At 37.0% G+C, this 144,179-nt stretch overlaps 2 protein-coding genes across 2 annotated transcripts; one reads left to right on the top strand and one right to left on the bottom strand.

Moving 5' to 3' along the window:
* The first annotated feature begins 38,886 nt into the window (after nt 1–38,886).
* LOC149185738 (uncharacterized) lies at nt 38,887–44,156 on the top strand. Its single transcript, XM_089409130.1, has 2 exons — nt 38,887–40,082; nt 40,214–44,156. Exons 1-2 carry the CDS (start codon nt 38,887–38,889, stop codon nt 44,154–44,156), a joined length of 5,139 nt encoding a protein of 1,712 aa, XP_089265256.1.
* A 21,537-nt stretch (nt 44,157–65,693) lies between these two features.
* LOC149185737 (transcription factor TT8-like) lies at nt 65,694–127,207 on the bottom strand. The gene is made up of 7 exons (XM_089409129.1): nt 127,140–127,207; nt 126,916–127,038; nt 67,585–67,696; nt 67,289–67,345; nt 66,480–67,208; nt 65,859–66,299; nt 65,694–65,765 (listed from the first exon to the last, which is right to left on the bottom strand). Exons 1-7 carry the CDS (start codon nt 127,205–127,207, stop codon nt 65,694–65,696), a joined length of 1,602 nt encoding a protein of 533 aa, XP_089265255.1.
* Nucleotides 127,208–144,179: the final 16,972 nt, after the last annotated feature.

Below are 144,179 nucleotides of genomic sequence, written 5' to 3'. Positions count from 1 at the left end.
AAGGCTAGGGTTTGGGAGAAACCCTTCAAGTGACATGTGATAAGAAACTCTAGTGTAAAGAAGAATCTTCTTGATCAGTGAGAAGCCATAGAGCTCTTCAAGTACCTATGAAAAATTTAGATAAACCCTTGCTTGACTTGTATCCTACCCAATGGGAGATGATGTGTTGCGATTATTATCTTGCAACTAGGCTTGAAAGGATCAAATGATGCTCAAGAGGATGCATTCCTTATGAAGACAAAATTGGCATATGATCGATGGAAAATGATGCCTCTTATATAAGAGAAAGAGAGAATTAAGAGAGAGAATATAGCTTCATACAATTCCCATTGAACATAAGTCTTTTCAAAGCTTATGTTATTTTGTTTATGACACTGCTCTTGTTTAGATTTGTCTTTTTTTATTCCTCCTGCACAGATATTTGAACACTTCTTTTACTAAGTTCTTGGATAATGAAAGCTAATCCTTCTCAAACATCATCATGATGTGGATCATTTCATGTAGAATTAACACTCAAAGGGAGCTAAGAGCCTCTTACAATCCACATTAAATTTAAGTACTTTATAAACTTATTTCATTGCTTTGTGTCACTATTCTTGTTAATTTATTCTTTTTGGTTATTGGTGATTCTCCCTACATGAGTATTTTATTTGTTTCACTAAATTATTGTATGAGGATGTGATCCATATTGAGGATCATCAAGTTGAATAATAGTGCGGGAATGGTTAACTCCAAGAAGTACTTGGTGGAGGAAAGTGAAGGTGCCACTATTAAGAAGAAATATAGTCTTGCCTCATCACCAAGTACACTTTCATTAGAATTATTTACTTTGCTATTATAGCTCTTTCTTTCATTCCAAGGTATGTAGGTACATCTGATGGCTGTGAGAATCAAGCCCTGTATATCAAAGATTGAGGATAATTAAATGGCCAAGAGCTCAATACCTTAAAGGAAGGATCGTAGTCTCATTGGTTGATTGAAGAAACCTCCTATTCAGAGGGATAAAACCATGATATAACAATGAGATATTTTGATAGAAGGAGATGTTAAGATTTGTATGTCCCTCATTCAAAGCCCATTCTTAATGAGAAAGATGTTGCAGTGTGTGATGCTTCTGTGATACTAAGCCAGGATAAGGAATATGTTATCGATAGGAGAAGGTTATGATGAGCTCTTGGCTGCCATTTCCTGATGCATTATTTGGATTCTTCTATGATGTACTTGAGGAAGAATCATATTTGGAGGACTTTACAGAACATGAATAGAATACCGATTATTGTGGAATGAAGAAGGATCCATATGAATTCCAGCAAGTACCCTCAGCTTGGCATGTATGAAATAATGGACATTTGATGCAACCTATGATATCTCTTCATAACTAAAGGTATGTCTTTGATAATTGGTTTTATAAGATGACAATTAATTTCTAACAAGATCAAGATCCAGTGACAGAGGGAGTTGACCCTTTCACCTAAGATGATTCCACTTCTTGAGATCAAAAGTGTAACAAAAGGAAGATGAAGGCAATATTTTCAAGGGAAGCTTGTTGGAAGAGTCTTGGCATAATGGCTTACACTGAGAGAGCCTCCTCTTCAAATAAAATTTTGATGGATTCCCATGATGAGTTGATAATTAGATGAATTATTGAATTACATTATGTCGTTTGAGTTTTATAGATCTTGAATATGTATACTAGTATGTTGCAAATATGGTAATTTATGATTTGAGACCCACTACTGGATACTTGAGATTATATGGATACGTTGATGATATTGAGCACATCTGAGTGTTGTCTTAGGTCTGACATGATTTCCTGTATGAGACAAGTACTAAAATTTGTTGCCTTGAATGGAAGTATGAATTGATGTATGGTTGTAAGTTAGTAGGATTGAGAAATCCTTTTGAGAGATGTTTGAGCCTATGCTAGGAACAACTATGATATATGATGTATTCTGGGATCCAACATGTAGATAATCTTGTGTTCCATGAAATAGATCAGATATCACTATATCTAGGATATGGTGTAGAGAGGGGCTATGATATTCCATCACAATTTTATTGATGAACATGCAAACAATTGGATTCTTGAGTTGCAACATGTAATCTTATGGTTGACCCTATATTCTTGAGGTGTCATGCACTATGGTCAAGACTAATATCGATAAGCCTAGTGAAGGCACTGATGAGAGGAAGGGGTCCTGGGTTGATAAAAAATATTGAGTTATGCTCTACCCCCCTGTTAGAGCTCCAAGGGTGAGGAATTGAGCTGGAGATCTAATGGGGTTGAGGGAACATTGGAAAATAGGAGAATTGTGATCCTTACCTCATGGTAAGTAGTATATTACCTATTGTATAGCACTAAGAGAGCTAATATCCTCACCTCATGGTAAGTACTATCCTACCTATTGTCACTATAGAGTGTGTGAGATCTTTGTCATTGATGGAAAGTTGCATATCTCCCCCTTCTGGTTCAACAAAGTATTCCCCAAATGCATCATAGCTATAAGCCAGGCTTATTGGGATTGGGCCTTCCCATCTAACTAATGGGTTGAGTTTACTTGAAATGGTTGTGATCCTTGTTTCTCATGGAAAGTGTTATCTCACTCAAGTGAGAGGATGTGGGTGTTATACGAGTTGACTTTCTAAAGTCAAAGTTGGGTAGATCAATAGACATTGGGATGGATATGATCCTTGCGTTTTATGGCAAGTTGTATCTCGCTTGTTGATGGTCAATAAGATGGTTGTGATCCTTGCTTGGTAAGTTGTATCTCACCCATTGTCACTGCATGATAGGATGGATGTGATCCTTACTTTTCATAGAATCTTGTATCTCGTCTCTTGATTAGACAACATGATGGTTGTGATCCTTTTTCGATAAGTTGTATCTTGCCTATTGTCATTGAATATAGGGTGGTAGCTTGAGCTCCCCTATGATGATTCTTTGTATCTATATAAATACATCATTGTTCACCTGATGATCAAAGGAGAAAAACAAGAGGAAATATGATGAGATGGATGTCTTGGTTATATAGCTGAGATAAAGGTGATGGAACCTAACCTGGTGACTAGTAGGGTTTTGAGGATTGATCTCCTATACCTTTGATTGTGCATTATTATTCTTCTATGAGTCAAAATGAGATGCTAAGATGATGTAGCTGCCTTCTTTATTATATAGAGACATGTCATTCAAGATGAGAATTATGATGTGAATGGAGATTCCTCCCTATATGAGAGGGAGTGTTGAGAAATTGGGCATCTTTGGGATGAATTCCCCCAAAGGGAAACCCTCCTTCCCTAAATGAAACCTTTCAAACCCAAAGATAATTTGATTAAAATAAATAAGTATTATTATTAATATACAAAATTGGGAAAAAAATGATATATTTAAAAGGAAAATTTAATTTTTTGTATTTTCCCTCTATGTCAAAAGGCCGACCTCACTAAGAACAAGGATTCCTTTGATATCAAATATCTCCCCAGTGAATTGTATATAAAGAGATAATTTATAGATGATTGCATGACATGAGCTTGCATTCATATTCTCTGAGGTTAGCATGGCTTGTAGTTTGCTCTATTTACATATGGACAACAACTCGCATCAAATCTCTGGCTCACATTTATGTCTCGTGTTTCTATAATTTGACTCACTATATACTCTATACAATGTCTTTCTGAAAATTAAGACTCACACTCTCACAATACACTCTGTATTATGTAACAATTTCAAATCAAATCATTAACCCTAAGACTCGTATATCTGATATGAGTGTAGCACGTTGATGTGTATTTCATTATGGCTCAATTGATCGTTTACCTTAGTGGACACTCATATATTTTTTGTGGTTCGCATGCTTCATTATTGTGGTTTGATTCTTTCCTGTGGTGCGTATTTACTGGCCTCACTTCGTTCCCATGGGATCGCACTTTGTGGCTCAAGTATGTTTTGTCATCGCTCTGTGGCTATACTCCTATGGTATTTCTCACATACAATGGTATCACTTATATTGAAAGTGGCTCTTACATGTTTTTTTGTTCATTTATATATTATAGTGGCATCATTAATTACTCTTTTATGTTATGAGGTTCACTTATATCTTCGTAGTTCATAACAAAAACTCTGTGGACTTAGGTAATGAAAATTGATATGGCGTTATGTTTTATATGTGGCCCCTATTAGTTAACTTGGTAGTGTTATTCATATGTATACTATATATATATATAGTGGTATTGTATTATTGTGACTCAATTTTATGTGGTTTCTTTGTGGCTTGCTTGGTTGTATTTTGAGACTGTACCCTTGACTATAGTGACCTAAATACATTACGATGACAGTGACCATGGAAGAAATATGATAGTGAACGTAAGTTAGTGACCTCATTATAGTGACCATGATATATGATCCTACATTAAAATATCTTTGGCTAACAAATACTAATTGTTAAGACATTGGAAATGATAATAATTGGCATTGTCTCTATTCATGATGATAGTAATTGGCATTGACTCTATTCATTATGACAATAATTGGCATTGATTCTATTCATGATGACACTAATTGGCATTGAATCTATTCATGATAACATTGATTGGCATTGAATCTATTCATGATGATAGTGATGTTTATTATGACTTGGCAGTGACCTAATGTGACTGTAATCTTGTTCTTATATTCATATGCTACAGTGACTTAGGTCCATGATGATAGTGACCTTGCTTATGATACAGTGATGACAATGTTTCTATGCCAATGATGACAATTCTTCTATGACAGATATGGCATATATGACATTGTAATATGATAACAACTCTCTTGGATTTGTTTCGTTCAGTTCACAAACGAAGTTGTGAATTGACTCAGGTCGGCCCTAAGAGGCCTGATGTGTTTGATGATGATGTCTCATGATTATTGTACTTTGTATTTCAGCTGAAAAATTGATGAATATCTAATAGAAGAAGAATTTGGATGGGTTTTCCCCCTTGTGGGGTTTTTCCTTGGTCTCTAACCAAAATCTCGGTGTCCCCTTTGTACATGCTTTTCTTTTGTTGTTCCTTTATTTTCTGTTGCAATTCTAATGTTATTGTTCTTTCTACATAATTGTTAACAATGTTAAGATGTTATGGGGTGAATGTGATATGTAAATGATGAGAAGTTAAAAAAAATGAAATTATCTACAACAAAGAACAATGTAGCCCTAAAAATTACCATAGTGTTGGTCAATTCAATTATGCTAGAATTCCATTCCATTAAATTATCAATCTAATTTTGTAAAATTACAAAGTGCAAAGAAAAATCTATGCAAGGACTTGGCTTTTAATTCTATCAAATGTAATTTGACATGAAAGGAAATAGTAATCTATGAAAGTGATTGAAATATAATCTATAAAAGCAATTGAACTTTAATCTATGAAAGAATTAAAAATTAAATCTATCAAAGAAATTGAAATTTGATCCATGAAAGTAGGAAAAATATAATTTATGAAATCAATTGAAAATCTAATTTATGAAAGAAGGTAAAATCTAATCTATGAAAGAAATTCAAATCTATTTTATGAAAGAATTTTAAATCTAATCTATGAAAGCAATTAAATTGACATGAAAATATATGATATTTTATGAAAACAAGTAAATTTACATTCACACAAATTGAAAATGAGATTCACAATGTGGGAAATAAAACTAATCTAAGTTAACTTCTTTTTATGGAGTTTTTCAAGCGCTTGATAAATCATTGTAAAAGAAACAAATCATTGGTTAAGGAATAGTGCGTATAAGTCAATGTTCTAACAAAAACAAAGTATTGCTATGAAAACAGGGAAGTTAAATTAATGCCACGAAATAGAACAAGAAAGAAATAGTGAATAAATCTATACTGCATAAGAACAATGTTACACATCAATTGGGGGCCCTCATCATGGTTGCATGAGCCTTAAGAAAACATAGAAACTAAATTTAAATGACTTTAGGTATGCGTGTACACGTGATGAAAGAAGAATCCATATGTATACAAGTATATTATAGAGAAATAAACCATACAATGATTCAAAACTTAAAGTTTGTTTCTCCCCCCTCATTCTTCTAAGTGATATCAATATATAGAGCCTATGAAATAACAATATTCAAAGTTTAAATGCTACAAATTAGAATAAAATGTGGTGACTAATTTCTCTATCATTATCATCTATATTTATAACTTATGACTTAGCTCATGCGTGAGTGTATGTGAACACATAACCAATAAAATTCTATTCGTTAGTGTTTCAGTGTTGAATCGTGCAAAGATATCATGATCTCTTGATGCTCGACACAATGCAATGTCATAGTCCTCCAATACTCCGCCTCTACATTATGCACACAACTGGATGCTATGTTGACTAAGAATTTTTGGGACAATCACTTCTTTGTAGCGCCAAATAGGTAAGCAACCATCCTGTTATCTTTTTCCTATTGAAATATGTAACTAGGTTTGGTCTTCATAATGACATATGTAATCATGATTTTATGTATTTGATGTAAAGAGAAATAAAAAATATTATTTTAATTCTCGAGGCATGGTTTTCATGCTCAAGGTTATTTGATTTATAGGTAAAGAACCCATTGAGTGCTTCTAGAGCTTGTCTTTCAGTCAAGAAGTCATAAGAGTCATGGTCATGTATGGAATACCCTTTTGGTCATGTTACATATTGTAAAGAAAGAATTTTTATTTGAGTCAAAATAGAGTCAAAGACCCTCCAATACCTTGTCATATTGCTACAAATAGGCCAGCCTTCAAAAGGAGAAAGTAAACCTACATAGAGGGACAATTTGACCTATTAGGGTACTCAAGGAAGCCTATATATAGGAGCATTCAGCCTCATTCAAAGTGACATCAATCTAGTAACAAGAAGTTCGATCAAGGCAAGAAGGAGACCTAAAGAAGAGTGAGAAAGAGGAGGTGAAAAAAGAAGAAGAAAAATGAAACTTTTGGATCTGTTTTTGGTTACATTTCTTCACACGTGTGAGACATAGGGTATCACCTTGCTACAACAAGATGGAGTTGTAAAAGAAGCCAAAATTTTAGTGACAAGAAGTCAAGTTTGCTAGCCGAATAATCAAGGAAGATAGGGTTGTCTAAGAAAAGAAGAAAGATAACAAAAATATCCACAACTCTCTCACACGTGCCACCTAGGGTTTTTGCAGCAAGGGCCAAAAATTGCAAGTCAAAATTGCAGTTTAAGGTTGGAGGTTTAGGTCAAAGAAGAAATTGTAGAAGCTACAAGGCAATGCTAACATGGACTAGGTATTGGAGGAGTCTTGGTCAAGGGTCATAGGTATTGGAATTCATCATCTCAAGTTATATAAGAAGAGAAGAGTTCTTGTGGGTTTTCCTCTCAAAAAGAGAGGTTTTGGTCCTGGATGATAGCCCATAGCTTGTTCCCTCATGTCTCATTGTTATTTATTGTTTTGATAAATGTTTGATGATAATAACACTAATTATAATCAAGTGAAATAAGAAACTAATCAAATTCTTTATTGTTTTGATAGAAGTGTGATGATAAGAACACTAATTATAATCAAGTGAAAGAAGAAACTAATCAAGTTAAGTAAAATACATCACAAGAAGTTATCAAAGTAAGAGAAATCACCTAATCTTTCTACCATAGATTTCTTAACATGGTTTCAGAGCTAAGGTTACAAGACAAGAAAAGGCTGCTTGAAGAAGGACCATAAAAAAGGATATCAAAAAATTTAAGACATCAAAGAGGACATCAAACCACAAAAATGGACTAGTATTCACATCATCTTGAAGAAAGGATCTAAGGAGAATCAATAAAGACTACCCTTCTCATTACAAGAATCATACCATGTAGAAGAAACTTCAAGAAGAAGACCACAAAGACTCTACTTTCAAGAAGGACCCTAACTCCAAAAATAACTACACATTGGAAGCATATTGAGGTCTCCAAATTTCAAGGAAAGAAACAAGAAGCAAAGACATCAAGGGGATCTCCCTCTCATTGAAGCAAGGATCACATTCGAAGAAAGAAATCTCTAGAAGAAGAAGGACTATCATCTTCAAGGAAGCTATCATCATGAACTATCATCAAAATGAAAAAGGGCATCAAGTTTAAGATATCACCATAAAAGAAGCATCTTCAGTTGACAAGTAAGTATCCTTATATCTATGACTGAATATACTATCAAAATGACTTCATTCTACAAACTTCATTCTAAAGGAAATAAATAAATTGGTTGGATCATCAAATTGCCTTGCATGGAAGAAGATGATAGATTTGATCCTCATAGAAAATGAAGTCATTGGAATTATTAAGGGTTTAATCACTAAACACTTAAAGAAGAAGCTCAAGCTCTAGTGAAATATATGAATGGGGAAATAAGGGCTCAAAGAATACTTATATAATTAATCAAGGATTTTTTCATCCCTTATGTAGTAAAAATAGAGAATTCAAAAGACATTTATGATAAGTTGGTAGAATTGTTCTTCGTAAGCATAGTAGGAGAAGTGATATCTTTGAGAAATGAGCTATATAAGATGAAGATATCAAAGGAAGAAGGGATAGCCTCATATCTTATGATGGTTTCACAAATAAGAGACCAGCTGCAAGAGTTAGGGGAGACAATGTATGACAAATAAATAACCACCGTGGTGCTCAACGCACTACTTGATGAATGGGGCATCATTGTATCAAGTATCTATGGAAAGAAGGAATCCACCCCATTCAAGGAACTTTGGTAATTATGTAAAATTGAAGAAACCAGGTTGAAGGAAAAATGTGACATATGATCAAATGAACAAGTTCAAGCATTTACTGCCATGGCTAGGAGAAAAGGAAAGTTTGGGAAGTTTGTTCCTCCAAAAAAGAAGAAGATCGATATGTCAAAGATCCAATGCTATGGACATCAAGAATATGGGGATTTCAAGAGAGATTATCCCAAGATAAAGAAGGATAACAAGAAAATAAAAGAAATAATTGAAACCCATATCCCTGAAGAAATAGAAGAACATAATGAGAAGAAATCAAAGAAGGAAGGGACAGATATTCACTATTAAGGTCTCTTAGGTACATAACAAGGAAAATTAGGAGGTGAAATGACCTCTACCGTGGTTAAAAGATTACTGTCAAATAAGAAGCATCGTAAGTATGACATAATGCATCATATTAGAAGATTACATCATATTAGAAGGATGTGATTGAAGAAAAAATGGGCTCATGACATCATTATAGAATCTTGAAAGGATAGTTGAAGTAGAAGTCTACATGGTTGTAGAAGTCATTATGATGGAAAGGAAATAGCTCGTGATATCCTCATTGAAAGCATGAAAATACAACTAAAATAAGTAGTATATATGGTTGGAAGAAAGTCATATAGCATGATAAGGTCATCATACATAATAATTATTTAGGAAGCATTTGCAGGATGAGGATAATCAAAATCCTCTATTAGAATCTTCATTAGAAGATTCACCTTTACTTGGAAAAAGCAAGTGTTTCGCTATCAGTCTATTGTCCACCTTGTGTGGGATCCACTGGTAAGGTATGAGGATGAAGATGTGAAACATGTTAGTTGGTTGAATTACTTTAGTCTTCAAAGGAAAGGAAGTTGTCGACGGAATTCTAGATGAACAAAGAAGAGAAGACGTATGTATACATTTGATAGCCTATGTCATGTCATCATATAGTTCTAGATAACATTGTTGAATGCTCTATCTCATAAGCATGATAAAAAAATAAGGATCTCTTCCTTTGGAAAAATGCATGAAGGCATATACCTTGAACTATTTCACATATTGATAAGATGAAATCAACATAATATGACCTCATACGGAATATGATTTGGTCGATAAAGATGAAGGAACTATGTATAGAAGTTCCTAAGGAGAAATATGTGAAGAAAGAAAGAATAATTTGTGAAGGATGTAACTATAGTCACGTAATATTAGATAAGTGATCAACATTTGATAACGAGAAGACATCTCCACGAGTGATCCGGATTTAAACAGGAACGCAACAAATTACAAATATAACCATACATACAAAGATGTATAAAAAATAATACTTCATTTCATTACTGTAAAATACTGAAATATGCTTACAAATAGAAATGGAAATAAACTAGCTAGGGCAATGGTAGATTATCTCTGAGAAGAGATGTGGCAGCTACATGCCTCTGAACTGTCTTACAATGAGGCTCGAAGGCCTATTTATTGTTGAGAAACAATGGAAAACCCTAAACATCCAAAAACCTAACCCTAGGAGATGAAGCACCAAACTATGGGCCCTGTTATCACCCTAAAATTTTTGTTTCTAAGCTTTGGAAAGTTTGCCTTGTTTCTAGTCATAGTCTTATAGGTTTTGAGTCATCTCGTCTCCATAAGTGTCATTCTCTTTTCCAAAAAAAAGTTTCACAGCCTCATTCCATGTCCTAAAAGCCTCACCATGTGTTTTGACATCACTAAGATTCCAAAGGATTGATGTTAGTCTTGGTCTAGTCTTTCCATGGTCTCTTTAGTGTCTAATATTTAGAAAAGAGTCTTGTTGGTATGGTCAAATAGGGTCAACACTCCATTCTTGCCCATCACTGGTCCCACATCACCTAAAATTCTATGTGTCAAACTTGTGTCAAGGTTTTCGTAGTGCAAAACTCACTCTAGGTGTTTTCGTAGCACAAAACCCAAATTTTTTACTGGCTGCACTACGAAATTGGAGATTCTGAACTAGGATTTTTCGTAGTGCGCTACAAAACCCCTGAAGCAACCTGTTTCAGCATAAAAATCTTTGTTTCCTGCTTTTACTAGTCAATTTCCAGAAGGTCTCTTGAGCAACTGAGAACTCAATTTCAAAAGCTGAAAGAGGTTTTTATTCCTAACATACTAGAATAAAAAAACCTCTTTCTGTTTCTTCAAATTCGTTTTGAAGTGGGAGGAATTTTATGGTTAATCGTGCGCTACGAAACTGCTGTAGGTGCAGTTTTTCACAAACCAGAATTTGCCAGTTTGCACTTGATATTCAAAGACAATTTGTGGTCACAGGAAAAGATATTTTGGAATTTTGAAGGAGGTTTTTCTTCACCAACTCTCCATCTACAATAACCTATCTCACTTTCTTCATAAGTTTTTTCAGTTGGGAGATACTAATATTTCTTTGAAACCTTAATTTCAGAGAACGAATTTTTCCTGTTTTACACGTGTTTTTCAAGGACAGCTTATGGATAGCTGGAGAAGTTTTTTAAAAAACCAGGAGAGGTTTTTGTTCTAGACAACATGTACTACAAAAACCTCTTTCATTTTCATAAAATGTTTCATGGATGAGGAGATAAAGACTCTTTACCACGTGCCAACTTTCAAGGATCGTAAACCTAAAAACAGGGAAACATGTTCCCTAATTTCTAAGGTTTGTTATCAGCAGTCAGGTGACAACGTGGGAGGCTTCGTCAAATTCGACTTCATGAGGTTGCAGTTGTTAAAGAATGCATTTAATGTTTAGTTGAGGTGGTTTAGTCATAATAAGGAGTTACACTCCTAGTTGTATTAGGTCTCTAGGACTTAGTTTTAAGTATCAATAGGTGTCATAGTAGGATGAATTTGAATTCCCCTCATGTTGGGGGAGGAATCTAAGTCATGTAATGAAATCTATATATTGGAGAAGATGTAATACACCAAGGGTTGGAAATTTTCAAAGCAACAAGCACATTGTGCTATTGTATATCACTGTATGTTTTTAGGTTAATACAAAGAGCTGCTTTCACTACTCAGGATTCAGAAAGGGTTTCAATGTTTGATTTTCCTCATGGCTTCCTTCATATACTTACTTGCAGTGGTATAGACACATGTTACTTAGGATTCATTTGATGATGCTCTAACTTCCTTCATGTGTTTGTACGCTGTGTTCTCTATATTATATCTCTGTTTTGCTTTTATGTTAAAACCCTCTATGCCCTGACTTCCATGTGAAATTGATCTTGCTGTTGTACTGAAACACAATTTGACTCCATAGCCCAATGGAAGTTTGTTAATTGGTATTTCAACCATTTATACATTTTTGTTCGAATTTTCCATAGAGTTAGCCATCTAATCTTCAAAGTAAAATCTTTAATCCAGTGAGAGAGCCCTCTCAGGTTGAGGAGGCTAAGCCTCAGCCAAAAGTTTGGTTTGAAATAGTTACTCAAAGTCTTCCTGATCAACAGCCTATCAGGGGCTGATTTTGTGATAACATTTTGGTGCGTCTGCCGGGAGTCTGAAGATTATTCATTCCCGAAATCAAGAAGCTGAACTTCTGAAGGTAGCAGGAGCTTAGAAATTTTTTAAGGCTGCAAACTACCTTGGCGACTCCACACATCAAATAAAAAATTGGAAGGTGACTCCACTGCTAGAAGATCAGTAGCTTGATGAAGTTTCAAAATGAGTTCCATTGCAAGAATGAATGCCAGGTATGCCCCTATGAATTGGTCTCATACCCCTGGTTTTCCAAATCCTATGCCAAAGGTTGATTGGTTAGATGATCTTCCAATATTCAAATATGAAAAGAAAGACAATGTTGCTCTTCATTTGGTTAGGTTCCATATGCATGTACGCAGTCTTAAGGTTCAGTTCCCTGAAGATTTTCTCATGAGGATGTTTATGACCACTTTAGAAGGAAAAGCATGGTCTTGGTATAAAAGATTGGAAAATGGTTCATTATATTCTCTTGCTAATTTCCATGATGTATTCTATGAAATGTATAAAGAGTGTCATCCCTCCTTATTGTTGGTCAAAGATAGTTGTAAACATTCTACGAGTTTTATTCAATATTTGGAGGATTGTTATGATGATGATGAGTTTATGGATGAAGAAATTTTAGAGGCTCTTCATAATAATACATTTCAACACCAAGAATAAAGTATAACATCCCATGAAATGCAGCATGAAAATCAGCAGAGGTTTACTTATGAAAATCATATTACATCCTCCGAGATTGATGTAGAGATGCAGCAAACTTGCCAGTCTTTTGATCATAAAGAGTATGAAAATGATTACAAACACCAAGAAGAAATGTTGGAAGAAATTTTTTATAACCCTCAGGCAGAGGAAAAGGTTGTTCATTTTTGTAATTCCTTGCAACAGCTTACATCAAAGAATGATCATAATAATGAGGAAAATTACATTGTTTATGGGAATCATTCAAAAAAGCAGTTGGATAGCATATCAAATAAATGTTGTGTACCTGAGGATCAGTTGTTTGAAGATATAGAATGTTATGAGAATCATCAAACTAACCATGTGTTTTTTGACCGTATAGTTGACTACATGGAAAAGATTTACTGTTCAGGCTTCCAGTTATATTTTCATCTTGAAGAATAGTTACACCTCATGTTGCCTTGGTTATTTCAGTATCTAGTTTATTTTTGCTTCAAGCATAGTCAAGAGATTCAAGTGTCAGATCAGATCGACGATTGGCTTCATTGGAAGTTTCATGTTCCTTGAGCTACAAGTGGAGATTGCAACTGATAGGGTAGGTAGGAATGTGCAAATAAGCTCAGGGTAGGTTGATTGAGCATCTATTTTAGTAGGTGCAGTATTGAATTCTTCTTTCAGAAATAATTAAAGGTTTGAGGAGCAAATTGGGCAGAAGTTCAGAGTTTTATTCTAAAAGATGGATATCAGCACTGAAGCTACAAGTTCTTAGTATACCACAAGGGCACACTATCCCTAGTGGAGCTACTGTTATCACCCTAAAATTTTTGTTTCTAAACTTTGGAAAGTTTTCCTTGTTTCTAGTCATAGTCTTATAGGTTTTGAGTCATCTCATCTCAATAAGTGTCATTCTCTTTTCCAAAAAAAAGTTTCACAACCTCATTCCATGTCCTAAAAGCCTCACCATGTGTTTTGACATCAGTAAGATTCCAAAGGATTTGTGTTAGTCTTGGTCTAGTCTTTCCATGGTTGCTTTAGTGTCTAAGATTTAGAAAATAGTCTTGTTGGAATGGTCAAATAGGGTCAACACTACATTCTTGCCCATCACTAGTCCCACATCACCTAAAATTCCATGTGTCAAACTTGTGTCAAGGTTTTCGTAGTGCAAAACTCACTCTAGGTGTTTTCGTAGCACAAAACCCAGAATTTTCACTGGCTGCGCTACAAAATCGGGGATTCTGAACTAGGAGTTTTCATAGCGCGCTACGAAACCCCTGAAGCAGCCTATTTCAGCATAAAAATCTATGTTTCCTGCTTTTACTAGTCAACTTCCAGAAGGTCTCCTGAGCAACTGAGAACTCAATTTCAAAAACTGAAAGAGGATTTTCTTCCTAACATACAAAAATAAAAAAACCTCTTTCATTTTCTTCAAATTCGTTCTGAGGTGGGAGGAATTTATGGTTAAACTTTCGCTACGAAACTGCTGTAGGTGCAGGTTTTCACAAACCAGAATTTGCCAGTTTGCACCTGATATTCAAAGACATTTTGTGGTCACAGGAAAAGATATTTTGGAATTTTGAAGGGTGTTTTTCTTCATTAACTCTCTGGCTACAATAACCTATCTCACTTTCTTCATAAGTGTTTTCAGTTGGGAGATACTAATATTTCTTTGAAACCTTAATTTCAGAGAACGAATTTTTCCTGGTTTACACGTGTTTTTCAAGGACAGATTCTGGACAGCTGGAGAAGTGTTTTAAAAAACTAGGAGAGATTTTTGTTCTAGAAAACATGGACTACAAAAACCTCCTTCAGTTTCATAAAATGTGTCATGGATGAGGAGATAAAGGCTCTGTCCCACGTGCCAACTTTCAAGGATCCTAAACCTAAAAACAGGGAAACATGTTCCCTAATTTCTAGGGTTTGTTATCAGCATTCAGGTGAAAACGTGGGAGGCTTCATCGAATTGGACTTGATGAGGTTGCAGTTGTCAAAGAATGCATTTAATGTTTAGTTTAGGTGGTTTAGTCATAATAAGGAGTTACACTCCTAGTTGTATTAGGTCTCTAGGACTGCTAGTTAGCTGTCATTTGCATTTAATAGTTAGTTTTAAGTATCAATAGGTGTCATAGTAGGATGAATTCGAATTCCCCTCATGCTGGAGGAGGAATCTAAGTCATGTAATGAAATCTATATATTGGAGAAGATGTAATACACCAAGGGTTGGCAATTTTCAAAGCAACAAGCACATTGTGCTATTGTATATCACTGTATGTTTTCAGGTTAATACAAAGAGCTTCTTTCACTACTCAGGATTCAGAAAGGGTTTCAATGTTTGATTTTCCTCATGGCTTCCTTCATATACTTACTTGTAGTGGTATAGACACATGTTACTTAGAATTCATTTGATGATGCTTTAACTTCCTTCATGTGTTTGTAGGCTGTGTTCTCTATATTATATCTCTGTTTTGCTTTTATGTTAAAACCCTCTATGCCCTGACTTCCATGTGAAATTGATCTTGTTGTTGTAATTAAACACACTTTGACTCCATAGCCCAATGGAAGTTTGTTAATTTGTATTTCAACCATTTATACATTGTTGTTCGAATTTTCAATCTTCAAAGTAAAATCTTTAATCCAGTGAGAGAGCCCTCTCACGTTGAGGAGGCTAAGCCTCAGCCAAAAGTTTGGTTTGAAATAGTTACTCAAAGTCTTCCTGATCAGCAGCCTATCAGGGGCTGATTTTGTGATAACAGGCTCCGTTTTGGGTAAATTGGTACATCAACTTCTCGGATGTTAGAAATTATATATTATGGAGCAATGGAAGACATAAAATATTGCAAAAATATAAACACAGAAAACGCATAAAACAAGAGAGACACAAATATACGTGGTTCACCCAGTTTGGGCTACGTCCACCCTGAATAGCCAGTCCTTCCTTTCTATTATCCAGCAAAATGAAGAGACACAACCTACAACAGATCCACTGTAATATCCTCTGTTTTCTCTCATAGTCTCACCTCTCTATTTCCCGCTCACAGAATACACATGTATCACACAGCCTCAAATACAATGCCCTCATACATAGAGAGTGGTTGCCTTCTATGGAAAAAAAACCCTAAACTAAGCATAAGTTCTACCGTCAGATCATCCGCCTAATGAACGGCCCAGATTGACTAGAAATTATTATACTTTTACAAGGCAATTTTACAGCTTTTTTTAGCTTCGGGGGCACTGCCCCCGAAACCCCCCGCCAGGGGGGGGCTCCCAAAGGTCGCAGCCCCCCCCCCCCTGGACCCCCCTTGCAGCGAATCTTTTACGGGCGGCATTTCTGCCCCCATTTCGAACTGGGGTCCAATGTGGCGATACCTTTGAATATAGAAGATAATCAGGCTCCACACCCAACATCGGAGTTGTAACTTTGGCATATGATCTCCGTTTAACGTGCACAATACCTCGTTAGAAATATATATCCAAGGACTACAAATTTGGGATGGGAAACATTAGTCCATGGACCCATTTTTCTCCTAGGTTTCCGAAAAAACGTCGTTTCGTGCCCTAAAATGGCTCCAGAAGTTCAGGACCTGAAAAAATGCTAAAAATAGTAAATTGTGCTACAATTAAGGAAACTGAAAAACTGAAAGAAACAATGGTGGGGGTCCAAGTGGAATTGGCAGGTGGCCACCAATATCTACCTGGATCAATGAGAGAAGATATGAAGACTTTGATTAAGTTTGTAAAGGAAGGAGACCCATGACATTGAAAGTCTTGGAGATGTGTTTATAAATGTGCAAGATGTTGATGTTTCAAGAAGCATATGTAATTATGAAAGGCCATAATAAAAGATAACTTTGATTTTATGTTCATTTTTTATTTTTCAAAACATCTGGTTGGGATGAAAAAGGGCTACCAAAAGAGAGTTGTAGATGTCACCTACAACTAGTACTCATGCGAAAGGATGGAACATATTGAAAGGAACATGACAAGGAAGAGGTAGTTATCTGAAGAAAAGCTAGATGTGGACTGGAAGGTCACTTTTTTATGCTAAGAAGGATGACATGACTATTGGTTAAACCCTATGGTTCATTCAAGGAAAGTGATGAATAGTCGATGCCCTACGAAGAAAATCTAGAAATATTAAGGCTCCATAATGAAGAAGATGAAGTTCATGAATTCAAAAGGAGGAGCCCCACAAGAAACTGATAGTACCATGATATCCACCAATAATGTAGATAATTGTTGTTGGTAAGAAGTCCCTAGTTAAAAGGCAGCTTGGACAAGTTCTTGAGTAAGAGGGAGCTTAGGTATATTCCTTTTATAGGAATGAGTATATCTACCCTAGTTGAGAGGGAGAGATGGACACATCATTCTTGTCTTCATGACGTGAAAAATAATGGAATATTGGGTAAGAATCTAAGATTTATTTCAAACTCTTTGAGGATGTGGTAGGGAATCCATTAGGTAAGACTAGCCAAAGAGGAAATTCCTTGAGGATGTGTTATTCCAAGATAGGAATTTTCCTAAAAGGACATACCTTGTGAACACCTAGGTGGGGTATGTGGCTTGAGAGACCATGATGATGGAATTTATATATCATTGGTCTTGACAACATTATTCTCTAATCTTGCGGAGAGATAGATCTATTAGTTGAGGCATTTCTATGTGACAATGCTGGTTAGTATGATGAGATGCTCTTGTTAAATTTTCATCACTTTGTTCTATGTTGAAACTATTACTTCAACAATATTTAATAACATTCATTTTCTTAATTTCACTTCTTCAATTTTACAATGACAATGAAGCAAGAATATATATGAAAAATAAGCAAAAGCACAATAAAAGACAATCAAGAGATAAGAGACACAAATCTTGTCAATGACCAGGGCAAAGCCCACTATGGGGAAAACCCTTGCAAATATTATTCTTATTAGATTGTCTTCAAATGTTCAACAGAGAGAGTACATCATCCAATATTAATTCAATATCCAAATAATATAAAAATACCAAGCCATTACTCAAGAGAGAGATGGGGTCAACTGTAGTCAATACTGACTTCCCTGAAGTCTACATAAGTTAACAACAATCAACTTTTGTCAGAGTGTGCCCTAACCAAAGATAAGAAACAGTTAAAATAATCTTCAAGGTGCTCGGTGCTGGAGAAAATAACATGGCCTCTTTAGTAGAACAAAAGGAGCCCAAAATAGTATGATTTGGAGTAGTCAACTCTGGTCAAGGTGGAAGAGTAGCGTACGGCCAACTTCTGAAATTAGGGCTTCGATCAAGGAGCTAAGATTGCTTTGAATTTGATCCCAAAATATGCGGTCTGCTAAAAAATAAAAGAATCACCCAAAAAAACAGTCAAATCATGTCAATTATGCCCAAGTCAATGGTGTTCAACACTATCATTCAACTCTGTAATTCGACCCCGCAACCAGCCTTATAATTTGGCCACCTATACTTCGCATGAGAGAGATAGAAGTCTTCTTCTTTTGAGTTGTATGCTCCAATAGGAGAAGAAGAGAAGATATGTTATCTGATGATGTGGTTCCAAATGAGGTGATATGGCTCTTGTATTTATACGAATCCATCTGGGTAAAAAGACCTGTCCTTTGGGATTCTGGAGCCTATATTTCATTGAAGTTGACCTTGATAATTTCATATGTGAGGGATTTTAATTAAAAATTTCACTTCTTTTTGTCCGATTTGAGTGATATTTAGGTCAATTTTGGTCCTCTCGGAAAGAGGAATTTAATGCAAAATTTATCTCCATAAAATGAGCTATGCAAAGTGGAATTTAACCCTAGTTTAATAATTTAACACTCCCTCTCAACTAGGGAGAATTCCACTTGTCAATATTTGTCCATAGATCCTGATTTCCTCCTATCATCTTATACCATCTTTGCTTATCTCTACTTCATCTTAAGTTGAAAATTATTGAATATAAAGAAGAAATGCTGCAAGAGAACTCCAACTACCACCCTGCCTCTATCACCGTCGGGGAGACTCTGCTATCACCTAGAATCATCATCATCATCATCGGGGAGCCATAGCTACCACCTGGAACCAAAGACAATGGGCGAGACCAACCTACCCAAACCATAGGGATCACACTCTATTGCAATTTCCTTGACAATAGATGAGATTAACTTACCAGAGGTAAGGATCAAACTCTACTCTATTGTCCCTGATCATCCATATTAACCCTAAGGAGTTATATGGTAGAACACATGCATCGATCAACTTCAACGAGATCCACCTACTACAAGGGGTAGGGATCACGCTCTATCCCAAGTCCCTCAACCCATTGGCCATATGGGATAAGTTATCCCACATAGTGGGTAGGACGCTAACTGGGGCGTACTCTAACTATGGGAGATCCTAGGTCTCAACATCCTATTAGTTAGAGGCCTCTCATCCCTAAGATCCTTATAGCTCCATTCCACACTTTTGGATCTCAACCAGGGGAAGAAGAGCACTGCTCAGTGTTCTTGATCATCCCAGACCCTTATTCAAAAGGGTCATCTTAATTAGTCCAAGCTGCTCTCTAAAGACCAAGAACTTCCATTTCTACAAAGGCTTGGTGAGGATATCAACTATCTCCTCATCTGTCAAAATGTGGTGGAGTCTCACAGATCCTCTATGCACCATGTCATAGATGTAATGATATCTGATCTCGATGTGCTTGCACTTTTCATGAAACACATGATTCTCGGAAAAATGAATCCCACTTTTGTTGTCACAAATAGATGATTGTTGTGTCCAAAACATGATCAAACAACTCTCCAAAGAGATTCCTCAACAAAAATGCTTCACAACTCGCAACGCTAGCTGAAATATACTCGGCCTCAGCAGTGGTAAGGCCTATGAATTTCTACTTCCCGTTCATCCATGATATCATGGCATATCCTAGACAAAAATAACATCTGGAAGTAGTCTTCTTGTCGACAAAATTACTAGCCTAATCTACATCTGTATATCCATGTAGTCTAATATATCCACTGACATATCTCATTGCAAGGTTAATAGCCCCATGTAGATATCTCAGTACATGCCTGGCAGTGACCCAATATACATGGTAAGGTTCAGTCATAAACCGCTCAAAGTGTTAACTACGAAGCATATGTCGGGGCGAGTATTCACAAGAAACATCAGAGCACCAACCAATTGTCTATTCTTCAAAGGGTTTTCTAGGTCTTGTCCAACAAATTCTCCACACAAGTTCTTGAAATTCATTTCCATAGGTGTAGGTAAGGACTTACACTGAACCATGCCAAATATTTCTAGAAGTTTCACAACATATTTCCTTGTGAAATGAAAATCTCTCCCTACTTTTTCCATCCTTCGTATCCCAGGAAATAGTGCATCAAACCAAGTTCTTTCATCTCAAATTCAGAAGAAAACTTCCTCTTGCATTTTAGAATGAGAGGGTCTACACCTGTTATGAATAATTCATCAACATATAATACAAAAATGAGAGGAATACCTTGGACTATTTTGAAGTACAAGTTAGGATCAACATTGCTCCTGGTGAATCTCAGCTTTATCAAGTCACTGTTGATATGAGCATACCAAGCACAGGGGGCTTGCTTCAATCCATAGATAGCTTTCTTCAATCAGCATACATAGGTTTTCATATCATGAAATTCAAATCCTAGAGGTTGTTCAACATACACTTCTTCTTGTAGAAAACTATGTAAGAAAGTAATCTTCATATCCATTTGATGGAGAGTCCATCCCTGACTTGCAGCAAGGGTTATCATTGAACGAATGGTTATATATCATGCCATAGGAGAAAATATATCATTGTAATATTCTCCCTCTTTTTGAGGGAATTCATGGGCTAAAAACCTTGCCTTTTGTTTTTCGATGCTTCCATTAGCCCCATGTTTGATCTTATATAACCATTTGGAGGTTACCATAGATATTCCATTTGGTCTCAACAAAATATCCCATACATCATTTTTCATAATAGACTCATATTCTTTGGCCATTGCATCCTTCCAAACTTGTTCCTTCACTATTTCTTCATAGGTACTAGGTTCGACTTGAATCATGTTTCTCCTAGATACAAAATATGCTTGACACCTACATGGCTTCTTTCTTTCCTTGAAGGTTCCACAAACGACAACATGTTTCTCAACATCTTGTAGAGTGTCCTTGAAACAAAGTGGTATTTTTCCTGTAGGGGGATCACATGGAGGAGGATCCAAAGGGCCCATAGGCTTCATTGGATCATAAACGATGACCTTCTCAGATTTAGACACAAAAGAGCCTTCTAGAATATCCATATCATCACTCTTTTCCTCAAGAGGAGGAGGCAGAGGTAGGTCCCTTTCTTCTCTAAGGGAAACATCCTCATAAAATGTTACATCCCTGCTAACTTCAACCTTTATTTGACCATAAATATCTATTCTAAATTCTATGAATCTTCACCATATACAACAAATGCACTTTTCCTTCTTGTAGTTTCTGTTAGAAAATTATATATTACGGAGCAATGGAACGCATAAAATATTGCAGAAATATAAACACAGAAAATGCACAAAACAAGAGAGACACAGATATACGTGGTTCACCCAGTTTGGGCTACGTCCACCCCGAACAGCCAGTCCTTCCTTTTTATTATCCAGCAAAATGAAGAGACACAACCTACAGCAAATCTGTTGTAATATCCTCTGTTTTCTCTCACAGTCTCACCTCTTTGTTTCTCACTCACAGAATACACATCTATCACACAGCCTCAAATACAATACCCTCATAAAAAGAGAGGGGTTGCCTTCTAGGGCAAAAAACCCTAAACTAAACATAAGTTCTACCGTCAGATCTTCCGCCTAATGAACGGCCCAGATTAACTAGAAATTACTATACTTTTACAAGGCAATTTTACAGCTGTTTTTAGCTTCGGGGGCGCTGCCCCCTGGACCCCCCCTGGACCCCCCTGCAGCGAACATTTTACGGGCGGCGTTTCCGCCCCCATTTCGAGCTGGGGTCCTATGTGGCGATACCTTTGAGTATAGAAGATAATCAGGCTCCACACCCAACAATCTCCCACTTGGAGATTGATTGTAGCAACTCCACCGCTGCTCCATTTGCTGGACAATGACTCCTCTTTGGACCTGGCTGTTTCTCATCTTCATCGTCATCCTTGAAGACCAACTGAAACTGAGCATATTCTCAGTTTCTCCCTGGTTACAACTTTTGTTAGCATATCTGCAGGATTCTGGCTAGTGTGTATCTTTTCCAGCTTCAACTCTCCATCTTCCAACACTGATCGTATGAAATGATACTTGAGCTGTATGTGTTTAGTCCTAGAATGAAACGTTGAGTTCTTTGCAAGATGAATGGCACTTTGGCTATCACTGTATAACGTGCCCATATCATGCTCCTTACCCAATTCACCCATAAAACTTTGTAACCAAATCATTTCTTTACTAGCCTCTGTAGCAGCAACATACTCTGCTTCTGTTTTTGAAAGTGCAACAACACTTTGGATTTTTGAAACCCAACTGACAACTGTTCCTCCAACAGTAAATACATATCCTGTAGTGCTCCTCCTGTTATCTCTGTCACCTGCCATATCTGCATCAACACATCCTTGTAGGGAGATGTTTGAACCACCAAAGCATAATGCTTGATTTGTGGTACCTTTCAAATATCTGAGAATCCATTTCACTGCCATCCAATGTTCCTTTCCTGGATTGTTCATGTACCTGCTTACAACTCCCACTGCATGTGCAATATCAGGCCTTGTGCAGACCATTGCATACATTAAGCTTCCAACTGCTGATGCATATGGAACTTTAGACATATAATCCATGTCTTCTTGGGTCTTTGGGCACATTTCCTTGCTAAGTTTGAAATGGCTAGCAAAAGGTGTACTAACTGGTTTTGCATTGTGCATGTTAAATCTTTTCAACAGCTTTTGTATGTACTCATTCTGAGACAATGTTAATTTACGATTTTTCCTGTCTCTAGTTATTCTCATACCAAGGATTTGTTTTGCAGCTCCCAAATCCTTCATTGCAAATGAATTTGCCAATTTTCTTTTGAGCACATTTATTTCCTGCATGTTAGATCCTGCAACAAGCATGTCATCTACATACAATAACAATATAATATAGCTGCCATCATTTTGCTTTTTCAAATAAACACAATGATCGGAGTGACATCTAGTATAACCTTGTTCAGACATAAACTTGTCAAATTTTAGATACCACTGCCTTGGAGCCTGTTTTAAGCCATACAAGCTCTTCTTCAACCTGCACACTAGTTTCTCCTTCCCTTTCACCTCATATCCTTGTGGCTGCTGCATATATATCTCTTCCTCCAAATCCCCATGGAGAAAGGTTGTCTTTACATCTAACTGCTCAAGATGCAAATATTCAGCTACTACAAGACTTAAAATAGTTCTGATTGAAGTCATTTTAACAACAGGAGAAAATATTTCATCAAAATCAATACCTTTCTTCTGTGCAAACCCCTGCACCACAAGTCTAGCTTTATACCTCTGTTTTCCTCCATCTTCTTCCTTCAGCCTGTAAACCCATTTATTCTTCAATGTCGTTTTTCCTACAGGCAACCTGACTAAATCCCAAGTCTGGTTATGCATTAAGGAGTCCATCTCTTCTTCCATGGCTACCTCCCACTTCTTCCTACTTTCAACCTGCATTGCTTCTTCATAACATTCGGGTTCACCGGAATCAGTCAGCAATAAATAATATAATGAAGGAGAGTATCGTTCAGGGGGTCTACTTATCCTGGTAGATCTTCTAACACCACTTTCAGGTGTTTCGGGTGCCTGTTGTTGTTGTGGTGGTTGTTGTTGTTGTGGTTATTGATTATTATTATTTTCAGGCACCTTTACTTTTTCAGTGATTTCATCAAAAACTGCGTATTCCTTGTTTTCCTTTTCCTGTTTCTTTTCCTGCAACTGATTCTTATACAAGACCTTTTCATTGAATATTACGTCTCTGCTCCTAATGATTTTGTGATTTTCGTAATCATATAAGCGATAACCAAAATCATTAACACCATATCCAATAAAGGTACATTTCTTTGACTTTTCCTCAAGCTTTGTTCTATTTTCTTTATCAATATGGAAAAAGGCCTCACAACCAAAAGGCTTTAAAATAGAGTAGTTTACCTTTTTACCTGTCCATGCTTCATCTGGAACACCACCATCCAAGGAACTTGAAGGCCCTCTGTTTATTAGATAAATAGCAGTATCTACAGCATCTGCCCAAAACTGTAAAGGCAATCCTGCATGCAATCTCATGCACCTTGCACGCTCCATGATTGTTCTGTTCATCCTTTTTGACACACCATTTTCTTGTGGTGTTCTTGGAACTGTCTTCTCTCTTCGAATTCCATGCTCTGAACAGTACCTATCAAACTCTTTGCTGCAATATTCACCTCCATTGTCTGATCTAAGACACTTCAATTTCTTTCCTGTCTCAATCTCAACCAAAGCTTTCCATTTCTTGAAAGTATCAAATACATCAGATTTATTCTTAATACAATAAATCCAAGTTTTTCTAGTTGCATCATCAATAAAAGTAACATAATAACGAGAGCCACCAAGAGATGATACCTGAGCAGGTCCCCATACATCTGTATGCACAAGCTCTAATTTTTCATTCTTCTTTTCTTTCCCAACTCTGAGAAATCTGACTCTCTTCTGTTTTCCATAAATGCAATTCTCACAGAAGTCCAAATCAACATTCTTCAAACCCGGCAACAAATTCCTTGAGTGAAGAATATTCATCCCCTTTTCACTCATGTGTCCGAGCCTATGATGCCATAATGCTGCATCTGCTCCTTTGGAAGTTAAAGCATTAACAGAGTTAGAAATACCATTGCATAAATACAATGTACCAACCTTTTCGCCTTTTGCTATTACCAGGGCTCCTTTGGTGACCTTCCAAGCTTTATCTGTGAAAGTTGTCACACAACCTTCACCACCTAACTGCCCTGTTGAAATCATATTTTTCTTTAGATCTGGAACATGCCTTACCTCCTTTAATAGCCATTGGTTTCCATTCTGCTGTTTTACAAGAACCTTACCCATTCCAACGATTTTACAAGGTTTATCATCACCCAGACGAACTTGTCCAAAATCTCCTTGAACATAGTCATGAAAGTATTTCTTATCAGGTGTGGCATGGAATGAAGCCCCTGAATCTACCACCCAGGAATCCGTAATATTTTCAAAAGAAAGAATCAAAGCATCTTGTAACACCTCACCTGTCACATTTGCTTCATGATTGTTTTCTTGCTGTGCATCTCCTTCTTTTCCCTTCCGAGATCTACAGTCTTTCTTTAGGTGTCCTTTCTTTCCACATTTCCAGCACACTATCCCCGATCTGGACTTGGATCTGCCTTTCCTTGATTTACTGCGATATCCTGAGCTCTTTCCTCTTTCCATTTTTCTTCCTCTAGACTCTGCACTCAAAGCATTTCCCGATGTCTCACCGGAGCTCTTCCGTCGCATTTCCTCGCTAAGGATAGCAACGACAACATCATCAAACTTTAAAGTACTAGATCCAGAAACGGAGTTACTAATGGCCATTACCAAACCATTCCAACTTTCTGGTAATGAGCACAAGAATAACAGAGCTCTAACTTCATCATCAAAGTTTACCCCTACAGAACTTAACTAACTTGTAACTGTATTAAAATCATTTAAATGGTTTGCAACAGATCCACCTTCCGACATATTCATATTAAATAACCGTTTCATAAGAAATACCTTGTTTGAGGCCGAGGGTTTTTCATATAGTTTCGACAACGTCTGCATCAAACCCTCTGTCGTGGTTTCCTTCGAAATATTGAAGGCGACTAACGCAGCAAGGCACAACCGTATTGTTCCGAGTGCCTTTCTATCGAGAAGGTTCCATTCTTCGTCTTTCATACCCGTCGGCATCTTTGTTTTTCCGCCCAATGGTAGGTATAGATCTTTCTGATACAGATAATCTTCCATCTGCATCTTCCACAGCGAGAAGTTTTGGCCATTAAATTTCTCGACCCTAAACTTACCATCTTCCGCCATTGCTCCCACTCGAACCAGGACCCTTCTTTCCTGTGAGTTTATCAGCCAAATAGACCTTCGGCTCTGATACCAGTTGTTAGAAAATTATATATTACGGAGCAATGGAATGCATAAAATATTGCAGAAATATAAACACAGAAAACGCACAAAACAAGAGAGACACAGATATACGTGGTTCACCCAGTTTGGGCTACGTCCACCCCGAACAGCCAGTCCTTCCTTTTTATTATCCAGCAAAATGAAGAGACACAACCTACAGCAAATCCGCTGTAATATCCTCTGTTTTCTCTCACAGTCTCACCTCTCTGTTTCTCACTCACAGAATACACATCTATCACACAGCCTCAAATACAATACCCTCATACAAAGAGAGGGGTTGCCTTCTAGGGCAAAAAACCCTAAACTAAACATAAGTTCTACCGTCAGATCATCCGCCTAATGAACGGCCCAGATTGACTAGAAATTACTATACTTTTACAAGGCAATTTTACAGCTGTTTTTAGCTTCGGGGGCGCTGCCCCGAAACCCCCCGCCAGGGGGGGGCTCCCAAAGGTCGCAGCCGCCCCCCCCTGGACCCCCCCTGCAGCGAACATTTTACAGGCGGCGTTGCCGCCCCCATTTCGAGCTGGGGTCCTATGTGGCGATACCTTTGAGTATAGAAGATAATCAGGCTCCACACCCAACAGTTTCTAGCTTGTTTCCTTTGAGCTTCGACAAATGGAAGTATAGATGAATACCAAAAATTGGGAGATCACCAATATCGGGCTTGGCACCTGTGAATATTTCCTTGGGAGTATTTTTGTCTAAATCTCAATGAGGCAACCTGATTTGAACATATACTACGGTGTTTGTTACTTCAACCCAAAGGTACTTTGATAGCTTATGATCATGGAGCATGGCTCAAGAAGCTTCTACAATGAACCTGTTCTTTCTCTCAGCCACTCCGTTTTGTTTGGGAGTGTAAGGAAAAATGTTCTACTTCTTAATTCCCTCCTTGTAAAATTATATAAATTTGTTTGAGGTGTATTCCCCATTTTTGTCAGACCTGAAGATTTTTATTTTCTTCCTATATGGTTTTCAACCAAAGCCGTGAATTCTTTGAACATTTTGAATACCTCATCCTTGATTCTTCTTGAGTGACCTTTCCAACAAGTTCATCGAAATATGGGAAGTTGTTGTTGTTTCTTATAGTAGTAATGAAGGTTTCCCAAATGGGAGGGAGACCTCTAAGAGTTACAATCACAAATTCCCTGTCAGGCAGAGTTTCCCCAATTCTCTGCAAATGATCTCTAAAACAATATATCCTCGTAATGTATGATTGCATAGATTCTCATTTGTTCATATTTGTGTCTTTGAGTTGATCTTTCAAAGAGATGATTTCATTCAAATTGTTGACTTCATACATGCGAACTATATTATCATACACGTCCTTTGATCTTATCAAATTTCCAACATACGCAAGTAGATTATCTTGTAAACCATCAACTATAATTTTCTTTGCTTTTAACTCACCTTTATTATTCTTATTTTTGATAGCAGTGGAAGCATTTTCTGGAGGCTCGGGTACTCTTCCTTGAATGAAGTCCAAAACATCATTGTTGTCAGCTAGGATCTCCAACCTGAATTTCCATGCAACAAAATTAGAAGAGTCACCCATCTTCTCATGATCCTTGAAGAAAGAGGAAGATATTGTTACTAAAATATTGTTTTCTTCCATGATTAACTCTTAGAAAATGGATCTTGCTCTATGTCTCTTGGGATTTTATTCACCTTAGCTGATCCCATGTTACTTTTTCATCACATTGTTCTATGTTGCAACTATTACTTCAACAATATTTAATAAAATTCAATTTCTCAATTTCACTTCTTCAATTTTCCAATGACAATAGAGAAATAGTAGATAGAAAAAATAATAAAAAAAACAATAAAGAATAGCCAAGAGACAAGAGACAAAAATTTGGTCAATGACCAGGGAAAAACCCACTATGGCGAAAATCCTTGCAAATATTGTTCTTATTAGATTGTATTCAAATTTTCAACAGAGAGAGTACATCATCCAACACTAATTCATTATCCAAATCATATCAAAATACCATGCCACTACTTAAGAGAGAGATGAGGACAACTATAGTCAATATTGATCTCCTTGAAGTCAATGTAAGTCAACAACAATCAACTGTTGTTAGAGTGTTCCCTAACCAGAGATATGACAACAATAAAAATAGTCTTCAAGGAGCTCGGTGTTGGAGAAAATAATTCAGCCTCTTTAGTAGAAAAAAAGGAGCCCAAACAGTCCGATTTGGAGCATTCAACTCTGGTCAACATGGAAGAGAAACTTGCGGTCAACTTATGAAATTAGGGCTTTAGTCAAGGAGCTTCGATTGCGTTGAATTTGATCCCAAATTATGCGACCAACTAAAACTGAAAATAATCACCCAAAAACGTAGTCAAATCATGTCATCTATGCCCAAGTCAACAATGGCCAACCCTATAATTCAACTCTGTAATTCAGCCCTACAATTACCCCTATAATTTTTCCACTTGTACTTTGCATGAGAGAGATAGAAGTCTTCTTCTTCTGAGCTGTACAAACCAATAGGATAAGGAGAGAAGATATGTTGTGTGATGTTGTGGTTCCAAATGAGGTGAGATGACTCTTGTATTTATACAAATCCATGTGGGTAAAAAGACATGTCCTTTGGGCTTCTTGAGCCTACATTCCATTGAAGGCGACCTTGACAATTTCATATGTGAGGGATTTTAATTCAAAATTGCACTTCTCCTTGTCCAATTTGAGTGATATTTAGGTCGATTTTGGTCCTCTTAGAAAGAGGAATTTAATGCAATAATAATCTCCATAAAATGAGCTACTAAAGTGGAATTTAACCCTAGTTTCATAATTTAACACTCCTTCTCAACTAGGGAGAATTCCACCTGTTAATATCTGTCCATAGATCATCATGTCCTCTTTTCATCATGTACCATATCTTGTTATCTCTACTCAATATTATGTTGAACATTCTCTAATCTAAGAAAGAAGAAATGTTGCAGGGGAGCTCCAGCCACCACACTACCTCTATCACCATTATGGAGACTCTGCTACCACCTAGAATCATCATCATCATCATCCTCATCATCATCGTCATCATCAACATCATCATGATCTGGGAGCCATAACTACCAATTGGAACCAAAGACAATGGGAAAGACCAGCCTACCCCAAGCATAGGGATCACACTCTATCCCAATGTCCCTGTCAATAGGTGATATCAACTTATTGGAGGTAAGGATCACACTCTACCCTATTGTCCTTGATCATCCATATTAACCCTAAGGAGTTAGATGGTATAACAAATGAATCCACCGACATGGGCGAGATCCACCTACTACAACGGGTAGGGATCACACTCTATCCCAAGTCCCTCAACCCATTCACGAAATGGGAAAGGTTATCCCACAAAGTGGGTAGGATGCTAACTGGGGCATACTCTCACTAGGGGATATCCCAGGTCTCAACATCCTATTGGTTAGAGGTCTCTCAACCCTAGGATCCCTATAGATCCATTCCAGACTCTGGAAGCTCAACCAAGGGAGGAATAGCAATGCTCAGTGTTCTTGCTCAGCCTAGAACCTTATTTGAAGCGGTCATCTCAATCAGTCCAAGATGCTCTATGCATACCAAGAACTTCCCTTCGACAAAGGCTCGGTGAGGATGTCGACTATCTACTCATTTATCGAAATATGGTGGAGTCCCATAGCTCCTCTCTACACCATGTCACAGATGTAAATATATTTGATCTCAATGTGCTTGGAATTGTAATGAAATATAGGATTCTTGGATCAATGAATCCCACTTTTGTTGTCGCAATATATGACTATCGTGTCCAAAACCTGCTCAAATATCTCTCCAAAGAGCTTTGTCAGCCAAACTGCTTCACAAATTGCAAGGCTAGCTGTAATATACTTAACCTCAACATTGCTAAGGGCTACATATTTTTGCTTCTTGCCCATCCATGATATTGTGGCATATCGCAAACTAAAACAACATTTGGAAGTACTCTTCCTGTCGTTGACAAAATTACAGCCCAATTTGCATCTATATAACCATGTAGTCTAACATATCCAATGAGATATCTCAATCCAAGGTTAATAGTCCCATGTAGATATCTTAGTACATGTTTGGCAATGACCCAATTTACATGGAGAGGCTCGGTCATAAACTGGCTCAAAGTGTTAACTACGAAGCATATGTCAGGGTGAGTATTCACGAGAAACATCAGAGAACCAACCAATTGTCTATACTCAGAAGGGTTTTCTAGGTACGGTCCAACAACTTCTCCACACAACTTCTTGAAATTCATCTCCATACTTCCTTGTGAAAGGAAAATCACACTCAGATTTTGCCATACTTCTAATCCCAAGAAATAGTGCATCAAACCAAGATCTTTCATCCCACATTGAGAAACCAAGTTACTCTTACATTCTAGAATGAGAGGGTCTTTTCCTCTCATGAATAAGTCATCAACATATAATGCCAGGTTGAGAGGCATACCTTGGACCATTTTGACGTACAAGTTTTGATCAATATTGCTCCTATTGAATCTTGACTTTATCAAGTAACTGTCGATACGAGCATACCAAGAATGGGGTGTTGAGATGTTAGTCTTGTCATTGATGGCCATATGAATTGAATAAATATAAATATATACAGACAGAATCCCAAGAAGCATTGGACCCAAGGAGCAGTCCCAAGGATCAAGATGAGTAGTACCAAAGAGAAGAGCGAGAAGCAGATCAAAGAAAATCCATCGGGAGCCAAAGGAAAGCCACCGGAAGCAAAGAGCAAGAGCTAAGACAATCTAAGGAGGAGCATATCCAAGAGAATACTCCATATGCCCAAAAGAAAGAGCCAAAAGTGAAGAACAACGATATCAGAGAAATATCATATTGACGTTTTTATATCGGTGTTTTTTATTGTGTGTCACCACTTCGACTCCTATCTCTGACTCTGATCCCCAACTCTGATCCATGTTAAAATTGGAAACTAGGGCCAAACTCCATGTGGGTCACATTATTTATGGCTGCTGATATTTTTCCTAGATTCCTCTCATCGAGAGGTGTAGGATTGATCTAAAGATCATCCGATTCCGACGAGTATTTATGGAGATATGAGTTTATTTTTAGTTACTTGACAAATTGTCAAGGTCGGCCAGCAGCTAAGTGTGTGGCACACATGCCCAACGTTTCATATAAATAGAAAAGAGGTTGAGTCATTTGGAACTCTTCTCATCACTCATCTTCTCTCTCTCCTATGCATTAGATGAGCCTCTCTCTCACACATGTGGCTAAAAAAGGAAGACACAGATTTCTGATTAGGGTTGCATTGACCAGGTTTGACCAAGGTTGCAGGAAGGTACTTTGACCAGCGTTGACCAGCGTGGACTCTTGTTTTACTGTCGATTAGGTGTGGTTTCTTCTCCTTTGCAGGCCACAAATTTTGGCACAAAACTGAGTTGATCTAACCTCAGGTTTGACCAGTGTTGACTGTCAAAAGGTTGACCACATATCTGTCCAGTGTTCACTGAAGTTTGACTGTAATTTCAGACTGTTTTGGGTTGAATCTTCCTGCTGTTGGAATCCGAGTTGACTAGGATATTGACCAAGCTGATTGGAGGTCAAATCTGACTTGTTTGACCAACTTTGACTTCGCTGGTTAGGGTTTTGCTGCTGCTGTTATAAAATTTCAGAATTCTGCACTGTACTATTTCTCTCTGTTGAACTATTGAAGATAAAAGAAGTTTTGATCAAAGGGTTTCCCCGCATTGGGGTTTGTCCTTGGCTAGCTGCCACATCTTGTGTCTCTTGTCTTGGCTTGTTTTCTGTCGATCATTTAATGTTCTATCTGCATTTTACTTTATGTTGTGATTGCTAATCAGTGGTTAATAATAAGAAAAGAAGTAAACTGATCTACGTATAGAACACACCATAATTTAACTTGGTATCAGAGCTGAGGTGAAGACAAAGCCTGAGCAAGAGCAAGAGCAATCACCGAAGGCTGTTAAAACTATCTTAAAGAAGTCATGGGGTCCTCAGCACACTTCCCTGTTGAAGACACTTCCCTGTTGAATTCAATATCTTCTAAAGAGTGCCATCAAAGTCTGCTTAAGAGTGACTCTTCAAGGCATGCCTCAAAATTCTCTAAGAAAACTTTTCAAACCTCTGTAATAATGAAGTCAAAGCTTGCTTCATAACCACTTCAAAAATATTCCTCAAATTATATATCAAGGTCTGCTTCAGATAATTAAGGTCTGTCATAGTTCATATGTTGAGGTCTACTCCATCTTAGGGAGGAATACTAATAAACTTTAGTCTTTTGTTAAACTTTCTTTAGCAATCATCAATAGCACAATACCTTGCTTTATCCCTAAAGTCTACTTCTAAATAATTCTCAGAACCAATGAATACAAGATTTCAAACCTATCATGATTGATCCTTCAAATTTGCTCATACATGCCTATGGTCATATCATGACGAAGCCTCAACTTGTCTTCAAAGATGAATGAAATTTGAGTCTTAAAAATGTTGCCTCAACAAGACCAAAAATCGCTTCTGATCAGACCTCAAAACAAGCTACAGAATAAGCCCTATGATGTCCTCATATCAGAATTTAAAATATGGTTTCAATGCAACTTTGGATAACCACATACAAGGCAATTAAAAATGCCTTAGAAGTTCCAAAGGAAAACCAAGCGAAAGCCTTAAATGAATGATTTAAGAGGTTTGAAACCTCTTCCTTAGGTTGGCCGAATAAAACCTCAGACGATCTACCTTAGAGACGCTGAAACTCTATGTAACAACCGTGGTGAAAATTCCATGTAATAAACATTAAAAATAATAACCACAGTTGATTGGACACTTATTCGAAGTTGAAAGTTGGGAAAGACATCCTAGGCGGTGTTCATTTGGTTTATTATGGCTAAAGAAAATTGGCAAAGGCAATGACTAAGGCTTTGGAAAGGAAAAATGGTATTTTTGGCACATTTATTCATGAAAATAATGGAAATTAGGAGAAAAGGGAGGTGAAGGGTCACAGGTTGCATGTGAGGAGGAAATTGAAGGAAAATAATGAAAATGAAGAAAATAGAGGCCTCAGTAATAAAAAGGCTTTTGAGGATCAATGAGTAACCTTTTTTTCAGTTCAGTTTTGGAGCTCTCTCATTATTCTCTCTCTCTCTCTCACTCTTGGACACTTAGAGTTTTCTTGGAGCACTTGGCCATTGGATCAAGAAAGGAAAAGAAGGAAAGAGGAAGTGAATATCAAGCAAGGAAAAGCATGATCAAGCAATTACAATAGGATTCTCTGTAGGTATTGATTTGCATGTGTAATTTCCTTGCTAGATTTGGCATGCATGGTATTGCAAGTGGTTCTTTTGTTGTTATGGCATGGGTTTTTCCAAGTGTGATAATGGTTTTCAGCGTAGACTTTCCATTTCCTGATAGACTTGATGAGATGGGTTCTCATACTTCAGTTGAGCTGGATTGCTGGATGGATTTGAAGCTGAGTGGGGTGGATCTCCGAAATGACAAAAACATGGCCTAGTGGTCCCTGAACTAGACTGTGAATCACGGTAAAGCCACTGACCTAGTAACCCCTGAGCCAGATTGTGGGTTGTGGTAAAGCCAGGATTGTGTGCCTTGGTGGGCCTAGGAATCCTTGCCGGTGAATGGTGGGATATACAGTAAATCCAAGAGGTGGATTTCTCTCCGTTGGGCCTAGTAGTCCCGGGATGGGATGTACGATAAATCTTGGAGAGTGGGTCTCAATGTAGGGCCTAGTGATCCCTAGATTAGACTATGGATTATCGTAAAGCCTAAGAGACTTGGAGGCACTCAAATTCCTCATAGTGTAGGTGGAGAACTATGGTAGCATCTATGCTTGTTTGGTTATTTTAGTTGGTTATGAGTCCCACATTCATGCTTGGAATATGGCACGAGGATGATTGGCTGAAGAGAGATTTTGTTCAGCTAACCTATGGTCGGGTGGAATGTGGTAGTCCCATCCTCGATTGGTTTCTACATTCGTTAATGAGAAATTCATCCCTTTGGTTTTCATGTATAAATGTACTGGTTTATATGTGGATTCTATGGCTGATGTATTTATGGTATTTCTGTTGTTACTATGCTGGTTATGTATATGTTTTATGACAACATCTATGTATGGCTCTCATCATGTTTTTACTTGTAAATGAATGGACAATGTATCTATGACCTAATAGATGATAATGCAAAAAATTACATGAGGTAACAATGGTTCTTAGTGATTCTTAGATAAGTACGAGATCCCTATGCTTAAATATGTTGTTTACACCTATAGATTACATGTTTGTGATATGTTTGACGAAATTCATGTCATGGCTAGTAGGGGTCTAGTTAAGGGCTTGTTTAACTAATTGCTTTTGCATCATTTTTTCCCTGTATTTTCCTGCTTTGAAGATGTCATTCCATTCTGGGTAGTGACCTGGGCTCTAGGCCTCAAAAAGTGGCTCAAATCCTAGGGATGCTGGCACAAAACTGGACAAAATGTTCCATGGACGCTGGCTTGCATGCTTATGAGAGCATTCAGAGGTCCCTGGACACAGACATGCCCATAACATGAGAGCGTCTAGAGTTCAAGTGATCAAAAAATTCAGTGGGACCTAGGGGCAAGCTACCTGAAGTGTTGGCATGGTTCTCAGGGGTCCTGTAGCTGATGTGGAAGGTTTGTATGTTGTGTTTGCATCGATTTCATTTCCTTAAGGTCACATAGGAGGTTAAATCCAACCATAATAGCCTCTCGTTGCATGTTTACCCTGGTTGGCCACTTACTTAGGTAGATGTGGGAGGAGGGTGTTACACTCTACCTTAGAGAAGTTACAGGTCTACCTTAGGGAGGCCACATATCTGCCCTAGGAAGGCCATAGATTTGCCTCAAGGAGGCCCTAGGTTAGCCTCAAGAACGCTGCAGGGAATCCTCAAGAAGGCCACAAGTTAGCCTCAAGAAGGTCATAGGTCAGCCTCAGGAAGGCCACAAATCTATCTTAGGTGTGCTAAATGGATGCTTCAAGAGCAACGGAAGAATAACCACAAAAAGTAAAAAGTAACTCAAATACCCTTCCGAATTTCGACCTTCTTTAGATATTCTATGTTCAAGTTCAAACCTCAGATTACATTGCCTCTGCTTTTTCCTCAGATGATCCACACTTACTTACCTCAATTTCCCACGAGTTGGGTATATTTATAGTAATTAAGGTGACATATAATGGGGTCGAATTGACCCATGAACCAGAACCACCTTTTCTAGAGCCAACCTATGATTTTTGCATAAATATATAAAATATTTTCGAACAAAAAATAATTTTTCCAAGCTGACTAGAAGAGGATGAACTGTCTTGCTTAGAGGAGACTTTAGGACCCTTAAATTATAAATTTTGACCTTATTTTAGGGCAGTAATGAATGATAAGGTCATAATCCTTTAGGGAAAATGTGTTAGTGCTAAACCCATCCTTGGGGCACAAACTTCAAAAATCAATATCTCTCCAACGAAGAGGAGCCACAAGGCATGCTACATATCAAATGAAATGGCATGATGAGGGCTATCAATTTAGATGGTCGTTGTACCAATATTCACTTGATTTTAGCACACAAATAATCACCCTTCACCCTTCACCCTGACCCATTCACTCTTTTACATCGATGACAATTTTTCCAACAATGCCAAATAGGTGGAAAATCATGTAGGCATGATTTGGAAACTATCCATGTGCTTAGTCTGATTTATCCTCCACAGGGTCTACTTGAACCTTAGATTCAACTATAGAATATTGTAAAGGTTGTAGAATGTGTTAATTTTTGTAACTTATGCAAATTAATCCAAATTTATAAAGAAAAACATATAGAATTGAGAAGGTATTGGACTTTTATCTTATTGTATGTAGCTTTCGATGGTTAATTATTCATAAAACATAAGTGAAATAGTGTAAGTATAAGTGAATTAAAAGGAAAATAGGTGAAAAGATTGGTAATAATCTATTAAAAAAGACCTTATTTATTTGGTTCAACACATGTAGTGGTCACCAATCTCCGAGGTTTGTGAACCTTAAAAAATAAAAAGACAAAAAACAAAAACAAAAAACACCTCACTTGCAACTCTTATTCCAATTCCGTTACGCGCAATTTATTTGGCAAAATTTCATAGCAGGTAATTTAATTGCATTAGATGGGAAACATCTTGCATATAAATATCATTAGTCTCTTGTTGAGTTCTTGAAGAGGTTGACAGAACCGCTAAAATAAGTTTGGAATAAGCAAGAGTGCTTAGCCTCTTGTTTAAGAACTTCCGTCAAATGTTCCTACTTGGCATATATTGTAGGTAGATCAATCCCTTTGCATAGGGCACACATATCTTTTATATGGTTTATGATTAATTTTTCTTCCTTACATATGAATCAAAATGCATGGATGCTAAGGAGACACGTATTATGGACTGCAACTTATGATCATTTCCAACCATGCTCTTTAAATTACTTACAATCTTATTTTCTTTTGGGTGATTTCACGAGTACACATTTGTTTTTCTTAGCTATAAAGCTAATTGTTGATCTCATGTTGAATAGTTTCACAGTGCTAGAAGATACATTGAAATTTCCAGATTTCATCACTTGGCTCAAGACAACCACATATTTATTTTGGTCGTTGAAGAATGTGCAAAGTAGTTTTTTTTGGACTTGAAGATGCAAAAAGGAAAGCCAAAGAAATGGAATGCACACAAAGTAAAGGAAAATGTTGCTTACAAGACAACTCATGTAACTATGGAAATGCTTCTTAGTTTTGTTAAAGTAGTAAGAGTCTTATTGTAATTTGTTGGATGTACTATCAAGGATTAAATATTTTTTACATAAGAAAGTAGTGATAAAACTTCATGAGTAGTTTTCAAGTTATTGAAAAATCCAAATTTTAAAAGTATGAATTTGCAAAAACTTTGATAATAGTGACAACTACTTGGATGGGCTAATTTGTGGGCACCCTTTCCTTTCATATAGGTTGTATATGATACTTTGTAGGGAACTTATAAGTAATGTAGGGTTCTTGTTTTGTTTTGTTTTGTTTTTTTTTTTCTTTTGCTTTTGCTTTTGTTTTTGTTTTTGTTTGTTTTTTTTGGTTTTTTAAATTAGAGAGGAACAAGTTAAACATACATCACTTTTTCATGAGGAGCATAGTAATGCTTGAAGGAAAAAAAAAATAATTGATATTTGCCAGAGAAGTTAGTTGGATCGTGAAATTTTTGAAAGCTATTAGTTAGTTTTACTTTGTTTTCATGAGGACATGCAAAATCTCAAGTGCGGGGGAGATGTTTGGTTGCCATTTTGCTATTTTTTTTTATTGCTCAAACCATCCATTTTCACATTATTTCGTTCACCCATTGCCACCATTTTTATCCATCTTTCTTTAGAAACACGCCTAAATTCAAAACACTCTCGTACATGTGTATGTAGTCTATTATATTTATTTCTTTTATTTTTAATGAAATAATTAGGATTATGCTTTTTTTTGTTACTAATGACCATTTTCCAATTTTATTCTTGAACGTAGTTTTGGTAGCCACATCCATAATCAAGGTACCAACACAATTCTAAACAAAATTTGGGCACATGGATCTTGTCATTAGGACCCGAATATGGATGTGTCTTGCTCAAAAAACACCTAGGTCACACATGTGAACCTCCATCACTTGAGTAAAGGTGATGATCCAAATTAACAAAAAAATTTAAACAATCGACTTACATTGGGATTTCCAAGCAAATGAAGATAGATATTGAAAAACTAAAACATGGGTTTTATCCAGAACATGCCCCTTTGGATTCTATGTCGATGGTTTCCTTAGAAAGTGAATGATATGGGAGACATGGACATATTTCTAAAATGTATTTTCTTAGATATGTTGTTGCGGCCAAGTTTAGGATCCTTGGATTTTGGATCTCCAAGATCCCGTTTTATAATATAAATGGCAGTCATATGAACCTAGAGATTCTTCTTCTTAATATTTAAAATAATTAAAGTAAAACTAAACACCTATGAAGTAAACTGAAGTAAAACCAAACTACCTATTATACTCACAAACAAATAATCAAATGTGATGACACCTAACTAACAGTAAAATTAATATCTCTCCACCCAAAAAACACAGTAATAATTGTTAATTAATCATCGCCTCCCAAAGTACTGTTCACTAAACTTTTCGCAACGGAGCCGTCCAAGAATTTGGGCAATGAAACCTGCAAATTTGAAAATAATGGTGGGCAATTAAACCCATAAATGAAAATGGAATCATAAGCCGGGGAGAAGCATATATATGGGTGTGGATATCTAATCCAAACAAACTGAAACACCCTCTTTGCGTGCGTAGTAAATGAAGTGTCGTGACATCTCGAATGGGGAGAGTAAAAAGAGCATCCCAATACCTGGTCATCAAAGCGTTTTGTGATTTTTTTAGATGGTAAAGGGAAAAATGTACGACATTAGTGTTTCAGGTTAATATTAACCTTCTATTTGGAGCGATGACGAAGAATATTCGATACCGTTCAAATCTTGATATAAGTTTTGTTTTTTAAAAATAAAATTAAAATTGGGAAAAGTCTATTTTAATATAAACATATTTATCCACGAATTAAATAGTTTCAATTATTTGCGTTATTTATTTATTCTTCAAGTTTGGTTAAAAATTAATACAACATCATTGAAATATATTTTTTTAATAAATTAAATATTAAATTTTTTTGAATAGATTAAATATCAATTTCTTTTGAAAAATCTAAATGTTTTTATATATTGAAAAGTATATTTAAGTAAGATGTGTTATCGCTGCGCTGCTGCAACCCTAGCCGCGCCGTCTGAACCCTCACGCGACCTCCCCCATGGAGTCTGGAGGTGGCCCTGCGGCCCCTCCACCCTTACCTCCGGAGCTCGAAGCTTTCAAATCTCTGGTAGCTGCTGCAGGGAAACGCCAACCCACGGGCCCACAGCAAAAGTTTGTTAAAAAACTGGACAGTATCCCCAAGGTGACCTTGCCAGTGGAGGAAACCTGTAGATCAGCACTGAATCTTGCAGAAAGAGGCCTCATTGGCCAGTTTACCGGACTGTGGCCATCCCCGAGAGCAGTCGAAGAATGGGTTAAAAGAAACTGGTTACCACTGGTTAACGAAGGAATAAAGAGCCACTTCGTAGGCAAAGGGTTCTTCGTCTTCTTGTTTGAAAATGCAGAGGACAGAAGCCTGATCTTCAGAAATGGGCCATACTTCATGGGCCCTCAAGGCCTCTACTTGAACAAATGGTCTCCAGATTTCGATCCAGCACAAGATGTGCCCAAGGCTGTTCCTGTCTGGGTGCGCCTCCCGCATCTTCCCCTTCATTGCTGGAGTCAAAACTCACTGCAATCCATCGGCAATGCACTAGGGAGATACATAGATCAGGCCCCAAGGAAGGATCAATTCTCCTGCGCTCGGATCTGCGTGGAGGTTGACCTGGAAATAGGATTACCCGAAGCAATACAGCTATCGGTGGCAGACTGGACACATATCCAAGAGCTCGACTACGAACAGCTGCCTTTCAAGTGCCGACACTGTCATGAGTACGGGCACTTTGCAAGATACTGCAAAAAGAGAAACGAGGAGACAACAGAGAAGGAAAAGGGAGAACAATGGAAACAGGCAAAGAAACCAACAAGCAGCAGACAGAGCAACAAAAATAAGGCCAAAGAGACAGAGAATAAAGTAGGAAATGGAAGTACAAGCAATCAAAACACCGGAAGCAGAGACACAAACAGCAATGAGGGGGACAAAAACCCCTTTGAAATTCTCACGCCGCCTTCAGATCCTCCAGAGGCAGAGAATGAAGATCCACCTCAGGCGGAGAATATCGACACCATAGATCCAGGTAATAACTCAATCCCTAACCCAGGCAATATTTCCTCCCCTTCCTATGCAGATATTATCAAACAAAAGAAGAAAACCACAGAGAACATGGGCTCATCAGATGAGGAAACATTTGAAAGGCCAGCAAAAAAGGCTGGACGAAGAACAAACAAGGAAAACAGAGAAGAGGAGTCAGAAAGGCAAAAAACCCTAGGCAGTCAAGCCACCATAGAAATGACACTTGGGAGGAATATCAGGCCTAGGGCCCCCAAAGGAGGAGGGCCTACCCCTATAAGTGGTAAATGATGCAGCTGATCTCTTGGAACTGCAGGGGTTTGGGGAATCCCACAAAAGCAGAAGCCATAAAAGATCTTTTGAAAATGGAACCCACAGACATCCTCATGCTCCAAGAAACAAAAGTAGAAGGAGAGATCCTTCTAAGTACCTGTAACACCAAATGGAAATTCGACTCTGGAAAGGTTGTGAGTGCAAGAGGCACGGCTGGAGGAATAGGAACATTCTGGGCAAAAAATTCTTTCTCTCTAGAAAGATCATTCGAGACCCAGCATTGGATATATACAGAACTACGGCATATAGCAAGCAATCTCAGCATAGACTTGTTTAATATGTATGTTCCTGTTCACTACGAGGAAAAGAGAGAGTGCTGGAAGACGCTATCAGAGTTTTTAGATCACAACAATCCCAGGAACATAATTATAGGAGGCGATCTGAATATCATCCTTGATCCTAAAGAGAAGAGAGGAGGGACTTACTCAAGAGACCCTTTTCTTACCATAGTGGAGAACATAATATTACAGAGAGAATTAGTAGACTTCAAGCCTGTTAAAGGAAAATATACATGGACCAATAACAGAACAGGAGAAAATCATATTGCAGCAAGGTTGGATAGATTCCTCGTCAGCAGCTCTATAATGATGGGAAAAAGAATAGTCATCAATAAGATCCTTCCAAAGCTCAGCTCGGATCACAAACCTGTCCTCCTCTGCCTGAAAGATGAAGAGGATCTAGGACCCCTCCCCTTTCGCTTCAGTCCTCTCTGGGCGGAAAGAGAGGGATTCATGGAAACAGTGCAAGCAGCTTGGAGCACAGAAGTCTCAGGCTCCCCAAGCTATGTTTGGGAGCAAAAAATAAAAAATACAAAGAAGGCTCTTAAAGAGTGGATAAAGAAACCTATGAAAACTCCCATCAGTCAGAGGAAAGAGGCAGTCACACAGCTGGAAGAAATACAATTTGATTTGGAAGAGAAAGACATCCATTCCTTGGACCTAGACCAAGAAAAAATTGCACAAAGGAAAACATATTGTTCTTTTAGAAACGAGGAAGAGTACTGGCGTCTAAAGTCTCGCAGCCTGTGGCTTAAAGCTGGGGACAGAAATACCACATACTTCCATAAACAGTTTAGGGCTCGACTCAGCCGAAACCATATAGCAGAAATCACATTATCAAATGGACAGGTTTGCAAAGGATTCGCCCAAATCAAGGAAGCTGCTGTAAATCACTTCCAAACTCTACTTACAGCAGAAAAAGAGGGGAGTGAGGAAGACACACTAGAGTTCCTCGCTAACATTCCAAAGCTAATCAGTACGGAGGATAATGAAAACCTCATGAGCTCAGTAACGGAAGAAGAAGTATCCAATATTGTGTGGTCTATGGAGCCTGATAAAGCGCCAGGACCCGATGGTTTTACAATCCATTTCTATAGAATCTGCTGGACATTAGTCAAACCAGATCTCCTCAGAATGATACGTGGATTCATGAGAAAGGCAAGGATTGGGGGCGGAATCAACTCAACCTTTCTTGCCTTAATTCCTAAGGAGACAAATCCAAGATCTTTTGACAGGTACAGGCCGATATCTCTATGCAATGCGTCCTATAAGATAGTGTCCAAACTTCTGGCGAGCAGAATCAAGCCTCTCTTGCAAAAGCTCATTTCTCCAGCTCAGGGGGGATTTGTGAAAGGAAGACACATCCTGGATAATGTTATCCAAGTCCAAGAAGCTTTGCACTCGAGCCATTCACGCAAGGAACAAGGTATGCTTATAAAATTGGACATGTGTAATGCTTTTGATAGAGTTAATCGCTCCTTTCTGTACAGGGTCCTTACAGCCTTTGGTTTCAATCAAGAGTTTATAAATCTAATCAAAGCATGTCTAGAAAAGATCTGGATAGCCCCAATGGTAAACGACAGACCAGCAGATTTCTTCTTAGCCACCAGGGGACTGAGGCAGGGCTGCCCTTTGTCACCATTTCTTTACATACTAATGGCAGACTCTCTGAGCAGAAAATTATCTTTGGAAAAACAAAATGGTAATCTCCCTGGAATCAAGATTGTGAAAGAAATCGACCCATTGAACCACGCGTTGTTTGCGGATGACTCACTGTTGCTTGGGGGCGCATCACCACAAATTGCGAACTCCTTCAAGATCATTCTCAAAAAGTTCTGCAGCATCTCTGGAGCGTTAATCAGTGAAAGGAAAAGTGTTGTCTATGGGTGGAACACAGATCAGCAGACCATCAACAGAATTTCCAGCAACCTGGGCTTCAATGGATACGCAGATTGGGACAAATTCAAATATTTGGGTCTTCCAATAACAAAGGGATCCAACAGGAACCAACTGTGGGAAGAGGTGATTTCCAAATTTAAGAAAAAGATCGCAGGATGGGGGGGTTATTGGCTCACCACAGGAGGTAAACTCACGCTCATTAGAGCTGTACTCTCGGCACTTCCAACGTTCCAGGCCTCCTTAATGCTAGCTCCAAAGCAAATCTCAGATCAGATCTCCAGTCTTATGCGAAATTTCCTGTGGAATGGAGGGCGAGGAAATGACAATAGATTCCATCTGATAAATTGGGAAACAACGAAAAGACCTATGGAGGAAGGAGGACTCCAAATACGAGATCCTCTTCTAGCAAATGTAGTGCTGGGATGCAAATTACTGTGGCAGCTGCTCGATGAGCCTAGTCACCCTGTCAGCCTGATATTAAAACACAAATACTTCAAACATCAGTCAATCAGAACCTTCATTCCGGAGAAAGCCCCTAAAGGAACGCAAGCCTGGAAGTTATGCAGCAAAGGTATCGAATTTTTCAAAACTTACCTGTACAAAATTCCTGGGAACGGCAAGAACACTCTGTTATGGAAAGACAGAGTCATGGGACACCCTCCCCTCAAAGATAACAGTGAAATTGCAGAGATAAGATTATGGCTACAGTCAAAAGGAATCCGTAAGATTGAAGACATCGCTGGATGGGACAACAGAGGAGAGTGGCAACGCTGGAATTTCCCCAAGGCACCAGCGCACCTCACCACACAGCTTCACGCCCTTAAAAAGGCGATTACAGACTTCGCTCCAGTTCATAGAGATGAAGAAGACACCTGGGGATGGGGGAAGACGGGTGTGTACACAGCAAGGCAAGGATATCTACAAATGCAAAGTAAAAAGAACTCGCCACATCCGAAAGAAGTATGGAAGCAGGTATGGGACAGTTTTAGCATTCCTAAGATTAACTTTTTCTTTTGGACTCTGTTCCATAATAAAATCTTAACCGGAGAAAACCTATGCAAGAGAAACATAGCAGGTCCCCACCGATGTGTTCTATGCAAAAATGCACTGGAAACCACAGATCACTTGTTTATTAATTGTGAGTATGCCAAGAAGGCTTGGAATAGTTTTCTGACTGGATTAAATGTGAGACCCTCAGCTCACTGTACGATAGCAGAAATGTTCACCACTTGGAAAGCCAGTTACCCACATAATATTGCTGGCAAATCTCTATGGTACAAGATATGGATTGCTGCTCCAAAATACGTATGCTGGAAGCTCTGGCTTGCCCGGAACGAAATTATCTTCAACCAAAATGAAATATTAGTAGAAAAAGTGGTAGAACAGGCAAAGAAACTCCTTCTTGAAACCCTGAATTATTCTTCAGTCAAAGTTGACAATTCCCTTCGAACAGAGGAAAAGGCCTGGCTGGACGGTTTCTCATTCATTACCAGACCGTCAGCAATCACTCGGCCAACCCACAAGGAAAGATGGCAGATCCGAGAATTCGAGGATAGATTTCAGCAGTGGTGGAAATCCCAGGGAAAGTGTACTATCTTCTTTGACGGCGCTTCAAAAGGCAATCCAGGCACATCAAGAGCAGGAGGGGTAATTTACTATCCGAATGGAGAAAAAGAAGATTTCAGTTGGGGACTAGGAACGAAAACCAACAACCAGGCAGAAGTTCTTGGTCTCTTAAAAGCCTGCTAATTAGCCAGAAAAGAAAGCCAAAGAGAAATCATTATTTGTGGGGACTCAGAACTGCTAATAAAGGCATTAAGAAACAAGGAATGGTTAAAGGATCCTCGGTTAAATAAACAACTCTCAAGAGTGAACAGAATTCTGAAGGACTTCTCCTCGGTGCAAACATTTCATATCCTCAGAGATTTAAACAAGGAAGCGGACAGACTGGCAAACACAGGCTGCACTCAGCAAAGTGAAATGATCAGCATAAACGCAGGAGCTTTGGAAATGGCAATCATCCCTTAACCGGGAGAGGCGCTCATGTAAACCCATGAATTGTAATTTGGTTGATTAGGCTTTGCCCAACCTAGAATCCTCAATAAAATACAACTGTTTCAGTTAAAAAAAAAAGAAGTATATTTAAGTAAAAATAAAGTTTTTATTTAAAATATATCATCAAATTTAAGAAAAATAGAAACTTGAAACAAGTAAGTTATTTTTTATATTCTAAAACAATAAAATTTCATCTATTTATATTCTAAAACAACAAAATTTCATCTAATTCTCAAACATAGGAGAAACTACATAATAACACAATAGAACTACTTTTGTGTAACTCTCATGAATACATTTGTTAGACAACTAATCCTTGGGATTAGGTTTGTATTATGGTTAGTGGTTATTAGAGTTCAAGAAGACCCAGAAACTGAATCAACGACAGGTAGATGGAGAAAATGACGAGAGTCGGTTCATGGCACCATGACCGGGGGTTGGTCTCAGCTAAGGAGGAGAGGTTCATCAGTATTTAAATTTCATTTGTGTTTGTTAATTAAAAATAGTATTAGGAACTTGTCTTATGTCATTGTCAGTTAATAGGTATTTAGGGTCAGCACAGTCAGGTGGAAGTGGTTACAGCCACATGGTTGTCTGGTCTTTTATTTTTTAGTTTATCTTTACAATTATTTACTTAAAAAAAAAAACAAAATAACAGAAAGGAATATATTATCTCTGTATTCTACGGAATGAGAAAATTAAAACAACAAGATAGTTATCAACTACATAACTGAAGAAGCAACTGCAAACAATTTGCTTAACTATATTGTAACATTATAATACATATGTACACAATGTGGAAAAGGGTTCGACATTTTTCAGCATAGAAGCATTATTCAAAGAGAGAGATATTTCTTTTCATCTAGTTGTTGTTGTTGTTTTTATCTAATTCTTATCATATGTAACGTAAAGAGAGTTAAACAATCTGTCAGAAATCCTTCCAAATTGAACAGAGGCAAAGTTCCCATAATCAAACGACAAGCAGAGGCACAACCTCGAAAACGAATACAACTAGAAGCATCGAAGACTGAGCACACAGTTCGTTTCATATTGACAAGCTACATAAGTACCAGAGTACGCTACAGCCAAAACCATTTACCAACAAATACAACTACAGAGAAGAATTCAACCAAGAGGTAACCCTATGCATATTAAAAATAAAATTCTTTTTTATTGGTCTTTAAAAGCAATTACAGTAATAAAACAAATTGTATATCGACTATATAACCACAAGTCCAAAAGTCCAGCGGCCCTAAGGGCGAGTAAACCCTCCTCCGAGAGTAGAGCAGCGAAAGGAGGGTTAGGGTTATAACCCTGGGAATCATTACAGTTCCCTGAAGAATCAACAACATTCAACACAACTGAATCGAAGGCCAAAATTGCCATCAACCAAACAACGTTACAACAGAAACCCAGGTCGACTGGCTACACTACAAGAGAAAGCAACTAAAGAAACCCTTAGCTTAACGACTGCAACATGGAAAGACCCTACCAGTTCCATTCGAAGAAAGGGCTGAGGGAGAATCCAACCAAAAGGCATGACAACCTGCATAAGTACCATAACCAAATGTTAACAACGTTAACTAGAAAGTGGATGACAGATAAAGCGGAAGATTGACAGCAAGGGAGAGTAACGTCGAAAGAACTTACTAGTTCAACAACCAGTCCTGAATGAGGAAACCCACATTGGGTCGCGGCCATTACAAAACAAAACCCTGCTCGCAAGGAGCAACGACTGTTAATGTATAAAAAACTGAGGATGCAACATTTAGAAAAGAACGAAATCTTACCTTGCCGGAGTTGAGCGAACACAGAGGAAAGGGTCCTGTTGAGGCCACGACCTGTGTTCACAAGCACGCAGATAAATCAACCAACGAATAACCATACAAGTAGTCGAAGGAACCATAGGAAAGCTTAGAAGAACGAGTGAGAAACAAAGGTGAGACAGTGAGCACCGAGCCACCAAAAGAGCAGAGAAACCCTCACAACAATTCAATAATCGAGTAACAGAGTCGAGCTAACAAGAGCATAAACCAAGAACGTTGAGCATAGTTACCACTTACCAACAGAGAAGCCACAGTTGGCGCGAACAGAGTATCGGTTCGAAAATAGTTACAGTCACCCACAGAACCACAGAGCTCTCACACCAAACAGAGCAGAACGAAAATGACAGAGGATAGCAAACAAACTAGGGTTTAGCCAAGAGCGAGATGGAAGCTCGAGGCCAGGACAAGTGTCCTCTCGGCGTATAGAGCAATCAATACAGACATCAATGCAGTCCAAATATCTGCGCTAATCCCTGTTTTATAAACTAATTACATGCCCAATAATTAAATCATTTGTTGATCAATAATTATTGTATTGATTAAGTCATAAGTCACGGGCTGGTCCCATCATAGTGGTATCAGAGCAGGATTTAGAATTTGCTTGAGAAATGGAGGTAGGAAGACGAGGACGTGGAAGAGGTGCTCGGAGAGCAACAGAGGAAGGATTGCGAGTGGAAATCAGGATCCTTATTGCCCGTTTGGAGGCAGTTGAAGTAGGAAGGAGAAGGGATCTAGAGGTAGGAGATGATAGTGAAGAACAAGTTGTAGTGACAACAGATGGATCGGATGAAGAAGGGTCGGAAATGAGATTGTCGAGGTCGGTCCTGTTGGCGAGTAGTAAGCCTAAACCAGAAATTCTAAATTATGACAACAACTTTTCCACAGAAGTTCTATTGGACTGGATCAACGAATTGGATAAATATTTCGAGTGTGAAGAAGTCAGTGAAGATCGAAGAGTTAAGTTTGCTGCAACAAAATTGAAGGGACACGCAGCCCTGTGGTGGGACAATGTCCAAACAGAGAGAAGGAGGATGAACAAGTTGCCAATAAAGAAATGGTCAAGGATGGTGGCCAAGTTGAAAGGCAGATTTCTACCCAAGGATTATCAGATCGCACTGCATCGGCAAGTGCAGAATTTGAAACAGAAAGGGATGACAGTAAGAGAGTATACTAAAGAGTTCTACCGGGTAAACTTGAGAGCTGGTTATACAAAGGACATCCCGGAGAAAAAACCAAGGTATGTAAATGGTTTAAGATTGGAAATATTAGATGAAATCAACATTCTTTCCCCGAAAAATATAGAGGAGGCATACCAGAGTGCCATGAAGGCGGATGAGAATATCACCAGAAAAAAAATGCTAGGAGAGGACGGGGAACCGATAGAGGAAGAGGACAATCTTATGGCAGAGGCCGAACTGCCAGTAATAGTGAGGAAGGCAGCAGTTCCAAAACTTCTGGGGCAACAGAAAAAGGTGACAACACTAGAGGTGGCAGGCCATATCAACGAGGAAGAGGAAATGGCTGAGGTAGAGGAGCTAACTATCAGTGCTACAGGTGCCACAAGTGGGGGCACAGATCTTTTGAGTGTCCTGAAGCGGAACAAGTTGGACAAAGAGGTGCGTATGTTGCTCAGCCAGAGGAATCAGGGGCACCTCCCCAGGAAGCATAAAATGTGCCAGAAACTGGGGAAGCCTTAGTTTTAAACAAAGTGTTTTTCGAACCAGCCAAAGAAACAGATGAACAAACTCAAAGGAAAGCATTGTTCTAGACAGTTTGTAAGTCACACGGGAAATGATGTAAGCTGATTATCGATAGTGGGAGCACGAATAATCTGGTTGCGATGGAGATGGTGGAGAATTTGGGATTGAAATGGTGAAGCACCCCACTCCTTACAAGGTATCATGGCTCCAGAAAGGCCATCAGCTGTTGGTGGATGAACAATGTGAAGTCGAATTCCATATTGGCAGGTATAAAGACAAGGTTATTTGTGATATTATGCTAATGGATGTATGTCACATATTGCTAGGAAGGCCATGGCAGTATGACAGGAAAGTAGTGCATGACGAGAAGACAAATTGTTATAAGTTTGTCAAATATGGGATCAAGCACACACTTGTGCCCATCAAGGAGGAAGAGACAACGAAAACAAGTGGGACGAGAGTGTTACTAATGGGTGGAAAACAATTTTTGAAGCAAATTGAAGATGGTGAAGTGAACTATGCTATTGTGAGAAAAGCAAAGACGGTGTTGTTACACACAGAGGTGTTAGATTTGCTTGCGGAAATTCAACAGATGCTGTAGGAATTTAGCGATATAGTAGTGGACGACTTACTAGATAAATTTCCTCCCAAGAGAAGTATAAGTCATCATATTGACTTTATACCTGGAGCAAGTCTACCGAATAAGGCAGCGTATCGGATGAGCCCCAAAGACAATGAGGAGATCAGAAAATAGGTGCAGGAATTGCTAGATAAAGGGCTGATAAGGGAGAGTTTGAGCCCCTGCGCAGTTCCAACAGTTCTCGCTCCCAAGAAAGGAGGAGAATGGCAAATGTGCACAGATTCGAGGGCCATCAACAAGATTACCATCAGGTACATATTTCCACTGCCACAGATGGACGACATGATGGACTGCCTGAGCGGGGCAACATATTTTTCAAAGATTGATTTAAAGAGTGGGTATCATCAGATTCAAATCAGGGAAGGGGATGAGTGGAAGACAACCTTCAAAACCAATGAAGGACTGTATGAGTGGTTGGTAATGCCATTTGGACTGAGTAATGCACCCAATACCTTTATGCGACTGATGAACGAAATGCTGAAAGAATTCATTGGAAAGTTTGTAATAGTGTACTTGGATGATATATTAATTTTCAGCAAGACAAGGGAGGAACACTTTCGACATGTTCGAAGTGTGCTGGAAAAATTGTAGCAGAATAAGTTGCTGATAAATATGAAAAAATGCACTTTTCTGCAAAAAGAATTGGTTTATCTGGGTTTCGTGATTGCAGAAAACGAGTTGAAGATGGACCCAGAGAAGATTGCAGCAATTGTCAACTGGCCATCCCCAAAAATTCTATTTGAGGTACGTAGTTTTCATGGGTTGGCAAGTTTTTATCGTAAATTTATAAGAAATTTCAGCGAAATTTGTGCACCTATGTTGGACACTATAAAGAAGGCAAGTCAGCCTTTTCATTGGACCGAGGCAGCAAAGAGGAGTTTTCAGCTATTGAAGAAGAAGATCACAGAAAGACCGATCCTAAGATTGCCAGACTTTAAAAAGATTTTTCAAGTTCGCTGTGATGCAAGCGGTACGGCCATTGGAGTTGTACTTAGCCAAGAAGACAAACTTGTTGCGTTTTTCAGCGAGAAGTTGAATGAGAGCAGGCAGAAGTATTCATCCTACGACAAAGAATTCTATGCTATCGTCCAAGCACTGAAGCATTGGAGACACTATTTGCTGGGGAATGAGTTTGTTTTATTTTCGGATAATTATGCACTGTAATACGTAATGCAACAACATAAGTTGAATCACAAACATGCAAAGTGAGTTGAATATTTGCAAAGTTTCACCTTTGTGTTGAAACACATTAGCAGGCAGGCCAACAAGGTGGCAGATGCGTTGAGCAGAAGAGCTTTGCTCCTGCAGGAGAGTACAATACAAGTGCTGGGCTTTGAGCATTTGAAAGACTTGTATCAGACTGACACAGATTTCAAAGAGGCTTATGAAGCCTGTCAGAATCCTTTACTGAGAAACAATAGTCCGTGGTTGGACTATAATTTTCAAGAGAAGATATGATTTAGAGGGGGACAGTTATGCATTCTCGATTGTTCAATGAGAGAGAATATCATTCGGGAGAAGCGCAGTGGAGGTCTAGCTGGACATTTCGGCATAGACAAAACATTAGAGCAGCTTAGCCATTGTTATTATTGGCCAAAAATGCGAAGGGATGTGCAGAGATTTGTGACCAGATGTGAAGTGTGTCAGTTGGCAAAAGGACACAGTCAAAATACAGGACTCTACACACCATTTCCCATTCCAAGTAGACCATGGGACTCAGTTAGCTTGGACTTTGTCTTGGGGCTACCAAGGATGCAACGGGGTTATGATTCGGTGATGGTAATAGTAGACCGGTTTTCAAAGATGGCACATTTCATCCCTTATAGAAAAACCAGCAATGCCACTCACGTGGCCCACTTGTTCTTTACAGAGATCGTCAAGCTACACGGTCTACCTAAGTCCATTCTCTCCGATAGGGACATGAAGTTCACAGGGCACTTCTGGCGCACCTTGTGGAAGAAGATGGACACACAATTAAGTTTTAGCTCTGCTTATCACCCGCAGACCAATAGGCAAACAGAGGTGGTAAATAGGAGTCTGGGGAACTTGCTACGAAGTTTGATCGGTGAAAATTCGTGAATGTGGGATCGAGTACTTGCCCAGGCAGAGTTCGCTTATAACGACTCACCTAATCGTAGCACGGGTTACAGTCCTTTTCAGATCTTATATGGCATGCATCCTCGCGAAGTGCATGAGTTACAAGATCTAGGATAGCAGGAAGGACGGAGCATTGATGGGGAAGATTTCGCTAAAGCGATGAATGATTCACACGGGCAGGTGAAAATGAAGTTGCAGGACAGTAGTCAAAAGTATAAGTAGCGGGCAAATTTGAAACAGAGAGAGGTGCAATTTAGTGTGGAGGATGAAGTCCTCGTGCGTTTGTGCAAGGAGCATTTTCCTAGAGGTGCATACAACAAGCTGAAGTACAAAAAGATAGGCCCCTGCAAAATTCTACGGAAATTTTCAGCCAATGCTTATGAATTGCATCTGCCACCAGGAATAGGCATCTCGCCCATCTTTAATGTGGCAGACCTATTTCCATACACTGCTGATCCAGAGGAAGACAATACTGCACGGCCTACATGGGACACACAAGAAAGGAATGATACTTGGATGAGACAAATGCCTTACGCTCAGCCCCTCGAGATCGAGAGGATCCTCGACACTCAGGTGGCCAAGCAAACTCGGCAGAAAGAGTATTTGCAATATATGGTCAAGTGGAAGAACCGTCCTATTGAGGAAAGTTCATGGCTTAACGCTAGACAGATAGAGCAGGCGGGTTATTCAGTCGAGAAGCTCATGGACCGGAGTCATGAATTTTTCTTACCCCGGGAGCCTGATGCAGGAGCATCCAACTAAGGGCACCATGACCAGGTGTTGGTCTCAGCTAAGGAGGAGAGGTTCATCAGTATTTAAATTTCATTTGTGTTTGTTAATTAAAAACAGTATTAGGAACTTGTCTTATGTCATTGTCAGTTAATAGGTATTTAGGGTCAGCACAGTCAGGTGGAAGTGGTTACAGCCACATGGTTGTCTGGTCTTTTATTTTTTAGTTTATCTTTACAGTTATTTACTTTTGAAAAAAAAACAAAATAACAGAAAGGAATATATTATCTCTGTATTCTACGGAACGAGAAAATTAAAACAACAAGATAGTTATCAACTACATAACTGAAAAAGCAACTGCAAACAATTTTCTTAACTATATTGTAACATTATAAAACAGATGTACACAGCGTGGAAAAGGGTTCGACATTTTTCAGCATAGAAGAATAATACAAAGAGAGAGATATTTCTTTTCATCCCTGAATCCATCTGTCTAGTTATTGTTTTTTTTTTAATCTAATTCTTATCATATGTAACGTAAAGACAGTTAAACAATCTGTCAGAAATCCTTCCAGATTGAATAGAGGCGAAGTTCCCATAATCAAATGACAAGCAGAGGCACAACCTTGAAAATGAATACAGCCAGAAGCATCGAAGACTGAGCACGCAGTTCATTTCATATTGACAAGCTACAGAAGTACTAGAGTACGCTACAACCGAAGCCATTTACCAACAAATACAACTACAGAGAAGAATTCGACCAAGAGGTAACCCTGTGCATATTAAAAATAAAATTATTTTTTATTGGTCTTTAAAAGCGATTACAGTTAAAAAAAAAATTGTATATCGACTATATAACTACAAGTCCAAAAGTCCAGTGGCCCTAAGGGCGAGTAAACCCTCCTTTGGGAGTAGAGCAGCGAAAAGAGGGTTAGGGTTATAACCTCGGGAATCATTACAGTTCCTTGAAGAATCAACAGCATTCAACACAACTGAATCGAAGGCCAAAATTGCCATCAATCGAACAACATTACAACAGAAACCCAGGTCAAACAGCTACACTACAAAAGAAAGCAACTAAAGAAACCCTTGACTTAATGACTACTGCAAGGAAAGACCCTATCGGTTCCATTCGAAGGAAGGGCTGAGGGAGAATCCAACCAAAAGGCATGGCAACCTACATAAGTACCATAACCAAGTGTTAACAGTGTTGCCTAGAGAGTGGATGATGGATAAAGCGAAAGATTGACAACAAGGGAGAGTAACATTGGAGGAACTTACTAGTTCAACAGCTAGCGCTGAATGAGGAAACCCACATTGGGTCGTGGCCATTACAAAACAAAACCCCTCTTGCAAGGAGCAACGACTGTTAGTGTATAAAAAAACTGAGGATGCAACATTTAGAAAAGAATGAAATCTTACCTTGCCGGAGTTGAGCTAACGTAGAGGAAAGGGTCCTGTTGAGGCCACGACCTGTGTTCACAAGCACGCAGATAAATCAACCAATGAATAACCATACAAGTAGCCGAAGGAACCATAAGAAAGCTCAAAAGAATGAGTGAGAAACGAAGGTGAGACAGTGAGCACCGAGCCACCAAAAGAGCAGAGAAACCCTCACAACAATTCAACAATCGAGTAACAGAGTTGAGCTAACAAGAGTGTGAACCAAGAACGCTGAGCATAGTTACCACTTACCAACAGAGAAGCCACAGTCGGCGCGGACAGAGTATCGATTCGAAAACAGTTACAGTCACCCACAGAACCGCAGATCTCTCACACCCAAACAGAGCAGAACGAAAATGACAGAGGATAACAAACAAACTAGGGTTTAGCCAAGAGCAGGAAGGAAGCCCGAGGCCAGGACAAGTGTCCTCTCGGTGTACAGAGCAATCAATACCAACATCAATGCAATCCAAATATCTGCGCTAATCCCTGTTTTATAAACTAATTACATGCCCAATAATTAAATCATTTGTTGATCAATAATTATTGTATTGATTAAGTCATAAGTCATGGGCTGGTCCCATCATTAAACAGTGGTTATTAGGGTTTTTGTAGGGACACAATGTTCCTGCTAAAGTTATGAATGTCATGGAACCTTTGAATTTCAAAGAAGCTAACGAGTATAAGGAGTGGAGAGATGCAATGAAGGAAGAATATGAGTCTATAATGAAGAATGATACTTGGGAACTAACAAAATTTCTTGAAAATAAGGTACCCATAGGATCCAAATGGTTGTTCAAACCTAAATTTAAAGTTAATGGAAATATAGATAAATATAAGGTCATGTTAGTTGCAAAAGGCTACTCACAAAAAGAGGGAATTGATTATGAAGAAAATTTTGCACTTGTAGCTAAGTTAATACAATTAGATTTTTGATTGATTTAGCTACAAGATGTTAAGTCTTCCTTATTGAATGGGGAATTAAAACAAGAGGTATATCTTGTTCAACCAGAAGGGTTTGTTAAAAAGGGTCAAGAACACCTTGTTTGTAAGTTAAAGAAAGCATTATATGGATTGAAATAGGCACCAAGATCATGGTATGTGAAGATTGGTTCTTTCATTCCGAAGGATTTTATGAAAAGAAAAAGTGACCCTAATCTGTATATCAAGTCAGATAAAAAAGGGCATGTTATTATGATTTCTCTATATGTTGATGATCTTATTATAACAAGAAATGCTTCTAAGTTAATTGATGAAGTTAAAGGACAATTCTCATAAGAGTTTGAAATGAAATACCTTGGTGAATTGCATTATTGCTTAGGTCTTGAGATATGGAGAGAAGGTGGACATAAATTCGTTACACAAAATAAGTATACAAGGGAATTATTAAAAATATTCAAAATGGACCAATGTATGGCAATATCAATGCCATTAGAATAGAATGGAAAACTCTACAATAATTATAGGACAAGAGAGGTGGATGGTCCACTGTATCATCAACTTGTGGAAAGTTTAAACTATCTCACTACAACAAGGCTAGGCATAGAATATTTAGTTAACATACCAATTCAGTTTATGACCAAAAATATTGAAAGCCATTGGAAAGAAACAAAGAAAGTACTTTACTAACTAAAAGGAATTGTTAAATTTTGTATTAAATATACTGATGATTTTGATGTTGAGTTGGTAGGCTATTCTGAATCAGATTAGGTGGGAAGTCCAAATGATTGAAAACAAACTTGAGGATATGCATTTAGCCTTGGATATGGGATTGTGACTTGGAGCAGTAAGAAATAACCTATTTCTTTGTCATCGACTAAAGTTGAATACAAAACTTTGTGTAGTGCTACCTATGAAGTAATTTGGTTATGGTGAGTTCTTGAAGCTGTAGGAGAAATATAGAAAACAACAATGATTATCAAGTATGACAACCAAATTAGCCAAAAATCCTGTGTACCATGGAAGATCAGAACATATTGAGACATGTTATCATTTTGTTGGGGACAATATGTATTCCAAGGTAATTGATTTAGTCTATTGTGATACTAATGAAAATCTTTGACATCTCTACAAAGCCTCTTGGAAAGGAAAAAATTTAAGTATGTAGGAATCAATTGAGTGTGGTAGAAAATACATTTATCCATGAAGGGGGAGTGTTGGAATAACGGATAAATCTAGAAGATTCTCCTATAATTAGAACATGCTAGAACTGTTTGCCTAAATAATTTCTGATTAGTTGGCAAATCCTATATTCTAGGAATATGTTAAACAAGAATGTAATCCTATACATGCAGGTGTTTGATGATCTGGTGAATGCAAGTGAGTGTTGTGGTGAAATCTCCTGAGTGAGCGATTGTCTCACCAAAGAGATGCAACCCTTCAATTTCGTCTTCCATCTTTTGGAGTACTTTTCCATATTTGTTTTCATCTTCATCATACTGGGTTTTTGCAAGCCACTCTTTAGGAAACATTAATTCAACCTCTTAATTAAATTCAACTTTCCCTAGTAGGTTCTTCTCAGCTGTCACTTATGCTACAAAGGTGGTTTCAATTTTATCATCTTCAATTTCAATTCAATGTATCTGTACGTCGGGCTTCAATTTTTGCATCATGCTGATACTTTGCATTTCACTCAAAGTCACCCATTTCTTCTACAATTTCTTCAAAATTGTCTTTATAGTGTTTAAGTCCAATGAAGTCTCCATGTCTTGTTTATCTTATTTTGCTTCGACAATGTTTTCCACAACTTCTCTTGTTACTTCTATAAAATCTTCTATTTCTCTTCTTACAATGGGCATTTCATTAACAATTGCAACATTCTGCTAATTAGTGTTGCTCCTTTCACTATATGTCATTTCCAAAATATTCCAAACTTCTCTGGATGTGGTACTTGATGTAATCTTAGGAAGAATGTTATCATTGTAGCCTTTGGTAAATGAGAAACAATGCCATTGCATCATCTTTCACGTTCACAAAAAACTGATACTTTTAAACTTGTATAAAAAAATCGTAAAAGATAAAAACTAGTAAAAAAAATCAAAACTCATAACCAACTATGAAAAAACCTTTTATTTTTATTTTTATTTTATCTCATAATATTATTTTCCATATATTCTCTTTAATCATTTTTTTTGGTTTTTCTCTTTTAATACATTAACTAATAAGATCAGAAAAACATTCCTTAAAAAGCCATGGAATATCTAGTTTTTAATGGACTACTTTTATAAAAGTGAAAATGGAAAAAGTGAAAATGGAAATACGGTATGACCTTCCCAAAAGTTTCGTGAATATGCCATCGGAAACACACGAACGAGAGATTGTAAATTTAATATGTCGGATAATATTTTAAATTTCTTTTACGAAAACCCTTCAAACCACAGTGGCTGGCGGCAGTTACCGTGGGTCTCAGTCTCGATATGACGAGTTTTCAAACAACAAGCTATGACTCCTCTAACGATGTTTGGTAGCTTTTACAAGACTCATGGGTTTTCAAACCCTGAGCCAGCAGTGGCTTTACTCATTTCATAAAATCTCGTTTTTAATATGATTAGGTTCTTTGGACATAGTGTTTTTTTCTTCTTTCTGTCCTTTCTCTCATACCATTCTAATTATTTTTCCTTTTTTAGGTTATTGCTCTGATATCATTCTAATGAGACAGTGGAAGAAACTAAATTTAAATTAGCTAAGAAACTCAAAATAACTGAGAAAAATAGGAGAGACAAAATATTAGGGTTGTTGCTATATCATTTTATTGAGCCTAAAGGCTCATTCTATAGCCCAATGTGAAGGTTATGCGTAAGTATGTCTTTCCTTCTTAAAATTAAAATAAAATATTCTCTAAATAAAAAAGCAATGTGGTCTCTAATAAAAAAGAAAAAAATATGCTACACATATTTAATTAGTTGTCCATATAACATGATATTTTAACACTTGATATATATATAGATATATATAAAGAAATATTTTATTGTTGTAAAGAATAAAAAACCAGTTTAATGTGCATTAATAAAATGACTCAATGCATATGTTATGTAATCTCTATATAGCATTCAAAAATACAATTTAAATAATAAAAAATAACACATTGTTGTTTACACTCTAAAATAAGTTTGCACATGAACAAATTTGATCCCTCTTGAGTCATGTTAGATAAGTGGTTAAGATGGATCTATGTTGCTTTAATTGATTTAATTACCTGAAAATACATTGATTAAATAAACTAAAAAATAATTAACAATAATTATGTTAATCTTAACTCACACATAATTCACACATACATGAATGACAATTCTTAATTTTTTTTTGTAAGCTTGGCATGACCTTCTTCATTTATTCATCAAAAGGGTAGAATACATCCATAATCAGGCGGCGAGGTGGCCTCAATCTACCTAGAGGGAAACCAGATCTGTTGGTCATAGTACCACATTATAAGCCAAGCAAAAATAAAATAGTTTAATATTGTCTTTTAAAGCTATATATTTCTAAATATCCTTATCCTGTTTAATATTTAAATATATACCACATAATATCAAAGTTTGCCTGTTCTGCATTTTAATTTATCAAAAAGATAAGAACATACTAGCTTAGCCATATTACTAATCATCAAAAGAGTCTACAGGAGCTGGATCTTTCACATTCGAACCAGGTAATTCTATTTGAGAGAGACACAGAATATGCTTTTCAATACCACTGAGGTGGGCATTTTGTTGTTGAATCTGAAATTGAATAAGCTAGAATTCTTTGTGAATTTATGGAAGAACAGGGTCTATCTTGGCTAGAACAATTGCGGGAGTGGACACGGCTCTTGCTATTATGTTTTTCATGAGCCAATACAGATAAACAATCTGTTTATACTAGGAGGATCGACCTCTGGTATGACCAGGGTCTAGAGATAGTTCCAACCATTCCTCAATATCCAAATTTTCTTGAACTTGCTGATAGTTTAGATCTGCTTTCCATTCAAAGATTATATGATGAATTTGAGGTTGAGTGCCTGTTTGGTATGCTTGGTCCGCTTCGAGAGTGAGCCCAGAAGTCGTTCTGCGGCCTCGACCATGAGAAGGACATGGATGGGGATGACTTCCATCACGCCGAGTCCCCGCATGACAAATTTGGCCCCGTTCCTCACCCAAACTTGTGCTTTGGCTAGAGGAAGGACATGCCATACTATTACTGCTCTTGTCACTACAAGAAAACATAGAACTGATATGGCTACCCTCGAACCTTGACTTCGAGCAGGGTCCAGGCCGACAAACCTAGAATAGGTACCTGGAAATAACACCTGAAGGTATAACACAAAAGAAATTCATGAAAATGTAATATTTAAGCAAATAAATTAAGTATTTTCCAATGTTTATGATATGGGTGAACTAACAAATGCCGAAAACATCAACCCATGGCTCCTTGAGCTTCCGTAGAAATAGACTCGAAATCCAATCATACATAAATTTTTTCAAAGAATCTCCTCTCAAGCTAACTGTCATACGAAGAAAGAAGCCATGAAAGAAAACCCACACCCCCATGTATATAATACATAATGGATGCCAGAGCACAAACCCCCAGTACACACCCATATGAGAGAGAAGGATACCATATATAACATAGACAATCCAGCCGAATTGAAGTTCCCAAACAGAGAAACTGACATATTCCTTCCACAATCTCTGAAATGTAGATATTCTACCCCAAAATATAGTTTCAGAGACTCGTTACCCACGGATAAGCATATAGACATCAAACAAAGAAGGCGAAAGGGGAAAAATCATAATATAGACATACCTGCAGACAACAAAGTCAATGAAGAGGATAAGGGTTGCTAAGGCTAGTCGACCCACGACAGGAGGACCTTTCCTAAGAGCATTGGAGACAACCTCAAGACCTATAACCACAATGCCACCACTTCCTATCGCTCGAAACCAACACACAACAGAGAAATCAAGACAAAAAACGCTAAACCTCTCATTCAAATCACAATAATTATTCTGCATGTGACTTGCCACCTTGCAAAGGTTGGTGAGTGTGTGAGGGGAAATATTACCTTATGCCTTGGTATATTAACCATATTCAAGATCCCAAGGAAGCCATTCCACTGCCCTCACCCCAATCGGGGGATTTTGAATCATGATTTGGGAGTGGTTTTGGCTATTGCCATTATCAAGATCCAGGATACACTTCAGACTGTCCATCACTTCTCCAATGCTGTGAGGAGGCAAATTTGAATCCAATATACTTCCAATATATGAACATCCCCAATTAGCTAAAAATTCAACTGCTTTGTTTCCTTATCTTCTGACGTGGGAGGGAATGCTATAATCAAACCATTGAAGAAGGTTCCCTATGTTTTGAATTAACTGAGATGTCCTCCAACTGTGTCTGATCTTCTCACTGCTAGATCCATAGTTCAATTTCTTAATGATCGAAATAACTAAGTTATAGTTTCCTTGTATAATTAATTTCTTGAAACCTTCTCTTTTAGCTATAAGAAGTCCTTTCAAAACAACATTGAATTCTGCCTCATTATTACTAGTAAATTCCATAATCTGCTGCATAAATAATTCTTATTCAATGCTAGGAGTCTTTGAATAAGCCTCCAAAGCCTACATCCCTAGCATTTCCTTCCGAAGCACCATCAAAATTTAGTTTGATAAATCTTGCAAGTGGAGCATGATATCGGTTAGGTGAGGGGCTAGGAGAAACTATGAGTTTCCAGGGTGAAGGAGCAATCATTTGAGGAGATAAGTTCAAATGGGATAAGATTTTGGTTTCATGAGGAGAGACTTTCCAGTCATTCAGATGCCATTTTTCGGCCAAAATAGTTTCTCGAATATTCTAAATGATCCATTTCCATATGTCCTCCTGAATCTTCCTTTGATCTTTAAAGATTCACCAATTTTTCTCTTTCTAGGTGGTCTAGAGGAGAAAACCAGTGGACAATCTCGAGACATGATTTAGAAGTGGGCTAGAGAAGATAAATTTTCTCCAATTTTCAATATAAGATGGGATACTGTTCATATCTCGATCCTAGTGGTAAAAAAGGCTTCCTAGCTTTTCCATAATTGGTTAGAAAAGTGACATGAGTTCAACAATTGTTCAAGAGTTTCATTTTGGAGACCGCAACGAATACAGTAAGAAGGCCCTTGGAGACCTCGCTTCTGTACTTGATTCTAGGTGAGAATTCTATTTCGACAAACCAACCATAAAAAGTGGGCAACCTTTGGCTAGAGGTGTTCAGTCCATATATTTTTCCATATAGGATTCATGTGATATGGGAATTCCTCGGTTGCCAATTTGTAAGCCTCCCTCACATTAAACATTCCTTTGGTGGTATATCCCTACCTAAGAATGTCAGGGCCTTCTTGTTTAGCGATTTTCCTGGATTGAAGCTCTCTTTCTAATATCTGCCATTGGTTGGTTATTGGTGGGTTTATCTAGTCCTGAGGAACTTTCCAGGATCTCCGCATCTGGTCGTTTTGGGTGGGACTCCAGAATTGTTGAACTGAGAAGCAGTTTTGACTATTTGTATATAAGAAAATTTCTCCAAGGTCTTGTCTTCTAAGAATCATCCTCCTTTGTTGCAATGGGTCCTGCTAAAAAAGGGAATTTTTCCCATCCTCGATCTCCCAAAAGATGTGGTTTTTGATAAGTTCTCTATTATTTGACACTAAGTTCTAGGTGGAGGAGCCTTTTGGCATAATGTCAAAGTTTTCCTTTGGGATAAGGCGATATTTTATACTTCCTGGTCCATATATTCTTCCACAAGTCTGGGCCTCCCTTTAACCATATCCACCATAATTTGGCTCCCAGAACTTGGTTGAGGATCAATAAGTCTCTGAGACCAAGTTCTCCTATCAGTTTAGGTTTTATAACATTGGTCCACGACACCAAAGCCCATTTATTAGCTTTCTGAGTACCTTTCCACAATAAGTTTCTAAAGGTCTCAATCATAGAATTACATACAAATTTAGGGGCATCCATACCCGAAAGTTGGTAAATTGGGATAAATTGAAGAATGGATTTTAGAAGGATCACTCTGCTAGCAGGTTTAGGGCTCTAAATACACAACCACTCAATTTGGATTTTATTTTGTGAAGGAGATCTTTCTAGTAATAATTTCTTAGGAGTTCACTACCAAAGGCATACCCAAATACTTGACATGCAGGTTTCCAATTCCAAACCCAAGGGATCTAGCTAAGAATGTTTGAGTAGCAATTGGGGTATTAAAAAAGAAAATGTTCGATTTATCATTGTTTACCATGGTCTTAGAGGCATGCATGAACTCATGGAGGATATATTTTATCTTTCTAACTTCACAAATGGAAAGTTTACAGAACAGCATGATATCATCCACAAACTGCTGGTGAGTGACGAGGAGGTCATCACCCCATAAACAAAGACCTTTAAGATGGGACAATTGGGAAGCAAATTTAATATACCTACACAGGCCTTTAGCTTCCAGGATGAAAAGAAAGGGGGACAAAGGATCTCCTTGATGTAAGCGTCGAAATGAATATAAGGATTTAGAGGGGGATCCATTAAGCAAGATTGAAAATACCAGGGTGGATATGAGGGAGGAAACCCAATTGATCCATCTGGAATCATGCCATAAGCCTTCAAGATATTGAGAAGATACAACCAACTAAGGCGATCATAGGATTTGGTTAGAACAAGCTTGATCAACATGGCTGGGGATTTTAAATGTTTAAGTGAATGAACAACTTCGTGGGATGTAATAATTCCATCCAGAATTTGGCGACCTTCAAAAATCTCATTTGTTCTGGGCATATAAGATGGGGTGGAAAAGGTTTGAGCCTTTTAACCATAAAGTGGAAATTATTTTATAAATAAAATTACATTAGGCTATAGATCTAAAACCCATAGGAGTATCAGAATGTGCCGATGTGGGAATTAATGAGATAAAAGTAGAATTGAGGCCAGGATGCACCTTTTGGGATTTGTACGATTCTTCTACCACGTCTAGGATATCATGACCAATGAAGCTCTAGGAAGCTTGGAAAATTTCTATTGTGAATCCATATGGTCCTGGGGATTTATTCCTAGCCATACCTTTGACAACTTATTCTATTTCCTCTGGAGTCATCACCCTCACCAAAGCAAGGTTATGATCCTGACTGACTAGGTGGGGGATGTGTCTAGTAATTCTTTGAATTGCTTATGATCGGTCTGAATCTGGTTCTAAGAGCATGGTTTTAAAATGGTCCACCAATAATCCTCCATATCCTCATGATGAGTGAGATGATTTCTTGTGGAATCCTTTAAAGAAAAGATCTGGTTATGTTGCTAGTGCTGAATCATAGCCTTATGAAAGAATCTCATATTCCTCTCACCTTCCCTGAGTCACTGGATCCTGAATATTTTCTTCCAGAGTATTTCCTCACGTTTCCTTCTTTCCTCCAGGAGGTTCAAGACCTGACCTTCTTCCAGAACCAGAGTCTCAAAATGACCTTCTGCGATCATTTTTTATTGGATCCCATTCATTTTCTCTTGAAGCTGCTTATGCTCCTTCATGATATTCCCAAATTCTTCTTGGTTCCATCGTTTAATCTACTGCTTAAGATCCTTGAAATTCAATTGAAAAGTGTGCATTAGGTTTTTGCCTTGCACTATGCTAGATCACCACCAATTTTCCACTTTCCCCAAAAATTAGGGGTCTCTGAGCAAGAAAGATTCAAAATGAAAAGGATTATTGCTAGGGGACAACTTAAGATCTATTTCCAACCTGATCGATGAGTGATAAAATCCTAAGCAGGGGAGAAATGAAGCTCCAAAGAAAATATCCCTACTCATTAGTTGTTCTGAGACTAAAAATCTGTCGAGACGTGACACAATCTAATGAGATCCTCCTCTTCGATTATTCCATGTAATGCCATTATTGGTTTGAATATATACTAGCTTCATTTCCATAATCAATTCCTTAAACGCTTCCATTTATAAATCCATTCTACTTATCTTATCCTTTTTCTCTTCAAGCGAGGAAATAAGATTGACATCGCCTCCAATGATCCAAAGCTCTTCTTCACGTATACTTCTCAACTTTCCTATAATTTTTAAGGAAAGCCTCTTTTCTCCTGGAATGTGGGGGCCATAAAATGCCAATAACAACACCCAATCATGGGTTCCTATATCCCTGAATTTCACAGAAATAATTCGGGGTAGGCTAACCCAACCTTCAAAAATTACTTCTAGAGGATTCCAGAGTACGACTAAACCTCTCGCACTTCCTCTAGAATCTAAAGCCATAACCTCATAGTGGGGTTTAATTCCTTGAACAATTGCTTTCATTCTATTTTCAGATATTTTGGTTTCCTATATCATCATAATGCTCGAATTTTCTTGTTTTATTCGTTCCCCGAGATACCTTTGTTTGCCCCGACTCTTGAGGCCTCTCACATTCTAGGAGACAATTATCATCACACAAATTTATTGATTTGGTGGAATACCGCCAAAAGAGGTGCCACCAAGCTTGAGTTTACCAACAAATCGCTAACCATTTGGATTGATTCCTACAAATTCTTCTGCCTTCTCTTTTTTCCCCCTTTGCCTTGGGCACCTTACTCTATACCACCACTTGGTTGAGATCCCGGGTGTTCTGGCTGATATGATGTAGCTTGGCTTAACTTGGCTTGGTATTTCTGAAAAGTATCTCAATAGATCATTTTTTGTTCTTCTAGAATGAATCTTTCATTTAGGTTCCACCATTCATTCAAAAGTCGCTTAAGAACTTTTCCCCCTATGCTTAGCTCTTCCCGTATTCCATATATCTCCATCTTTTCCTGATTCTTTGGGGTTTCATTATCCTCCCGCTTCGAGGGCTCATCCTGGGCTTTCCATTTTGGTTTGTTAGGTCCTTTATGCAGAATCCTAGCATTTTCAGTGCTCGACTATTGATTTGAGTTTCTTGGATTCTCACTATCTTCCACCAGTACCTCAAATCTATTTCCATGCCCTCTGCTCTTACGCTGCACTTGTTGAGTTGGTGTTGGCGGCGACTTTATGGTTCTCTTTTTGTTAGTAGCCTCTTGGAATCCCTCTTGGTCATTTGAAAATTTTGGCTTTTCAATAGGAACTTTCGGATCTGATAATTCCGTTTGATTTAGAGGGAAATCTCTAAATAAATACCCATATTCATGGCAAGTTTTGACATCGAAAAGGGATATGCTTGTAATCCAAGGGTTGTTGCCATACCCCATCTTGATATTCCAGCTCAACGAATTCTTGAAGAGGTTCAGTTATGTTCATATATATACAGATCCAAGCATAAGGGGTATATTGACCCTGACGAGTTGAATTAGCTACTTTGACAAATCTACCTATGGAGTTCCCGATTCCTTCAAAATTTCTAGATAACAGAAGTCCACTGGAAGAGAAAATAATCTTACCTAGACTGGAGTTGCCATATATTTCTTCTGATCCGGGTTGTAACATTCTTCCCAGTAACGCATGAATAGCCCAGCATTATAGAAGAAATAAGGCCCATTTTCAAAAACCCTTTCTTTGTCTTCCAAACTAGTAAATATCACTGTAAAGAAACCTCTAGCACCTAATTTCAGATCTATATGTCCTTTCGGCTACCATTTTAACTAGATCCATTTGACAAGATCTCTCTCTGAAGGCCAAATGCCTATAAATTTGCAGACCAGGGCATGGTCCTTCATACTCTTGGCAGACATTGGCCCCTTATTCGCGCTTGCCATTGTGCCCCATAATTGAATTCCCATTCTAAAGCTTTAGCCTCACTGCTTGATTCCCCTATTATTATATTTCGATAGAAGGGGATCTATCCTCTCAGAGCTGATGCACTCATGCGATCTGTGAGATCTTGGATTGAAAAAGACACTTAGGATTGAAAGACTGAAAAATAAAACAAAACCCTAGTAGAGCTCTTCATTCTTAATTCCTGACAATTCTTAAATTTTGAATTCAAATTAAACTCCCAAAAACAATAAAATAATTAAAAAAAGCTAAAAAAATAATTAACACATTTTAGTGGTTAATAAAAATTATTAAAATAATATTTTTTAATAAATTGATTTTTTTTTTATAATAATAATTTAGTTCAAAATTATATCATCGAATTTAAGAAATACAAAAACTTAACTTCACTTCACCTAGCAACAAAACTTCAAAACTTTACCTTACGTTATATAGGAAAACAATATGCAACTAGGTTGAAAAAAAAACATTTACGCTGAATATATAAGTAGAATTGTAATTGGCGGACAGGAAAGAATATTTAAGGTAGCTCTAGGGTTCAGGTGAAGGCCCTGACATCTATTTGCACTTGCAGGAAAAAATATTTAACGTAGGTCTAGGGAGTTCAGGTGAAGAGCAGGACATCTATTTCTCTGAAAATATACAGAATACTTAAAAGAATATTCGGGGACTCCTCTCAAAACGAAACAGTGAAACTAGAATGACTACTATTCAAACTGAATGACCGGTCATCCTGGCGGACTTTGAATGAAGGAATAGTATGAAACTACAGGGGAGACAAAATAAAGTACAATCAGTTGACATGTACCTGGAGATCATTATCTAGATGGACGCAGGGGTTCAGGTGTAATTAGATGGAAAATCAATTATTCACAGGATTTGCGATGTATTTTGATGGATAAATTACTCGTTAAAATTTGTAGGAATTAGGAATAGAATCACCAAAACCATTGAAATTTACACGAACCTTCTTCTTTAATTTCTCAAAACCAGTAATAAAATGATCGAACCTACAAATTTGACGGACTGCTTGGTTTTGGAATTCCAACAATGATCGGACCCCATCTTACGATGGCGGCGGCCGCCCAATATCTTCCCTCACCGCGCTTCTCAACCCTTCCTTGAGCCACTCCACCTCCTACAAATTTCCAACCAAATCAGAAATACTGATCATACAAATATAATGACGACAGTAATGTCCAGAAATATAATGTATTTCTCTACTACTTACTTCATCTTGCAATTTGATGGTTGCACTCATTCGAAATTGCGGGAGTGATGGATCATGATGTATTGTGGAGGTGGCCGTAGAAATAAGAGGGATTCCCATTTCTTTTAGACGCTTCAGCAGCGCAATCATCAAATTAATGGTATTTGTAGGCCTCTCCACCACCACTACTATTTCCATTTCATCACAAGTAGTGGCAGCAGTACTGCCTCCTATCTTTGATACTTCAACTCTCACCACATTGTCGCTGATGACCTCAGTACTTGGGGAGCCCTGCTGTTGCATGGTAACTGCGCTGGTGCCCGCAACCTCTTGAGATTGAGGCGGTAGGAGCTTCTTCAATTCTGATTCCAACTGCTTGTTCCTCTCTCCAAGTTCTTCCGCACGAGACCTAAGACTCGTTAAATACTCCCTCGCATAGAACAACAAGGAAGCCTTGTCTTTCTGCAAATATATCAACGACAACAACTCATTTTTTGGACCTAAGTCTAACTAAAATTTAAGAGAACTGATGGCTATTGTATATATTTTTATTTACAGCTATAGAGATTAAATCCCCAAGTCAATGGATTTTCATAAAATTTCATTGCATTACAACAATAACTGTATTTTCTTGGAACGTACCTTTGGGGCTGAAGGAATGAATGAATGCAATGCCTCGAAGCTCTCCTTCAATTTCTCCCTCCTCCTACGCTCACCAATCATATGATGAAACTGTACTCCACTTGAAATTGTTGCCGCTGGTGGCCTGTAGCTCCCACAGATCGAGGTTTGTGATCCCGCTCTTTCTGCATGGATATTCCTCGGAATTGCTAGGCATCTCTTCAATCTGTACTGACCCTCAACCACAGGCGGGGACAGCACTTTTCTAGGCGGTCTCCACATGCCAAATGCGCTGAGCATCATGCTACTCGCGGACGAAGCGACATGGAAGCCACTGGCCTGACTGGTTTGCGGCGAAAGCAGTAGACCTGGGGTGCTAATTTGCTGAGAGAAACCTGGGTAAATTAGTGTCATCTCATGATCATGCCCACTGATCAAAAGGCCGGAAGAAGAAGGCAATTGCAACGTTTGCAGGTATGGATAAAACCCGCTAGCCAAATGCGCTGATGACGTAGAATATTGGTGAATATCCTGCGCTATATTGATTTGATCGTATGGAGACTTGGTAGGATATTGTAGATGTGAGACCATGGATGAACTCCCAGGGCTGTCAATGGAACCTGATAACAACGAGGAACAAAACGAAGTTGATATACTCGCCCCGGGTATGGGGACAGAAATATTTCTTGACGCAGTTACACTAGCCAGAAGGCTTCTGATTCGCAATTTATTCTGCTCATCACCTTGAACCTGCACGTGAAAGTTGAAACCATGAAATTAACAGAATGTAGACGACTGGTACTTACGCGAGGTGTAATATAATGTCTCACCAAATTTGTTGTTCCGAGCTCTACTACGCCGTTCCCGCAGGGAATGAATACTGCAGTCTATGAAATAACAAAATGTCAGGGTGAGCCGCGACAAGGAGTACCAATCGATGAACGAGAATCGATTAAGTGCATATTGCCACGTGTCCGAAACGGCCAAGGCGGTAGAAACACTCACCTGAATACCAGCGACCTCAATTCATGATACTAATTAGAGTGACAGAAATGATAAATTCGTATACAACAAAAGCGTTTTATATTGCACCAACAATTACAATTGAATATAAGCTGAAACAGACAACTAATTGTGTTACCCTGTAGAACTCCCCCTGGCTTTCGTCCGCGCTGAATTGGAGCTCATTTACTGTTAGCCAGATATATGACGGCTGATTCAACGCTAATCCTGGAACTCTGCATTGGACCATGCGTTCCACTGCGTTAAAATTCTTCCGTCATTCTCTATAATTCAGGGAAAAAAAAAATTATAGTTGTTTGTTATCAGTTGAGTGGAAATGACTTTTTTGTCGTTGCATATAAATGTTCTTCATCTAGGTTGGCTTTTTTCATTTGAATCCTATAATTTATAGATCAGAATATTGGAGAAATGCCTCAATTTCTAGAACTACAAGGTGAAAGAATGGAGTTCTCATCTTCATATATTCTTACTCCGTATAATTACTTCCAATGGAAGTCAAAAATTTTGCTTCACCTTAGAGGCAAAGGCTTGTATCAGATAGTTATGGATCCAAAAGTTGAACCAAATTCCTCCATTGAAAAATCCAAATACTTCAATAGGATGGACAAGGCTTTTTGTATTCTATTATTGTCCATATCTTCATCATTATGTTTCCATGTGGACACATGCAACACTTCGAATGAGCTCTGGACAACCTTGGATAATTTATTTGGAAAGCAGAATGAGGTGTGGGCTCATATTCTCGAAATGAGCTAAATTGCTTAGATCCAAATAGCTTTGAAAACATTCAAGACTTATTTACAAAATTCAAATCATTACTTCTTCAATTCCAGGATTGCAGGATTGATAAATCCAAATAGGAAGGTCAATTGGTCCTCTCTATTTTGTCTATATTAGGTCTTGAATATGTTGTTTTTGTTTATGCATTTCATACAGTTAGACTTGCAGTTGGAGATAAATGGAAAATTCCCAAACTTGATGCATTTATTGAGTGTCTCTTCCATGAGTAGGATAAGCTCATCAAGATGGGCTCATTAAAGTCCTCAAATGCAAATGCACTTTCCATGCATGAAAAAGGAAAGTCCAACTTGAAACCAAATCAACAATCCAAAGGCAAGAGATCCAAATCCAAAAATGGGAGGAAATCCAAAACCTCTAGATGTCTCTTCCAATTCCAAGGGTAAGAAGGGAAATAAAGGAAACTCCAAGTGTCCTTATTGTAACAGAGGTTATCATCCTAAATCCTTGTGCATGCAAAAGACAATTGATTTGATGGAAAAGACTCCTCAACAAAAAAATATTGGTCATCACATTCCAAAAAGTTCCAAGAAGAAGACAAAGGAAAAACCATTAGAAACAAGAGGTAATGGTCATGCTTTGATTGTTCTTCATTCTACATTGCAATAATGGATTATCGATTCATGAGCTTCACATCATATGGATTATTCAAAGAATTTTTTTTCTTCTCTACATGCATACTTGGGACCTCCTATTCTAATGGGGGATAATTATGCAGTTGAAGTAACTGGATAAGGAAGAGTAAAATTTGAAGATGGAAGTTTTGAGAATGTATTGCATATTCCAAGGCTTTCTGTTAATCTTCTTTTAGTGTATCGAATGACACACACATGCACCAGAAGGAAAGTGGAATTTACCCCGGATTCCATGATCATTTATGATATGAAAACCAACTTGAAGATTGAATCTGGTAAGGTAAATGATATATCTCGTCTATATACATTTTTTGATTTTGTTCCTTAGTCAGATTCTATTTTGCTACTTAGCATGCAAATGAAGAAAGTAGGATTTGGCACGAGAGATTTGGGCACTTGAATTTCAGATATAGGAAACAGTTTAGTAAGAAAGGGATGGTTAAAGGATTGTTGACCATTGAATTTTCAAATGGTGTGTTGTAATGGATGCTCTCTTGGAAATCATCCACAAGACAAGTTCGAGAAGGGGCATGCATGGAGAGTCTCTTCACCTTTGGAGCTTGTAAAAGTGATATCATGGGTCCATTTCTAGTACCTTAAATGAGAAAATAAATATATGTGTTGTCATTTATAGATGATTACACAAGGTTCACTTGGGTTTATTTCTTGAAACCTATGTTTGAAGTTTTTCACCATCTAAATCTTTTTAAAGTACATGTGGAAAATTAGTCTGGAAAATGCATCAAGATCCTCCACATAGACAATGGGAAGAAATATGTAAGCAAAGATATCCAAAATATTTGTAATGAAGATGGCATACAATTACAACATACAATTCCTTACACTCCATAGCAAAATGGGGTGGTTGAGTGGAAGAATAGATCTTTGAAATAGATGGCCAATTTCATGTTGGATGCAAGATCTCTTCCATCAAAATTGTGGGCTGAAGCTATCAATTGTGCCTCATACATCCCAAATAGATCTCCTCATAAATTTTTACTGTAAAAACACCTTTTGAGGCTTGGACTGGAATGCAACCTGAACTCAGTCATTTTCACATTTTCAGATCTTGAGCATGGGACTGCATTCCTACAGAGAAGAGAAATGCTTTGGAGCCTTAGAGTAAGGCATGCATTTTTTTTGGATATTTTGATGAATTCAAAGGGTATATATTGCTTGACATCAACACTGAAATGATTTTTATCGAAAGGAGTGTAACGCTTGAAGAAGATACTTTGCATGCACCACCAGATGAACCTGTTACAAAGTTCCCCTCACCACTAATTAATGAGTATGCATATGATATTTCATATCAAAATTTTGATCTAGATGAACTTTGCCTACGACACCTGTTAGATCACTAGTTATTGAACATCGAGATAAAATTTCCTCATGAAGTTCAGAAGATTATCGATCACCTTGAACACAAAAATGGCATAACATGAGTGATCTCTTAGATGATCCTTCCACTATACCTCAGTTTGAGGAAGCTCCACAAGCACTGCTAGCTATGGGGTCATGCATACCCATGCATGCTTATATGATGCATGCATCTAATCCATAAAATTATGCAGAAGTAGATGGGAATCCATAATGGGAAGAAAATATGGATGAGGAATACAAATCTGTCATTGAGAAATAGACTTGGGATCTAGTTCCTCTACCTTCCAATTGTAAACTTGTTATGTGCATGTGGGTTTATCGGACCAAGAAAGAAGCAGATGGCCAAGTTAGTCGATATAAGGCACGATTGATGGCAAAAGGTTTTCAGCAGGTACATGGTGTTAACTATGATGATACTTTTTCTCCAATGGAAAAAATGAATTCCATTCGGCTAACTCTCTCCGTTGCAGCAACAAGAGGATGGGAGGTGCATCATATGGATGTGAAGAATTCCTTTCTTCATAGTGATATAGAGGAGGAAATATACATGGATCAACCACAATGATATATGTAAAATTCATCTTTAGTATGAAAACTAAAGAAGTCTCTCTATGGCCTCAGGCAGACACTTAGAGTGTTGTATGTAAAAATGGATTCCTATTTTCTATCTCAAAATTTTGTATGCTGCAAATCAGATTCCAATTTTTATTTGTTAAAGAAAATTGACTCCTTGTTGATAATAGTACTCTACGTAGATGATGTTTTGATAACAGGTAGATCAACGTCTACCATTGTTGAGATTAAAAATGCATTGTATAAGTGGTTTTCTATGACAGATATGGGCTTGCTAAATTTCTTCCTTGGACTAGAGATCAATTAGAATGGTTCTAGGATTACCATTTCTCAACCAAAGTATGTTAGAGATATTTTGGCATGATTTCACGTGAGTGAATGCAAGACAACAACCACACCTTTCTTATCAGGGATAAAACTTGAGAATGAAAGAGACACACTGTTGGTTGATTACACATTGTACCGTCAGCTAATGGGGAGTCTTCTTTATCTCACTCACTCCCATCCTGATCTCTCATATGTCGTAGGAGCAGTTTCTAGATACATGTAGGAGCCACATGAGTTACACTGGAAAGATGTAAAGTGCATCCTTTGATATGTCTAGGGGACAGTCACCCATGGGATTCATTATGTAGCAAATTGTTCTTTGGATCTCATTGGGTTCACAGATTTAGATTGGGTTGGCAACAACCTTGATTGTAAGTTCACCTCCGATTATGTACTAAGTTTGGAATCCAACCCAATTTGTTGGTCAAGCAAGAAGCAGGCTACCATTGATTTACCATCAGCAAAGATTGAGTATAGAGTAGCAGCCAATGCCACTATTCAGGCTATTTGGCTACAACATTTCCATTCTGAGCTTTGTATCAGTTTCCATTTTCTGACTATCATATGGTGTGATAATCAAAGTATAATCAAGTTTTGTAGAGATCTAGTGCAACGACAACATACTAAACATATCAAGATCTACATGCACATAATTAGAGAACTAATTCATGATGGTATCATCGATCTGTAGTACTGTCTCGGTTCTGAGTAGACTGCTGACATCTTCACCAAGGCATTCACTAAGAAATGTTTCAATTTCTGCGAGATTGTCTCGGGGTGAAGGACATGACTTCCTAGCAATTGTCTTTTGTCTGCTTTTTGCATTATACTTTGAGAGTAAGCTTTCTTCCCACTGGGTTTTCCCTCTTTCCTCTTTTCATGCATTGTACATGGGTACCTAAAATGGCCTTATTGTCGGGACTCATTCATTTTGCATCACACTCACCTAAGTTATGCTTAAGGGGGGTGTTGGTGTACATGCACCAAGTTAGCCTTAATTAGCTTCAATTAAACTCTAGTTTTTACATGTGATGCACACTTAGTTAGCATTAGTTAAATCTATAGCTTATATGTGGTGTGCACTTGGATTTAGTTAGTGTTGTAATAGTTACAACTGATATGAACTTAAACAGGAATGTAACAAATTACAGATATACTCATGAATACAGAGATGCAACATAAAAACACTTCATTTCATTAACAGAAAAATATTGAACTATGCTTATAAAGAGAATGGAAATAAGATAGCTCGACGATGGTAGCTTATCTCTGAGAAGAGATGTGGCGACTACATACCTCTAAACTGAGTTACAATGAGGCTCAAGGGCCTTTTTATTATTGAACAATAAGAGAAAACCCTAACCCAAGGAGATGTAACACCGAGAGTTTATGGGCCCCGTTGGGGTTAGTTGGGTAGCCAACTTCCCGAGGTCGTAACTTGGTCATATTATCTCTATTTGACGTGTATGATACCTCATTGGAAAGATCTCTTCGAGGACTACAACTTCCGACACAATTACCCATATAATATCATACGAATTTTTCCAAGAAAACACCGTTTAGGGCCTCAAAATGTCTGTGGAAGTTTAGGAGCCAAAAGATTGCCAAAAATAGTAAACTGTGCTACAATTAAGGAAAATAAAAAACTGAAAGAAAAAATGGTGAGTGTCCAAGTAGAATAGGTAGGTGGCCACCAATATCCACCTGGATCAATCCCCCCCCTTAGAAATCAATGGTCCCCATTGCGTTGAATTCCTCCATGAGATGAGGAAACTTCTGCTGAACTTGGTCCCTAGTGAGCCATTTGCCTTGGTGTAGGAGTTGGTCTGCTTTGACAACTCGATATAGCTGTATCCTATGTTGCCAAGTGTTCTTAATTTGTGTGTCCATGATCTGATTAGTTGTGGCTTGTTCCATGTAGTCTGGGTTGAAATCTATTGGTGTGAGTTGTTTTGCAATGTCAGATGTGTCCAACAATGGTGGAAAGTATTGCTGAAGGTGATCTACATTGAATACTGGGTGCAGACCAAGGAACGGTGGGATGCTGAGCTCGAAGGCATTGTCCCCGACGACCTTGGTGATGGTGTATGGCCCATATCAGAGCGGGCAAAGCTTGTGGTGGGGTCCAACAAGGCGCTCCTTCTGCAAATGTAGCCAAACTTTGTCACCCACCTGGAATTTGTGTGGCACTCGACGCTGATCATGGCGCTGCTTGCACTTAGCATTGGATCTATCCAATATATCATGGACTTGTTGGCGGATGTGTTGAATGTGCTCAATGAAGCCATTAGCCTTTTCAGCTTCGGACTATACGTGAGCCAAATCTACCTGAGTGGCTGCAAATGGTATGGCCACATCAATGGGGCATAATGGTTGAAATCCCAGCCCTACCTGAAAGGGGCTGTGGCCTATTGAGCTGTGGAGAGCTCTGTTGTAGCTGTGTTGGACATAGGGGAGACTTTCATCCGATGTGCATGGATGCTTTGAGTTGTACATGTGTAAAATGTGTACGATCATCTTGTTGACAACCTCTGTTTAGCCATCAGTTTGAGGATGGAAAGCCGTGGACTTAGTGAGTTTTGTATCCATCATCGACCAGAGACTTGACCAAAATGCTCTTAGGAATCTGCTATCTCGATCTGAGATAATGGACTGTGGGATCCCTTAGTGTACCCACACTCGCTCAAAGAAGAGCTTAACGGTGGCCTCTGCTGTGATACTCTTCTTGCAGGCCGCCATGATGACCATCTTAGAGAATCCATTGAGGACCAAGAAAATGCAATTGTTGTCGTGCTTAGTAGAAGGAAGGCCCGACATATAATCCATGGAGACAAATTCCCAAGGCCGACTAGGAGTAGGCAGAGGAGTATATAGGCCCTGCTTATTGATGGTTGGTTTTGCAATGGCGCAGGATGTAATGTACTTCCCAACATCTCGACGAAGTTTTGGCTAATAAAAATACTTCTGCAATATTGCCACGGTTTTCTCTACTCCGAAATGTCCAGCGATACGACTGTAGTGCACCTCCCAAATCATCTTGGCACACTCACTTGAAGGAACACATATGTTTCCCAAGTGGCATAGCAGTGCATCTTGAAGGTGAAAATTTGGAACTTTCTTCCCTTCCAGGAGTGTCTGTTATATACTGTCAAATTCTGGATCGCTCTTGTAAAGAAGCAGCCACCCTGATGTTTCATGCCCACAGGAGTCGAGCATAGTGATTAGCGCCATGATCGGTGGTCGACTGAGGAAATTAGTGATATTATTGGTGTTTCCCTTCTTATACTTAATGTTCAAATGGAACTGTTGCAGATCGCTAGACCATTTCTGATGACAACCGTTCTGCAACTTCTCCTATTTTGGTATGAACTGTAGAGGCCAGTGGTCTATGTGGATGACCGTTTCCTTCCCCAGAATGTAATGCTTCCATTGATGGAAGGCCTGCACAATGGAATACATTTCTTTGTCGTAGGTGGGGTACTTTTAGACTGTGTCTGAAAGTGTCTCACTGGTAAGCCACTGGATTCCCATGTTGAGTAAGAACCGTACCAGCATAGTCGGAGGCACCTGTCTCAATCTCAAATGGTTGTTGCAGGTTTGGCAATATGAGCACTGGTATAGAATAGAGGCGATTCTTCAACTTGGAGAATGCCCACTGCTAGGTTTTCAACCAAAATAACTTGGCTTTCGCTCCGCCCTTGGTGACTTGAATTAAAGGCCAAGAGATATGAGAGAACCCCAACACGAACCTACGGTAGAAAATGGCAAGACCCAAAAAGCTACGGAGCTATGTTAGAGTGGTTGGGACTGGCCAATCCCGAATGACTTGTATCTTAGATGGGTCCACATGTACACCCTGATCATTAATGATGTACCCCAGATATTGAACCTGGGTCAGACCAAAGGTGCATTTCTCCAAGATAGCACACAACTTGTGTTGTCAAAGGGTTTGAAGGACCTGTTGAATATGGTGGAGGTGCTCTTCCCAACTCTGGTTGAAGATCAAGATGTCATCTAAATACATCACCATGAATGCATTGGTGAAGGGCCATAAGATGTCATCCAACAGTATCATGAAGGTTGTAGGGGCGTTCGTCAATCCGAACGGCATGACCAACCATTCAAAAAGGCTCTCCTTGGATTTGAAGGTAGTCTTCCACACATAAGAGGGTTAGATAGGCACCTGGTGATAACTTGATTTCAAGTCAATCTTGCTGAAATATTTGGCCCCCTTGAGCTATTCCAGAAGGTCATCAATCCGTAGGATTGGGTACCTATTCCAGACAATGATCTTGTTCAGCGCCTGATAGTCAATACATAGCCTCCAGGTCCCATCCTTTTTCTATACCAATACAATCAGGCTCCCATAGGGTGACAAGCTTGGCCTGATGTGCCCTTTCTGCAGTAGTTCTTGAATTTGCCTCTTGATCTCATCGTTCTCCAGAACAGAGCGTCGATAGATCAATCCATTGGGCAGCGGTGTGCCTGGGGTCAAATCGATGGAGTGCTTGACCTAACAGTGCCGAGGTACCCCTGTGGGTGAGGCGAAAATGTCCCTGTACTCCTCCACGACCTTGTCCATCTGTTGCTGCTGTGCAGAGGAGCCCTACCTGGAAGTTGTGGCCACAACCATCTTCTTGCCTTGGGGGCAAATAATAAGGAAAATGAATTTCATGGTCTGGGAAATGATCTTACTACATTTCTTTGTAGTGATCAAAGAGATGGCGTTAGGCGGGGCTACCTCCGATATCCTGTACAACTTATTAGCCAAAGTAATAATCACAGAGCGAGGTATAGACTCATATACAACATGTTGCTTCTACAAGTATGGTTGTCCTAAAAATCCATCATAAACTTCAAGAGGAGCAACGTCACACAATATCCGTGAAGGGATTGATGCTATAGGGAAGGCGACACTGCTGGCTGATGCGAAGATCTCGTCCTTGGTGAAGCCACCTAATGGTGTACGAATGTGGATGTGTTGTAGTCTTTAGGCCCAACCTCTTCACAAATTCTGCTAAAATGAGGTTCTTTTGGCTCCTGCTCTCGACAATGAACTGCAGTGGAGAACCCTTCACCCACATCTATGAGTGGAAGAGGAGTTCCTCCTCCTCTAGATCTTCAGGCTCAATTTTCTGAATCTTTGTGGTGGTCATGGTGGCATTGGGCTCCGCATCAATGATCTGCTTCCCTTTTTCAGTCCCCTTATTGAGTTCTAATTTAGAGTCAGAACCTGCATCTGATTTTGAAGCCTTCAGCTCAGCCACCAGTGACTTCTTGGCAAGATACTCACTTATATTGTGAGTGAAGCTCTTATGGAACTCACACCATTTGCCCGTATCCTTCTTCATCTTCATGGTGTTTTTCTTTACTTGTGGCTTTAGTGGGTTGTCCTGGGTAGCCCTGCCTTGGCTTGGTCCCTTGTTATGTGGTTTGTGGGCGCCTTTTCCTTGCTTTGGATTCGCAGATCCAAAGTCCTGATACTTCTGTCTAAACTTCTGCTCAATCTTTACACTGTACCGATACGCTGTGCTAAGCGAGGAAATGTCTAGGAACTCCATCTCGTCCTGGATGTACTTGAGTAGACAGCCGCGGTACTTGAGCACCAAATTCCACTCAGTATCCTTGATACCCAACTTCATGCGAAGGATATGGAAAGTATTTGTGAGCTCTGACACATATTGGTCCCTTCCCTATCGTAACATGGTCCACTTTATGTATTTATCTTCATAGCTCCCAACAAGAGAATATTGTTCCTTGATGGCGTCTCGGAAAGAATTCTAAGTGGGTTCAGCTGAAAACAACAAGGGTTCACTCTCGTCCTTTTGTTCACATTAGTTTTCCCACGAGTCCTTGACATTTGGGGTGGCTTTGAGAAGTGAAAACGTAATCTTTCCCTAATTGGAAAAGTCATGAATTGAAAAATACCCTTCCAATAGATTTGACCATTTATCTATGATGTCTACATCTATGAGGCCTTCGAATATGGGAATATCGAAGTTAACTTGTACCTTAAAAGGAGTGGCTGCTGGATGAAGATGCATCACCTGTGGGTAGTCATTGAAGGATCTGGGAAAATTTATCCATCATCGCGTCCCTCTGTCACTTGAGGGCTTCTTCGAGCAACATTTTGAAAGGATCTCCTACCCCCTCATCTTTCTTTTCTTCTGCCATGGGAGGTCGTCGAGTTTTGCGAGGCTGATCCTGCAATGGTTCAACCAGATCGAGCCCTAACTCCTTATACCCTGACCTCATTGGGGACATGCAAAGAAAAATAGAGAAAGAGCAGACCGCTCTGATACCACTGATCTGAACTTAAACAAGAACGCAACAACTTACAAATATACTCATAAACACATAGATGCAACAAAAAAACACTTCATTTCATTAATAGAAAAATACTGAACTATGCTTACAAACATAATGGAAATAAGATAGCTAGGCGATGGTAGCTTATCTCTGAGAAGAGATGTGGTGGCTACATGCCTCTGAACTAAGTTAAAATGAGGCTCAAGGGCCTTTTTATTATTGAACAATAAGAGAAAACCCTAAACAACCAAAACCCTAACCCAAGGAGATGTAACACCAAGATTTTATGGGCCCCGTTGGGGTTAGTTGGGTAGCCAACTTCTCGGGGTTTTAACTTGGTCATATTATCTCCGTTTGAGGCATATGATACCTCGTTGGAAATATCTCTTTGAGGACTACGTAATTAGTGGAGGAGTTTTTCCAAAAAAATGTCGTTTAGGGCCTAAAAAAGGCTCCAGAAGTTTAGGACCCAAAAAACTGCCAAAAATAGTAAACTGTGCTATAATTAAGGAAACTGAAAGACTGAAAGAAACAATGGTGAGGGTCCAAGTGGAATAGGTGGGTGGCCACCAATATCCACCTAGATAAACAACCACCCTCCAAAATTTTTCCTATGCTTTGATTTTGGAGCCTTCCTTTCTGTTGACATGAGCTTACCTTTGACTGTCGTCAAGTATTCATGTTTTGACTGAGACTTATCCCTTTCATATGTGCTTGTGCTTACTTGTTTTTACACTTAGTTGATATTTCTAAGTCACAAGAAAACCTCCTGACTTGGCCTTACAAAAGCTCTAGGTTTTCCTCCAGAAACTATGCAATCCATGGGGACAAGCTAGCCTTGATGGCTGGGATTGCACAATCCAGAGTAGTAGTTCCTCCTTGAGCTCAAAAACTACACAGTCATGGAAGGCAATCCAAAACTGAGCCCAGAAACTGCGCAATCCATCATTGAGATCAGAAACTGCGCAGTGCACTGAGTCAGAAATTTGTTGAGTTCCCCAGAATTGTGCAATCTTTCCTAACAATGTGTATGACAAGTTTCCAGAAAAAGCAGAAAATAAAAAAAGAAGAAAGAAATCCCTAGAAAGTAGGGATCATTATTAGTTTCCCAAAGGTGGCGCTATCTCTATTTTTAGAAATTTCCACCGAGTGTCGTTTTTTTCCTTGATTTTAAGCATGCATGTCATAAACCCTAATTTGCTCAAATCTATTTAATGAACGCCTCTAGAGCACATTTTTACATTCGATCTTGGAGATATAGCATTCCTAAGGAGATCAAGGAACCTTAAGTGGAGTTGTTGTCACTTTTCCGGGTGAGTTTCGCTTTTGTCAATTTTTTTGTCACTTTTAGTCGTTTCACTTGTTTCTCGTCATGGTTGCTAGCATTTTAACTTGTATTAGCTTGTAGAAGTGTTGTTTCAATTTTTCGTTTTCCTTTCATAAGTGTCACATTGATTTTCTTGTTTTTGCACACCAGTGATCGTTGTTGTGGAGACACTCCTCACACATTTGTTTTTCCTTCCATTTGTTAATTTTCTACACTTTATTTAATTTGATTCATCGATACTTAGTTAGATATGAACTTAAATCGCATCATCACCTAGATCTGCTTGTTTCCCACACTTGCACTAGGCAGATCCACACTTTCCTTGGCCAGTTCTCACAGAGCCCAATTGGGCATTGCGCAATCCAAAAGCACAAGCTGAGGCTTGGTCTCTAGGATTGCGTAGTGCATAGTACATGCTAGCCCAACTGCATATTGTACAGTTCCAGAGATTAGTCTACCCCTTGGCCACTGAGACTATGAAATGAACAGTCTGTCCCAGTCAATGCCCAAGCTGGGACTACACATTGCACAGTCTCAAGCCTCAGGTTTTCCCTTGGTTGTTGAGACTGTGCAATGCACAATTTTCACTTCTAGTCCCCCTCACATGCCCAAGATAATTGCATAATTTTTCTCACCAGTGCACCGGTTTGCTGTTTGATCTTGTTGTGAAGATAGATTTGCAAAAATGCTAATGTTTGCTTTCCATGGGAGTCTTTTATGTTCCATAGGTACCACATTTATTGATCACTTCACTTTAGTAGTCACTGTTACCATGGCACCTAAGAGAACTGCTTCAAAAGTCACCACTGATGGCTGTACCTGGGAAGCAGTTGATTAAATGTGAGTAAAATTTCTAGTATGTGTGGACACTCAATTGTACTTAGAAAAAGATTCAGATCTTACATGGAAGAAAGTTAATGAAGCTTTTTCAACAAAGGAATTCCTAACAGATCTAGAGGATTGACATGTATATATTGATTTCTAGAGATCAGGGCTACACATGGTTGCATGCATATATCCAACCTTCCCATGTGCAGATGTAATCATTTGGATTGTCTCACATATTGATGTGAATACCATGACTTTGAGCAGTTCCAGTGGACAAAGGCTTGCTACTTTTCTAGCAGTAGATTATTGATGCATGTATCATTTTCCTGAGCTAGAAGCATGCATGGATTCACTCTTCTATGCCACCAACATATATGTGGTCACAAGGGATGTTGTTAAGTGCTGGGTGAAGGAGCCATCAAAGTTTCGACAACCACCCACCAACACATATAAGACAAGGTCTCTCAGGATGGCCTATTATATGTTGATCATCTTAGCTCGTAGAATCCATGACCAATAGTACACAGAGACCTTTCGGGAAGGGTGGGTAGTCCTTCTGAACCAGATTGTGAACAATGGGAAGCCACTCAACTGGTCATTTTTGTTGGTCAATAGTTAAGGATCCATGTAGGCAATGCCCTGAATCCTCCAAGGGCGAGCATATGATATTCTATATGTCTGCATATTTGGTGGATGCAATCTGTGAACATAATGCATTCCCTAGTATGAACTAGGCTTTGTCACGTCGAGAACTTGCCTTGAATATCCACTACAAGCTTCTTTGGGATTGCAGCCATCGAGGGGTTATGGAGAATCTAACTGACCACTTCCTCATTCTACTATATAGGACGATCTTTGGGGAGGAACCACCTTGCATGTCGCCTGTGGAAATGGAGGCAATATCAGAGATAGTAGATTGGTTTTCCTCACCAGGTGGTACCTTCCTTAGAGTCTTCGACAGAGAGAAGCCAGCCCATGTTTTGCCAAGGTATTCCACTGATAAGCTTGTCATGCAAGAAGTTTCGTATCATCTCGCTATAGGGTTAGCAACCGCTTTGCATAGGAAGAAGAAAGATCCTTGACTAACTCTTCCTATGCAAATTTTATTGTACGAGATAAAGAACCTGAAAGTCACAGACATTGAATGAAAGGCGATAAAAAAGTTTGCATTCAATACTCAAGACTTTATTGCATATGATCCCTGTGGTATTTTCAAGAACCACTGTGCAAGAATTCAATTTTAATGGCTCAGTAGGACATTTCACTGGCAAGAGGATCCATGGAAGAATTGCTATAATTCCTCTAGACCGTGAAATATGGTCAGTATAGAAGGAACTTCACAGGACACTCCATAGAAGGAAGAAACTCCATAAGCAGTGACAATAGAAAGGAGAAACCTCGTGCTGGATAAAGGAAAGATAAAGGTTGTTGACAGCCAAGGGGGAGAAAGAAGCCGAAAGATGAAAGTGGATCCAGTGGTTATGAAAGTGACTTTCGCGATTGAGGAAACAAGGAAACAAAGAATTCAGAAAGAAGAACGAAGAAAGAGGGAAGAGCAACAAACGACATTGGAGGAAGAAAAGTAGAAGTAAGAACAAGGAGAGAAGAAAAAGCACGAGGAAGAAGAAAGGCAATGCGCAATAGTATAAGAAACAATGCAAACACAAGATAAATAGCAAGAACAAAGCCAACCACTAGTAGAGGAGGAGGGTGGAAAGATGTAGGATCAAGATCTTGCTTAGTAGATTGAGAAAATGATAGAGATCGATGATATGAAGGCAGGACTAGAGCCGCATAATCAAGATGTCCACCCGATGGCTAGCACAAACTAGGTCACTATTCAGTTTCCACCAATTCTGACAATAGATTCAGCTCTAGGCGAGGAAGGGTAAGTTATTCCTCTTGACGATGATCTGGTTATGGACATGTAAAATCTGTCGTATGATGAATTCCATAAGAATATTGTACAAGCACGTAAGAAGCATTTTCCAGATGATCTTGCATCTCCTGCTTTTATGAGAGAAAGGGTAGTTGTGGATGACACCAGGAGAGATCCCAAAGCCATTGCCTCAACCAACTTGGCCTTCATAGGTGCAACAAAGTCGAACACTCAGTGTTTGATCGCTGAGAATAAGCAACTGGCAAAGAAATTGCAGGCTGCCACGTAAGAGGTTGAACAACTCCATGCAACATCTCAGAATGCAGCTTCCACATAGGTCCACTTAGAGGAAATGAAAGTATCAATACTTCATGAAGTCTCGGCACTTGGAGATACCATCCGAGATATATATGAGGAGCTAGTCACCATACATAAGGTAATTGTCCACTTGTTTGGCTTGCAGCAGTAGTGTAAATAATTTGTCAAAACTCTCAAAAATGTGCATGCTGTAATCGTTTCGTGCATGAATGGACAATGTGATACAAAGGGGCATTGCTTGAATTGGGTAAGAAGATGAAATCACAGGTAAAGCTAGATAAAGAAAGAGTGAAGATGTTGATCTAGAAAAAAAAGCAACTCGCCTCATTCATTGGTAACATTCAAGCCTCATATGCAGGGATATACAACAACTTGGATTCCTTGGTGAAGACCCACAAGATCCTATCAGTTGGCTCACTCACTGAAGCCAAACACAAGAACCAGGTCAGAAAGGAGGTAGAGGAATACTTAGAGTAGTTGAGACAGATTGCCACCAAGGAGGACTTGGAGGTGAACAGACAGAACATGCACAACTACATTGGTGGTCCTATCCAAGTGCGTACAATGTTGATCATGATTCGGAGGGAAGTAGATACTGGTTCCAAAAAATTCTATCCAGATGCAATGGAGGCTAGAGTTTGCTTCCATCCAGACATCATCACATAGTTCGGGGATGTCATCACACGATACCAGGCTTGGCACCGCTACCTGACCGACAAGCATCAAGTGGAAGTTTCTGAGCTAGGGTTTCTCCAAACTCAAGCATCATAGTGTTTTGTCTTGTTAGGTTGTCAAGTTGTCTCTACCCTATTTTGTTTTATATGGGTATGAGTGTAAAATGTAATATTATTTGTAATTAATTGTAAAGTGGAATTCCAAGTGTCAATATTGGAATGTGAAGAGTCATGATGTAATGTAATGAGTTATTTTGTAAAGAAGTTGAAGAGTCATGAGGGTAGTCCAAAGGTCACAAAGGGGAGTTGAAGAGTCACCCCCTCTTGTTATAAATAGAACCTCATAGCTCACGTAAAGGCCTTTTGGTAGACAAGATTTTGGCTAGGCTTAGGCTTAGGAAGAACTTGGAAGTTTTGTGAGAGCCTTGGATTCTCCATAGCATAGAGGGAGTATACTTATTTGGAGGAGAAGGTGTTGTTGACTTCATGTTCCACTATTGGGGCTAGTGGTTCGTCAATGGTGTATGTATGATTGGAACTTTCAATTTTAATAAAATCTCAGAGCTGGCACGCTTTCATGCATATGTTGTGAATATAATATGACTATTCTTGTTGTATTTGCAATGTATGTTATTCAACTTACGCTTATGCTTATGAACTATTTCGTTTGCATTTGCATGAATCTTGTTGAATGTGTGTTGTTGTATTAATTTGTCACTGTTAACTTGTGGACTATTCTACATATTATCTTGTGATGTCACTATGATCATGTTATGAAACCAGCTCACAAAAATATAGAAAAGATAGATGAATGCCTTAGAAATAAGCCTCTTCGAGGGGGAAACCCCTTTTACATTACACAAATGAACAATTCTTAGATGATACAAATGACAAGACTTCCTTTCTATATATATGAGTCTAAGGGGTCATAATATAATTAGAGCCGACATAACAATAATAATGTAAGGGCACAATAATAACAATAGTGGGCTTCTATGGGGCACATTAATAACAATATGGGGACTACATGGGCACAAAAATATAATAAGGGGGTTGTACTAATAACAATAAGGGGTTATACTAGTAGTATAGGGACCTAACATGCCCCTCTCCTTCAAAAAGTGTTGTCCTCAACACTTGATTAGTTCTTGGTGCTTCTGTATAAATTCTTGTCTTCCCATGTGGACTCTTTAGTGGGTAAATTCTTCCACTTGATGAGATACTCTGAAATTGATCTATTTCATAGCTATCGATTTCTTGGTTCTGTGACTGCTTCAGGTTCCAATATGATTTTTCCTTCTCAAGTTCTCGCAATACTGTTTGAACTGGGACCTTTTGTAACTTTTGAATGAGTTCCCACTCCTTTGGGCATATGGATATCTGTAAGGCCTGATGTTTGGAGGAACACTTCCTAGAATCAAATGAATAGCATGATCATGATCACGAATAGGTGGGAGGCCTTTGGGAGTGTCAAATACCTTGGAATGATTTTCCAAAACATTTTGGAGATCTGGAGAAATACATGATTTCGATGTGGGATACTCTAGTGAACATATTGTGCAATTACGCCCCATTGTTCTTTATTTAGAAACTTTGTCATGCTGTTAGAGTTTATTATCTTTCTTGATTTCCCTTCGATACCCCTCAATTCAACTTCCTTTCCTTCCCAAAAAAAATTCAAGAAAAGTTCTTGAAAATTAAAAGCTATCGTACCCAAAGATTGTAGCCATTGGACTCCTAGTAAAACATCAACACCACCCATTGGAATGGAAAGCATTGGGCTATTCAATATATATTCTCCCATGGATAGCTTGATATTATGACACTTTCCAGAGAAATTTATGGTTCCTCCACTTGCAACCATCACTTAACACTCTGGTGCTGGATATAGGAAGCAATTCAATTCCTTGGCTATCTTACAATGAATAAAATTATGGGTACTGCCCGAATAAATCAACACTATTACCTTTTTCTTCTTGATATGTCCTTCTATCTTGATAGTTTGAGGAGTGGTAATTTCTTCCAATGCATTACAAGATATGGTCAGATTCATTTCTTGATGCTCGATGTGATCTTTTACTTCTTGAACATTTTTCTTCTTGATATGTCCTTCTATATCGATAGTTTGAGGAGTGGTAATTCCAGCCAATGCATTACAAGATATGATCGGATTCATTTCTTCTTTCTCAATGTGATCTTTCACTTCTTGAACCTTTTTCTTCTTGATATGTCCTTCTATCTTGAGAGTTTGAGGAGTGGTAATTCTTTCTAATGCTTTACAAGATATGGTCGGATTCATTTCTTCTTTCTCTCGGGTGGGTTCTTGGTGTATATCCTCTTCTTGACGTTTCTTGATCCTTTTCTTCCTTCTCTTCATAATCTATGTAACATAATTTCTTTTGAGCACACTTATGACCTTTAGTGTATTTGCTATCACAATTGTAACAAAGCCCTTTTTCTCTTTTTTCTTCCAATTGTTGTGGTGTAAACCTTGTAGGTTGTGGAAGGCTAGGAGAAAAAACACTTCCATAATTATAGTCGTGAGTGGTGGGATTCCTTGTTTCCATAATTTCGCTTTCAATTTTTCTTGCCAACCTGAATGCCTTCTCTAATGAATCAGGTTCCCAAAGACGAACCTCATGTTGAATGTTATCCTTTAAAGTCCCTATGAAGACATCAACCATTTTCTTCTCTGGAATATCATTTACCCTTATATTCAATTTTTGGAAGTCCTCAATGTGCTCTACCATTGAACCCTTTTGTTTGAGATTTATCAATTGGCTAAAGAAGGTGTTCCTCTTTGTATCCTCATAATGTGCTATCATTTCCTCCGTGAAAATTGACCACGTGACAAGTGATTTACGAGAACAAAGCCCTTTATACCATAAAAATTGATTCAGTTCTAAATAATTAGATGCAATATATACCTTTTGTAACAGTGGTACATCATATAGATCAAAATATTTCTCCATCTGTAGTATCCAATTTACCGGATCCTTGCCATCAAACTTCCTCATCTTGCTTTTTCTTGATTTTAGGAGCTCGATCTTGAAATGACTGTAACTTTGTACTTTCGAATCTTTAAGTTCTGAAATTACGACCTGCAGTAGCCCTCTGCGTCCTCTTTCCAATGCCACCCGTCTGATCAAAATTGGATTCTCCAATAAATATTTATGCACAATCTTCCAAGATAACCTGATTATATACCTTTTCAAAGGAGTGAACTTGTACAAAGTTCCACGTGTCACTTTTTCGACCTATGGACCTGAAATTGATACATAGAAATCTACAAGACATCCTCTTTTTGTAACTTCTTACGAAACTGCAATTTGATTCTCAGACAGAAAGTTATGACGATTTTCTCAAGGTCACCTGTTTGGGATGTAATTCGGGAGCCTGCAGAAACCCTAAATTTCTTGGACTGTATCTCCGCAAATATAGTGAAAAAAGATTTAAAATTAGGACCCAAGCTTCAACAAGTTTTCGGCTCAAATGGGTTTTAATTTCATAGTCTAAAACTTTGTAGAAAAATAATTATAACTAAAATTCCACGATGACTTGTTTGAGATGGAATTCTGGAGCTTGCAAAACACCCTAACTTCCTCAGAACATATCTCTAAAAATATAGTGAGACCAGATCTGAAATTCGAACGTGAGCTTCAGTGTGATTTCGGCTCAAATGGGTTTTTTGGTAAGCATCTGAAACATCGCAGAAAAAATGTTATAGCGAAAATATCACAATGACTTGTTTGGAGCAGCAAAACCCTAGAATCCAAAGCTCTAATACCAATTGTTATGAAACCAGCTCACAAAAAGCTAGAAAAGATAGATGAACGCCTTAGAAATGAGCCTCTTCAAGGGGGAAACCTCCTTTACATTACACAAATTAACAATTCTTAGATGATACAAATGACAGGACCTCCTTTCTATATATAGGAGTCTAAGGGGTCATAATATAATCAGAGCCAGCATAACAATAAAAATGTAAAGGCATAATAATAACAATAGTGGGCTTCTATGGGGCACAATAATAACAATATGGGACTACATGGGCACAAAAATATAATAAGGGGGTTGTACTAATAACAATAAGGGGTTACACTAGTAGTATAGGGACCTAACAACTCATGTGTTCATTTCAAGCTACATACTATTACAAGATTTTAAGGGGCTCACTTCCTTTTCACTTCATGTGTTGGAACCACCATGCATCACACTTGACCTTCCGTAGGGTCACACACTTGCTCTCACCAAAGTCACCGTGCACCACTCTATGCGTTTTCATAACCAAGGCATATCATTAACACCCCACTATTGGGACTCCTACTCCTAACGGTGTGAGGTCTAGTTGGGACTTCATATCGGGGAGATCCCATGAATGTTGGCGGGTCCAGCATCGTCAACATTTCTGGTGCTAGAAGGAGGGCCAGATGACAAGTTGAGCCCATGAAGTCTGTTTGAATTTTCCGCACTCATTAATGGCTTCTTCCCATATCTTAGCCCCGACATGTTTCTCTAAAACCTCAAAATTAAAAGTGCCAGTGGAGATCATTAAGGACTTTTCAAATATTAAATTCAATGGTGAGGGTGAAACAACCTTCTTTAAGCATGTCACTTGTTTTCTTGAATTTTGCACAAAGCATAATATTCATTGCAAGGAGGTTGCTTGTAGGTTATTCAGTCTTATGTTATAAGGGCTCGTAAGGGAATGGGCTTACACACTGCATGTTGCTTCCATACACTCTTTCGAAGATCTTGCCACATATCTTTTCCACACCTTTTATAGGTATGATTATAAATCTGTGTTCAAGAAAATATGTGATTGCGAAAAGCGCTTGATGAATCTATTGATGATTTTCACGATCATTTCATTCATTTTTGCTTTGAATTTATAAAGATCTGGACAAATATCAATCTTTCGAAAGTATCCCAACATACCGAGGTATTAGAGCTTCAAAATCTACGACGAAAGAAGTTGTTGTTGCGAGTGACTCTCTGTCTCTTTATAATCAAAGAACTCCAGTTCTGCAGGTTGAGGTGGGGGAACTTGAGAATTCATCCTTTGATTTACCAACATCTTCTTCCACCTTACATATTGAGAATTCCGATGGAAGTTTGGATTACGAATCTGATGTTCGAAATGAAGTGTTATCTCCTCATTCTCCATCCTTTGGTTCCTTTGGTCCTCCTGATTGTGTTTTTTTGTGTTCACCCATTTCAAATATTTCTTTGGATGTTCATTAGGATCAAGTTCTGGATGCAATTGTTGTTTCATAGAAAAATTTCAATATCATTACGATGACTATGTATGGGAGTCCACATCCAAACAATAATTTGCGATGAAGGTTGATTTTTCTCCTTTCGTACCTCTCCCTCAATATCCTGACATTTTAAATGATTTTGTTGTTCCTGTTGAATCTTGCGGAAAATTAGTTTCTAATGATATTATTGCTTTTTATCATTTCAAAACTCATGGAATGTCAATTTTTTATCCAAATGCAGAGAGGGAAATTTTTCTCTTTTAAATCTCCCCAATCTATCATCTCATCATTTTGAAAAATTAGAGGGTGAAATTTATTGTTTTCCATCTTCCTCTCTTTATGATTTGTCAGATCATGAGGATGCCTAAGTTTTTTATCTTGAACTTCTTATTGTGGTTGTCGTGATCTTTTCAATCATTCATCTGATCATGATTATGATTTTTCCGTTGTTGATTTTTTTAAGCCACTGGTCTTTGATGATCTACCTTATGATGGTTTGGAACTTCCGCAAGCTATCTAGGCACTTCAGCCCGAGCTGATGGTTATGTCAGGTTATCACATTCTTGAGATCAGTGCCAATTCCGATCAGAATAATGTGTACCTTTCAAGGCTCCTCATCACTCTGCCGCACACATTGAAAATTAATCTCTCTTGCATTTTTCATATCCTCCATTTGCATTACACGATCTTATCACTCAGTCATTGGAGTCATACCTAGCGAGAATAGTTGCAAAACACAAATTTTCTTCTTTCTTTATGTTCGCCCATTTCTACAGTTCAAAAGTTTGTTGTTGCATATGTTCAAGTCGCAGTGTGTCTAAACACCATAATGCATCTTCATATTGTCTTCCGTGCGCATTTCTTTCATAATTTTCTACATGCATTTTCAAACTTTGAACATTTTGGTATGTATTGTCTTATCTTTCTTTTTTATGTTTATTATTGAATATATTTCTTGATATGAATTCCCTCACGTACATAGGCTGGCCAATGCACCGATGGCTACACTAGAAGTTTCATTTTACGTGAGTCTGGATTATTCTCTTATTAGATTAGGAGTAGGAGTAGTTGTTTGTTTTCTTTCATGTTTTGACTTGTTTTGTTTTCTTTGATTTTCTATCCACTTCGCTCTTTTATTTTTTTTATTTTCTTTTGGTTGTAAAATAGCTTCCACGTGAAACCATGTTTGGTTTCCGAAGAAAGCATGGTGAAGTTCACGAGGAAGTTGTGCTATTGACAACATTTGGTTATTTGTTTATTCCCTCTCTTTGCGTGAGTCTTGCATTCTTTTAGTCGATGAAACTTTGATGGAAAATATGTTCCTTTTAGAGAAAACCATAGTGGAATCACGATGCTTGAACCTATAACTAGTGCCGCATACTCTAATCAGTCTTTTATTTTTGATTAATCCTTATCAGTTAAGTCTAGTAGAGTAAGGAGGGGAGGAAAACCTTAACAAGTTTGTCAGAGGTATAAATTAATATGCTTCTATGAAGGGACAACCTCTTCTGCTCTGAATAAGTCAGGATCCCTCTTCCGCCTCGTTAAATAAATAAGATCATATGCACAATTCTATGAACAAAATGAAAAAAATAAAATAAAGGAAAAAGAAGAGAAAGGCTTCCTGCGCAAAGAGGTGAAGCAAGAAACTCTGCTAGGGTACTTTCCAGGCTCATTGGAAGCAAAGCAATGTTTGTTTTCTTGAAGTGACTCCGCCAGGGTACTATCCAGGCCTGCTGGCAGTGGAGCAACACTAGAGATGAAAACTATGATTCTAACATTTCTTTTCACTTATGCATCTATATACTCCTCATCTCCAATTGAAACAACTTAGTCTGACTTGGCTTGGTTTAGTATGTTGTCGATGAAGATAATGGTAAGAACTATATATTCAACGCAAGCGAAGTGAAGAAGCTATGGTGATCAATGAACTGAACAATAATTCTGGAAGAGTTAGATCTACTTTGCATAGAAAAGATTATACAGATAACTAGAGTTCTACTAGTGTGTCACTAAGTGTTGTAGCGGCTACAACAACCCTCCAAAATGTTGCATATGCTTTGATTTTAGAGCCTTCCTTTCTGTTGACATGAGCTAATATTTGATTGTTGTCAAGTATATATTTTTTGATTGAGATTTACCCCTTTCATCCGTGCTTATGTTTGCTTGTTTTTACACTTAGCTGATCTTTGTAAGTCACAAGATAACCTCTTAACTTGGCCTTACAATAGATCTGGGCTTGCCTCCAAAAACTGTCCAATCCATGAGGGAAAACCAACCTTGATGATTGGGATTGGGCAATCCAAACTGGAAATTATGCCTTGATATTAGAAACTGTGTAGTCATGGAAGGAATCTGAACACTGATCCCATAAACTGCGCAATCCATCACTGAGCTCAGAAACTACATAGTGCACTAAGGCAAAAATTTGCCTAGTTCCCCAGAATTGCACAATCTGTCCCGACACTGTGCATGAAAAGTTTCTTGAAAAAGTAGAAAAAAATAAAAGCAAAAAGAAATCCCTAGAAAGTAGGGGTTTATCATTAGTTTCCTGAAGGTGGTACTTTCTCTATTTTTAGAAATTTCCGCCAAGTGTCGGTTTTTCCTTGATTTTAGGCATGCATGTCATAAACCTTAATTCACTAAAATCTATTTAATGGATGCCTCTAGAGTTCATTTGTACATTTGATCTGGGAGATATAGCATTCTTGAGGAGATCAAGGAACCTTCGGTGGAGTTGTCGTCCTTTTTCCTGGTGAGTTTCGCTTTTGTCGTCTTTTTCTACTTTTTCTGTCATTTTGCTTGTATGAGTGTGGTTTTGCTTGTTTCTCTTCATGGTTTTTGGTGTTTTAAATTGTATTAGCTTGTAGAAGTGTTTTTTCAGTTTGTAGTTTACCTTTCATAAGTGTCACATTGATTTTCTTGTTTTTGCACACCGATGATCATCGTTGCGATGACCCTCCTCACACATTTGTTTTTCTTTCCATTTTATTAAGTTTCTGCACTTGATTTACTTTGATTCATCGATACTTAGCCAGATATTCACTTAAAATAACCTCATCATCTAGAGATGCATGTTTGCCACACTTGCACCAGGAAGATCCACACCTTGGTCATTTTTCACAGTGCCCAGCTGGGAATTATAGAATCCAGAAGCACAAGCTGAGGCTTGGCCTCTGAGACTAGATAGTGCATAGTACAGGTTGGCCCAACTGCACATTGCATAGTTCCAGGGCTCAGTTTGCCCCTTGGCCACTAAGACTACGTAATGCACAGTCTCTCCCAGTTACTGCCCAGGTTGGAACTGTGCATTGCACAGTCTCAAGCCTCAAGTTATCCCTTGGCTACTGGGACTTTGCAATGCACAGTTCTCACTGCTGTTCCCCCTCACATGCCCAAGATAATTGCACAATTTTTCTCACCAGTGCACCAGTTTGCTGTCTGATCTTGCTGTGAAGATAAATTTGCAAAAGGCTAATGTTTGCTTGTCATGAGTGTCTTTTCTGTTCCACATGTACCATAGTTGTTGAGCACTTCTCTCCAATAGTCAATGTTACCATGGAAACTAAGAGAACTACTTCAAAAGACACCACTTAGAGCAGTTTCTAGGAAACAGTTGAGAAAATGCCAGTAAACTTTCCAGTATACACTCAACTGTATGTATAAAAGGAGTCATACCTTACATGGCATAAAGTTAATGAAGTTTTTTCAGCAAAGCACTTCCTAACAGATCTAGAGGGCCGACATGCATTTATTAATGTCTAGATATCAGTGGTACACAAGGTTGCATGTAAATATCCAACCTTCCCATGTGCAAATGTCATCAGTTGGATTGTCTCACATATTGATGTGAAGACCATGACTTTGAGCAGTATCAATGGACGAAGGCTTGCTACTTTTCTGGCAGAAAATTATTGACATTTGTATGATTTTCCTAAGCCAGAAGCATGCATGGATTCACTCTTCTATTCCACCAACAACTATGTGGTCATAAGGGATGTTTTTAAGAGTAGGGAAAATTTTAAGGATGAAATTTGTCTTAAAGTTTAGAAATCTTAGCGAAACTTTATAGACCCAAAATTGCAAATTATAAAGTGTTTGTTGATATCTTTGTAAAAACATGCAAATTTATAATATATATATATATATATATATAATTATTTTTTTTCTAATATAATATTTATAAAATTTTAGTAATTTTTAAGGTAAAAGAATTTTATACTATAAAATTTGGGTGAATCATTTTAGAAAAAAATGGAAATTGGAGAATATTTTTTTTGGAAAAACCATGGAAAATTTTCCCACTTTTGAATATTAGCCCCTAAAATTTTCCATGGTTAAGAGCTGGGTGAAGGAGCCATAAAATTTTCGAAAGACACCCACTAAAACATATAAGACATGGTCTCTCAGGAGGGCCTATCAAATGTTAATAATCTTATCTTGTATAATCCATAGTCAACATAATAGAAAGACCTTTCTAGAAGGGTGGGAAGTCCTTCTGAACCAGATTGTGAACAATAGGAAGCCACTCACCGTGTCGTATTTGTTGGCTCAATAGTTAAGGATCCATGTAGGTAATGCCATGAATCTCCCTAAGGGCGGGCAAGTGAGATTCTATATGTACACATATTTGTTGGATGCAATTTGTGCACATAATGCATTCCCTGGTATGAACTGGGCTTTGTCACCTCGAGAAATTTCTGTGCACATCCACTGCAAGATGCTCTCAGATTGTAGCCATTGAGGGGTTATGGAGAAGCTAACTGATCACTTCCTCTTTCATCTATATAGGATGATCTTTTAGGAATAACCACCTTGCATGTCACCTGCAGAAATGGAGGCAATATCAGAGATCACATATTGGTTTTCCTCACTGAATGACACCTTCATTAGAGTGTTTGACGGAGAGAAGTCGCCGCATGTTTTTCCAAGGTATGCCACCGAAAATATCATCATGCAAGAAGTGTCACATCATGTCGCTACATGGTTATCAGATGCTTTGCACAGGAAGAAGAAATCACCTTGGCCAACTCTTCTTATGCAAATTGGATTGTACAAGATAAAGAACCTAGAAGTCACTGACATCGAATGAAAGGTGATAGAAAAGTTTGCATTTGGTTCTCAAGACTTTAATCTGTATGATCCCCATGGTATTTGAAAAAAACACTATGTGAGAATTCAATTTTAGTGGCTCAACATGACATTTCACTTGCAGGAGGAGGATCCATGGAAGAATTTCTATAATGCCTCCAGACCGCACGAGCTAGTCAATATAGCAGGAACTTCACAAGGCACTCCACAGAAGGAAACAACTCCAGAAGCAGTGAAAATAAAAGGGAGCAACCCTGTGAAGGATAAAGGAAAAACAAAGGTTGCTCACAGCCCAGGGGGAGAAAGAAGCCACAAGATGAAAGCAGATCCAATGGTTATGAAAGTGGCTTTAACAATTGAGGCAATGAGGAAACAAAGGATGCATAGGGAAGAATAGAGGAAGAGGGAAGATCATTAGAGGAGATTGGAGAAAGAAAAGAAGAAGCAAGAACAAAAAGAGAAGTGGAAGCATGAGGAAGAAGAAAGGTAACGCGCAATAGTAGAAGAAACAACGTGGAAACAAGATGAATATCAAGAACAAAGCCAACCACCAGCAGAGGAGGATGGCGGGCAAATGCAGGATCAAGAGCTTACTCAACAAATTGAGGAAATGATAGAGATCAATGATACAAAGGCAGAACTAGAGCCACAAAATTAGGGTGTCGACCTGATTCCTAGCACACAATAGGTCATTAGTCAGTCTCCACCACTTCTGGCTAAGAGTCAGCGCCAAGTGAGGAAGGGGAAGTCATTCCTCTTAACAATGATCCGGTTATGGACACGTACAATCTGTCGTACGATGAATTCCATAAGAAGATTATACAAGCACATAAGAAGCATTGTCCAAATGATCTCACATATCCTACTTTTATGAGAGAAAGGGTAATTGTGGCTGACACCAGGAGAGATCACGAAGCCATTACCTCAGCTAACTTGGCTGTCACTGGTGTAACAAAGTTAAACACTCAGTGCTTGATGTCTAAGAATAAGAAACTGTAAAAAAACTTGTAGGCTACCAAGCAAGAGGTTGAATAGCTCCCCACAACAGCTTAGAATGAAACTTATGCACAAGTCCACTTCAAGGAAATGAAGGCAACGATACTTCATGAAGTATCAAAACTTGGAGAGACCATGCAGGATCTCTATGAGGAGCGAGTTACCATGCATAAGGTAGTTGTTCACGTGCTTATCTTGCAACAACAATGTAAATACTTTGTCAAAACTCTCATAAATGTGAAAGCTGCAATCGCTGTCATGCATGAATGGACAATGTGATACAAAGGGGCACCACTTGACTTGGGTAAGAAGATGAAGCCATAGGTAGAGCCAGAGAAAGTAAGATTGCAGATGTTGATGCAGAACAACAAGCAACTCACCTCATTCATTGCTAACATTCAGGCCTCATATGCACGGATATACACCAGTTTGGATTCCTTGGCAAAGACCCACAAGATCCCATCAATTGGATCACTCACTGAAGCCAAATGCAGGGACCAAGTCAGAAAGGAGGTAGAATAATACTTGGAGTAGTTGAGATATATTTCCACCAAGGAGGATTTGGAGGTGAACAGACATAACATGCAAAACTACATTGGTGGTCATGTCCAAGTACGTACAATGTTGATCATGCTTCGGAGGGAAGTAGAGACTGCTTCCAAAACATTGTACCCAGATGGCATGGAGGCTAGAGCTTTCTTCAAACCAAACATCATCACACCGTTTAAGGATGTGATCGCACAGTACCAGGCTTGGCACTGCTACGTGACCAACAAGCATCAAGTGGAATTTTTTGAGCTAGAGTTTCCCCAAACTCAAGCATCATAGTGTTTTGTATTGTTAGGCTATCAAGTTGTCTCTACGCTACTTTGTCTTATATGGGTATGAGTTTAAAATGTAATATTATTTGTAATTAATTGTAAAGTGAAATTCCAAGTGTTAATATTGGAATGTGAAGAGTCATGTTGTACTGTAATGAGTTATTTTGTAAAGAAGTTGAAGAGTCATGAGGGTAGTCCAAAGGTCACAAAGGGGAGTTGAAGAGTCACCCCCTCTTGTTATAAATAGAACCTCATAACTCATGTAAAGGGCTTTTGGGAGCCAATATTTTGGCTAGGATTAGGCTTAGGAAGAGCTTGGGAGTTTTGTGAGAGCCTTGGCTTCTCCGTAGCATAGAGGGAGTATACTTCTTTGGAGGAGCAGGTGTTGTTGACATTACTTTCCATTATTGGGGTTAGTGGTTCGTCAATGGTGTATGTATGATTGGGACTTTCAATTTTAATAAATGCTCAGAGCCGACACAGTTTCATGAATATGTTGTGAATATAGTAGGGCTATTCTTGTTGTATTTGAAATGTATGTTATTCAACTTATTCTTATGCTTATGAACTATTTTTTTTGCATTTTTATGAATCTTGTTGAATGCGTGTTTTTGTATTAGTTCGTCAATGTTAACTTGTGGACTATTCTACATATTATCTTGTCATGTCATTATTCTTGCGTTTTCCTTTCAAGTTGCATACCATTGTAGGCTTTCAAGGGGCTCACTTCCTTTTCCCTTTGTGTGTTGGAACCACCATGCATCACACTTGACCTTCCTCAGGGTCACACACTTTCTCTCACCAAAGTCATTGTGCACCACTCTACGTGTTTTTGCAACCAAGGCATATCATTAACACCCCACAGTTGGGAATCCTACTCCAAACAATGTGAGGTCTAGTTGAGACTTCATAACAGGGAGATCCCCTGAATGTTGGTGGGTCCCTAACCGTCAATAGTTCTAGTGCTTGCATGTGCTTCATGTGCACATTGATATAACATAAAGAACACTTAGCTTTAGTTAGCTTTAATTAGCCTTAGTTATTGCATGTACAACTAAAATTAACTTAGTTGCTTTATGTATTGATTCTTAAATCAATATTCTGTAATCAAATTCATTCCTTGTTCCAATTTTCTTTCCCAATTCCTGTGAGTTTGTGCAATTATTCTTTAGCAAGATCCTTATCTATGCTCTAATAATTTTACACCCCGAGTATGCATGTAGAAGAAAAAGATTCATTTACAGAATCCATGTGATGTGAAGCTCCTAAATTGATAATCCATTCTTATGGCACCGAATGAAGGGAAATCAAAGCAGGAACATTACCCCTTGTTTCTGATGGTTTTTCCTTTGTCTTCTTCTTGGCACTTTTTGGAATGTGATGACCAAGATTATTTTGCTGAAGATCCTTGACCATCAAATCAATAGTCTTCTACATTCAAGAGGATTCAGGATGATAACCTCTATTACAATAAGGACACTTGGAGTTTCCTTTCTTTCCCTTCTTACCCTTAGAGTTGGAAGAGCCATCTAGAGGTTTTGGATTCCCCCCTTTCTTGAATCTAGATCTCTCGCCTTTCCTTTGCCTTTGGATTTCTGATTTGGTTTCAAGTTGGACTTTAATTTTTCATGCATGGCAAGTGCATGTGAATTTGAGGACTTTCATGAGCCCATCTTGATGAGATTATCCTTCTCATGAATTAGAGACTCAATAAATGCATCAAGTTTGGGCATTTTCCATTTATCTCCAGTTGCAAGTCTAACTATATGAAATGTAGAAAAAACAACATATTTAGGTCCTAATTTAGACAAAATAGAAAGGATAAATTGAAATTCCTATTTGCATTTATTGATCCCACAATCATGTAATTGAAGAAGAAATGATTTTAATTTCGTAAAACAATATTGAATGTTCTCAAAGCTATTTGGATCTAAGGAATTTAGCTCATTTTTGAGAATATGCGCCCACATATCATCTTGCTTTCTAAATAAATTCTCTAAGGTTATCTAGACCTCATTCAGAGTGTTGCATGTGTCCACATGGAAATAAAATGCTGGAGATATGGACAATAATAGAATACCAAAATCCTTTTCCATCCTATTGAAGTATTTGGATTTTTCAATGGAAAAATTTGGTTAAACTTATGTATTGTTGAAAATAGCAACAAGAAATGTTAAAAATAGAATCCAGAAATTCTAATTTAATTTGTCCTTGAATTAAACTGTGAATTAAAATCAAATTCTATTCTCATACTAACTTGTAAATATTTAATTAAGTTTAATTAACTTAATTATCTTAGGAATTTCGAGTTGGAAGTCTTTCTGAAGTCATGTATATGTTCTCCCTAAATTTAAGGGGTCCAATATGAGTTTAATTGTGAGTTATAATTAGATCACTCAGTTGACTGAGTTATGTTCAGTTAAATTAGTTCCAAACTGTTTGTGGAACTAATAAAGAGTTAACAGTCAGTTGGTGCACTAATGCATCCACTAGTGCTGCTCCAGTTAACTGAAGATTCCCTCATCATAAACTCATGCATGTAGATTATGAGAAAGACCCAGTTGAGACTAGAGTGCATGGATACTATACTATCAGTTGTATGATTTAATGAGCTGTATAGATCATGCATGCAATCAAGAACTGAACTTAGTAGGGATTGCATAGCTTTGGATGCAATGGATTTCGATTAATATGGGCTATTCATCCATAGGAATTGCACAAGGAAATAGGGGCTTCGAGAGAAGGAGAAGAGGCTAAGGTTTGGCTTGAGCTTGCTTGTGAGCTAGGAGATTGATCATACTGAGTGTTGGGATTTTTCTTGTGAGAACAAGAATTGTATTATCATCTTGGATTTCAGATTTAATGCAATACAAATAGTAGGGGTTTTGAGCTATGGCTTTCCCTGGGTACTTATTGTGTTATGTGCCATTTATTTTTCTTCCTCTTTCTATTATTAGCTTCATCAATCTATTGGCTTCCTTTGGTTGAAAGTAGAAGTAGATTATTGTCATGTACTTTAGTACATTACATGATCTTGTGAATCTACATGGTATTATAGCTGAGAACAATATATTAGATGAGATTTTGAAGTTTTAAGTTCAGAGTTATAGGGGAAATTCGAATTTGCAATACATACTTTAGGATCGACAGATGGCGTTCTACGGTTTGCGAATTGAGTATGCGTTGGATGGAAACTCGAATTATATAGTCTGGAAGGACAGGATGGAGGCCGTGTTTGAAAACAATGGCTTGAAGGAATTAATTGATCAGGGCATTCCTAAGCCACCAACATCGAATGCTTATAATATGGCTGAATGGAAGAAGTGTGTGGCAAGGGTGAGGTGGATAATCCTTGAGGGAGTTTGAGACCACATTGTATTGAGTCTCCATGGGAAGGAAACTTCACATGCTATGTGGAAAGAATTGAAGGACTTTTTCCAGAACAACAGTGACCAGAGGAAGTTGGCATTGGAAGATAAACTTTGAAAAATGAAGATGGAGGCTGGCGACTCAATTCCAAATTACTTGACCAAGTTCACTCAATGTCATGATGAACTTGGAAGTGTTGGAATCACGGTTGCCGAGGATGATATGGTGAGTCTTGCTTTTCTTGGAATCCCAAAGAGTTGGCATAGTTATCAGGACTCTGTCAATGGTCGAGAGAAGCTACCAGATTGGTAATGACTGTGGTTAGATTTGATGAAAGAGGAGATCAAGAGGAACACTAGAGATGGACCTCTTCCAAGGAAGTGGAAGAGGATTTTGCCTAGCGAGTAAGGAAAATAAGGCCAAGGGAAAGAAGTCCCAAGGTGAGGAGGGTGGAAAGAAGATGTACTTGACGAAAGTTAAGTGTTTTCACTGTCACAGCACAGGCACTATGCCAAGAACTGCCCATAGAAGAAAGAAAACAAGAAGGAGTCGGCATTAGCGGTAGCAGGTGAAGCTCTAGCTTCTCAATTCAAACTTGATGTCACTATCATTTCATGCATGGCCAACACTGTCATGGGATGCGTGTGGTATCTTGACAGCGGTGTCTCATTCCATATGATAGGGAATAGAGATCTATCTAGTGATTTTGAGGAGAAAGACCTCAAGCAGAGCATAAAGTTTGGAGATGACGATAGGGATAGGGCTACCGGGATCGGTACGATTACCTTTCAGAGGGAGTCTAGCTCCCCTCTTAGGATCACAGATGTGATGTATGTTGCAAGACTAAAGAAGAATCTTGTTCCAATAGCGGTATTGGAAGACTGTGGCTATTATGTGGTTTTTAGTAAGGGAAATGTTTTCCTTAGACACATCACCACGGGACAAGTGAAATATCAGTTCATGGGTCAAGAACCTGTATGCTCTTGAGGTTAAAGATGCATGCAAAGCCTTAAGGATCAAGGAAAAGGTTAGAGACCTGGTGGTTGAGAGGGAGATTAAATTACTTCTCAAAATGCAACCCCAGAAGAAGCCTTAGAAGCAGCTTCATGAAATTGTGGAGTAGCCACAATTAGAGAAGCTGAGAGGAGACCGAGTGGAGAGATCCACTCAAGCATAGAAGAAGCAGTCTCATAAGAATTCTCAGAAAATTGTGGAGCAACCACAATTATAGACGCTGAGAGGAGACCAAGTGGAGGCATCCACTCATGTAGAGACCTCCATTAAGGGGAAATTTCAAGCCAAGTGTGCAGAGGGATCACATGCAACCATACCTCCAAGTGTGAGGCGGGTCGATCTGAATTGATAGTCCCAAGAGGGCTAAAATTGGGCAACGTCCATTGAGAGGTTTTATATCATGGATAGTACCTTGCTACAGGAACCCAAAGTACATAGTAGCAGGACGAATCAGTGGGATTGATGCAGTCAGAGACCAAAGTGACAAAGGCTACAACAGTTAGATACTAAAAAGCATAGAGAAGGGTTGACAATAGTGCAGAAAGGAAGAGTCAACATAAGCGCAACGTTTTTAATCGATAGAGGCAAAAATACTCAGACACTTTGATGATAGAGGCATCATTATGATTCAGATTGGATGTTTTTTTTTTGTTTCTAAAGTTGCTGGAGCAACAACACTAGAGAGAAGTGTTCCATGCAGAACATTCCAAAGGTTTAGGATCATGATCGAGTTGAATTCCTTTCTTGTTAAGAGGGAGTGTTGAAAATAGCAACAAGAAATGTTAAAAATAGAATCCAAAAATTCCAATTTAATCTGTCCTTGAATTATATTGTGAATTAAAATCGAATTCTATTCTCATAGAAACTTGTACATAGTTAATTATGTTTAATTAACTTAATTAGCTTAGGAATTTCGAGTTGGAAGTATTTTTGAAGTCATGGATATGTTTTCCCTAAATTTTAGGGGTCTAGTATGAGTTTAATTATGAGTTGTAATTAGATAACTCAGTTGACTGAGTTATGTCCAGTTAAATTAGTTCCAAACTATTTGTGGAACTAATAGAGAGTTAACAGTCAGTTGGTGCACTAATTCATCCACTAGTGCTACTCCAGTTAACTGAAGATTCCCTCATCAGAAACTCATGCATGTTGATTATGAGAAAGACCTAGTTGAGAGTAGAGTGCAGGGACAATGCATTATCAGTTGTATGATTTACTGAGTTGTATATGCAATCAGGAACTAAACCTAGTAGGGATTGCACAGTTTTGGATGCACTGGATTCCCATTAATATGGGCTATTCAACCATAGGAATTGTGCAAGGAAATAGGGGCTTGGAGAGCAGGAGAAGAGGCTAAGGTTTGGCTTGAGCTTGCTTGTGACCTGGGAGATTGATCATACTGAGTGCTGGGATTGTTCTTGTGAGAACAAGCATTGTATTATCATCTTGGATTTCAGATTTAATGAAATACATATAGTAGGGGTTTTAAGCTGTGACTTTCCTCGGATACTTATTGTGTTATGTACCATTGATTTGTCTTCCTCTTACTATTATTGTTTTCATCGATCTATTGGCTTCGGCTGGTTGAAAGTAGAAGTAGATTCTTGTCCTATGCTTTAGGACATTGCATGAGCTTGTGAATCTATAGGATTATTCTACATGTATCCACAACTATTTTATAAAAGCCTTTACCTTAGAGGTGAAGAAAAACCTTTGGCTTCCATTGGAAGTAGTTATACAATGTAAGAATAGCTGAAGATGGGAACTCCATTCTTTCACCTTGTACATGTAGCAACAATTGCGACAATTCTCCAATATTCTGATATGCAAATCAAATCTCCGAACAATTTCCAATTCTTGATCTTCAATCATTCAAAATATTGTTCATGAACCTTCTCCAGGACCTTGTAGCTCTGATACCATGTAAAATTATTAGAGCATAGATAAGAATTTAGATGAAGAATAATTGCAAAAAATTGCAAGAATTGAAAATGAAAATTGGAAAACAGAATGAATTTGATTACAAAATATTGATTTGATAATCAATACATAAAGAAAAAAAGTTAGGCTTATATTTACCTTCAATAACTAAGGCTAACTAAGGGTAACTAGAGATAAGTGTGCTTTATGTTATGTTAATGTGCACATGCACCACATGTAAGCACTAGAGTTAACTAACTAAATCCAAGTTCACACCACATGTGAGGACTAAATTTAACTAACACTGACTAAGTGTGCATCAAATGTAAAAACTAGAGTTTAACTGAAGCTAATTAAGGCTAACTAGGTGGATGTACACCAACAAATCCTCCTCCAAACACTCATGACTGATACTTTCTTGAGAAGGCTTGTTAGTGCACACAACTTCACAGTCTGCTCCAAAATTTTCCACCCGATAGTGGTTGGCTCATACGTTGAATATTTTCCTTTCGAGAGAGCAACCAAAATCTTATTTTCAATGTAGACCTTCCTTTGGTGCGATCATGCATGAATTTTCATTTTGGACTTTAGGCTGCACAATTATTGACCACACTCTTTTCAGAGAACCCTGCCACCAACAAAACTATCATGCCAATGAAATCCGCCTTTTGCCCATTAAATTTTTTTTAAATAGGCCATAAAGTTACTGGACTACCCGCCTATCAACTTTTCCAGCGAATCTCATTAAATCTGTAGCTATCGACGTTGTTCGACCGATTCACCCAATAGTTTCAGGTATGGGATTACTTCATCTTCACATGGGTAGTAGCAAAAAGGCCAACTATCAACTCAAACTTGGATAACCTAGGCTCTACAACATGAAATCCTACACAAAAGTACATGGTCATGAGAAAAGGGAGATGTAGCATCCCTCCCTCAACGATAAGCAGAGCGAAGCGAGAGCATGCTAGTATCAATGTTGCACGAGCCCAAAACACCTCAAAACCTTCTTTCAACACACAATCTTGCGTAGGAACTTCTCCATGCACGACGACCCTTGTTGCATTCTCTTCCTACTGCTCAGTCACCTTGTCACTGTGTGGTCTCTATGTGGTCTCATGGAGTAGTACTGACACCCCTGCGCAACATGGGTAATGACACCACCTCTCTTGCCTATGTAGTGACCATGAATTCCTGTCCCCTACCCATCGACACTTGAGGTGCATCCTGTAGCAAGTCACATGATCTCAACCCACTATCCAATCTCAAAAACCACTGCTACATAAGCCAAGCTATGGCAGTCCCTGCACATGCCAAATAATGCTCTTGTTATCTTCTTCCCACTAGCGGCTAGGTATTAGACCACTGCTTCGATTGCAATAACTCCAGCTGCAAATGTTGGGAAGAAATACGACCTTGAAATATCAGTGAAATCTTCATGCCTCCCCTATCTTTTACCAAACTCTCTATGGCCACCACAACCATATTTAGCAGCCTCTCTTTCCATAGAGAGCACAATAACAACTCCAAACCCGGTAACAATTCTTTAGTATCATAGAATCATCCACTAGACCACCAATGAGCCACCAAACTAACAAAATAAAAAAAATCTTGGCGGAAAACAACAAATTTTGAGTTCTTGACGAAGTTATAGGATGACCAAGACCAAAAGTACCTTCCAACCATAGGTTCAAATGCCTATACTTCTCTCCACTATTTTTGCCACTTTGCTGGAGAGGGGAAAAATGAAACAAACTTAAAACTATACCTGTAACCATAATAATTCCTTGTAGAAAAACACACTGTACATGGACAACAACGAATCAAATCAAGAATCTACTTCATATTACACACTGTCGCAAACCCACAAAAAACTACTACAAATACTGAACAACTAAGTGAAAAATACAATACTTTTTGCACATATGGAGTTGTAAATCTGAACCTAAAACCAACAAATAACATAAAAAAAAAACTGTTGTAAATAAAAGGACAATGAACCACACAAGAACTTGCTACAAATAAACACATATGACACAAAATCCATATTTTCCATTAACACAATAGAGATTTACATCAAGATAATCAAACCTCCCTACCATGGCGAAGGGGAGGTTGTGCTTCTATTCTAAGCTCCTCATGCAAACCTTGAACCCTATGCAACTGTCTCATAGGAAAAATATAGCCTCTAAACCTTCGCTCAACTCCTCAAAAATCCTCTCACCCTAGAAGCATGTAAGGGATTATTTTAATGATTTACATAAAAATATCTGTAACTAAATTTCATGCCATTACATATGTCCCTTACACAGCATTTCCCCTTAATTTCATTTTCATTTAATTACATTTTTGGGGTACATTTCATTATCATTTTACATTCACATTAAATTTTACATCAAATATCCTAATGGTTACATCTTAGCTCCAACCGTTTACCATGTCATCAACTTCTTGATTATTAATACATGGAACATGATACATTTGATGGATTGGAATAGGGGTAATATAAGTTTGATATTTTTCAGAATATTCTTCAAGTTATTTTCATGAGGGAGGGAACTAACAATGAAATGGTGTATGAAAAGCTTGAAGTATCTAATGATTATCAAAGAAGATAACTTGTGGGCATTTGCTAGAGTCAAGGAGTTTGCTTGATTATTGGAAATTGATCATAGATCCCTTGAATATAAAACTTCTATGTTCAACCCACCCCCATGCCTACCACCCATGGATTATTCTTTGAGGTAATGTTAAAGCAGAGAGTATAATAGGGTTGAGCTTCAAGCCAAAGTTGAAAGTCCTTTTGAGAGAATTTGTTAGGTCCTTATAATACTAGTGATTCCCCCATTACTATGTTCATTGTAGCCCTTATTGTTATTATTGTGCCCCTATTGTCCCCATATTTTCATTAGTGTTCCCCATAGAATCCCACTATTGTTATTGTTGTGCCCTTATATTATTATTGTTATGTTGACTTTGATTATATTGTGACCCCTTAGACTCCTATATATAGAAAGAAGGTTTAGTCATTTGTATGATCCAAGAATTGTTAATTTGTGTAATGTAAAGGAGGTTTCCCCCTCAAAGAGGCCGATTTTGAAGTCGTTGATCTATCTTTTCTATCGTTTAGTGAGCTAGTTTCATAACATTTGGTATCAGAGGTTTGGATTCTAGGGTTTCACTGCTCCAAAATAGGCCATCGTGGAATTTGTGCTACAACTTTGTTTCTGCGACGTTTCATAAGCTAACAACAAAACCCATTTGAGACAAAATCTCGATGATCCTTGGGTCCGCATTTCAGATCTTGTCTCACTATATTTTCTGAGATATGATCCAAGGAAGTTAGGGTTTTTTTAGGCTCATGAATTACATCCCAAACAAGTGACCTTGGGAAAATCGTCATAACTTTCTCTCTACGTATCAAATTGAAATTTCGTAAGAAATTATAGAAAGAGGACGGACTTTAGTTTTCTGTGCATTGTTTTCAGGTCCGAAAGTTAAAATAGTGACACGTGTAACTTCATACAAGTTCGCTTTACTGAAAAAGTGTATAATCAAGTCATCTTGGGAGATTGGGCATAACACTTTCTTGGAGAATTTCGATAAGGATGAATCAATATCGGCCTCCTACAAAGTGAAAAAAAGGCGTGTAGTTTTTTAAATATTTTGCATAAGTTTGGTTTGAAAAATTAGTTTGAAGGAATTCAAAAGGCATAGTGAAGAATAATTATCATTAATTGATGCCCCGAAGAAAGAAAATGGAAACACATAGTAAGCAACCTGAAATCTCTAGCATGACTCATGAAGAAGAGGAAGAAATGCAACATGATATATCAAAATTACAAGACCAAGTGCAACAAATTTCACTCTCAAAAAAAGTAACAAAAGCTAAGATGGATGGTTTAAAGAAAGGCATGGAAGATAAGATGGATGGTTTAAAGAAAGACATTGAAGCTAAGATGGATGGTTTGAAAGACAAAATTGAAGATTTGAAGAAGGACATGGAAGGTTTGAAGGAAGGTTTGACAAAGTTGCTACAAGAAAGGCTTCCTAATGGCGAAAAGGTAATAGAGAAAACTCATGATCAGAAAAAAATAAATGTTAATTATGATTTCATAGACTCTAACGGTGGATTGAAGACCCACCATGTTCCAAAGATCGATATGAGGAATTTTGATGGGAAGGATCCCGTAACATTTCAATACTACAGATGGAGCAATATTTTGATCTCCATAATGTGAAAAACACACAAAAGGTACGTATTGCAACTTTATATTTGGAACCAAATCAGTTTGTATTGTATTGATGACTTTTCTCTTGTAAACAAATCGTCACTTGGGCAATTTTTACGGAAGAAATGATAGCACATTATGAGGATACAAAAAGAAACACATTTTTAGCCTATTGATAAATCTCAAACGAAATGGTTCAATGATGGAGCACATTGAGGACTTCAAAAAATTGAATATAAGGGTAAAATATATTCCAGAGGAGCATAGGATTGATGTGTTCATAGGGACTTTAAAGGATAACATCCAACATGAGGTTCGCCTTTGGGAACCTGATTCATTGGAGAAGGCATTCAGGTTAATAAGAAAAATGGAAAGCAAAATTATGGCAACAGGGAAGCCTACCACTCACAACTATAAAGATGGAAGTGTTGTTGGCCCCAGCCTTCCACAACCTACATGTTTGACACCACAACAATTGGAAGAAAAAAGAGAAAAATGGTTTTGTTACAGTTGTGATAGAAAATACACTAAAGGTCATAAGTGTGCCGAGAAGAAATTATTTTACATAGATTGTGAAGAGGACGAAGAAAAGGAACAAGAAACATCAAAAGAAGAGGATATACACCAGGAACAAACCCTAGAGAAAGAAGAAATGAATCCGACCATATATTGTAATGCATTGGCCGGAATTACCACTCCTCAAACTATTAAGATAGAAGGACATATCAAGAAGAAAAAGGTAATAGTGTTGATTGATTTGGGAAGTACCCATAATTTTATTCATTGTAAGATAGCCAAGGAATTGAATTGCTTCCTATATCGAGCACCAGAGTGTCAAGTGATGGTGGTAAGTGGAGGAACCATAAAAATTCTCTGGAAAGTGCCATAATATCAAGATATCCATGGAAGAATATGTATTGAATAGCCCAATGATTTCCATTCTGATGGGTGGTGTTGATGTTGTACTAGGAGTCCAATGGCTACAATCCTTGGGTATAATAACTTTTAATTTTCAAGAACTTTTCATGAAATTTTCTTTGGATGGAAAGGGAGTTGAATTAAGGGGTATCACAGGGAAACCAGGAAATATAATAAGCTCTAACGGAATGACAAAACTTCTAAAGAAAGAACAATGAGGCGTAATTGCACAATTATGTTCACTAGAGGTTCCCACATCAAAATCATCTAATTCTCCAGATCTCCAAAAAAGTATTGGACAACCATTCCAAGGTATTTGAGACTCCCAAAGGCCTCTCACCTATTCGTGATCAATATCATGCTATTCATTTGATTCTAGGAAGTGTTCCTCCAAACATCAGGCCTTAGAGATATCCCTATGCCCAAAAGAGTTAAATTGAACGTATGGTTGCGGAAATGCTAGAGGTTGGTATAATTCAACCTAGTCAAAGTTCTTTCTCTGCTCTAGTAGTATTGGTGCACAAGAAGGATGGGTCATGGCACATGTGTCTGGATTAGCTCAAAAAGCTCATTATTAAAGATAAATTTCCCATTCCTGTCATTGACGAATTATTGGATGAATTGCATGGATCAATTTACTTCACCAAGTTGGATCTTTGTTCAGGATCTCATCAAATTAGAATGAAGACAGAAGACATTCATAAAACAACATTTAGAACTCATGAGGGTCATTATGAATTTTTGGTCATGCCTTTTGGCCTTACTAATGCACCTTCTACATTTCAAGGTTTGATGGATTCCATTTTCAAACCCTTCCTTAGAAAATTTGTGTTAGTATTTTTTGATGATATACTAATCTATATAAAGTCTTAGAAGGATCATGTTCAACATGTTGACAGGGTGCTCAAACTATTGGAGGAGAAACGATTATATGCAAAAATCTCCAAATGTTTCTTTGGAGTACAAGAGGTGGAATATCTGGGTCATATTGTATCTCATGAAGGTGTTAAGGTAGACCCTAGCAAAATTCAAGACATTAAGGAATGGAAAATCCCCACATCCATAAAGCATCTGCGAGGATTTCTCGGGTTGACAAGATATTATCGCAAGTTTGTTAAGAATTATGAGAGAATAGCAGCACCTCTAACAACATTATTGAAGAAAGATGCATTTTCATGGACTCCAGAAGCAATGGAGACCTTTGAACATCTTAAAGAGGAAATGTGCCAAGCATCCGTCTTAGCTATGCTAGACTTCACAAAAAAAATTATTGTGGAATGTGATGCCCTGGGAAATGGAATTGGTGCTATTTTAATGCAAGAAGAAATACCCATTTCTTTTGAAATTCGTCCAATCAAAGGAAAGTATTTACAAAAAGCTATTTATGAGAAGGAAATGTTGGCAATACTACATGCACTTAAGAAATAGCGACCCTACCTAATGGGAAGACACTTCAAGGTAAAAACAGATCATGATAGTCTTACATACTTTTTAGAATAAAGATTATCTTCAGAAGAGTAGCAAAAATGGGTCACAAAGATGTTGGGTTATGACTTTGAAATCATCTACCAAAAAGGGAAGCAAAATGTTGTGGCAGATGCACTCTCAAGAAAGGATGAGGATGTGGAAGCATTTCTTTGCACCATTTCTATTATCCAAATAGATTGGATAAACGAAGCAAGGGATGAATGGAAGAATGACGAAGAAGTGTGGGCACTCATTCAAAAGTTACAACAAGATCCCAGTACATCTGATACATTTAGCTAGAAAAATGCGTTATAGTACAAAGATCGCTTATAACTGGGTAAGAATTCCCAACTCAAACAAAATATTCTTATGGAATTGCACACTTCTCCCTTAGGATGGCACTGGGGATTTTTAAAAACTTACCACAAGGTTAAGAAGGAATTTTTTTGGGATGGCCTTGAATCGGATATTCAAAAGTTTGTGGCGGAATGTTTGTTTTTCCAACAAAATAAAGTTGAAAAAATTAAGACTCAGGTCTATTACAACCTTTATCCATTCCAAGCCAACGTTGGGAGGAGGTTTCAATGGATTTTATCACATGTTTACCCAAGTCCGAAGGAAAGAGTGTCATCATGGTGGTAGTTATACTTACCAAGTATGCACACTTTTGTGCATTATCTCATCCATTTAAAGCCAGTACAATTTCTAATGCATTTATGGAAACAATTCAAAAGCTACATGGAAACCCAAAGATTATTGTAAGTGACAGAGATCCCATTTTCACTGGAAATTTTTGAATATAATTATTTTCTTGTCTTGGTACTCAGTTAAATCATAGCTCATCTTATCATCCTCAATCTGATGGGCAGACTGAGATAGTAAACAAATGTTTGGAAGGATATATGCATTGCTTTGTCTCTGATAAACACGCACAATGGGTGAAATGGTTGCCTCTAGCTGAATGGTGGTATAACACTTCCTTCCATACTGCAACAAAAATGACCCCATTTATGGAACTTTATGGATATCATCCACCATCCATCGCATCATATTTAAGAGAAAATTCTAAGGTTCAAGCAGTGGAAGATCACATCGAGCATCAACAACAAGTTCTCCAACTCTTAAAGGATAACCTCACTTTGGCACAGAATAGAATGAAACAACAGGCATATCAACATCGCAGCGAAATAAGTTTTGATGTAGGTGATTGGGTATTCCTACGGCTACAACCATATAAACAAATGTCCCTCAAGAAAGCTAAGAAGGATAATAAATTATCACCAAAGTGTTATGGTCCATACAAGGTGTTCCAAAATATTGGTACTATGACATACAAATTGGAGCTTCCTGCAGCTTCTCGAGTGCACCCATTTTTCCAAGTTTCATGTTTAAAGAAGGTTATAGGTGACAAGCTCCCAATTCAAACAATATTGCTAGAACTTGACGAGGAAGGAAAAATCATATTGGAACCTGAAGTAGTCACAGAAACAAGAACTCGACAACTACAAAATCGATCAATTTTGGAGTATCTCATCAAGTGGAAGAACTTACCTGCTGAAGATTCCACATGGGAGGATGAGAATTTTATATAGAAGCATCCAGAACTACTCAAGCGTTGAGGAAAACACTTTTTTGAAGGAGAGGGGCATGTTAGGTCCCTATAATACTAGTGATTCCCCCATTACTATTGTCATTGTAGCCCTTATTGTTATTATTGTGCCCTTATCGTCCCCACATTGTTATTAGTGTGCCCCATAGAAGCCCACTATTGTTATTTTTGTGCCCTTATATTATTATTGTTATGTCGACTTAGATTATATTGTGACCCCTTAGACTCCTATATATAAAAAGGAGGTTTAGTCATTTGTATCATCCAAGAATTGTTCATTTGTGTAATGTAAAGGAGGTTGCCCCCTCAAGAGGCTAATTTTGAAGTTGTTGATCTATATTTTCTATCTTTTTGTGAGATGGTTTCATAACAAAATTGTAGCTACCAAGATTCCTTATGAGCACAATTTCTGAGATGGGGAAAAGGATATAAGGAACTTGAGGAAGGTATTTTTCTATCCTATAATTTTCCATGTCGACCATCATTTATGTAGAATAATTGAGTTAATTTTTCAACTCAGTGACAAATTCTAGCCATTAGACTAGATTCCTCTTTTCGAGAGGACCAATTTTGACCTTTGAAGCCCTAGATTCAGACAAGGGAAAGTGTATTTTTGGTATGAAGCCCACAATATGACGTTTGTTGAGGTCAACCTAGAGGACAAATTATCCCTCCTCCAACACCTATAAATAAAAGTCAAGTGACCCTCATTTGGACATTATCATCAAGCATTTTCTTATTCTTTCTTCTTTGGTTTGGTTTGCACAGGTTTGAAGTTGGTTCATACAGGTCCAAAATTGCAGGGTCTGAAGCTTCCATGTGTGGATTAGGGGTTTTGTTTCGCAACCATAGGGTTGTCACAAGAAATTTTCAGCTGTAGCCGCATGCGTACAATCCTATCCTCATAGCCAGAGCACTTCAGCTGCACACATGAACACTTGCTCCATGTGACTAAGACTTAGGGTTTCTACGAATAGTTGACCGAAGATCTGAAAAATTGACCACAACCTTGAATGCTACTATGATTAATATTATTATAGGGTTCATATCTTGGATATTTTTTGGTTGATTTTGATGGATAATTTTGGCTCATTGTACTCTCTAATGAACATTTTATCTAAAAGAAGAAGAATTTGAAAGGATTTCCTCCTTGTGGGGTTTTCCCCTGGTCCTTGACCAGATTCATTTCTCTTGTTTATGTGTTGATTATCTCCTATTGCCATTGCATTTACTATTCTATCTTCAATTACAATTGATGATTGGAAATATTAATTATTATTGAAAGATTTCTAATTGAAGAATTGAATTGGGATAAAGTAATTGAAACAACATAGAACAATGGTAAAATTAACATGGTATCAGAGCTAGGGTGAAGGACAAGTCCAAAGGAGACAAGAGTTGAAGCAATCATCTTTGGAAAAGTTGAAGGAGCCTATCTAATCAAGTCAAGATGTTAACCTCTTACTTCAAGGAAAATGAGAATTTGGGCGACTGATTTAACTTTGCTTCTTGGAAGGTTAGGTTGGAAATCATAGTTGATGACAACGATGTTTGGGAATACATACAAGGAAAAGTATCCGTGCCTCCATAGAATTCTTACATTCCTTCCAAGAACAAGTACAAGAAAGGTGAGTTAAAAGCAAATAAAATTATAGCTAATGGTTTACAAGATCATTTACTTGCATATGTTGGAAATTTGAAAATGTCTAAGGATATGTATGATAACCTTGCTGGCATGTATGAAGTTAACAATTTGAATGAAATAATATCCTTGAAATCTCAACTCAAATATATGAATATTAATAAAGGAATTTTTGTGCAATCCTTCATTACGAAGATGTCTCGTCTTCAAAATCAATTGTAGAGAGTTGGGGAAACCATACCTGACAGGGAGTTGGTGTTGGTAACCATTAAAAGTCTCCCTCATATTTGAGAAACCTTCATTACCACTATAAGCAATAACAATGTTTTCCCATCATTTGATGAACTCATTGGAAAACTTAGTCAAGAAGAATCAAGGATGATCTTAAGAGGCAAGATAGAAAAATATGAATAAGGAGATGCTATTGTTTTTGTCACTCATAACAAGAAAAATAAAGGAAAAATACGTTCATCGGGTTCAAGGAAGCCTCCTCTAATATAGGGGATTGGTGTCTCCTTCTAGTTAGTGCTAGTAAATTATTTTTGGAGAATGAATTCTCATTCTAGTTGGTGCCAGTAAATTATTTTAGGGGATTGGTGTCTCCCATTGGTTGGTGCTAGTGAATTATTGTAATAGTAGGTTGATTCCTACGAGAACATTCATTTAAATAATTTTTGTGGTTTTCTCCCGTAAGGGTTTGCACGTATATCTGGTGTATTCTTATGTTTTCGATGTGATTGACATTGTATATGCTTTCAATTTTTGGGGATTTGTTAAAATTGGCCACTATACTGATTCATCCCCCTTAGTATAAATATATTTCCAACATAAGAAAAATAAATATCTCTCTTTTTTCATACTTTACATATAAATTTAGGTCTTAAGGGTGGTACTTTAACCTTATTGATTGGAGATGCCAATTAATATTTAGGGATCAAGTTACCAGAGCTTGCCTCAATCCATACAAGGCCTTAATTATCCTACATACCATATGATATTTTCCTATCTCCATCAAACTCTCATGTTGTTACGTATATATCTCCTCTAGTAAATATCCATTCCAAAAGGTACTTTTTACATCCATTTAATGTAATTTCCAACATAATTGAAAAAAAGGGAAATCAATAACTTGACTACAACTATTTTTGTTTACAAAAATTTCCCCTCATAATAAATTTGTTTCCAATCTAGAAATTGTATGTACTTAACTATAACATCCATTTGATGTGACTTCCAAAATAATTGAACAAAAATGGAAATGACTAGCTCTTGATAGTATCAACTTTAGTTTTGGGGTACGTGTCTTCTCATAATCAATTCCTTCTTGTTGGGAATAACCTTTAACTATCAATTTGGCTTTGTACATAACTATACTTCCATGGGTTTTATATTTGGTATTGTAAGCTCATATGTAGCTTATGACTTGTGCTTCTCATTGATTTATATATCCTTGTAGGAGTGAGATGTATTTTCCCTTTCATGTTCAACATGGATTTAACATGTGGCACATTAAAAAATAAAAATATTACAATATGGACAATAATTAAATGTTAAAACTCATAATAATTTTAATAAATAAATAACATATTTCTCAAAATATATGATGGCCACCCAAAGAAAATAACATCATAAATGTGTATTAAACATATAAAATATAAACAAATAAATAATAATGCAATATATATAAGAAGTTATATCCAACAAATTTAAAATAATAAAATTGAGCACAACACCAAAAAAAATAAAAAGATATCATTGAACAAAGAAGCAAATTCAAAAGACAATTGAAATCATCAAACAAATTGCATGAATCATGAATTGAAAAGCTCCCACATTCAAGTAGATATTATAGTTTACTTGAATATTTTCCATTTTTAATGTTTCATATTGATGTTTATCACCAATATGATCATTGTCATCACTAAAAATCTTGGATATACAATGTGATGGAGTATTCACAATCTCAGGTGCGAAATGTCATACAACATTCACATTTTTATGCATGAATAATGAATTGAAAAGCTCCCACGTTTAGGTAGATAGTATAGTTTACTTGAATATTTCCATTTCCAATGTTTCATATTTATGTTTATCACTAGTATGATCATTGTCATCACCAAAAATCTTGGATAGACAATGTGATGGAGCATTCACAATCTCAGATGAGAAATGTCATACAACATTCACATTTTTATTGTTAGACGTGATCGGATTGATATGGATGGGATCAATATGCTAATGTGGATGAGTGATGGGATCATCACATATATAGATTGATGTCATTTCCTGAGTATTCACAATAAACATAGAAGCTAGCTTAAGAAGTTGGAATTGATTGCATGGCCAAAATTTTTTATTCTAGAGGTGATTTTATCCTTATCGTCACTTGATAGGTATAAAATTAAAATGGGTTTAGGATGGTGGTAATTTGAGATATTCTCATGTGGGTAATGTGATACATTAATGCATATATTATCTTTACATTCTATCTTTCCATTCTTTCATTTCATTTGCTTCAAGAAAAGAGTTGAATGATTTTATTACATCGTTCATGAGTGCATAAATCACTAGAAACAAATGAAAGAACAAACTTGATTCCTATTAATAATGTCATGAGACTTAACTTAATTCTTTCTACTAATGTCATGAGGCGAGGAAACATTAAAATATTTAATAAATATGACATATCTACTAATAAGATCATATAGCGTAAGAGTAAATTTCGTATTAGGATGATCATATAGCCTAATAGTCAATCTATTCTTAAGAGGATCATATAGAATAATTAAAATACTTAAAAACAAATCTTTCCAATTATTGTGCACTATTTTTAGGAACATGACCATGAACAAAAACTCCAAAAAAAAAAATGAGGGTTTATGCTCACTTGACTCTTTTTCTTAAGTAATTCTTTTCATCGAAAGGGTTGGACTTATATTCATCAAATACATTAGTGTATTCAAAACCTCATCTTTTTAGCATGCACAATGTAGCTAACAATTTCCTTAATATATTAGTTCTCCCTTTTGGCAACTACATTTTGTTGTGAGGTATAAGATGTAGTACTTAACCTTGAGTTTTAATGTGCTTCATAATAGAATAAAAAATCATCACAACTAAGATCACCACCATCATTAGGATGTAAAAATTTCAACTTATTACCACAATGATTTTCAACCAAATTTTTAAAATTTTAAAATTTTTAAAGGTTTCTACAAAAAAACCTAAACTTTTCTCATATATAACCTATTAATGTAAGGAAGTACCTTGTATTATTTTTTAGATGGTCTTCCATGCTTAATATATTGGAAGTTAAGATGGATTTAGAATAATTATAGACCATGTAAACATCTTTGTCTTATATATGCAACAATTAATAATTCAAAAACAAATATTCTTAAAAGTAATAGAAAACCTTAAAAATATGCATAAGTAGATTTATATTTACTATACATTTTATTCAATTTACTAATTAAAATGGAGACTAATTATTTTCCATTTACCCATGAAAATTAGAATAAGTAGTGGAGAATGAGTGACATGGTAGAGAAATCAAGTTAAAATTGTGTTGTTATTTATCAAGCCTAGAGGCTTTTCTAGAGTCCCTTACATGGGAGATTTGTAATTCCATGTTTAACAAAGAGTTAATAAACAACATTAAAAAAATATTATAGAAAAAATATGTTTAAACATTTACTTAAACTAAAATACTTTCAATGTAGGTCTTAAGAAAAAAACCATCCGCGTCTATATCTATATCTACACACATAAATTGAAAGTACACATATTTATCAACATTTAAAACTTATCACTGTCTACCTACGTACAATTAACATGTCAGAGAAGTGGACAACTAGCAAATATATTTGAGTTATTTTTAGAAGATTTATCCATGGATTGTGGAGAAAGATAGATAAAATACAAAAGTGTTTTATAATTTATAGCTTCAAAATTAAAGACAATATACCCTATCCTATCCTCCTCATAAAAGGTAGACTTCTCCCCATTGATGGTATCGCTATGATTAGGTACTTTATGTATAAGGTTAAATATAAACAACATGTAAGATAATAGGCTTCCTAAGATTGCTTCAAACTTGATCCAAAATGTTAAGTCTTAGATAAAGCTAGAGTTTAGGTCCTAGATAAAGGCCTAGACATTGAGTTAAATGTTTCTATTTATTGTTAGTGTTGTTGGATAAATCCCTTATTACTAATTCTACCCTTTGTCTCCTATATATATCTAGGAGAGCTAGCTTCAAAATCATCTCATCAGATACATTTTATTTATTTATTGTAAAACGATATTTCCCCCTTTAAGAGGTACATCATTCATTATTCTATCTAAGTATAGAGATGTGGAGTTACCTCTTTTTCTAATTTTGTCTATTTAGGTGCTTCTTACTTAGCATTTGGATTTAGGGCATGATCGTAGTGTTTTCTCCTTCACACGAGTCACCTTGAAATTTTCACTCTAACATTTTTTTGTAAGAATTTTAAGAGAGAAAACGTTTTGGGAGTTTGAGAAGACATAGAAATGCACACGTGATAAACACTTTAGGGTTTGTTTTATTATACTTTTAGAGTCATAGCTTATGGAAATTGAGGTTTTAAATTATACCTAAAACTAGTCTCAAACATGTGTTATTGGTAAAACAACTATATGTTTTTTTGGGACATATGAGAGTGAAAAAATTTCAATTTCCTAAGGAAACTCATCATAGATCACGTTGTAAAAGTTTAAAATTTTGATGGTCTATACATTGAAATTTATGAGCTATGGATAGTAGGGTTTTTTAGTAGTCCAACAATTAGTCTCAAATTTTTTTTTTAGGTAAAACACTCATATTGAACTCTAAAAATATCCAAATTGAGTGCCACAAGTTTCATTAGAAATAGGATGGACCATAGTATGTCATGTATATATCTTAGAATTGTATTAGAAAAATTAGATACATGGAATTTCATACAAGTTTGTTGTTAAGAAAGGGCATAGAACCAACAAGTTTTAGGAAATTTACCATAACTTTCACTTGGCACATCAAATTTTGGTAAAACATATGGCATTTACAAAACACATATCATAGTACTATATGCCAAAATTTTAAACTTATATGGATTGAAATATTAAAGATACATTAGGAAAATGGTACGCTAGGAAGAAAGTCTAATTATTATTTTAAAGGTACATAACTTACAATTGACATATATTTGATTGAAATAATTGTATTGGATGATTTAAAAGGTGTGGTAAATATAATAAATATAGATAAATATTATTGTTATTCTACATGACAAATTATGTTACAAAAACTACACTAATTAAAAACTCTAGATAACTTAGCCATGACTCATGAAGAAAGTGAAGAGGTATATAATGAACTATCCAAATTATAGAATCAATTTAATAATTTGAGTGATTGGTAAATGAAAAGTTATGATATGATAAACACACAGATAATTGGAACAAAATATGGAAAATATGGAACAAAATATGCACCGAAATATGGAAATTTCACAAATTTCTATGTCATCCATGCTCATGTACCCTATAAGAGAGGTTCCCTAAAATTGATATTGGAATACAGTAAAATATTTGAAATGGTGATAAAAAATTTGTTGAACCCTAGTCATATTTTGGAAATATTTTAACAAGTTCAAGAACATCATGATTGAGTTCAAGAATAATAATTACTCGTCACTCTTAGATCTACATCATGGGGGGTTCAAATCAATATCAAGGACCTACTTAATTCCAAAGAATGATATGAGAAAATTTGATGGCATAGATCATACTACATGGATATTCCAAATGGAGGAACTCTTTTATCTACAATAAGTTCCCACTTTACAGAAGGAAACCCTTTCATCCTTGCATTTAGACCCTAATCAATTTGTTTTGTACCAACAATTTTGTGAAAAAAATGGGATTTTATAATCTCTTGGTACATTTTATGGATGAATTGATAACAGATTATGTGAATATTAAGAGCAACATATTATTTAGTAAATAAATATATCTTTATTAAATATGTCCAATTACATAACACATTCAACAATTCCAAAAACTAAGTCTAATGGTAAAGAATATTCCAGATGATAATTTATTAGATATCTTTATGGTCACTTTAAAGGAGAGAAACATGAGGTTCATCTCTTCAAACTTAAATCCTTAACATCGTTTTAGCGTAGCTATGAATGTTGAAAGTAAAAATATGGATATTATAAAAGTGGTTATTAACATTTATAGAGAGCACCATGTTCCCTCTCTTAACATCATTCAACCTATAAGGTTAACACCTCAACAAATGGATAAAATAAGGGAATATGTATTATGGTTCAATTGGTATAGAAAATATGGTAAGGGGCAAAATTGTGGTGAGAATAAATTATCCTACAAATTGTGAAGAGATATAATATTAAGAATCAAAACGATCAGAGGATATAGAACTTAAATAGACTACTACAACCATATTTTTCCATGCATTAGCTAGAATCAATATTATATGAATCCTATGATAGAGGGATATATTGAAATGAAAAAATATAATAGTGATGATTAATTCTTGTAGTAACCCATAACTTAATTAACTGGAAATTAGTGAAACTTCTCAATTGCTCTATAGATCTAGGGCCAGAGTTTCAATTAATGATTCTAGTGGAAGTACCATAAATTATTTAAGGAAATACCATAGTATTAAGCTCACTATGGGTGAGTATTATTGGATAGTCTCGTGATTGTAACACAAATTGATGGTGTTGATGTTATATTAAGCATCTAATGGTTACAATCATTGAGAATAGTGGCTCTTAAGTTTCAAGAAATTTTTGTGATATTTTCCTTAAAAAAGAAAATTAACTCAAAATTATCCAAGGGAAAATCTTTAAAGTGCATTACTAAAAGAATGACACCGTGGTATAATTGCACAATTGTGCTCACTAGATGTTTAAACATCTAGAATTTCTACTCTAGTGGACCTCTATGACAATAATTCCAAAGTATTTGGAGGGATGCCTAAGGGTCATCCAACTACTTAATATCATTACCATGCTATTGATTTGTAACTGAGAAATGTACCACTCAATATTAGGCATCATAGGTACCCATATGCAAAAATGAGTGATACTGAACTTAAGGTTCAAGAAACGGTAGAGGCTGGCATCATTCAACCTAACTAAAGTGTTTTCTCTTCACTAGTGATACTAGTTCAAATACATGATGTTTCATTGTGTATGTGTCTAGATTATAAAAAGCACAACAAAATGACCATTTGGGTTTCTTATTCTTGCCACTGATGCATTATTAGATGAATTACAAGGATAATTTTTTTCTCAAACTTGGATCTTCATTATAGATATCATGAAATCATAATGAGACAATAGGACATCCAAAAAATAGGCTTTATAACAGATGTGGGTCATGATAAGCTTTCAGTGATGCCATGTAGCCTTACAAATGCACCTTCAATAATTCAAAAATTGATTAATTCTAATTTCAATCCCTCCCTTAGAAAATTTGCATTACTATTTCTTGATTAATGTACAACAAATCTTGGGAAGAGCATGTACAATGTGTTGACATGGTCTTTCAACTATAGGAAAAGAAACAACTATATGCAAATCATTCCAAAAGTGTCTTTGGGGTTCAATAACTAGAATATTTGGTCATATTTTATCTCATAAAGGTGTCAAAGTGGACCTTGAAAAAATTAAAGTTGTTATGGAAAGACCAATTTAAAAAACCTTGAATAATCTTATAGAATTCTTAGGATTGACATGCTATTACTACAACTTTATTAGGAACTATGGTCAAATAGAAACATCTCTAATAATGTTATTAGAAAAGGAGGTTTTTCTTGGACTCAAGAAACAACTAAACCTTCAGAAAAACTTAAAGAGGCTATGTGTACGATTCATCTCTTTGCTACACCTAACTTCACAGATACATTTATTATGGAGCGTGTTGCCTCAATGCATGGAATTGGTGCATTTTTAATGCAAGTAGGGAGGACCCTTTGATTTTAAAGCAACTAATTTAAAGAAAATAACTTACTCAAATCCATTTATGAAAAGGACATGTTATCTATATTACACGAAGTTAATAAGAGGTGTCTTAACCCTAGAAGAAGACACTTTAGGGTAAAAGAAAATCATGATAACTTGAAATGCTCATTGGAACAACAATTTTCTTTAGAAGAGAAACCAAAAAAGTTCCAAAGATGTTATTTTATGAATTCAAAACTATCTACAAAAAAGGAAAATAAACCATGGTTGTATATGCACTTTCAAGGAAATAAAAAGACATAACAATATTATTGTGTGGTATTACCATTCCAAAAAATTGGTTGGGTGGAAGAATTAATGATAGAGTGAAAGCAAGATTAAAAGACATGCAATGCTATTCAACAATTATAAAAGGAACCAAATGCATTGGATATATTTATGTGGAATATTGTTTCATTGTGGTATCAAAATCACCTAATTTATGTAAGAATTTAAAAAAATTAAAGTTTCCTTTTTGAATTGCACACTTCTCCTATAAGTGGTCATTCAAGGTTCTTGAAACATAGCATAAGATCAAGACATATTTTTTCTAGGAAAGTATTAAAACTCATGTTTAAAATTCTATGGTTGGATGTGTGGTATACCAACATAATAAGGGAGAGACAATCAAGCACCCATATCTCCTACAACCATTAGACATACCAATTCAACATTGGGAAAATGTATCCATGGATTTTATATGGATGTACCAAAGTTTGAAGAAAAGAATTCTATCATCATAGTGGTAGATTGATTCACAAAACATATATATATATATATATATATCTATATATATATATATATATATATATATATATATATATTGTCTTTTTCTCATCCTTTTAAAGGAAGTATAGTCTAAGCTACAAAATTCATGGAAATAGTTTAGAAGCTACATGGAGTCTGCAATATTATTGTAAGTGATATAGATCTAGTTTCATTGGTACTTCTTTGGACTAAATTATTTTCTTGTTTGGGTATTTTTGTCGGAAAATATAGAAAACCTTGTGTGTTAGGTTTTCTGTTACACCAAAACCCGCAAGCATTAGTAAACTTCTAAACCATTATCATTACCTTTTTTGAGTGGTCATAGGGTGGATCCCAGAGTGGTGGTTATTCCACGTGATCGATTCTCAACGAGGTGAGTGCGAAAATCCAACACCCCCCCTGAAACGCAAATTGGGGAATCGAACCTGGCTAAGGTTTTGGTACCATGTTAGGTTTTCCGTTACACCAAAACCTGCAGGAATTAGTAAACTTCCGAACCATTTTCGTTAATTTCTTTGAGTGGTCTCAGGGTGGATCCTGTAGTGGTGGTTAATCCACTTGATCAATTCCCAATGAGGTGAGAGTTAAAATCCAACATTGTGATAGGTTTCACAAGATGAGGGATAGACCTTGTAACAATAATGAGGAGATAATGCCATTATCACCTCAACAATCTCCATCCCTCTCTTTAGTGAATATTCACTTATAAGTATACTCTAAATACAAGGTTCAAGGTGATGAAAATTAGTCTAGATGAGGGTACTATATATTGGAGAAGGCTATGTTCTTCTTTTTTGAAGGGACAATGTATCATACACCTAGGATAGATGAAGACTCTTACAAACTAGGGTTTCTTGATATGCATAATAAGGGAATGGCTAGAAATATAGAACTCAAGGAAAGGATTTGATAGAAAATTGGATCAAAAAAGAAATAGAACAAAACCCTCAAAATAGGTTCCAAGTTAGAGCTAGGCTAGGGTTAGGGTTTTTAGGGAATAAAATTGAATAGGGGAGGATGAAATCAACCTTATTAGGTGAAGATTCATCATAATAAAATATTTTGCGTGAAAAAAGGAAAAATGAGATCTTAGGTTTTTAATACACCAACGTGTATCCACAATGCCTTAGGAGAAATTCATCCTTGTGAGAACACTAGCAGCTTGCCTTAAGAAGCCTAGGAAAAATAGAAAAAAGTAAAATATTTAAATTTTGGAGGATTTTGACTAACACAAAATATAATAGTACCTAATTCTACTTGGATGATGGAGTTTTAGGGAAAATTTATTAAAGATAAATGACTAATGATTGGAGTAGTTGGGGGATATGTTTTCCAGTTTCTGAAGCACTAACTATCTTTTTTGTGAGGAGAGAAATTAAATAGGAGACACACACTAGGATTTCTCTTATGGATTTCAAGGAAGAAATATTTACCATGCAAAATATAACTAATATTTCCCACAAAAATATGCTTTAGTCATGGACTATAGAAAGACTTTAGCATAAATTTATTTACATTCATAAAAATAAAAATCAACAATTAACTTATAATTTTTTCAATGAAAATACCTTATTTCAATCCAAAAAAAACATCTCCAATGCAAAATAAAAACTCCAAAAAAAGTCATCTCCACAAGTAGCGAATTAGATAAAGGCTAAGGCGTGCCCCAGAAGAGGGGCTAAATTCTATAGTGTGATAATAAATAAAAATAATGAAGGGACCCTCTATTTATATGAGGCCCATTACCTTTATTCACAACAAAATATTAACCTATAGCCCATACGCAAGTTAAATTTTGGGAGTTTTCCAAGACAAGGGGTTACAAGCCAATTTCAAAGCTCAAAACAACATAATAATGCCATAAAATCCCACAAGTGTGGCTCAACATCCTCCATAAACATGAAAAATTCCATTTTTGGGTCATAAATGGTATGAAATTGCATGGATGGGCTAGCAAGATGTCCCATCATCATAATCGACTCCAATCTGTAAGGGTAAGCTATCAAGAAATTCCCCAAAATGCCTCCAAGTATCAAAACCATGCTTTGGGTGCTCTATGTCACCCTCTAAAGGGCTAGATAGGTGACATGGTATCCTCTCTCTAGCCTTAGGGCTCCAATTGAAAGTAAAAGCCCTTCCTTGTGATTCTAGGGATGACAATTGTTGTCTAAACTCATACTCAAGTAATGCCCATCAAGTGGTGTCAAGGCCAACCTTGGGGCATGCTGGGTACATTGGATACGACACCAAGCAAGAGGATATTAATGTTTCAACATTTGGTGGTGCTCTAAGGTTTCAATCATTTATTGGAGTCATGAAAGTTCCCAATTCTATGCCCTAGAGGGGAAATGGTGCATCTGCAAGGTCATCATTTCTCCATGGAAGTGAAAAATGATTTGGACATGATGTGTAGCATAGACATATAATATGCACTCAAATGCATCTACTACTATGTGAAGGACCACATGAGAAAACCATCTCAAAGTTAAGTGAAATTCACCAATAATTAGGGGCAACGACCATATATGCATCATAATGTAGCATAGTTATTTGTTAAGGGCATAATAACACTTCAAACAAAGATCACCTTCAAATATTTAACTAGAACAAGTCCAGTAAAAGGGTTCCCTACTTATATTAGGGATGGATAGATGTTCAACCCTACTAAGTGTTTTCAACCCCTAAGGGGATGCAACATGTCCGAGGTCAACCATTTAATCCATAGGTGCATGCCATACTAATAGCAATATATAGGAAAAACTTTAAGGTGAGGTGCCATGGTCATGGGACTAGATGTGGAGGTTTATCATCATGCTTTTATAGATCTAAGGAGGGAGGAATGATGGAGCCATGAGTTACCCCTTTCCTCAACCCGCTTTTTCCACCCTCATGGGGTCCTTATTTTTAATAATTCTTTGATAAGGAGCATAACTTTGGTGTCCAAGCTTGCTTTTTAATTATTTACCCCTTAATGATGTGGTAGATTCTCGCTCATTAGGGCTTGGATGTTAAAGGGTTCCTTCATTATGTGATGGAGCATTAAGTGCTCATGTCCCGGGTGATGGTTAATGAGAGGGGTATAGCTCATGCTAGGGTTTTTCCCATGCACTAATCAATATACCATCCATATTTTTCATTTTCTTTTATTGTGGCCATATTATGTTTTTTCCATTCTTTCATATGCAACAACCTCTAAGGTAGTTTTTCTAGGCCAATTTCAAGGATGAGGATATGGGGGTGCAAATCCCAATGAACCAATGAAAACAAGCATGAAGAATGGATATGAAATCTAGGGAATGATAGAAAGTGGTAAGTATGGGATCAATATGGACACACTACTTCAATCAAGGTTTCCCAAGTAATGCCCCTCATAAAACCCTAAGGCCTCAAATGAGGTCTCACTCGACTAGGGTAAAAAACTAACATCCCTAGTAAGGTGAAAGAATAATATTTCAGTTAAAATTGGTCAATCATCCAGATCACCATTAATCCATGTTAGAAATTCCCAAAACATTAAGTAAAAGAACATGATTGCAAAATGGTTAAAGTACCGCCGAATGATGACCCACCTTCAAGAGGAATGTTGGATGGTGAGTGGTGTTTGACCAGTGCAAATGATAGAAGAATATGACATATCAACATATATTGAGAAATGTAGGGGTGCTAGATGGTTGTCTGTCCAAAGAAGAAGAACAAATTTCTCCTATGGAGTTACCTACATTTGTGTGGGTAAGATGTACTCAACTGGATTTCGATGCCTCTTACCATCCTCAATCTCATGGGAAAATTGATACTGTGAATAAACATGTAGAAACAAGTATGTTTTGCTTTGAAACTGATAAACATATAAAATGAGTCAAGAGGTTTCCCTTGGAAAAATGGTGGTACAACATGTCATTCCATACTTAATGAAAAATGTCCCCATTTATGGTACTTTGTGGATATAATCTATTCTCATTCACTTCACCCTTGAGGGGGAAAGAAAAAGTTCAAGAATTGGAGGATTGCATAGAGCACCAACAACATGTTCTTAATCCACTGAATGACAACTTAGTTACAACACAAAATAGGATGAAACAAAAAGTATATCAATATAGTAGTGAAAGGAAATTTGAAGCAGGGAATTGAGTACTTTTGAAGCTAGAATAATATAAATAGATGCCCCTCAAGAAATAAAAGAAAAACAATAAATTATCGCCTAAGTAATATGGTCCTCGTAAGGTGTTGCAGAAAAATGGAACTATGGTTCACAAATTGGGGTTTCTTCCATCTTCACATGTACATCTAGTATTACAGATTTCTTGCTTAAAGAAGATAATCAGTGACAAGATCCTAGTCCAAACATTTTTACCATATATTAATGAAGAAAGACAAATGATACTAGAATTGAAAATAATTCTTAAAGCATGGATGAGGCCATTATAAAATCAAGTAATTATTAAGTTACTCATAAAGTGGAAAAACCTATGAGTAGAAGGGGTGAAATGGGAAGATAAGTTTTTCATGTACAAAATATATAAATAATCAAGTGTTGGGTTTTGTCTCATAAACTCTTTAATTATAAATGTAATTTATCTATCTATCTATCTATATATAAAAGAGATCCTATATTCTTTTATATAATTCTCAAGGGTGTAGTTACTTTTCTTTCCTTTTCCAAACTATTTGGGTGTTTGTTGTCTAACACAAAACCATTTTTGACTTAACTAGTGTTGAGATAAAGATGCCAAATCTTGGTTAAATAATTGAGGAATAAATGGAAGCTGCCATTCTATAGAATAATGATATTATAAAAAATATTGCTATATATAAATTCAAGAAGCAATTATCTTGTAAGAAATAATTAAAAGATTAAACAAAATTAAGATATCAACCCAAATAAAAACATTAAAAAATATTCTTTTTTGACTAGTTTAAAGAAAAAAAAATAACATCGTTAAAATAAGAACAAATTCTCATAAGCTTTACATGGAAAAAAGTGCTTGAGAATTCTTAAAACATTTGTATGTCAAAAGAAGACATTCCACAATTCCAAAAATATTGTATACCAAAAGAGTTTGTCATCTTTGTAATATTAAAAGAATTGAATATAAAAATGGCACAATTTCAAAATATTTGTTATAATATCCATCTGCCTAAACTTTTAAATTGAAATTTTCTTAAAACAATAAGAAAACTATTGTAACTTAATTGTTAACCTTTTAAATTAAAATTACAGCGAATTGTTTTCACTAAATATTTTAAATCCAAAAATAAAATTCAACTAAAATAATGATTACATAACTATCTTATCTTATCCTATCCTTTCCTCTCCTTTCCTCTCCTCTCCTTAGTAGAAGTTTGCACATTAATCTTTCTTTTAATCTTAGCATCCAAAATACAAGATGTTAACTTATTCTCATATCTCCTTTCCATCAACAAATGACACTTTTAATAATAACTTTAATTTTTAAATCTATAATTATATTTTAACATTTGACTAATTTTGTATATTATATTAGTGAAAAATAGCATCCCTCTCTACTCTCCTCATTGTTCCTATGAAATATGAAACGTTGGCTTTTAATAATTATTATACCATACCATTCATTCATTATTCTTATACCATTATTAGCTGTTCATGATTCTGATACCATTCACTATGCCTATCCACATTCACAGATAGTTTCTCACCTTTATCCTAATTACAGATTAAGGTTGAATAGTGAAGAAAGTGCTAACCCGCATTTCTGTGAAACAAAGAAGATTACAGGTGAATATCTTTATATTAGTGAAAAGTGGAGTGCTTCTCACTCTCCTCATTGGTCTTATGAAATATGAAACGTTGGCTGTTAATAAATATTATACCATAACATTCACTCATTATTCCTATACCATTATTAGCTGTTCATGATTCTGATACCGTTTACTATCCCTGTCGACATCCACAGATAGTTTCTAACCTTTATCCTAATTACAGATTTAGGTTGAATAATGAAGAAAGTGCTAACCGGCATTTCTATGAAAACAAAGAAGATTACGGGTGAATATCTTTATATTAGTGAAAAGTGGCATGCCTCTCTACTCTCCTCATTGCTCTTATGAAATACTCTCCTCATTGCTCTTATGAAATATGAAACATTGGCTTTTAATAATTATTATACCATACCATTCATTCATTATTCTTATACCATTATTAGCTGTTCATGATTCTGATACCATTCACTATGCCTATCGACATTCACAGATAGTTTCTAACCTTTATCCTAATTACAGATTTAGGTTGAATAATGAAGAAAGTGCTAACTCACATTTCTATGAAAACAAAGAAGATTACAGGTGAATATTTTTATATTAGTGAAAAGTGGCATGCCTCTCTACTCTCCTCATTGTTCTTATGAAATATGAAACGTTAGGTTTTAATAAATATACCATACCATTCATTCATTATTCTTATACCATTATTAGCTGTTCATGATTCTGATACCATTCACTATGCCTATCAACATTCACAGATAGTTTCTAACCTTTATTCAACCTAATTGCAGATTTAGGTTGAATAATGAAGAAAGTGCTAACCCGCATTTCTATGAAAACAAAGAAGATTACAGGTGAGTATCTTGAAATCGGTATTCATGGAGAGGTCTTACAACTAGCCAACCACACGATTTGTACACCAATTCTTATTACATGGATTCATCAGGGCTGGTGATTGTGGGTTCCTGGACATATTAGGTAAAGGAAAACATCGGTAGCTCTCCCTGGGCACAGGTCCACAAAGTACAGGTGTAGCAACTCCACAACTCGGTCTTTTTTAATCAAACTCTATGGAGATTGCCGTTAATTAGCACTGTGAATATCTGCAATCTTAATATTCGATTTTTTGAAGTGTTACTGCGCGGACAGAGACGAGGTTGTCCACAGTCCGTTACAGAAGACATAAGTGAGCATGTAATGTTTACAGTAAGAAGACACCTCTGTTTGGTACCCTTGTTTATGCTTAAAAAATCTGATTTCAAAACTGATATATTCATTAAATTTGCAATTTTAGTGTTCTGCATAATGTTTTAATTTTTTTTTAAAGAAATTGAATCCATTTATATATTTAACCACATATTTTAAACAACAAAAATACACCATCTACATAAATTATCATAAAATATCCTCAAAATAATGAAAAACGTTAAAGGGTTTTAGAACGCCCTTTCTAAATCCGTCCTATAGCTGGGTATTCTGAGTATGGCTTAAACTTACCCTGTGTCCACAGCAAATCGACAAAGCTTGTAAATATTGAAAAGTGTTTGACCTACACTTCGGGCCGTGGACGATCCAGTTTCCATTTCTGGTTTAAACCATCCGTCCTTACATTCTAAATCTCTGAAAATGAGAACGATACATTACATCTAAAACGACATATATAAATTCAAATGATATTCATGACAAGAAAGCGTCAGGAGAAAAGGGGGAAAGAATTTTACCGGGCATGCTGATCCAACGACCACAGCGCAATATAGGTCCAGCCTAAAGCTATAATTATGCTTCTCATTATTTCTCGCAGGGACTGAGTGTCCAGGTAGAAAATGAAGTCCATCATCTCGACAACCCACAACTCTAGAGGAAGCAAGCTTTCAGATCTCGCTAAGAAAAATTGAAATGGATAGAAGGGAAGTAAGGTGGTGAGGACCCGGGATTAAATAGGATGGAATGGGGGTTAATTGTGAGGCAGGCACGACCTAGTGGGAATGCGCGAAGTAGTTTCAAACATAGTTGTTAGCGGGAACCGTTGGAAATGTGTTTTCAAACACAGTTGTGGGGCCTTCCAATTTGAATTGGAGGGCGTCAACGAATTGGAACGATTGTCGTCAAGGAATCCGCAGCGGCCGCCATGACCTGGAAGTTGGAAGCACCCGGAATCTGACTCCGGCTGCCCGTGGGAGACCGAGTTTGATTCGCCAGACAAAAGGACTCTCCACCGTACACAAAATAAAAAAGAAAAATAGATAACGAATTTAATTTAATAAATGTTTAAAATTACGAATATAATTAAAAAAATAAATCAAACGACATCTCAAATGAATAAAAAAAAGCCTCTATATTCATTTATAAATAAATAACTTTTGCATCAAAGATACCAAGAATGCAGTAGGAATACATCCTTTTTTTTCCAATAATGGTAAGAATACATCTTATCATTAATTTGTTAATATTTATAAATATTATATATATAAAACCAAGAAAATACATCTTATCATTAATTATTTAACATTTATGAATATTATATATATATATATATATAATGAAGAAAATGATGAAGAATTTATATTTATATATAATGAAGATAAAGAATTTATAATTATATATTTATATATCTAATGTGAGTATAATATGGATAATTTAAGAGAAAATATTTTTCATCTTAATTCTTTTTGGATTGAATATGTGACTATTTTTTTTTTATCTCAACTGGTTTTGGGAATTGAGTGACACCCAATTCCTCAAGAAACTCATGAGAACTATTTCTAATCTTGATAATGTTCATTTTGTTCTTAACACTAGTGAAGATAGAGAGATAATTTTGGTTTTGAAGATTGGGGTTGATCCCCTCCTTATGATATTGTAGTTTCCTTTTTCCCTTGAGCTCTTTATTTCCCCACAATTTCTCTTTAACTTTGAAAGTAATTAGTATTATCCAAATTCTACAAGATGATATCCTCATTTATTCCTTAATACTAGGCAACCTCATGCCACATTCTTTGAGCCAAAGGTGGGGGTTTTGGCTATAGTTAGAAGCAAGTTTAGGAAACCTCTTAACATTGATGTTGTATATGTACTTCTGCTTATACATAAGATACCTAGTCATAGCCATGTTTTCAATGGGGAAATACTTGCTTCAGTTAGGAGGATAGGTTATGGAGTATTTTCTTTAATCTTGGGGTTATAAGTTATAAATTTCTTTTGGAATTGTTCAATCTTCCCCACGACTCTTTGGATATAGTGCAATCCCAAACCTCACATCCATATAAAATAATAGGAATGATGGGAGCGTTAAATATGAGCTTTTTTTATTCCAAATTCAAATATTTTCCGACATAAAATATATTCAAGCACATAGTAAGCTTTCCAACCTCCATTTATCATTTTTTCAATGTTATAATTCCAATTGAGTTTATGATGGATGTTGATTCTTAAATATTTATATGAGGGAACTCTCTCCAAGGATTTGTTGTCATAAATGAAAGTTTCATAAGTGATATTTCTAGATTCAATTATCATAACTTTAGTTTTTTCGGTATTTGCAGTTATATCCACATTGGAGGATTTTGAGTTGCTTTCCAAGATTGCAATGGCTCATTGCAAAAAAAAATATTGTCAGCATAAATGAGAAGAGTTATGACCATACTAGTGAGTGCAGGGCCAAGACAACTTGCTTCTTCTAAGTTTTTTCTAGCTTATCAATGTATATGCCAAAAAAAGTAAAGGGATAAGGGACACCCTTGCTTGACTTGAATATTGCATTTAGTTTCTTCTGACCAACCCTCAGTGGTCCTAAGCTTGGCAATAATATTCTCATACATCCTTGTTAGAACAACCCTCAACTTAAGAGGAACTATTATCTCGTCTAGTATCTTCTATAACTTTGTTCTAGGAATGGTATCAAAAGCTTTTCTAAAGACAACAAAACAATAGAAAAGATCAAGTTTATTATTGTGGCATTTCTCTACAGTGATCTTAAGAGTAACAATATGGTCCATGGTTGAATGATATTCCCTAAACATAGCTTGGCCTTTAGCTCTTTTACAATGGATCTCAAGCCAATGACTAATTTTCTTTTCCAAGATAAGCTTGCACAACTTGGCTAAATCACACTAATCATAATGATATTGTAATTAGGGGGAATGCTTTTTATCGTCCAAGTTTCACGACTAGTCAAAGTTTGTAAATCCTATCAGTCTAACATCAAATGAATCAGAATGTAAAATGCCAAAATCTAAGGTTCCTTGTACATACCTTAGCACTCCTTTTGCTGCAACCCAATGGTTCTCATGAGGCTGAGACATATACTGGCTCAATACACTGACTGCATAAGCTAGATCAGGCCTAATTGTAGTCAAATAGATGAGACTCCCAACCAGCTTTTTGTACAATGTTGCATCTGCCTCTTTCGAACCATCATTAACCTGTAATTTGTTGTTCTGCTGTAGTGGTACAAATGCAGCCTTACACTGATCCATTTTAAACTTGTTCAACAAACTCTTGACATACTTACCTTGGGACAAGAAAGTCTGGTCTAAATATCTCTAGACTTCTAAGCCCAAACAGTAATGCAGTTCTCTAAGGTCTTTCATTTCAAACATCTGTGATAACTGCTGCTTGATTTCTTCAATGAGTTTGTCTGCATTTCCTATCATAATCAGATCATCTACATGCAAATAAATCAATACAATCCGCCCCTCATTATCATACATAGTATACAAGTTAGGATCAATTTTTCTCCTGATATACCCATGCTTAAAAAAGAATGAATCTGTTTTGTCATACCAGGATCTGGGAGCTTGTTTTAGTCCATATAAAGCCTTCTTTAATTTGCAGACGAAATGCTCTTCCCCTTTCTTGACTAATTCCTTGGGTTGCATTAGATATACTTCCTCTTTCAGATCTCCATTTAAGAAAGTAGACTTTACATCTAGCTGGTGTATTTTATAGTAGTGTTTATTAGCTAATGCAATAATCATTCTAGTTGTGTTTAATTTAGCTACCAGGGCGAAGGTTTCATCATAATCTATACCTTCTTTTTGGGAATACCCCTTTGCGACCAGCCTAGCTTTATATTTATCTATAGATCCGTCTGCTTTAAACTGTAATTTGTATAACCATCTGCACCCTATGGGTTGTTTTCCTTCAGGAAGATGAACTAAATCCCATGTATTATTTTTAATGATAGATTCATATTCCTCCTGCATTACTTCCCTCCATTCATTACTTTGACTAGCTTCATTAAAATTAGAAGGTTCAACAATGTTCAACATACAAGTAATGAGCGCATGATCCCCGTATCTAGATGGTAATTATATCTTCCTGCTTGATCTTCTGAGTGGTGGAGTGGCTTCAAACCTATTTTGATCTGCCACTTCTTCTTTTTCCTACTGCTGCTGTTGTTGCTGTTGTTTTTGCTACTGCTCACCAACCCCTGTTTCATCATCATCTTCTAACAGAAAGGTACATGCCATTCTTCATCACTCTGAACAGGGTTACCATCATCTACCTGTTCATGAAATACCGCATATCTGTTTGCAAACAACTTATGAGTAGAAGGATTAAACAACTTATAAGCCTTAAACTCATTTCAATATCCAACAAAAGTACACTTAATGGCCTTTGAATCTAACTTCTTCCTATCTTCTTTCGGGACATGAGCAAAAGCCTTACATCCAAAAACTCTAAGATGACTTACTGTAGGCTTGAAGCCAAACAATGCTTCAAAAGGAGTTTTATAATCCAAACACTTAGTAGGACTCCTATTCTTAAGATACATTGCAGTGTTTACAACTTCTGCCCAAAAACCATTGGTTAGATTCTTACCTTTCAACATACTGCAGGCACACTCCACAAGGGTTTTGTTTTTCCTTTCCGCAACCCCATTTTACTAAGGAGTGTAAGGTGTTGTGAACTATTGTTGTATTCCATGTTCTTTACAGTATTTGATGAAGTAACCCTTCTTGAATTCTCCACCTTGGTATGAGCGAAGAATTTTGATGAACTTTCCTATTTGCTTCTCAATCATACTTCTGAATTGCTTGAAGTCTTGAAAGAATGACTTTTCTTCCTGAGGAAATACACCTAGGTGAACCTTGTACATTCATCAACAAAAATAAGAAAATAGTAGGCCCCTTCTAATGACCTTGTATGCATTGGCCCACATAGATCATTGTGTGCAAGTTTAAGTATATCCCTTTGCTTCCTATCAACAATAACAAGAAATTCATCTCTATGTAATTTACTAAGGGCACATGCTTCCAGTCAACATGCATACTCTTCGAAACAGGAAGACCATTCACCATACCTTTTTTTTGAAGAAGTAGTAGGTCACTGAAGTTTATATGCCCAAATCTCTTATGCCAGAGATTCTTTGCAAACATGGCTAATGATGCCAATGCTTGATGTGACACACTTCTGATATCTAGTTTATACAATTCTCCTATACATACACCTGTTGCAATGGACTTCATCCGATCCAGCATGTCTTTAATTACAAAATAAGATTTAAAGAACTCTACCGTAAGATCCTGATCTATTATTCTAGATCAGAAATCAGGTTCTTTTTTATCCCGAGTATATACATAACATCATGAATATGTCTAATGTTTCCATCAGGCAGTACGACAGGGACATCACCATATCCCTTGATTTCATACCATGTATCATCTCCAAGGTAGACTTTCATACTAGTCCTGGATTCTTTGAAATTTTTAAACAATTGCCTCTTACATGTCATATGGGAGGAGGATCCCGAGTCCAAGACCCAGATTTCTGCTTCATCCTCCTTAATTAACAGGGAAAAATAATATACAAACAATCTGATATTCAAATTTTGATCCGCATCAACTAGATGGCCTGCATGCTTCTTATGTCTGTGTTGAACTTCATCAAACTTCTTCTTCCGACAATATTTAGCCATATGACTAAATTTACCGTAGTAAAAACATTTTGGTCATGAATCACTTCTATTTGGAGACATACCTTGAGATGGAGGTGGCTTTCTTTGTGGGGTTCCTCTGCTTTTGTGCACTAGATTTGTCTTTCCTCTAAAGGGATTCTTCTTTGCCATTAGGGCAAGATTTGAGCTCTGGGGTTTCAGGGTCATCTGCCTTTCCTCCTCTTACATTAGGATCCCTATCAATTCTTCAAACTTGGGGACTTTTTCTCTCGCATTCAACCTAGTGATGAACATCTGATAGTCGTCAGTCATACCATTCATGGTAATCGTGACCAAATCAATGTTGATATTGTTTCACCAATGTTGCATAGCTTAGTCTTAAGCTCCTTGATATGAGAAATGGAAACTGCTACTGATTCAATCTCCTCCATTTTAATGGAGAGAATCTTGCTCTTTAGAAACAGTAGGTGTTTTGTGTTCTTGATCTCGTACAAGTCTTTGAGAGTTGTCTAGATGTCTGCTGCATATTTACAATCTTGAATGTGAGGAATAATGCAATCTTTCACAGAGAATTTGAGCAGCACCTTTGCCTTGTTCTCCCTCTTTTTCCTGTCTTGGATTGTTGTTGTTGTTCCACCTATATCTAGGGTCGACTTCAACTCATCAAAGTTTGTGATCGTCCATGCATTTTTCCCCTTTAACAAGGTCTACAAATTAAATTTTTAATTGGAGTAGTTGGAACCATCGAGCTTATTACTCTCGTTGAGATAGGCCTCTGCCATTTGATTGTTCATCTTGACAAAAAAAAATGACCTCCAGCAAAAGACAACTAGATCTATCCCAAATCCGTAGAGAAATCTCAAAAGGCAAGCTTGAGATTTAATTAAAAAAAAATGCCCCAACTGAATTAAAAAAACGAGAGCCCCTTTGTTTAAAAAAAATAAAAAAAAAAATAATACTTTTAAAAATCTCTTCCCTTTTTAAATGTTTACAACAATTTAATCCCAGAATATTTTAAAAAATGTTACAATACACTGTTTGTGCTCACCACTTCAAGCTGCCACACCTTCATAGGCAAGGTTTGCAACCACGCTTGGCTTTTAACACTGCACTTCGCATCTCAGCGGTTTCAATTCTCTTTGTGGCACTAATCCAAGATCAAGCACACTGCAAATTCTCCCAATGGTGACAAATGAACAAATATGGGATCCAAAAATCGACTTCTTTTCCACACGTAGCTTTTATGCATCACTCAGCAAAGGAAAATTACTGCTCCACACGCAGACCAAAGTAATCACCAACCTTAGCTTCTCACTACATCCTTCTCAACAAGTTTATGCACTTGCTTCACGCCTTCAACTATCACTTGCTTCACGCCTTCAACTATCGTGATACCATCGTTTTTGGCCTTCCCTTTTGTGAGTAGGGCAGGTTATTGTGGGTTCGTGTCCCACTTTGAGCAGCACCCTCGGCCTCCACCGATCGACAACACCCTTCTTCTTTGTGGGGTTCCTTTACCTAGCACTACGCAGCACGCAACACACACATGGAGAAGCACGTAGCAACACCCACCTCTGGGTTTGTCCACTAGTGCTTCCGCTACACCTATAGTTTTCCTTCATGCTTCCTCTACAGGTACGTTGCTCCAGCAAGTCTCCACACGACCTGGAATCGCAGAAGCCTTCGACCTTCAACAACAACCTTCGGCCTTCATGAATATGCCTTCACGCAACTCTTGTCATGAAGCTGCTCTTACCTCCACGCAGCTGTCAATAGCACCGAACCTCCAGAATCATGAACACATTGACGTTAAAAGTTGATGTTAAAAAAAACTAAAATTGACGGGCAGCATACAGTGAACATAGACCATCGTGATCTATGCTCTCAGAACTGTGAATTATGGTGATTTTCGGGCGTGATGATGGAAATCACTTTAATGAAGGAAACAATCATCGCTCTTCTCCCCTTCAAATCCGCGATGGTCAATGGTTTCTTTCCTTCAGAAAGAGCGATGATCACTGTCAATTAAATTAAAAATGTGCTGTTTCTCCGCCTTCTCACCATGCTGACTTTCTTCGCACTTGCTCCCTACTCAGGGATTGCAGGCCCTCTCAAACCTGCAACTCTGATATCATGTTAAAAATATGAAGAATCAACTTTATTGATGAATTGGACAACTCACAGGTGATGAGCTCCACTTGGAGACTGCTTCTAGCAGAATGCTCTATGTCAAATCATCTTACAATCAAAAATATATATAGTGTTCACACATCTAGGGAAGTTAGAACAACTGGTAGAGAAGTAGGAACTAATTCCTAATCTAAGGCTCTAGTGAACCGAATCTCTCCAGATTTACATATTCTCCATTATCTTCAACAAATAAGGCTATGTGTCCAAGGCTTAGTGAAGCCTTGCTTCACTGCTAAATTAAAGAGCTTGTACATGTGTGGGATGAGGATAGATTCTCCAATTTTAAAAATTTCGGCGTGACAACCTTGAATGTCCTTAGATTTTCATTGGCAACCTGCTGAACCCCAAACACAATGTCTTCTAAAAAAATATATCATCCTCTATAGGGGCATTCAAAATGATGTCCATGGTGTTAGGGGATTCATAGAGATTTTTAAGGTAAATATTCTAGTTCTTCAAAAGAATCAAATTATTTTCTTTAATCTTATCAATAAGATTTTTCTTCCATTTTTTTTATTTTTTATTTTTATTTTTTATAATATAAAATTGTTATAATAAAAATGAATCAGATTTATTCAAAATAAAAATATTATAAATATTATTATCTTTATTTTTATTTATATATAATATTCTAATTTAAAGTAATTGTGATAATGATGATTATAACATGTAGTATTAATTTTTTTATACAAAAGATTAAAAAATGTAAAAAAGTTATTTAATTGAAATTTAAAATTTAGTTTATTGTTTACCTATTATATTATATTTTTATTTTTACCATTTCAAAATTTACAATCGTATAAATTACTAAATAAAAGATGGAAATCGTTTGTTTTAATTTATCATTTTAAATTATTATTACACTTTTAAGTTAAAAAATAACATTACACTATTATCGTTTGTTTTAATTTATCATTTTAAATTATTATTACACTTTTAAGTTAAAAAATAACATTACACTATTATAGAGTGAAAATGTAATGTATTCTCACACAGGTTTAAAAGTTATAAATATTTTAAAGACAGATGGTAGGAATTTTATGTTAATTAATTAATTTTTTTGGTGTGAGTATTTGATATTGCTTAATATATAGAAGTTTTTTATTTATAACCATAGAGAAAGTTTAGTGTTGGTTAAAGATAGTTATAACGATTGAGTATATAATAATTTTATGTGAATTTACAATTTATTATATTTATTTTATTGGAAAAGCGTGCATTGCAAAAGACCAAAATTAATTTTTTTAATTGAAATGTAGGGAGTAAACATAAAAGAGATTGGGTCTCAACAACAAAGCCCCATAAGATACCCAACTAAAAGATCTTGTAAGTGAATAAAAGGAGAAAAATTCATAGGGAAAAAAATGTTCTTTGAAAAAGAGGAAGGTGACATTGCTCAAATAACTATGGAGTTGAAAATGTAGATCCCACAACGATCCACTAAATTGCTTTAGGCCTGGGAGGGGCAGAGTTGCGGAATTGGCCATGGCCGCCCAGAGCTCGTGGAGCCTCGGACCTGGGCGGGGCGGAGCTGCAGAATCAGACATGGCCGTCAAGGGCCTACGGGACCTCGGGCATGGGTGGGGCAGAGCTATGTGCCTAAGCTCGAGGCCGTGTGGGCCTTGGGTGAGCAAGGTTGATTCCTAGCCCGCGGAGCATCAGGCCTGGGTGAGGCAGCTACCCTCGCCTAGGACCGAGGCCCCGCGGGCCCTGGGCGAGCAAGGTCGATTCCCAAAATCAACCTTGCCTTCCTAGGGCTCATGAGGCTTGGTTTTTGAATTTTGAATTTTTATTTTTATTTTTTTTAAATGTTTATTTTCTTTAAATTATATTTTTAAATGTTTTTTTAATTGTTTTTAATGTGTTTTTTAATGGTTTTTTTATTTTTATTTTTAATATATATATATATATATATATATATATATATATATATAATTAATGTTTTTTTTTTTTTTTTAATTTTTTTTTAAGGTGATTAGTTGAGGTTTTATTATGGGTTATTTAGTAACTTCTATTTCTATTAGTTACTAATTTTTTGTTTTTAGTTTTATTTTTTTTTTTATTTAACTTTTTGTTTTTTATTTTTCCCCTTTTCCATTATTTCCATGTTCATAAATTATAGTTTTTTGTCCATATTTTCAATTTAAGATGACTCATTATTATATTAAAAACATATCCTAATAAATTTAATTATAAAAATTATTCTTATTAAATAAAAACCAAAACACACCCATATAAAATAAACATATATATTAAAGTATATATATGTTAATATAAACAATATTAGTTAATCCTATTTCTTAATTTTTGTCATGAAATTCAACAATATACTATACTATTTAGCCCTTGTTTTTAATGTTTTTGAATTTTATTTAATGTATTATTTATTTCAAAGTTTTTTATTTTGTTTGTTTTTTTAATTATCTAATCAATTATTATTTATTTATTTTTATTTGTTTTTCTTAAACTTTGTTTTGTTTTGTTTTTTTTTTAATATATATATATATATATATATAATCTTTTGTTTATGTATATGTTTGTTTAAATTTTTATTTTTTATAAATTAATTTTTATTTTTCATATTTTTATGCTTTTTTTGTCTTTTTATATTTGATTTTTTTTTAGTTTTTAATAATTTTTTTCTTTAATTTTTTTTTCAATGTTTAATTTTTATTTATTTATTTATTATTATTATTATTATTCTTTATGCAGGGTTTGTTTTAATGTTGAACTAGCAACCCAATCTCATTATGTGTCAATTTGATAGTTAATTTTAAAGTTTACGTTATAATGGATCAAGTCCGCCCCCACAATGTGTCAATTTCATGGTTGGTCTTTAATTTTTTATTACAATGAGTAGAGTTTGCTTACATCGCGTGTCTGTTAGATTTTCACACTCACCTCATTGGAAATTGATCAGGTGGACTAACCGCCGATCTAGGATCCACTCTAGGACCACTTAAAAAGGTAATAATAATGGTTTAGAAGTTTACTAAAACCCTGTGGGTTTTGGTGTAACTGAAAACCTAACATTGTATTAGAGCCTTGGCCCAAGTTGGATTCCCCAATTTGTGTTTGAGGGAGGGTTTTGGATTTTCACACTCACCTCGTTGGGAATCGATCACTTGGAATAACCACCACTCTGGGATCCACCCTGGGACCACTTAAAAAGATAATGATAATGTTTTGGAAGTTTACTAAAATTCTGAGGGTTTTTGTGTAACGAAAACCCTATTAGTGTCAATTTTATGGTTGATTTTATTTTTTTATTGCAATGCATCAAGTTGTCTTAGGCTAAGACAATCCCTATACTTTTAGCATTTAAAAAAGAAATAAATCTTAGTATAATGACTCTTTCATTCAGGTGTTCATTTAAAAAAAATTAGTCATAATTTTTTTCATAATGCCATGCTTGAAATATGTTGAAAACTTAAAATTTTTTGTAGTCATAATCTTTGGTTTTAATTCCATGGTTGAAAAATTGTCAAAATTTTAAGGTTTTCTTAGTCATGATATTTTATCTTTAATATTATGGTTGAAAACATTTATAAGTATTTTTTGTTTAACAACATGGCTGAAAATTGTTGGAATTTTAAGGTTTTTCAGAGACGCGATATTTTATTTTTAATGCCATGCCTAAAAATAGTTGGAATTTTAAGGCTTTTCAAAGACGTGATACTTTATCTTTAATGCCATGCTTGAAAATCGTTGGAGTTTTAAGGTAAGGTTTTTCGTAGTCATGATATTTTATCTTTAACGTCATTATTAAAAAATGTTGAAAATTTACCTCGAAAAACCACACTATATGGTTCAAAACGCGTCGACAAAACTCTGATGATGTAATTTTTACCGAAAATTTTCTTACTTTAAAAAATAAAATGTGTTATTCTAGCATCGACACTTTTTGTTTTGATGGTGTTTTTTGCACAAAAAAAAATTGACTTTTATTGGTTTTTACTGCCATTTTTAAAAAAATATTGAAAATTTACCCTGAAAGAAAAAAAATGTTATTCCATTATCAACACTTTTAATTTTCAGGTTGTTTTTCATGTTTTTTTGGCTAGAGTTCTCATTTTGAGGCAATAGTTATCATTTGATTGGTAACTTTGTTAATCCCACTCCAATCAAGAAGTACCAAAAACATGAAGATGAGAGCCAATAAACCTCAATGAGCTTAGTTGATCTTTGATTGTGGTTTTATCGGTGGATGCTCATGGAATCATTTGAATAGATGTATGCAGACTTCATTCCCTTGTGTCCCACTGATTGTGAAGTCATACAAAATTCCTATTTTTTGTTGTTGATTATTGTTTCTCTCTTCGTTGTCTTTCAAGGGGGGAAGTTTGATGATGATAGAGGTCCTTGATTGTTGCTAGTCACTCAATTGCTTTGTTTTCATTTCTTATGTTTGATTAGTTTGATGGTGATAGTGTTCAAAATCTTAGCAAACCCAAAATATACAACAAAAACATCATCAATTGAATCCAACAAGATATTCATGGGCTTAATACCCTATGAATGATTGGCCGTTGACAATGTAAATGTGAATTTTTCAGTAGTGCATTTATTGAAATACTTTGCTACCCTCTATTTAGGCACTATAGAGCTGCATGATCTTCCACCATTCACTCATGGAGGGGCTCTTGATGATTTGACTGGTGGTCGATATCTACAACATGAAATAAAAAATAAAACTAGAGCCAAAAAACTATAGATTTAATTTATGTCTTGTTGAATTATGGTGGCCAATCATGATATATCAACTTCCAGTAGGCATAAATTTTGCTTTCGAACTTCTATTTATGTGATTATTGCACCATTGGAAAGGTATTTTAGTGTAGAGTAGTGTGCGATTCTCAAGTGGTATATTTTTAATCCCCAAAAAATGTTGTTTAAGGCCTCAAACTGGCCCCAAAATTTTTTTGACCCCAATTCTCCAAATTGGGTCCCACCACTAAAACTGCTCCTATAACATGATTTCTCTAATTTTTCCACCTTGAAAGGATTGAGATGGATGAAAAAAAATATATAGTGATTGAGCCTATATCAAGAGCCTCAGGATGGGTTATTTTTAAATAAATATTGGTTACTAGGTGCAAGCCTCAAAGTGGTTGATGCTATGTGATTCATTTCACTAGTATCAATCCCAATTCTTCAACCACTATGAATATCACTTGATGCAATGAGTGATGAGTGGAATATTCAAAATCATGAAAAATTGGTCACTTGAGACTAATACTTATGTACATATTCATAGATTAATGACTTACTCTACATATTTGATCCCAAAAATATATATCAAACAAATATAATTGAGTGAAATTAATAATTTTTTTTGTTTTTTGTAGTAAGCATGTGGGTCCATAAACACTAGCAAATATGATTCCACTCTAATACCATATGTAACCCCTCCCCATGGAATTAACTATAAACAAAGTACACATATTATAACGATTTTTTTTTTTGAATAAATAATATAATCACTTCTCTTTTGTAACAATATTATATATGATTTGTATGGTTTTTAGTACACTATACTAACACTTGAAAAATGTCAATCACAATTAATTAGAAAATAACAAGTAGCAAAGCTAGCTAAATTACAAACTTAATGGGAATAAGTTTTTGGCCCACAATAATTATGTTGTAAGGCATTTCCTTTGGGATGAGCTCCCCTCCTTGCCCTCCTGTCATCTCTCTGCTTCTTCAAATGAATCGTTACACAATTAGAGTGTCTCCCGTTGTTGATTTAATCATCGATTTTTGATGTGTGGGTGTTGGGCATGCATCTTATCGTGCGATTATAGTTGTTAACCAACTCATCTAGCGGTAACTTCATCACCCGATTCTAGATCAACGAACAATAGAACTGAAGGATGATACGTGCATTTGCGGGGAAAAGTTGAGCCAAGGCCACCTCCATCTCACGTCTCACCATCTCGCGCCTCTGGGCCATATAGGAGGACCTGTGGAAGAACCTTTTTCATACAAACTGGCCTTCATTGGACTTTCAGGGAGTGGTTTCAGGTAGAACCAAAGTGTTGTGGTGTTTTCTTCTCAATGATGTACGAAAATAACCCACTTAAGATTGTGGATGAAAAACAATCTCAACAATATAAATGGCTGCTAAAAATTGTAGATCTTTAGCAACTGATAGAAACAAAACTTGCCAAAGTACGGATCTAAGCCACAATCATAGTTAAACGACAAAAATAAAGAGTAATAACTCCAATCATCCAATGGAAACCAGATATGTAAAGAATAATTTTATTATAACACCTGTGAAGAGAACATATAAATGTTAGCAATCCCCCTCTATGGGATGGGTTCTTGGCTATCCTCAAACGCCTTCTTCTTGTGTAGAGTCTCTCTCCTCTATAATGCATAAACCCAATAAAAATATGTTGTGCAACAATGAAAATAATCAGAGTTACAACAGTCAGTGCAACAATGAAAATAATCAAAAGTGAATAATGAATGGAAAAACCTTCTATTTATAACAAAATATTGAGTTAACCTCAAATAATCAACAATAATAAAATATTATTGATCCCATTCTTGGAATAACCATTTGGAATATTTATTGTATTTGTTTAGGAGGGAAAAAGAATTTAAAATTTTATTTAGAAATAATAAATAAATAAATGATTTATTTATCATCTCAAGGAATTAGTTAAGGAATAATAAATAAATAAGGATTTATTTAATTATTCTTAAGGGATTTAGTCTAATTTAACAAAGAATAACAATTAATTAGTGATTAATTAATTATTCTTAGAGAAAAATAAGAAAAATAATGGTTTATCTATTTATTTTTCATGATTAGGTCAAATTTGACAAGGAATAATAATAAAACAATGGTTAAATTAATTATTCCTAGAAGAAAATCAAATAAATAATGATTTATTTAATTATTCTTCATAGGTTTAACCATAAATTACTTAACAAAGGTGGTTTATTAAGTAATTTCTCACAGTGAAAGCAATTTTACTGTGATAAAATTGGCTTTACATGGTGTACTTCGATCCATCTAGTAAATTATGCTAGATGATCAATTTTTTGGTAATAACAGATTGACCCCCAACATACGAGTGTTAGGAGCAAAACGTATGACCGAAGTACGTTATAAAGACACTATCACTTAGACAACACAGGGGAGTCAGAGAGAGAGAGAGAGACCAATGAAGTTGAATTTGAAAGAGGATAGGGATAGAGGGGGAGAGACTAATGCAAGTTTTCTTTTATGTTGTCGTACCAGACCTCAATGAGGCGGGGGAGGCATACACATACCCACCGAGATAACTTAGTACAAAAATAATGGTTCACCCAAAAATATAAAACCGAGCAATGAAGTACATGCTTAATGGTAGATGACGCGCTAGCATAAGAGAGCCATAAAATATTACAATGTGTCCCATATACATAATGCACCTAGAGAAACATGAGCTAAGACTGAATACAATAATATCTGAGTACATGAGATACAAAGCCCTTTCCCTCAAAAAATGGGTGGGAGGGAGTTGAACAACCGGAGAAGCCCTGTTGAACAAGGGCGGGCTCTGCAAAACTGAATGGATCATCTGAAGGAGACATGCATGCTTTGAACACTGCGATCGGTAGGAACCGAACCCATCAACTCTACAGAACTGCATCTGAGGCTGTAGCATAGTAGGTATGCATTCGAGCATGTGGGGGGCTACCTGAAGGGCCACTCCCTCATGAGGTTTGAAACATCTCACACATACCCGGGAATCTCAAGTACAATCTGTTGCATCACCCGACCATCAAGTGTATGGATCACAAACATGAAACGACCAATTCAAAGGGTAATAATGAGATCCTCTGCTCGATCCAAGTTGCCGAACAAGAATGGGAGCTGGAACCAAGATACAGTACCCTCTAGGCCATTCTTTTGGAATAAATGAGCTGATGTCAATATAATAGGGCCCCAATAGATGAGGCAATGAGGATCCTCAACTAAAGCATGAGGGAAAAGAGTAATATGACTGATGGAATGACACTAGGGATAATGGGGGAAAACTCAGACTGAGGGACAAAAAGATGACTACTCTTGTCAAAGCATAAAGTGTATGGTTGACCTGGCAGCAACTGACTCAACTCTAGAGGGGATGGGGACAGTATGACTGGAGGCCAAAATGGGCAACACGAGATGAATGGTACGAAAATATGGATGGAATACTATTACAGGATATGATGGGGCATGAAATAGACTCCAAGAATGTAAGGGTGACTCATCGCAGATGCTCTGAACAAGGGTGACTCGATGATGCTACCACACAGACTAGGCCCGGTGGGGACCATGAAAAATGAGCAAATGATGGTTACTCACGACGAAAGTCGACATATGGTACGAAAAGTATTAAGAGGAGGTGGACCTCAAAGTACAAGTGTTGCTTTATGACGAAATTCAATTTTTAGAGGCGACGAAGTGACCTTTCTTGGAAAAATGGCTTCCTGGTGAAGTGTCAAATCATAAAAAACTAAGGAAGACCCATTTTAGAGCTCGGTGAGAGCTTTCCAACGGTGCTAATGGTTCACCAAACTGAGATATGGTTTAGTCGCAATGGGCGATAGAAAATTTGGGTATTTTTCTATGAAAGGACGTTTTCCCTCCAATTTGGATTCATTTGCTAAGTGAGATGTGGTAAATTTGGAGAGGAGGAAAAGGACCTAAATCTTGTGGAGATTGTAGTAGGAAAATTTACCATCAGAATCAGGATCTGCAACTTTTAGATAGGTGGCCTTACTCATCTCTTCAATTTCAGTGGTTTATTTCCTGATTTTTGGCACCTGGCAGCTCCCTGAGAGACCCTTTCCCTTTCTCATGGTCGCATAGCACTTTCTGGGTCCAAAAGTGCAATTTGGCTCACAGGAAATAGCTAGAAACCAGCGAGCTCACACTTTTTGGGCTGAAAACTGTGATTTGTGGGTGGAGGAAGGGTTGGTCTGCTGGCTTGGTGGGGGCTGTAGGCTGATTAGTGCATACCATTGTTTTCTTCTTTGTACTAACAAGAAATGTGGTGTTTTATAGGTATGGCAAGGCTAAAAATATACTGGCATGAACGAGACTTGGATACTCTTCGATCCAAGATCCAGGGGGTTAAGTGGTTCGAGGGGCATTGGCTCGTTATGGGGTTCTCAAGTTGGTAGAGAACCCATTGATGAGGGCAGGTGAGCCCTTGCTATCGAGAATTGTGAGTTATTGGGATCCAAACTAGGAGGTCTTTGTCATGCAGGGGCACAAAATCGAGCTCACATTACAAGATATTTATTTCTTGACCGGATTGCCTCCCCTCAGAGTGGTGGGGGATATTCATCCGGTGTTACCTCGTGGGAGGAACATTATTGAGTTCGTGGAGCGCCATTGTTGTGGGGTGTTTGTGTCAAGGGCATGACTATCCTGCTTGTTGATCTAGAGAGGCTAAAGACACAGGCTGTTGCACGACTGTGCTATGGGTGTTGCGCATCCATGCATTCCACCACATCACTGGTGGGAAGATGATGTTGGTTGAAAGTGTTTTGGTTGGGACCTACTATGGGTGGGCCCAGATGATGTTGTCGTCAGTGAAATGACAGCTGAGTCTTTGCAAGAGGCAAGTGAATCGTGACTGCACTTTTGGTACAATACTATGTGCGTTTCTCTTTAAGAATA

This window comes from Pinus tabuliformis, chromosome 3_1 (genome assembly GCF_031772625.1).
Source record: "Pinus tabuliformis cultivar Carrire ecotype Pingquan chromosome 3_1, CPIR1, whole genome shotgun sequence".
In the NCBI taxonomy this organism is placed as follows: Eukaryota; Viridiplantae; Streptophyta; class Pinopsida; order Pinales; family Pinaceae; genus Pinus; species Pinus tabuliformis.
This window is presented reverse-complemented; position numbering and strand designations above follow the sequence as displayed.

Coding starts and splice junctions, on each gene's coding strand:
- LOC149185738 (XM_089409130.1), top strand. CDS start 38,887: ATGGAGTCTGGAGGTGGCCCTGCGGCCCCTCCACCCTTACCTCCGGAG. Junction 40,083..40,213: donor AGAGAAGAGGAGTCAGAAAG/GCAAAAAACCCT, acceptor TTGGAACTGCAG/GGGTTTGGGGAATCCCACAA.
- LOC149185737 (XM_089409129.1), bottom strand. CDS start 127,207: ATGAGAAGCATAATTATAGCTTTAGGCTGGACCTATATTGCGCTGTGG. Junction 127,039..127,139: donor TCGTTGGATCAGCATGCCCG/GTAAAATTCTTT, acceptor TCTCATTTTCAG/AGATTTAGAATGTAAGGACG. Junction 67,209..67,288: donor AGCTCGGAACAACAAATTTG/GTGAGACATTAT, acceptor TTTCACGTGCAG/GTTCAAGGTGATGAGCAGAA.